Source organism: Triplophysa rosa, linkage group LG16 (genome assembly GCF_024868665.1).
Source record: "Triplophysa rosa linkage group LG16, Trosa_1v2, whole genome shotgun sequence".
NCBI classification, from domain to species: Eukaryota; Metazoa; Chordata; class Actinopteri; order Cypriniformes; family Nemacheilidae; genus Triplophysa; species Triplophysa rosa.
The window spans coordinates 20,671,067-20,803,516 of record NC_079905.1 but is presented as its reverse complement, the minus strand read 5'-3'; the positions used below and the strand labels follow the sequence as shown (position 1 = coordinate 20,803,516).

The following is a 132,450-nucleotide window of genomic DNA, read 5'->3' as shown; positions in this document are numbered from 1 at the left end:
AGTAATCGATCAAACGCTTCAATCTACGCTGAACCAATAGTAGGCAAGACCAACCCATCTAATTATCATACAAGACACAGAAAAGTAAGAATAAATTCAAGAATAAATAAATAAAAGTGGAAATAAATACATGCGATAATAAATAAATATAAAAATAAATAAACGTATAAATAAATAAATGTAAAAAAGAAAAGGAAATGATAAATAAAATAATCTAAAAATAAAATAATAATAATAATAATAATAAATAATTAAAAAATGGACACAAAAAATAATAAATCAATTTAAAAAATGAAAAAAAAGTTAAAGCTAAGATCAATAATAGCTAAAACGAATTATTTTGTTTTATCAAACCATTCATTCCTTTATTTATTTTCATATTATTACATTTATTCGTTTATATATTTATTTATTTATTTATAATTTTTGCAGGTTTAGTCCTCCATACAATGGAGCGTGAAACATTGAAGTGTTATTAAAGGGTTTTCCAAATTCTATTATACAGACTTGTTGCTTTAGGATAGTTTAAAATAGCTTTATGTCTGGTATACCAGCCGTTTAACACGCTCTGTAATGTTAATGAAAATATGCCATCAGTTTTTAATTCTTCCACGCAATAATTTGACATAAACCTCCTGTGCTGTGATTGGCTGGATTAGTTCCACGTGGTCATTCAATCGCGCACACTACGATAATATCAAACAGGTTTGAAAATATCGTAGCGTCTGGGATAGCTCGAGACAGGTCCGGTTGCCGACCTGCTTATACTTAACGAGCTTCGGCAACCGAAACAAGCACCGATTTGGTTGCGATTCGGGGGTTTTGTCGCAGACATTGGAAACCTGTACGCGACAGCAAAATCCAGCCAAAAATCACCGTAGTGTGAGCTTGCCATAACTTGTGGGATGCATGTCTCATTGAAAATCAGGCCAAGAATACTTTTAAGACGAGCTGTTCCCACTGGGAGAATTAGTGAGTTGCTGTTTTTGCCGCAAAATAACATCCTGTGGAAGAAAATACCCATTGGGTCTATTTCTGCTTGGGTAACCATGGACATAATGTTCCAATGAAGATGCAAACAAATACACAGGCGGAGACAAATCAGTTCAGGAGCTGAGCAGATGGAGAACACAAATACAGAACCAGTTCAAAGGAGTTTGTTTGAGGTGGCAATAACTCTTCGCCAAAAACGTATGAACCACCATCCCTTTAAGTGCAAATTCAAAATGTAACCTCAATAAAAAAAATGAGAGGCTGCATTACATGTACAGCAGTGATATAGAAAACAAATAGATCTGCAATGTTCCACATCTTCAGACTGTTTTTATAGCTTAAATAAGAGTACAGATGAAAAGTCAAGAGTTTGGAACAGAGCAAACGGACTTAAAACCACCTTTCAACATGGAGTGCAAGTATAATTGACGAAAATTGATAAAACCTGTAATTCTGGGTAATCACGGCCTTCTTGTTTGAGGGAAATGTTTTACATTTGTGATCTTGATCTTTTTTTTTACAAGATTTAGGGTTGGGTGATGTCTAACAAATTGGCATCGGACGATGGCTACAGTGAAACATTGTGATGGACGATGACATCGCATTGCGGTTACCTGATTGTGATGATCTCTCCAGGGTTGGCCCTGATGTTCCAGCTGCAGTTGATGTGAGATGGGTACTCAAAGGGCCAGCCAGGGCTGGTTATCACTCCACTGGATGCTCTGATCTGCTCGGCCACATCTCCACAAGCTGAAGAAATCCACACCAACATAATGGTTAGGAAGGATCATGCATTCTGAAGTATTCTGGGTGATTAAACCAGAATAGCTTGGCTCCAAATCCTTACTGAACTGTCAGGCTGTCTGTCTACACATGCAATCCTAAATTCAATTAAATCTGATAATGGAATTAGTGATTGATTGAACTGCAAAGCAACAAATACCGCTCTAAATTTGGGCGAAAAACTGGTTACTAGAACTAAGGCATAACTGGTCTAAGTTGTAACTCGAAATCTCTAAATAAGCATCTCATTCGTTTTTTGTAACAGAGCTACCGTGTAAATGTATTGGCTAAATAAACATGACACCAAAACACTGAAATTGTAATCTGAGATGTAACCTTATTATGTGAATTCCACCCTTAATCTAATTAGCATTATTAGTATTGCAAAGTTACTCGGGCAAAAGGAAATGTGTAATGGGGTAATCTTAAACTATCATGAGCCATTTTATGCCTTACGTGCATGGCTTGGTCAAAACCTATGAGCTTTGTAATTTAGGACTTTGATGTTGTGGATCTTTGTTTTTAACATTAATCTGCATTAAGTATAACTTGATTTAGAGGGATACTCAGAAGATTATATCATGACGGATTAGTCGAGACTCACCGTTTGACATCCCTGATACATATACATTCTCGCTGTGTTGTAAAGAAAATGCATGTCCTATAGAAACAACAGAAAGAAAAGGTTTTCTGAATAAGATGCAAAAGACAATGCTGTACAGCAGAAAGCAAATGACAACCTAAAGGATGCAAAGAGCCACAAATCAAATGTACAGCGTCAACAGATTCAGGAGGGTTTTGAGAATACAAGACTGCATTTTTAATCCTCAGCTTCATTTGGTTAAAAGATCCACACAAAACAAACATTTAAAAATGCTCTATATTGAATAATATGGGCAACCGGCTGTCTCGCTCCAAATGTACCCACGAAGAACGCTGGTGATTAAGTCAAGAGTATCATAACACCTGGACAACCCTCGTCTAATATTCTGACTTGTTCTAATAGATCAAAGGCAGGTTTCATAAATAACAGGGCTACAGTCTCCGACTAAATGGTCAGTTTTCGAGACAGCGCGAGTATTTTTTAAAAGTACTCGCGCATGTGCGACCTGCAAATTTGGAATTTCTTCTAGTTGTTATTTCATGTGAAAAGATGAGTAGAACATGAGCCCGCCACCAATGCAGGCTGTGTGTGATAGTGAACTGTGCGCTAGGGATGTGCACATCGATGCTGCAGTATCGATACATCGATACTCAAAAGCTGCTATTTAGGTATCAATATTTTCTGAAAAGTATCGATTATCTTGTTAATTACATTAATAGTTTCAGCATAACTAAATGTTGTTAGCTCTGCGCATGCCGATCAGTGACGCTATGTTATGAAAGTAGCTCTCGCGGCAGTTTGACGTCACACAAGGATCGGTCTCCGGCTGCGCAGCGCGAGCAACGTGGTCACGTGATATTCAGGCACGTACTCATACACAACACGCATGCATTGCACACTTCCGCATCAAACAGAGGAGATGTTGACATGTTGCTTTTCTTAAACTCCAATCTACAATTTAAAGTTTAGGAATTCTTAATCAGCAATTGAAGTGAAACACAAGTGAAAGTATGCACAGTTTATGTTTGTAATTTTGTTAATTGTATTAAGATTTTTGTTAGTTAATAAATATATATATTTTTTAAATACTGTATGTAATAGTACAAAAAGAATGATAAAGCCTAAGAAAAATGGCCTGTTTAAAAATAAGAAGACAGTGAAAATATGCACATTTTTTGTTCATTTTATTAAGATTTATGTTATTTAATCAATATTTTTGTAAGAAGGTTGTTTAAACATTTTATTTATTTGTTTAAATTGCTTTTTTAATAAATTTGTTATTAGTAGCCAGTACAAGTATGTAATTTGTTTTTTTAATTGAAATTAGATTTTTATTTTTAAAAAGCATCAGTATTGGTATCGGTAACATTTCAAGAAAAAGTATCGGTATAGTATCGAATAAAAAAGATGTGGTATCGCCCATCCCTACTGTGCGGGTCACTCGCGTCGCAGACGCGCACAATCCAGGTCGTCATTGACAAGTTTACACACATATAACGTGAGCGCATCATTACGAGTCGCTGTTTGCTGTGACTGATTTTTTTTAAGCCTGAGGACGAACGATTTGATATATGAGACGTTTAAAATGAAACTAACCGTGGAGGAGCTCTGGAAACTTCATTTATCTGTGGATTATGAGACAGCGCTGGATCATTTCAAATCCGTTCACAGCAAGAACGAACGACAGGCGAATGCTCTTGTTAAGTTTTATTTTACATTTAAGATACAGTATAACAAACTAAATTTCACAAAATAAGTTGTAAAGAGGGGTTGCAATCATGCTGCCTTTCATGTAAAGGTGACACCCGCATCTGTAACATCCAAAAGTTGTAAAAAGAAAAGTGACATCTAGTGGATAGTAGTAGAAATAACATTCACGTTAATGAATGTTCAGTGCTTGCGGAAATTTGAAAGAAAAAAAATCGATTCACAGCTTTTGAGAATCGATATTGAATCGACCTCATTTAAAAGAAAAATGATTAATCGATTTTTTTGCCCAGCCCTAATCAGTAATACAGATATTTTGGGGGTAAATGTGAATAATTGCATTGCATGTTAATTTAAGGTTAGCCCCTAAATGTTTTGCTTGCACTCCTAAAAATTTTAGTCAGGGGCTACAGTGCTCCTAGTAAAAAGTTAGTCTGGAGCCCTGAAGAAAATAATAGCTTTTCACTGCAGAACTTTAAATGTTTATTCGATACGTCCATTTTTTGAAGAACCATAAAAACACAGCTAACTTCCCTGATATGATTTTAACTTGTCGCGTTAGAAGTTAAAATTGGTATAAATGTTTAGTTTGAAAATATATTGTGGAATGCTGAAAACAGTCCGTGGGATAAACCCTGAATAGCTCTCATTGTTTGAGCATGTTGTTCATCTGCTGGGGTTTCCCTCACTTCTGTCTGATGTTTGTGTATAGCAGCAGACTGCATTGTGGGAGCACACGAAAAAGGGGAACAGCCCACATGCAAACACAGGAATGCAAAACCTTCTGCAGAGCAAATGTTCAACAACTGATGGATAAAGATGATGCCTACATCAATAGGTCTATTCTAATATCACTTGCAACGGAGTTGTGGAACAGATGGATCTATCCTTCAGGCCACTTGAAAACTCAAGTGTGCTTAACAACCAACACCTTCAGCCAAAATGTCCAAGGTTGGCTATCAAAGGTTTTAAGAATTTCCAAGTTTAAATATGACATGCAAATATGACAGTGTTCCTTCCTATAGCTCAGTGTTTCTCAAACTTTTTCTGCCATTCGCCACTTTGGAGGTAGGGAAGGGTTCCAGGCCTCACCTGTCCCCAATCGCCCCAACAAAATAGTTATAAATTTAGGTCCACTGTCTGTCTTGGTTTTGTCTGCTGGTGCCGAATTTCCTGTTTTCTTTTCATTCCATATCACAAACGTATCCATTGCTAACTTTTATACCAGCTACCGCCTACCGTATCTCCATGTTAAAGTTTTTGTTCCGCTTGAACTAACATTCCGATGTGAAATCATTCTCGTACTATGGTTCCACGTGACATTTCCTTCGCAGTCTGATATTGTTTTAAGTAAGGCTTACATTTAAATGTGTCATTGTTTTGTTTTGAGTGCATGGTCAATAAATAAAGAAATTAATAGAGATGGGCACAAAAGTGATGAAATGTCCTCCCGTTTGTCGCGCCCCACTTGTCATGTCTCAATTCCCCACCAGTGGGACCACCCCATAGTTAACTGCTGTAGCTCAATTGGCGGAGCATTTTGTTTACAGCACAAAAGATCATCATGGCTTTAATCCCCACATCCTTTTTAAAAATAAAGGATACCTTGTAATGCACTGTCTGTAAATAGCTTTACATTAAAGCATCTGCTATGTGCATAAAAGTAATTTAAAGTGTAACGCTTTCCTGTGTTTTACTGTATTATACCCACAGCTGTGCTTTGAATTTGCATAACTTCCCATTATTTTCTTGTGCATTACTGTAAAGCGGCTTAAAACTAATGTGTATTGTATAAAGCACTTTAAGAACCATCTGCAAGGAAACGTAAAAATATTCCAAACAAATGCAAAAGGAAAAATATATATTTTTTAAATCCCATAACAACGTGTAGAGATTGGGGGGAGACATATTGTATGATCCAGTAAACAAGTCTTTGTTCCCTTTATTTACCAGGGTTTGATCTCAAACACACAGGTCCTACATATCATAATAAGTTTTGAAAGGGTTGGTTTAAGAGTTACACTACATCTTTATGGAAGTACAAAATCAAACCCTATTTTAAACATTAGGGAAAAAAACAATGGCCAACCAAGAGACTCCCATAACGGAACTGCCATTTAATGATATACATGAGTCAAATCAGACTTGTTTTAAAGTGTTATTATGTAGCATGCAGTGCCATGCACAAATCACCATCATAACCAGACATTATTAGTACAGTGAAAAACGACAAATAAAACCTCTTACCTATGAAAATGAAGATTATATGTGTCCGCAACAAACAGGTCCTCTTTGAACTTAAAGTGTAGGCCATAATAGCGTTATCTAACCATAAAACGTGCCACTTTGTAGCTTTATGTGGTTATTTACACAGTATGTCTCCGTGTTGCTTTTTTCACGTTAGTCGTGTAACATCTCTTTTCGTCTGGACCTCACTAAACGTAATACTACTACAATGAAGATGGTTAAAAATAAATGACGTACCAACGATAAAAGACAATCAAATAAAAGCAATAAAATAATACATTTAAAGTCATAAAAACGACAGTTTCCCTTAACAAAAAGGTAAAAGCCGTCAAAGCAAACCGGGGTTTTTCCACAACAAAGAAACCGCTAGTGCTAACAAGCTAACGCTAAATGTCAACCTACACATCTAATGCATGATATTAACCCCATGGATGATTGAATGCATCTATGAGGTTTGCAGTCGAGTTAACGTATTAATAATGAAGGCAAATTAATTCTGTTGTCCATCGCTGGTGTATTTTAACAACAAATGATTAAAGACACCGGTGTTTGACTAGCCGGTTGTGCTAGCGCTATTGTTGTTGGCTCTAGAGCTCCTGCACAACACAAACCGTGTCCTTAAACGCCTAAAACGAGATCAGCACTGATCTATTGAAGATCCGACGTGAAATAACTAATTCCCAGTGTTTTAAGGTGTTAAAGAGCCCTAATCCAGACAAATATAGCCGCTCACTGATCTACAGCATTATGAGACGCGCTGCTATCTGATCTGTAAAAACGCTGAATATAAAGTTACATTGCTGGCTTCATGAATACAACACGTTCCTCTGCTGTCCTGACTGTAATCCACAAACACATGCTGAATTTTGGCCTTTCCGATCGGTTCTGTGTTGTTACAGCCGGGTATTTACCATCACAAACCATCCCTTCCCCCTACCCACATCTCTCCTCCTTCTCTCTCTCTGCATCTTCCGATTGTATAGAGAGCTGAGGTTATTAATTACACATTTTCATGCCTATCATGTTTGCGTAATCTCCCCTTGTAATCAGGAGAGATGTTATGTAACAGTTGTTGCTGGTTTATGTTAACAGTTCGTAAAAAATGTGTTTAACCAATACACACACAGTAATAAATTAGGTTCTAAAATATTTTATCAAAATATCTTAACTGGGTTCCAGAGTTCAGCAGAGCCTGGTATTGTGTAAGAACAAAAAACAGCAAATAATATTGCAAATGTAAACTACAAATTTTGAGCTTTATACTGTTTAACAAAGGCTTTGGCCAAAGGATTGTCTTACAGTGAGAGAGGTCATTGCATTCAGGATCCCTAGTTATTGTTGGGCTCAGATACAAGAGTTAAAAAACATCTGTCTTCATTCAAATGGTCGCTGTGCCCCTTTCTGACCCTCAGTGAGTGACAGATGTCGTGTCAGCCACGCATGTAAAAAGGTTTAATCCGTTAGGAAGTAAACAGATGGCTCAGGATTTTTAGCTTTTGTCCGAAAGCTTCTAAAAGTGATAGTTCTTCATTACATTATTTACTCACCCTTAAGTCACGGCAAACATGTATGACTTTCTTCTAGAGAAAACAAAAGAAGATTTTGAAGAATGTTGGTAACCAAACAAAATTGTCCCCCATTTACTTGCATTGTGGACACAAAACCACTGAAACATTTCTCACAATATCTTCTTTTGTGTTTCACAGAAGCCCGATGTGAGGAAAAATGAAAATTTTCATCATTTACTCAACACATTTAGTTTCAAACATGTATGATTTTGGAATGAGTGTTGGAAACCAAACAATGGCGGTACCCATTGATATTATGTCCACACATTAGAAGTAAATGGGCACTGCCATTGTTCAGATGCCAACATTCTTCGAAATATCTTCTTTAGCATACTATATTAATATATTATTAATAGAAATAAATATTGTCCTGAAGCTCCAGCATGGTGCATTTTAGGTTGATAAACAAGTTAGCATTTTTAGGTTGATTTTGAATAATATATTAGGAAAAGTTTAGCCTATACTTTTAGATTCTGTTCAGTGTGAAGAAATTTGTGCACAATATACTGTATTAATATGAAGGATGAAAATGTCTGTAAAATTAATGAATGTAGGCTACTGGCAGAAAATTACAAGTACATTTTCCGTTATTTTTTAGTGTAAATGTATCTTCTGTAATCGATTACTAGTTTATTAACTAGTTTATTAGGTAGTTTTCCATTACTAGTATCTCCCTATTTAATCTTTAATTTTAAAAGTCTATATACTCCAATAATTATAGACGACTTTATTCCATAAAGGTGCCTATCATATTTGCTCACTAGATGGCAGCATTGGTGTATTGTGTCATTATCTTGATCACACTATTCACTGTTTCCTCTGTTTTGACATTTTTTCCTAAAAAATGTCCAATATCCAACCAGTTTCTTTAGACCACAGACATGTGCGATAAAGACAATCTTGGAAACATAATATGCATGACACCTTGACAGATTTACAAAGAAGACATGATATTTGCACCTATCGCTCTCAAATCAACAAGGACATTTTCAGTGTTACTCGATAATGTTGAAATGCTTTTCAAGCACGTCTGGGCAGTCTGGTTTGTTCCAAAATGCCACAAAGCTCTTCGAAAAGGACTGACGGATGAAGACATTTTACATATCACATCTGACGAGATTAAAAACCAAACTGTTGTGATCTTATAGGCTGCGTCCAAATACCCCCACTTGCGGTCTTTGCACTTGACCACTTGACTACTTTCATGACGTATTTCCTGTTTTTGGACTAAGTGTTCTAGTAGGCGTGAAGATCCCAATTGGGCATGTAGTATTTCTAACCCCTTGGGACACACTTAGCAAGTGAAAACATGTAACGTTAATTAATGTGGTGTTTCTAATTATGTGATAAAAAGTAGTTTTACAAAATACATAACTCTGAAGTTTTCACCAATAAAATATGCAACACTACGTTTTATACAAAAGTAAATGAAATATCTAATTATATAGTCAAATCAGATTTATACAGCGCTTTATTTGTATTGTATCAAAGTAGCTATACCATAAAAAGAAAAAAAAAAAAGAAAAACACATGTTAGCCCAAAATAGAATAAATAAAGATCTAACCATAAAAAGTAATAGTATAACTTACACTGTAAAGCTTTCCACAACATCTAGCGAGAGCTGGGCAAAAAGTCTTATGAGAACGTGATGCATGATGGGATACACTTAGCCCTGAATACAGCTCCGAAGAGGTATTCAAGATAGTGTGGGTTTAGTGTGCGTTAAAGTCCCAGTGAAATTTACAATTCTTATTTTTTCATTAAATATTGCAGCGTTTATAGTAAATAGCTAATAAATGTGGGTCATTCTCTTTTTAAAATTCATGTACCCTCATAATCTTCAGTTAAAATCTGAAAATGCACTTCCGCCCTGAAATGACTATCCATCTCAAATGTCTTAAATAAGACAGCTTGGCTGGAGCATCCGTTAACTCTTCCCCTTCAACTGTCAGTCTGCTGCCAGTTTCATTTCAAAATCAATGCAACAGCTGTTTTTACACATCCAAGTGAAAAACGCAAGCCATGCCCAAAAATGTTCTCCTTTGAAATTCCCTTTCACTCGGAAATGTGTCAGAATACGGAAGTAAAAACGATCGCAACTTCCGGTTCACAGGGACTTTAAGGGCACTGTACTTTGGCGTCGATGGCCCTGTCCCAAATGGCGCACTTGCGGTCTCGTGGACTTAAATTGCACGTTCTCGCCAAGTCTACGAGTCCATAGGGTGTCCCATTTGTCGTTTTAGCTCTCAGAAGTCTGCTCGCGAGCGCCTCCTTTGTGCCCTCGATGCGGTCTTCGGCAAAGCCGCATTGACGCAGACTCCACTGAAGTCCCCTACCCAGGAATCCTTGCGAGCGCCCAATCACAGAACGGATGGGAGGAGTGTCGTGGATGTCCAACATATAAGTAAACATGACGGATACATTTTTAAATGTATGTTTTGATAAAATTCAAAATTAATTTATTAATTAGTTACTTATTCATATTATTGCTTATTTATTTTCTATTAAGCCAGCTATTCAAGAATAAAAACTTTTAATGCAGTGCATTTTCTTACTTAAGGTAATAAGCCATGTTTTGTTGTAGATCTACTGTATATCTAGTTGTCTCTGGGCTCTGTAAAGCTGAACAACACAGCTTCTGTATTATAGAGAAATATTAAATAGCAACATATATGCATATTAAGAAGTGTATACAGAAGAATAGTGTATACAAATAAATACATATACATAAGCAGTTGCATTTACGTCATGACAAATTAATGCATTACAAACATAAGTATCTATTGTATAATGCTCGGGTGCTATATCAACATATGAAATACTGAACAATAAAAACCGGCAGCTCCAGTCCCAAATAACTACAATGAGACAACAAGTGTGGTCGACTTCACGAGGTGCTGCGCAGACTGATCAGTGTATGACAACAAAGTACCGCGAGAGTGATTAGAAAGCACCGCTTGCTCTTTCCGGTGTGATGACCTCAAGTCGGTCCCAAAATGCGCTCCCATGTACGCTTGTGGACTCGTGCCTAGTGCCCTATAGGTCTGCACTTCCTGACGTCACCAAGTGTGGAGTCAGAGGAGGTCCACAAGACCGGAGTGCGCCATTTGGGACAGGGCCTTGGACGCAGCTCTCATTTGTTTACCTGAGTTCCTGTTTCCTCATGTCATTTTGTAGTTCTTTTGTAGTTATTTTGTTGTTTGTACTTTGTCTCAGGTTTAATAAATCTAACACTGCATGTGGATGTGCTTCCCTTCTTAGTTCCTCAATGTTACAGTCAGTCACAAGATCTTATTATTGATGTCAGAAGCAAGACCCTTTTACTTATTTAGGTCACTACAGAGGACAGCTATTCAAAATGCCATTTTTTGCATATATATATTGCATATATAGTTGCACATCAAAAAGTACAAGGGACACCATCATTCTATACACTGTCATCTAGTGACAAGCCACTGAAGTGAAGAACATCTGAAAATCTTCCTGAAAAAATATGTCTAATTTTTTTGTTTGTTTCTGGTTTCGGTTTTCATAAAGGGATAGTTTACCAAAATTGAAAATTTTGTTATCATTTACAGTATCTGTGCTCAAAACCTGTATAGGGCTCTTTCTTCTGTGAAACAAAAAATAAGATATTTTGAGAAATGTCTTAAAAAATGGTTTTGTGTTCACACAATGGAAGTCAAGGGGGCCCCAATGTTGTTCAAAATGTCTACTGTTGTGTTCTGCATAGGAAAAAAGTCATACAGGTTGGTGTTGAGTCAATGATACATTTTCATTTTTGGTTGAGCTATCCCTTTAGAGCAAAAAAACCCGTAGGACAAACAATCCTGGCTGAGGTGACGGTACATTTGATTATAAAAACTGCATTAATCTAGTTCAAATATGAAAAATCAAAATGGCTGTGAAAAGTAAAATTTTTTTGTGTGTTTTTATGTACCATAAAGTAAGATTGTTTTATTCAGCCTTTTTGTGCAGCATTACATTTTTTTATGAAATTGTACAGCAAAGGAAGAGGCCTGTATAGGGTGCTCTTTAATATAGAAAAGATTAATGATAGAAGCTGGTTCAGAACTCCACACATCAGTGTTTTCCTAGGCTAAGATCGGTGGTGCTATCAGAGTGGTTCAGCACACTCTCAGTGGTAGTAAACCCCAGAGAGAAGAGCTTAAGACACAGCCCTTGATAAGAGACTGTTGACTCCATAAAATGTCACCCTAGTCATATCTCAGTGATCAGATGAAGGGTCTTTAGAGAGGGGGTTAAAAATAGTAACCCTGCTATACACTAAGAAGCAGAAACAGAGAGGGAGGTGAGTTTAAGAAGAGAAAGATACATTAAACATTAGAAGATGACACTGAACTTCAAGTGAACCGACTGTCTAATCCAATAAAGATATCTGCGAAGCATTATCATTGTCCTGTATTTTAGCAGTCATCTTTATTTGACAGACTAACGCATTGTTCCTCTCTTACGCATAAAACTAGCAAGAAAACTAGAAAATGCCTGGACAACACAGTGCTTACAAATCATCATTCTAGATTGCTCTGTCCGGTTGTCAGGGTGTTGCGATAGGCGAGGGTGTTATGAGTGGTTATTACTTAAGTGTGTTTTGTCATATGATTCGCTTAATAGGACTAGTTGTTATAATCCCACTATTTCAGCACAGTTGAATTGCCCAATAGGACATTTCCCACTCCTTATGCAGGGGGGAGCAGTCAAGAATATGAATAGAGGAAAGGAGGTCTGAGGTTTCACTGGTTCGTCGCGCAGGCATCCTCTGTGTTTGGGGGATAAATGATTATAGAAATACATAGCATACCTACCTTTCTTTGCCATTATCAGAGAGACATCTCATGAGTTGTGTGTCCCAATTTCATCACATTATCCTGAGTGAAAGATGTCTTTTGGTGAGGTGCTGCTGATAATGCCCTTTGTATGGTTCACATCAATGCGACACATCGTCAGTTGTGCACCTCTGCCTCATTGGGTGTTTCGGCCCTTTATCACAAGACACCCTCAGCCAAGGGGGGCCCACTGCAGGTTGATCAGACCTGTGTGTGTGTCGCCTTGTTATAAGGTAATCTGGCAGAAGCAGTGGGCAGCTATCACTGCAGCTCAAAGGCACCACAGTCGTTACCCGCCGGCCCTGAGAATCGAACCAGCAACCTTCTGGTTACGAGTCCGACTCTCTAACCATTAGGTCACAACTACCCAAACCGCTAATCCGCTCTCAGTGCCCCCGGTCCCGTATGGCATACCATTACAACACATTACCAAAATCAATGCAACCATACGCGTCAACCCGTTGGCTAAGGCTGTTATAGCCCCACCGGCTCCATTAATGCAAGCTCAGTGTCCCCGGTCCCTTATGTCATAACAATACAACACACAACACCATTTTATTATGTGGTCACTTGGCAGCCCATATTGCATCCTTCTGTTTCAACCACAGCCAGTGGCTGCTTCTCTCAGTGACAGTGGCAAGTTCTTTGACTACCGTCCGTTGAGCCTGTCCTCTGATCCCCACTTTCTTAAGCAGCCTTGTAGTGGAATTGGAAACAAAGCCCCTGCAGCCCACTTCAACCGGGAACATTTTCGCTGTCCATCCCCGATCTGCAGCCAAGTTGGCATACCGGAGATTCTTTCTTTCAAATGCTTCGTTAATGGCCTCTTCCCAAGGTGCAGTCAACTCAACTATGAGGACTGTCCTACTGGAGCTGGACGACAGAAACATGTCCGGCCGCAGGTTGGTTGCTACGATTTCCAAGGGGAAAGTATGTCTGTGGTTTAAATCAACTCACATTTCCCAGTCCCTGGCTATACTCAGCAGTCCTGAATCTGGGGTTAAGGGCTTGGGCCGCGGTTTCTGCCCCTCCCGAATAAAGAATCAGAATCAGAAGAGCTTTATTGCCAAGTGTGCTTGCACACACAAGGAATTTTCTTTGGTGTTGGAAGCTTCTAGTACAGACATTTAACACAATGACAATACAATATAATACGATTTACAGTCTAAAAGATTCTAAATTGTGCATATATAAAATAAAGACTATTTTACAGGGTTGTCTTTTTAGCGAGTCAGCCTTGGCGTTTTGGGGGATGGCATTAGCTGCCACTCTCTTGGTCTCTACTGCTGCAGCCAAGCTCTTTAGTACTTGATTGTGGCGCCATGTGTATCTCCCCTGTGTCAAACTCTTCTTACAACCCACAAGAATATGTTTGAGGTTTGCTGGAGCTGCACATAGATGGCAGGCTGGATCCTGATCCATGCAGATTTGTTGGTGAGGGCAGCACATCATATGTAGCTCTTATGATAAAACTTAGCCTGTTGGTTTCCATACTCCACAGCTCACTCCAAGTGATTTTGCGCCGTTCAATGCCTTCCCACCTCATCCAACGGCCTTGCTGGGCTTGAGAGACTGCTCTGGCGCATCTACTTGCTTCCTCTTGACACCGAATCTCCTCCACTACCAGGTGACGCTGTTCCTTTGGTGTCGCTTTTCGTCACGGGGGTGTGGTTGATGCCAAACCAAGTCCCCCTCTGCCATGTTGCACTTGTCCCACAATGTCCTTATGTCTGAGGGCTGCCTTTGCATCTCCTACTGTTGTTGTTGGGTTCCATTTCCTTCCTGTCGCTACTGTTGGAGCAGCATCTCTAACACAGGGATCACAGGATTCTTTGAGCATCATCTCTAACCTTGTTTTGGTGAATTTATATATGTTACATAGGGATGTAACGATTCACCGTGAGCCGGTTGAAAATCGGTTATAATGAGCGACGATTCAAATCGGTTGAGGCTTGAACTGAATCGCAATACATTTTTTGGACAGCAGGGGCCGCTATTTTCACTGCAAACCTAAACGTGGATGCTGATATTTCTTAAATGCAAAAAAATCCAAGAAAAGCACATACAGTATTAGTTTGTTTATATTAAAGAGACTTTTTCTATTATTAATTTGTTATAAAATTGCAGTTTAGTTTTGTTATTTGAAATAAAACATTATTTTATCATACAAAGAAACGTGAAGCATTTAAGAAATAATGCAAGGGACGTTGTTCATTTCTAATTTGTTTCAACTAATTTTTTCAAAATAAATCGTGAATAAATCGCATCGTGAGATCAGAATCGTGAATCGCATCGCATCGTGAGCTGAGTGAATCGTTACATCCCTAATGTTACACATTTTTTTTATCGGTCAGCAGAAACGTACAATTGTCAGTCTGATCTCATGGGAATCTATGACTATTTCACGAGGTGGCTAATTCCTATGAATCTGTATAATGTCAATTTGTTCAAAAATAAAAAAGCTATAATAAAGACCCACCCTTAACCTAATCTTCAGTGGCACGCAGACAGATCATACTTAATCGTACTAATGAGATTCATACTGTATGACCTGGTAAAATAGGTATAAATTGCAGTGATATTCTGTTGACAATTGAAGAGTGTATTTACAAAAACAGATAACTGATACATTTTCAAAGATCATGTTCTTCATTATGATTCCATGTCTTTATTGTGTTTTATTGTGTTAGTTAGCTGTATTCTTTGAGTTAATATTACCTAATCAAAACAACCCAACTGCAGTTGAATTGATATTAATTGGAACGCACATGATTTTTGAACCCTTCAATTGTACATGCACAACTTCAGGTATCATTCATGTCGAATGATACAGAATGCAGGATGAGTCAAATATGTGTCATATTTTATTTGAATACTTGGGGTTATAAGGGTAGCATCTTTAATTCCCAGTTGCCTGAATGAACTTCGTTTGTGCAAAGTAATAGCTCAGTGTCACTGCTTAGTGTGCTGTGAACAGTCAGCGCACAGCTGCTTTGCATTAGTTTGCTGAAGCGATAAACATCAACTTTTCTGATGAAAGCTTGTCAACCCCGAGAGCGCCATTACGGCTGATGACTGACAAGTGCAGAATCTCGCAGGATGCCATTTGGGATTTGCTTTTCCAGATGTTTGCCAACTTCTCCCTGCTCATTTTCAGCGGTATGGTGGGCAAATAGCGTGCAACGTGAGCGTGCCACTGCATTGTGGTCTGATACTGTAGTGGCAATCGGGAGTGACGCGTCTCTTTTGAAAGATTCATCAATTTTGACAACCATCTGCACTGATTACTGGTTTCTTTCCACACATGCACAGTTAGAAGTTTGCTGTTGTCTTCTGTTGTTCTGACTGGATCATAGACTGCATGCAATAACTCTCAGAATTGTTCATAAAGAAAGTACCATATGGATTAAAGTAAATATGCATATGTGTGGCATATGGGAAAACTAATTAATGATTTAAAATAAGTTACTTTACAAAGTTAAATAATTTAAAAGACACATCTACTTAATCTATTAAGGTCTGTGTGTTAACATCAACCTAGAGAAAGAATTTATTGCTCAGATGTTGCTTTTCGTGATCAGTAATATTTTAACTTTGTAACAACTTAAAAAATTACTAAATAACCATTTGATCATGGAAAATTTTGAAATGTTTGACCTAATATTGACAATAGTTTATGAAACTGACCACCTGAGATTCTAGAGTTTAAAGAAAATTAAGAAACTGGAGAGTCAAGTCTGCATTTGCTTTTCAGGTAATCCCATTTCTGGAATTGTCTGGAAAAAATTTACAGAAAACTGCAAAAAGCAATGTCCAAATTGACATCTTTAAGGCCATTTGTTTAAATACTTATATGTTCTTAAAGATTTGGTATGCATGCTGTGTGGTTGTGTTTGGGATGTACACTGAAGCCCAGCTTTAAAAAGAATGTAAAAAGGCTTTGCAAAAATAAAACACAACACATGCGGGCAAAGTTTATTAGGAGCCAGGAGAATGACTGCTGAAGTGTCTGTAGAAGGAATTAACAAAATATCATTGCTGTAGTTTGCCTTTTTTCATTTTGTCAAATAAAACCTGCAAGTACATACACTTCAAATTTTGATGGTTTAATCTAACGTGAGAGGCCATTTAAAGCAAATATTGTACAAACATGCCCTCCGCACATCACTCCACAAATTTCCGTTATATGGGAACACCTAACACTGGATTATTGGTCTGACACTTGCAATACAACATAAGGTTTTGAAATAGCAGGCACAGAATGGTGAATGCACAAAAATAGTTCAACAGTGCTTTTCAAACACCCAGCTCACTTCTTTCTTTGTAGCGTCTGTCAATTAAAACATCAAGTGGCGTGTACGCATGCTGTGCGATGATAATCTTCCACAAATAATGAGCACAGGCAATACCATACACGAATGGCTGGAAGTATCTAATCAATGTCTCACAGGGATGAGAATTTAGTTTTTTTGGATCTGTTTTATTTTATTTTCCCCCTCCAGTAAATACAAATTGCTTATGCATCAGAACCGTCATTATCTCAGCAGCCAAGGTAGGCTGAATCTCACAAACACATGCATTTTCCCGCAGTCTCCAGATCACAGGGATAGACTAAAGTTGCATGGCTATTACAGCAGAATACAGGCCCGGTGTCATTCTAATTATTCCCTATCTGCAGATATGCAAGCACTGTAATCTGTTTGGGTGAAATAGCCATTTCTGATCAGCGGTGCCCGCGTCAGGCTGTTTAGGAATTCGTTGCGTTTTTGATCTAATCACAACATCAAAATATTCATGACACACAATGATATCTCACCAAGGCAGGCTGACAGCCATTAACGGGGAAACATGGGTAATTTATTAACACTTATCTGGACCTGAAAAGGCCTTTCACTCTGCTCACCACGAAGGGAAGCGTAAAATAGTTTTACGTGATACCAAATGATTTATAATGGTCAGTCGTTTTTTCCCAAAGAGATTTAATTAAAACGCGTTCCAAATTTTTTCCAGAGATCTCTCGGAGGGACTTCCCAAGAAACTGAAAAACAGCCGTAGGCCTATAGGGTTTGTTTGAGACACTTGTGTGTATTTAAACATAACGGTTCTTCCTTTGGTTTGGTTTTGTAGGAATGACGTACGATACGTCTCTACAATGGGCGTATTTGGCTCTTGCTAACTTTTTCGCTCAGTCTCAGTGGCTAGTCTAACCCGGTGGACTTTGTCTTCTCGCAAGCGTTCAATTAACCCAATCACCCAGCATCAGAACCAGCGACGAGCTCGGATCTCACTCTTGATAAGCACAAAACAAATCAATAGGAGCATTGTAAAGGTTAAATGATGTTATGTTGTCTGTTGTAATGGCACTTTGCACGAGAGCGGTGAGCCACTGACCCGCTCTCGCCAGAATTTAAATTCAAACTTGTGTTTACAACCAGACCACAGGTAATTCGTTCAAATCTTTGTTTTTTATGTTTCTAATCCAAGAGCGAGCATTACATTTGCTAATTACCCGAAATGAGACGATACATAAACATCTTTCCTCAGAAAGGGTTGTTTAGTCGATGCTACAAAAAGCGGACTCGAACGCTTTCCGGCTAAAATCCTGTAAAGGGTCCGGCAATCTTTTCTGACAGCTGTACAGTCACTTTCAAAAACAATTAAGCCAATGACATCACTGTAATTACAGTAACTAAATACCCTCTCTAAATGAATAGCTTAGCACAACGCTCACGCAGACACAAGGTTTCAGAAAAAGAGCATCCGCTAAACTTCTTTTCTGGTCACCTCTCCAGACCACACAAAGGAAGCTCTTGTTTTTTCTAACGTCTGTGCCATTCTGAAGGTACATCATAAATATTTGCGCTCAGTTCTTATCAGTGCATTTGCATTAGTCTCTTATCGGTCCTGTTGCCAGGCTTAACTTGATAAGGAGGAAACGCATCACACCCCTGCTGTTAATGAACATCTGCTTAGTCTGATGTCATTCTTCAGGAAGGAGTTCATCAGCATCAAGGAGTTTACGCATGTTGAAGGGATAGTTCACCCAAAAGTGAAAATTCTGTCATGAATGACTCAACCTTAAGTTGTTCCAAACCTGTATTCATTTCTTTGTTCTGTTGAACACAAAGAAAGATATTTGGAAGGATATTGGCAATTGAGATTTCTGGGACACCATTGACTACCATTAAAATGGTTGTCAAAGGTGTCCCAGAATTTTTCAAAATATTTTTCAAAATATTTTATTTTGTGTTCAACAGAACAAAACAAATTATACAATAATTCTCTCTACTATGGTAGTGTCACGATTTGGAGGGGAAGAACTCAGATGCATGCAGCGGTTAAGGGGTTAACGAAAATATTTATTAAACAGGTAAAATAAAAACCCACGATGGGGAAACAACCACTAACAAAGAGACTTCTCAAAAAAAGACAAACAAAAACTTCCCTCTAGGGGGCAAAACAAGAATTAAAGCAATAAACAAACAAAACTCACACTTAAGAGACAACGCAGGGCAAGGCAAGGCAGGAACAAGAGATACTATATGGAGACTCACACGACCGAGGTACGAGGAACAATGAACAATGAACCGACACGGGACAGAAAGAACAGAGGCTCTAAATAGGGGAACACTAACGAGGGAGTCCGAGCGGACTTGTCGGAGGCAGGTTTGGCTGCCGGCCGAGTAACCGACTGGAGCGCCGGCTGAGTCGCTGGCTGGAAGGCCGGCTGAGTCGCCGGCTGGATTGCCGACTGCTGGGCCAGACTCAATACCAGCTGGACGGGACTGGGTGCTGGCTAGATCGCCGGCTGGACTGCCAGCTGGAGACCGGCTGCTGGACCAGACTGGCCGTCAGCTGCACCGGACTGGACGCCCGCTGCACCAGACTGGACGCCGGCTGCCCCGGACTGGACACCGGCTGGAACGGCGGCTGGACAGGACTGGATGCCGGCTGAACAGGACTGGATGCTGGCTGCACCGGACTGGACGCTGGTTGCACAAGGCTCCGTGCCCCCCTCCTCCACCTTGTCCTCCAGAAGCGAGCCACCATGCTCACGGTCGACTGCAGTGACGCGGTGGAGGGCGAGGTATGCTCCGACCCGAAGGAGTCTGCTGACATCTCCCATGAAGCCCTCCTCCCCCGTTTGCCACGGAGGCTCATAGGAGGGCCAGGACTGTGGAGCTAGCGGCGGGAGGTGCAGAGTCCCCCAGGGTGGCCATAGCCAGGACGCAGTCCTCCGGGACGATAGCCAATGGGGCAGATGCCCGGGCTGGGACCGTCCCGGTTGACTACGTACCTGACCATGTCGGCCAACCCCAGGGGTTTCAGCATCCTCCTCTCCGACGCTGTGAGGCGGTGGGTGAGGCAACCGATCTTCAACTCTGCCTCACCGAACTCGGTCTCCCTCGCCACCATCGAGAATGCCCTGGCGAACTCCCTGGTCCCATGATCCCCCTGACGAATCCCAAACAGTAAGTGGGCCTCACGGGATCGCAGGAACGCCCGGTCACTGTCCATGCTGTCTGCTGGGTTCTCCTTTGGTCGGTTCATTCTGTCCCAAGAAGCTCTGCCATGGTTCTGCCACAAGACCAAGAAAGACATGACAAGAAGAGGCAGAACCATGAGAGGTAGTCAATGATGCCCCAGAAATCTGTGTTCAACCAAATAAAGAAATTCATGCAGGTTTGGAACTACTTGAGGGTGAGTACTTTATAACAGAATTTTCATTTTGGGTGAACTAACCCTTGAAGTTTCCTGATAATAGTGGTGTTTCTTATGTGTCATATGACACGGCTTAAATCAGAAACAGAAAGAGCTTTATTGCCAAGTATGTTTGCACATACAAGGAATTTGTTTTGGTGACAGGAGCATCCAGAACACAGAAACAGCAACAACAGTACACAGAGACCATAACACAATAGAATGCAGTACACAATGATTTAAATAAGGGCCTATGGGTATAAAAAATTAAGAAATACAATACAATAAACATAAGATAAAGATATAGAGAGTGTAAAGCTATGTATGTATGTAAATATGTACAAGTAAAAAATAAGAATAGACTATTGTAGTACAAGGTATGTGCTATATACAATAGAATGAATGAAATATAATTTACAGAAAAAGTTGTATAAAAAATAGATAGTGTATTATCTGGAGGATATAATTAATATTGCACTTAATTATTATTGCACAGAGTTATTAATTGCACGGTGTGTAAAAACATTTAACTGTTCAAGAGGTAGATGGCCTGAGGGAAGAAGCTGTTTTTGTGTCTGGTTGTTTTGGTGCTCAGTGCTCTGTAGCGCTGACCAGACGGCAGCATTATGAAGAGATGATGGCTTGGATGTGAGAGGTCCAGGGTGATTTTCTGAGCCCTTTTCCTCACTCTGGATGTATACAGTTCTTGGAGGGTGGGCAGGGGAGCACCAATGATCTTCTCAGCAGTCCGAACCATCCTCTGTAGTCTTCTGATGTCTGACTTTGTGGCTGAGCCAAACCAGACAGTGATGGATGTGCAGAGAACAGACTCTATGACAGCTGAGTAAAACTGTTTTAATAGAGTTTGTGGAAGGTTGAACTTCTTCAGCTGATGTAAGAAGTACAACCTTTGCTGGGCTTTTTTATCAATGGAGCCAATGTAATTGTCCCACTTCAGGTTCTGAGAGATGGTGGTGCCCAGGAACATGAATGACTCCACTGCTGCCACAGTGCTGTTCATGATGTTGAGAGGGGGGAGTGCAGGGGGGTTTCTCCTGAAGTCCACAATCGTCTCCACTGTTTTAAGCGTGTTCAGCTCCAAGTTGTTATGACTGCACCAGACAGCCAGCTGCTCAGCCTCCTGTCTGTACGCAGACTCATCACCATCCTGTATGAGGCCAATGAGTGTGGTGTCGTCTGAGAACTTCAGAAGTCTGACAGAAGGGTCCTGGGCAGTGCAGTCATTTGTGTACAGGGAGAAGAGCAGTGGGGAGAGAACGCACACCTGGGGGGTACCAGTGCTGATTGTGCAGGTGCTGGATGTGAGTTTCCCAATTCTCACTAACTGCTGCCTGTCTGTCAGAAAGCTGGTGATCCACTGACAGATAGAGCCAGGAACAGAAAGCTGGGTTAACTTTGTCTGGAGCAGTGATGGGATGATGGTGTTGAAAGCGGAGCTGAAGTCCACAAACAGGATCCTCACATAGGTCCCTGGTCTATCCAGATGTTTCAGGACAAAATGCAGCCCCATGTTAACTGCATCCTCAACAGACCTGTTTGCTCTGTAGGCAAACTGCAGGGGGTCCAGTAAGGGTTCTGTGATGTCCTTCAGATAAGCCAGTACCAGTCTCTCGAATGACTTCATGACCACAGATGTGAGAGCGACGGGTCTGTAGTCATTCAGTCCTGTGATTTTGGGTTTCTTTGGGATGGGGATTATGGTGGAGCTCTTGAAACAGGAAGGAACTGTGCACAGCTCCAGTGATCTGTTGAAGATCTGTGAGAAGATGAAGGCCAGTTGAATAGCACAGCTTTTAAGACAGGCTGGGGAGATACCACCTGGGCCTGGTGCTTTTCTTGTCTTTTGTTTCCTAAAGACTCGGCACAAATCCTCTTCACTGATCTGAAGTGCAGGAGGTGGGGTGACTGAAGGTGATAGGTGTTGTGTAGAGAGAATGTCAGAGTTGGTGTGAGGTGTAAAGTTAGCATTTTCAAATCTGCAGTAAAAGTAATTCAGATCATTGACTAGGTGTTGATTGCCTGCAAAATTGGGGGATGGTGGCTTGTAGTTGGTGATGTCTTTAAGGCCTTTCCACACAGACGCAGGGTCGTTGGCTGAAAACCGGTTTTCCAACTTTTTAGAGTAGTCTCTCTTAGCCACTCTGATCTCCTTTGTCAATGTGTTCCTAGCCTGCTTGTACAAGACTTTGTCCCCTTTTCTGTAGGCATCCTCCTTGGCTTGGCGAATCTGTCTGAGTTTTGCTGAGTTTCCAAAGCAATGGTACTGACAGGTAAGCCCACCTTACTTGCATATACATTTGGGCGGTCTTAGTCAAATCATACCACAAACTGATGTAGATTTGTGGGGGTGTGGTTACAGGAGGCATTTCAGGCAGGTCTGGGTGAGCATTCCCTTAGATTGAATGAATCTTTCGTTCCGACACTTTAATTTTTGCAATTTTACGTGTCTAATACATGCATGGGCAATTTATAACACACCAAAGACACATAAAAACACATATTCGCGCAATATGACCCCTTTAAGCAATCAGACTTATTTACAGATTTTTTTATTTTTATGATTGCTGTGTTTGTTAAAACTACCAAATGTCCTAATTTAACTAAGGCCTTGTCCTAACCTAATCTTAGCCCAGTGGGAAACTGTCCCATAATGTTTAATTCTCATAGCTAATCTTGTTAATGGTTGCAAAGCCCTAATCCATAGATAAGCATCACAAAATGCATTATGGTATATACAGGGGTTAAGTTGGGGCCGTCCGGGGCAGAGCCCCGGCACATAGGCTGGCGGTCTAGATCTGCTCCCCGCAAGTGTGCGGCTATTCAGGTGTTATGGAGCAGCACTCTGTCATGCTATATGCACGACGTGCTATATGCAACGTAGTAACCCAATTTGTTGTTGCACATTAACCGCAGAAATCCGTGTCTGCGCGCATTTGTGTTTCCCTTCTGCAGAGCCCAGCCTATTTGCCAGTTGTGACATGACATGATGCGTGGTTCTGCTTCTCGTCTGGTGCGCACTGTTGTTTTAACATTTCAAGTCATAATGAGCTATTTGTGAAGAAAGGCTCGACTTTCAATTTATGTAATTTTAATCAAATTCAAGCATTAAAAGCATTTTGTTCATGGTGTGTGCAGCAGCAACGATTAGAAAATTAATGGGTCATCTTAATCATTGTGAAAGTTGTATGAAGTTTTGACAGAAAAGTACTGAAAATCCACAGGTCATACATAAAATTCGGTGGACATTTATAAATGATAAAATGTAGAAGAAAAGAGAAAACAGAAAGATTTTATTCTTATTACATGTAGCTTTGTCCACTGCTGGCATCTAGAATAATTTGGATCAGAATTTTGTTGTTCATAGCAGAGGGCTCTCTCAACTTATATTTTACAGTTTGTCGAGTAATAAGATAATATTATAAGCTATGTATACGCACCCCTTAAAATCCCCCGTAGAGCCCCACCACATAATAAATCCCAATTTAACCCCTGGGCAAACATCAACAGCGTGACCTGCATTGTGTTCTGCTGCTGATGAAGTGATGTAAAGAGTTTTCTCTCTCTTCTCTTCGCAGCTGATTGGAAAGAACTCCTATTCCTGGTCTCTCTTCACCTCTTGCTGTGAGATTCTTCCATCTGCTTCCCTTTCATTCATCACTGAGCCGATCGACGGCAGACCTTCTCTGTGTCACAGTCACTTCACTGCAGGCCACCGATCTGAAGATTACTCCCATTTTTTTGCTATTTATCTCCACAAGATTCTGCCATACTGAGCGAAACAAAAAAAGAGCCGCACATCATCAGCTGCCTCGAGGCCTTTTAATAACATGAATAATCCAATCCTATGAATAAACTGATGAGGGAAAGCATGTCTGGTAAAATTAGGGGGAATGATGTTTGTGCTTGCTTATTAAGTTCCCATTATATTACTGTGTTTTTCATGTATTCTTAAAGTCGCCATGAAACGGAAGTAGCGATTGTCTTTTTTTCCGTATCGTGAAGAACACCCAAGTAAAAAGACTTCTGATATGAGAAAAAATGTAGGACGGGACTTGATTTCATCCACCAACAACTGATTGGATCGTTAAAAGGTGAAAGATTTGAACGCCAGTTTGCAATCTGTCAGTCATTGCAGTCCCGCCCTCGCACTATTCCTCATGATCAGAAGTGAAAAGAGGTGCGTTAACGTTATTGAGTAAAGATTACAAGTGCAAAATAATAAAACAATTAGAGTCATCATTTTTAATTTCATGCCGACTTTAAAATGTCCCATTTACAGTATGTTTATGTATAAAACATACAATGTAATGCAATTCAATTTCCCAAATCGAATGCAATCTAATGCAATGACATCCATGTATTTTCAGCCAGCTAAAAATTCCCAAAAACCTTTAAGAGTATAGATTAGAGCTCCGGCAGTCACGTGACCTATTCTGTTGAGCACTGTCAATACCAATGCTACAGCGGCTCTAGCGCTCTCGTGATAGCCTGCCAAAATGGCGGAGTTCAGATTGCGTGACGTCAACCTCCGGAGTTCTATATGCAATAGGCTTGTTCGACGGGCTCTCACTAAATCCTTGGTGTTTCGAGTCAGATCTGTGGGCGTGGCTTGTTGGTTTTGACTAAGGCCCAATCCAATCCCAATTCTATTTTCTACCCCTTCGCCTACCCCTCGCCCCTTCCCCTTGCCCCTTGAAACAAAGTGGCAAGGGGAAGGGTTACAAATTTTCAGCTAAGAAATGGGACACCACTACTACACTGGTATACGTCATCATACGTCCTTGCTAGCTCCTAACGTTACGTCAGAGGACATGCGCCAATGCACCGGGTATATGACATAAAAATATATTTTCTAATATCGTGCAATCAGTGCTGTCCGCTAGCAAACTTTAGCGATTTTTTGCAAACGTTAAAAGAACATCACTGTAAATACAAACACAAGATTAAATGTATACATAAAGTGAAAAATTGTCATAAAAATCCTTATTAATGGCAAAAATTACTTACACTTGGGTCTGCTTACTCGAGTGAGCAGCCATGTTGGAAATTTCTCTTAGCCCGTTGTTTGAAGTGAGGTCCCGAAAAATCTTCCTTTGAAAGGCTATCTGGCCCTTCCCCTTACCCCTACCCCTCCAACCAAAAGAGAATTGAGACACCCCTACCCCTTCACGTGAACGCGCCAAACAGAGGGGTATGGGGAAAGTGTAGGGTAAGGGGGAGAATTGGGATTGGGCCTAAATCCTTGGTGTTTCAAGTCTTATGAAACCTTTACCCTAACCCACACCCTAACCTTACTCTAACCATCTAAACTACCCATGCCTAAAAACACGGTTGCGTAATGACGTCAGACTCGAAACATTTAGTGAGAGCCTTGATCGACGAGATGCGGTGCCGAAAGATCCGACAGGCGGATGACGTCAAAGTACTGCGAGAGCGATTCGTAAAACCATAAAAAGTTTGCTTTCGAATAGCTCTTGCGGTACTTTGATGTCATCTGCCTGTCGGATCTTGCGGTGCCGCATGAAATCGAACAAGCCTAATACATTCTTCTTGTATACACTACATGATCATCGGTGTTTCTAAGATACAGACATGACGCTCTGGAAGCAATTGTCACCTCACATGCTAACAGCCTTTTGTCTATTGTTATGACGCACTGATCTCTGACAGAAGCGTAATTACTGTTGAAGTTAATTACCGTCTCTAAACTGGCGCTCTGACTTTAGTTCAAGCCTCTCAGCAGCTCGTTGAAACATCAGTCTCTACCTTAAAGATGAGGGCAGCACGCCATTGTTAAACCTTTAATGATCAGGTGCATGTAAGGGTTTCTGTCAAGGCCTGTGAACTGTTCTCGTTCCTGTAAGACCACCCATCGACCCGATTGCAGCTTTGATGCATGTGATGCTGTAGGGTTGACAGCGCGTGAGAGGATGTGCTCAGAGAAAGGACCCTAGGCACATGAGGGAGAATACATATGGAGGTGTTCATTTGATAATCCTGTCTTCTGTCCCACTTGAGAGCTTTTATTAAACCTGCATCTGTCTCACTGCAAATGATAATGGGCCAAAGTTCATTTGAATTGAAAATGTCAATGGCAGAGTGGGGATAGTTGGGAAAAAGTTCCTTTAAGGTTTATTGTCATTAAGGTAAGGGAAGCATTTATGCCACTGTGAAATCTGATTTGTGTAAACATTGTGTAATCAATTATAGTTAGATTAAAAACATTAACCACTTGTCAAAGTCAAAATCATGTAAAAATCATAAAACCTCATTTACTTTTTATCATTGCTGAAGTGTGCTCCTCTAGCAACAGCAAACATAATACATAAATTATAGCCTACATTTATCAGGTATAAGCATCTTATTATTGGATTTCTTTGTCTCATCAGATTAAGTTCTGATATAGGGTTAGATTTAATAACAGAAACATTTTACAAACACAAATAATATACAGTGGCTTGCAAAAGTATTCATCCCCTTCATTTTATTCACATTTTGTTATGCTGCTGCCTTATCTTAAACTACTTTAAATGATTTTTTTTACATTAATCATGCACAATAATGACAAAACAAAAAACTGATTTTTGACAGCTTTGCAAATTTATTAAAAATAAAAAACAAAAATAAGTAGATTGTACCTTCAGCAACATAACAAAATTTGAATAAAATGAAGGGGGATGAATACTTTTGCAAGCCACTGTAATGTACATTAATAAATAAAAGACAAAACTTTGTAATCAACATCAAAATGTATTTCATGAAGGTTGGCATCCCATTACATTGTTTAAAGAACTGGTGGCACTAATCCCGTTTTCACTATTGAAGAACTATTGAAGGATTCATTTGCAAAAACAGATCATTCTCAAAAATCATCTTTTTATTGTTTTTTATTGTGTTAGTTAGCTGTATTTTTTTTTTGATAATTAATTAATCAAAACAACCTAACTGAAGTTTGACTGATATTACTTAGAATGCAAAAACATGATAATTTTTTTGTAAACGGAGTTATCTGTTTTTTCAAATGAACTCTTCCTTTATATATTTAACACAGTATTTAAATTTGACATAAAATGAGCACAGCATCAGAGGTTTTGAGTATTTCGATCAAACAGTTATGATCATACAACTGTACAAATATAAAAATAATCTGTTGAAATTGTTAAAATCATTGGAAATAAATAATACAAAAGAATCAATACATAATAAGTAATCATTAAATAATAAAAAATATTTTTAATGACCAAATTGTAGTTTTCTCCCATTTAGCCTGTTACCACAAGAATATCCCCATTACAGAAAAGGTTTCTAAAACCCAAGAAGTAGCATAATTTGGACCCTTTATACATCCAACAAATACAACATTACACTTGTTTCATTAATAAATATATCATATTACAGAATTAAAATGGGATAACAAATGCAAAATCACAGGGCATTAAACTCGATGGTTAAAGATAGCATTCTTTTGCACTTTCTTTTTTTACTTCAAATTCAAATTTGAAATTACCTAATATAAATTACAAAAGGGTTAGGGTCAAATTTTGGTCTATTCAGCATTGTAAAGTTTAAAAGGATAGTATTGAAAAAGCTATAACATGAAACATTTCCTCACTCAGCTTCTTTATAGTAATTAAACAGACTATTAACCTTCGTTTACATTACTTGCATATATTAATATTATGCAAGTTGTTTGGGACTGTGGAGGAGTGATACAACAGAGTGAAGTGTCTCAGAACGGTTCTGGTCCTACATCATTATTCTTTGATTGCCTCTCATTCAGTCAGAAGGACAAGAACTAGCTGTCGTATAGTAATCTTTGAAAAAAGAATGACGTGAATGACTTGACTGCTGTACAAATTGTTTTCTGCAGTAAGTACAGTTGTTGTTCTCTCTATGATTAATAGGCAAATGTCAATGTGCACGCACAAGGACAGCCACTCACTCTGTGTACGTGCGTGTGTGTGAGATTACAGCCCAACCCCATAGGGACACATATTAATGAGTTCACATATGCGTTATCAATTAATATCAATTCTTAAGGCAGGGTCTAAATTAATTAAGCTCTCATTTACAGCCACACACCGAAACCCCACTGGATTTGACCTGAACTGAGATTATTAATAATGCTTTTTGGAGTAGAATTTACACAATTAATTCATTCTCATTAACAGCTTGTGAAATAAAACAATTAGCAAATTACATTAACATGATGTCTCAATAATGACAAGCCGGATGCGTTACTCCCTCTCTGGTCAGTCAGTGTGAAGTCTCAATTACTGCAGCAGGTGCATTTCAGTCAGTGCATTATGCCTGTCTAGTTTTGAATGTTTACAGCAAATGTATATCTATATTCAGGGTAGTTTCCTAGTACGGGCGGTAAAGTGCAAAGGTAGTTGTACGTTTTGAAGCTGAAACTAGATCTTGTATCTTATGACCTACACATCAGTGATGTGTGATAGGCGGTCACAGTTTGTCAGAGGACCAAAGAGTGCATGTGTGTGTATGTGTGTGTGCGAGTGTGCATGTGACCGCCACCAATTTGGGCCCAAGGGACTTGCTCCTTCCCTTTCCATCAGCAGCCGTTTTCAGAGGGCGTGCAGTAATTTCATGGCTCGTTGAGGGTGTGCAAAACCTGGGCCACCGTCACTGTTAACTTTCCTCTTGCCTGGAGCCTTTAAATGAAGTTATTAATCCAGCAAACACAAGCAGACCAGTTCCTTTCGTGCGGGGAGGGGCCTAATTTAACTTGTACCCGCACATCCACGTCAAAGCAATTTCATTTATTTTTCGAGATGACTTTGACGTCACCTCAGTGGATATTACCTGTCAGACGCCAGTGCTGAATCTGACTTCCTCTTCCTCTTGTCGTACTCTTCGTGTCTCGTCCTCCATGTTTCCACCGCGGTGGCTTCCCAACCTCAGTGTTGTAACTGCGCATCTGTTTCCTGTTTAATTGAATCAAGCCTTTCGAGTTTCCACACACCCCCTGAACTGAGTAAATGTGGTAAGACCACAGAAGTAAACATCAGAGGTTGTAGGAAGAGGCTTTTGCCATTCACCGCTTATCACCAAAGACCCATATGTTCACATAATATGCCTCCAATTTGAAAGAAGGGATAACAGTGTCTACGAAATATCCCTCACAGACAATGCTCGAGCAATACGGAAAAATACATCAAACTACGTTTGTTTGCCTTACTGTAAATATAATCTTGTACTTTTCTTGTATTCGAGAGGAGCTAAAGCACTCTAACAGGGGTTGAGCAAGTATTTTATCAAGTTGAGGGTTTAGCATGGACAGCACACAGGTGGGGAAAAGGTTTGGGGGATGATGTTTGCCAATTTATTTGATCAAATGAACTAAAAATGAACTTCAAATGTATCTCGTGCCAGAGGCGAAAACATATGCAAAACCCATTACGCAGACCTCACTCAACCCCATTTCACACTATAATTCTATCTGATATCTTTTAAATGGTCTTCAGAAATGTGAAGGTGATGGAAGTAAAGGAGCAGATAGTTGAGGGCTTCAGACAAGTCCTATAAAGGAACGGTTGAATTTGGGTTTAATTGTGCTGCTCAAGTCAATCTTCTCAGCCAGATCTTTGGAGACACAAGCAACAAAACCAAAACCAAAACCCTGGTCCAAATGGCATTGCCAGCAGGTGTCCACTACAATGGGCAGATCTTTAAAAGCCATTTTTAACCATGCAGGATGTGATGTTACATCCACACGATCCACTCTTAAAAGTAAAAGTGCTTCACGATGCCATAGAAGAACCTTTTTTTGTCTAAATGGTTCCATAAAGAACCTTTAACATCCGAAGAACATTTTTGTTTCACAAAAGGTTCTTGGTGGTGAAAAAAGGTTATTAAGATTATAAAAAAGTAAGAAAGAGATGCTTCTTTAAAGAACCTTTGACTGAATGGCTCTTTGTAAAGATCTATGGCATCACCATAAAGAACCTTATAAGCACCTTTATTTTTAAGAGTGCACAACCTTTGACCCTACACCTACTTGACCTCTTGATATGTCACTGTGTGTTTTCATTTAATTTTATCTATTAATCACAATCATGAATTCCCTTATTACAATATAAATTACATGAAATAATAAAATGTTCATTATTGCCTGAAATAATGAATTTATTTCGATTTTAATAAAATATATTTTTAATTTGTGATTTAATAACAAATACATTACCCTGAATGCAAAGGTTAAATTAAGTTAAAATAATTCTGCTTTGAGCAATGAAACAGAAATGTGGTATGTTTGTTGTAAACCAAAACAGTACGGCAATTCTGTAGCAGCAAAGATTGTTTCAAGAATTCAGCAAATTGACTTTTTCTGGAGTTCTTCTGGAGATCTTTACTTCCTTTTTTACAGACTTTGAGATCAAACATTTGAAAAGAGTAGAAACCAAACTGAGATCTTGATTCTGAGTAACTGAGCTTCTGAGATTGCACCTTGACCCAACATTTCTAAAGAAAAAAGAACGTTTCCTAATAAAGGCTTAAGAGACAAATGCCACCCGAGAACCTTTTAATGTTCTCTAAGGAACGCTTTATTCTTTAAATTCTCTTTATTCTTACAAAAACTCAACACACTGATCTGAAGAGCCTACAGTATATTAAAACGTTTTACACACTAAAAGCCATATAGCTTAAAACTTTAAACAAACCTTTGCAGTGAATAAAGCAAATAAAGAAAGGAATGAACCTCAACAATACTTCTTTATGAGAGCAGGATTCTTATTCATTTCAAAAAGGTGGAACAGTTATGATTTACAGTTCACAGTTTCACCTTTTCTGTGTGGTTTGTTCCACAGAGGTCATCAAGTCCTGTGTGTTTTATGAAGAGCGTCTTTCCTCACTTTACAGCACCGTTATTTACATCGCATTCTTGCTTGAGCGAGATATGAGCATAATTGCATGTTAGTTTTTAATTATAAAAGAAGTAAGGCGATGGCTTGTAAGGTAGCATCACATTGTTCCCGTCTTATCCGGGCTCTGTGATCATGTGAGCCTGCCTCCTGTGCTAAGAGATGATAAGCCCGCTTTCTGCTCGCCCATAATTAATCCATCTCCAGCGCGCCCCCGCCCTTATCACGCTCGCTCCCGCATCTCAATGGACCTGGAATTCTCTATTGATATCTCCCATAAAGAGAGAGAGCGGAAAATCCCTCCAGTTGAGCCGTAGATTGAAGACATGATTACTCTTGCCCCCAAATCTCAGCATTTTATTATGTAAATACATGAGATTTAACAGCACATTGTGCTGGAACTGTTTTGATGGCATACTTTTCAAAGCTTTAAGATTTGGACTTGTATGTATCTTATTTATGAAGGCTGTCACCTATGTATAATTGCAATCTGTTATTGTATATAGCTCATCACGAATACAGTCTTTACAACAAACAACTCAAAACTTTACTTCTTCACCATAAATGAACTACATGTCTCAAATAGCAGAAGCAAATACCTTATCATATCTCTGATCTAATCTGATCTGATATGTCAGGCACATGAGTCATCTTTACTTTTTCTTTTTCTATCTAATGTAGGTTGTTTTTGTTAATTCCATGTTAAACTGAAATGAGATTTCATGTTTTAAATACATAGATTCATTAATAAACACTGCACGTGTATAACTTAAAGGGCTTTCACACAGGAGGAACGTTTTGGTATGTCTAGAACTATTTGGTTGTGTTCTCACAATGGGAATAATTTTAGTTCAGAAACGCACACCTTTTGGAGGGACTAGCTCCTTCATGGCTGGCTGAATGCACGCCACAGAACAGTATTTTACAGCATTACAACACAGACAGACAGCTAATGTTAGTGGTATTTACTTGTCGCCAAGAGAAATGATCTTTATAACAAATTTTCTTTGTAACAAAGACGTTTCCTTGGGTTTTTATTTAATAAAAACATTTCTAACTCTATTTAATATTTAAGGGGTAATGCATTTCAAATTTTATTGAGTAGAAATTGTTGTAGACAATGCGAAGATCCTGAGTCAGCTCAGCAAATTTGTTATATTAGGCCTATATATATCTGCAGTGTTCCAAATCCCAATCTGATGCTTAAAAACAATCAAACAGATTAATTTTATAAAAAAGTTATAGTTATTTAAATATTTTAAGTTCCTGAAACACATTTTTACTTTTGAGTAAAGTACAAGGATTATTTTGGATTAACTTGAAGTTTTGACTAAAACTCAAAAAAATTAATTTGCTCCTTGTTCAATTTACTTAATTTAAAGACGTTAATTTAACACAATTGGTCGAGAAGAATTTTCAATTCACAGCATGCTTTGCGTCAGACTGCATTAGGACAGTCAATTTTAAAATGCGATTATTTTGTTTGGTTTTCAGTAAAGTTAAAGACTTGTTAGCATTTCATGTACACTTATCTTGGATAGATGTTGACATATTTTTCAGTTTTGTGGTTGTGGTTACCATTTTTCAGAAGAGTGGTGCATGTGCGTAGGCTGTGGGAGGCTAACATGTGATATGTCATTAGTGAGCAATGATTGCCCTAACGCCAGTTCTGAGATCAATCTCTTCCTGCTCATTTTGGGTTGCATAAGTCAAGGTTTTTGACTTTTGCATATTAAGACTAAGAAATATGTAAAATAAAGAAACTGATAAAATTGAGTTAAGTTTATTTTTTAGTTCTTATCTTTTAAGTTCTGTCTACTTAATTTAATGAGAAGGCTGAATTAAATACTTAAGTCTCTAATATTTAAAACTTTAATTTAACAGTAATCAAAATTTAAGAGTTCTGCTTACTTTAACCAAGAACCTCTAAAACAAAACAAAAATTGAGGCAACGAGTTGCCTTAATTTTTTTGAGTATTGCCAATTTATCGGCATCTTACAGAATTCTATTGTAAATGGCACAGTATACACGGTCTATTTGAAAATAAACCACTAAGCAATGATAATAGTTAAAAACTTTCTAGGTCATGATCTCACTGTATGTTTGCTTCAGCAGCTGACATCCACTTAACATCTCACAGATAGGCTATATGTGTTTTGCATTTTAATTGAATTGTTGTGTAAAAACTTTTACTTTCTATTTAAATGATAATCCAAAGTAAAGATGTTAAAATTCAAGGCTCATATTATTTTAGTTTATTAAAAGGTCAAGTGCATTGCAATGTGGGATATGGTATCCCATACAGTTTGCAGGGGTTGTATATGAAAATTTGATCCAGTAATATGCTAAAAACCATTCCAGATAAAATAGAGAAAAACAGCCATTAAAACTAAAACGTAATCTGATGTTCATTGATATGAATAGTTGAATGAGTGCACTGAGATCTCAGCTGTGGCTCAAAGCTCCTCCTGCAACAAAACCTCATCACGCGCTCATGTGCGCTGTCAGTGCGCGCTCGGACCACAGCACAACCTAAACCTCTACAGGACAGATAAACCCGGACTGCGATCAGGCACACATCTGAAACGCGATCTCAAAACAGCGATCCGCCTGTCTGTTTGGATGAATCGCAGTGTTGTTTTATAATCTCCAGTCCAGCGGAATGTCCCGGAGGAAACAGAGCAACCCAAAGCAGTTCAAACGTGAGTTTTCAAAAGCGGATTTAATTGCTACGTTTTTCTTAACACAGGCGGTCAAACTGTGCGTTTGTAATAGTTTTAATTCAGCATAGTTTCATAAGAAATGTCTGATGTATCGCCGATAAAGAATTGCTGATCATTCAGATGTTGACGTGAAGTCGGAATGATTGTTGTCTTGACGCATTTATATTTTGCAAAAGATATTGTTGAATTGTGTAAACTGAAATAAATGACACAACTGCAATACCGAGATGTTTGAAAAACAGTACGAGCTCACAAGGGTTTGTGACTTTTCATCATTCACTTCTAAAACAGCATAACAAATTTAAGACAACTTCTTTGTTTGAACCATGAATGAAAAAATGACTAAACGTCAAATAATCCTAATAACATTTTTGAAATAATCTGCAGCAATATTTTAATAACAAGTATATTGAACATTAGAATTTTTTATCCTATGTATAATATGTTTTTGGAATAAATAACTGTCCTGCCATCGCTCAACTGTAGTTGTAAAAGCACATTGGATGAGGCAAGCTTGTAATATAACAACGTAACATTTACCCAAAATGAGCTAATTCCTCTATCTATTCAATACATGTTCATTATCTTGCTTATCAGCATATTGCATAAGTGCTGAAATTGTTTACCTGGCAGTCCAGCCATATCTGCTCACATCACATCTGTTTTGTGCTTTTCAAGGTCTGCATTTGTTGTGATACCTCAAACATTCTGTCGAGTGATCTGAAACAGTTCTTGAATTTGACTTTCGAGTCATTTACTGTAGGCTAGAAAGCGCTGCACCTGTAAGCACGAGAGCTTTCCCAGCCACCTGCTCATAGCAAAGGACAAAGAGGTTGTTATGGGTAGAGACACTCCTCATTTTTTTTACATTTTGTTCCCAATTGAGCACACTTTGCCCTGTTATCTGAACCCTGGCGTTTCAACCTGGATTTTCATATTTTGCCTATTCCCTTCTCTGGGGTGCCCTCTGTGAGGCAGATAAAGCCTGAGTACTGAAAGAGCTCCATTAATTTGCCCCGATGACTGTGGCGATAAGGCCAGATAATGGGGTAGATAAACTAGGGAAGATATACCATCAGAGACCCCATTATTACCATTAGAATTCCAGCCCAGCAGTCTGCTCCAGCCTGATAATCCCTCCCCCATCCTCCACTTCGGATGATAAGACAAGGAATTGTCAGTCCGCACTCTCTTTATTAGCCCGCCTGGATATTCCGATAATATGGTGATAAATTATGTATTTTCTCTTCTCCCACTATTTTAGCGCTATTGGAAGATCTCTGTCCCTTCTTATGGAGAGATAATAAGTGCGTTAGGGGTCATCTTTTCTTCTATTACCGAACCTCCCCCTTCTACTGGTGTTTAGGCTTTTATTGTAATAAGAGGTTGATGATAAAAGCTGATAGGACGGTCAAGGTGTCTTGGTGGGAGAGACGTCACTGCTATCAGATCTGCATCACCAGTGCAGACTGGCACCAGCTGTTCATCTCTGCCTGTTATCACCCCACTGTGGCCAAACATGCTGCACATGTGCCCAGATTGGCAATGGTTCGGAGAGGCGGGTTCGCCAAATTTATGACAGTGGATTAAAAGGCCAGGACAGTTAGTTATGGTTCTCTTTAGAATTAGAAAAAAATGCAGTTATTTGTGAATTTTCATAATTCATTTGAGTATAGTTCAGGCTTTTGAATACTTTTAACAGCGAGTTATTGCTGTTGAATATCAAAATGTGCCTTTCAATGTAAATAAAAGAATGTCATTTTCATGAATGACTAGAATTACACACAGAATTATATGTTTTATATGACACACTTTTTATATTTATTTAAAAACAGTAGCTCCGTATAACGTATTTGGACACTTAAGCCACAATGCAATGGCACTTGATTAGATAAGAAAACAATAATAATAACAAAGCAATAGCAATTTATGAACTTATCATGTATGTGAACTATGTGGTTACTCAGACAGAAAGTAACCCGATTTCTCTCTCCAGGTTGTTTTAAGTCTTTGTAAAAATGACTGTTTTTCACATGGTTTTGTATTTTGTATTTAATATTGTATTTAATCACATCTAATGCAATGACATTCATACATTTGAAGTGTGATGTCATTAATGTCCAGAGACATTTTGGGGTCTCTTGACATGTTTTGAATTATTTGCAGAATGAAGTTTGGGCACATAAGTTTGCAGCAGTGAACCATTTCTCTTTCATTGTTTTATAATTCCTCAATTATTTATTTGGCGGCTGTCATTTGTGGTCGTCACCACTAAATTTGGGCTGTCAGAAAACGACGATTTATTTCATTATTATACCCTATCAGGGATGTCATATTTGTTGCCTCTCCTTTATTCTTTTTTCAATCCGTTTTGATTAACTTCATCTGCCAACTGTCAGCGTGAGGCATCTTTCAGTCGCAATCTATCTCTCATAGATCAGTGCAATATAAAGAGAGGGCTTATTGTGTGCCAACTTTCTCCACAGCATCTGTTCGGCACTAATGAGCTATGAAGTGCTGTGGCTCACTAGGCTGCAAAAGAGGAGGAGGAGAGGTGGGATGCCAGCCGCCTGTCTTACCCTCCTCCAGGAACGCAGCGAGACAGGCGAGTTCAGGAATGCTGCTACTGTTTGTCTTTGTTAAGCCGATAGTTCCGCTCCAACAATTCCAGAATAGCTGTGTGAGAGTGATTAGTGATACGCTAGGTAAGAGAGAACGTATAGTCGGCCGATCATTATCGCTAAATAAACCCCAGAACGGATGTAAAGTATAGATTTGATTTAAAATGATTTGTATTAGGTAAGGAGAAAAGAGCACGGAGTGATATGCTAGATTAACAGCTCTGTAGCAGATTGGTCCCCTGAGATAATGACCATTACATAAAAATGCCACGATTGGCAAATCAGAATCAAGTATTCCATTGCTGTAATTTTTGAAATTGAAATACAGTGTCTAAGACAAGATATGTGTTTTATGAATTAATCTGTGCAGTATCCAGAAAAAACTGTCCTGAGACTAAAATCATGCAGGTGATGGAACCTGTTCCTGATGCCAGAAAAGCGTCATTTTAAAGCAGTCATAAACAAACATATCGGTAAGAGCAATATTTTAGCGTTTTGCTGTGATCGAGTTTACCGTCAGTCGATAACCATGCCTGTTTCTTTCAGTTTCAAAATATACTGACAGCCTTCAATAAATGTTTGTTATAATTCAAACAGTTCACTTTAAAATGACAATTGGCCTAATGGCCAATTTAATGTAGATATATACATGGAATTGAATAACACGTATGACTCACACAAAATTGCTAACAACATAAATGATCACTTTTCTCTAAAAATGTCTTAAAATCGACGATCAGCCACCCTGCAAACTAGAATCAAACAAACATAAGAAAAAAACGGTTACATTCACCCATACAAAAGATTGTCCTTAGGCTGAATCCGCGGCCGGCCCTCAGGACCCACCGCTTTAAGAGAGGCCGACGGAATCGATGGCAAAAACAAGATAAGCGAGATGTTTATTTGACGAGACTTAATCATTGATGCCCTGCTCGGCGAGTTCCTCTATCAGTGATGTCCAGCGGCTCTAACAGAACACAGCACTTTTATTCCTCTCACCTTCATTAAGCCCAAAGAGTTCAATGATGGTAAATCGATAGCTGTTGTCAGACACACACATTGGTGGCTGGTTTTGAATGGGAACAATAAGACGGCTCAATTAGGATATTTGTATTGAAAACATTGTTGAAGCAGTAATGTTTGGAATCACGTAATCTTATTGTAACTATTGTCACTAAGCGCAGGAGATCTTGACGGGTCTGTTCTGATACGGTCACAGACAGCAGGGTAAAACAAAGCCAAACGCAGGGAGCTGCTCAGTTTTCGATCAGGTGCCGACCTTTGAGTCGAAGGGTTTGTTCCCTTAAGTGTGATACTGTGATTAAAAGGAAACAAATGTCATGTCCATTATTTTAACATGTGAGTTTAATATTTCATTCAGTACATGGGAATGACATGAAAATGGACTGCTTAGTCGACTTTTTGGATCCGGGTTGGTTGTTTTAATCATTACAATCCAAACAATTCAAACTCCTATCAAGAACCTCAGGCTTTAGCTGTAAAAACCTTTAAATAAAGTTGTTTAAGAAGCAAAAATATTTGCCGGTGCAATAAAAGATTTGTTTGTTGGGATTACAGAGCTCTGCCGGCTCATTTTAACTCCGGCACTTCCACAATAACTGTGATGGCATTCGGTGCTTTTAAAAACGCTGTGGAAAATCGCTAATGGCACGAATCCGAGGCACTAATAGATGATAGCTGAAGTTTGGGAAAGCATCTTATGCCAACTGTGCTTAAAAGTTCGTAATTCAGAGTGCTTTGGGGTTGAGTCTGCAAAGCTGTTGATACCAAATGACAGACTTTAGGTTGTTTAATTGCCTTAGTGATTGTACAGTGTGCTTGTGGGATACTGGAATACTGTTAAAGTATAATTATTTGTAGTTTCATTTTATATCAGGGATTTTCTTGAACATTGTAGCCTATACCAGTTATTTGGGGTGGCTTTAATGAATTGCTATAAGACTTTCAGGTTTTCCAGAGAAAAAAAATATTTTTCTCTTTCTCCAACATGGTGAGCAAATAGTTCAAGTTGAGACTTTTGCTTCGATTTGTAATGTTTTCCACAGGCTGCACTTGAAAGAGAGAGATTTCCAGATGATGAAAATGATACTATCCACATAAATACAAAACTCTATACTCCTACTTTGTCAGCAGTTTTTTCTTTTGTGTCTATTTATTTCACCTTCGAATTTGTAGGAGAAACGTATATGAAGTAGATACTTAAATTAACATTTCTGAGAACTCAATTATCTTGTCTACAACTCTAAAGGAGTTCAAATGTAATTCCACACATTCTCTGTTTCACAGTGTAAACAATGACTGGTGCATCTTCCCCCATATGAAATTAAATTCTATGAATAAATTCACAGTTCAGTGTAATAAATGCCTAACTGTGCTCTGAACGGAGCTCTTCTAAATGTAGTTGATTGGTTTATTGTGTATTTCATTGATTTCAGGTTTAGGTGTTTGTGAGCAGATAATGCAAATCTTTAAAGTCAGAAAACCGTTTGTCAGACAAGGACATTGTAGGTCATTGTCTTAAAAACAGTTTATTATTCCCAAATATCAGGGAGCAGTGTTATCTGTTGACTTTGAGAGCTGAATGTACAGTTTATAGCAGAAGTAATTTATGTATAGAAGTAATTATTAATTTACTCTTTTAAAAACTAAAGAGTGACGGCAGGAATTGGATTCATGAATATCACTGTGCTTCTTTAATGCCAACAGCTTTTCTGTCCAGCCCTTACATTTTCAGTCCAAACAAACGATATCAAGGTTGTTAGTATAATACGGTCTGTTTAATAAGCTGTATTCATTAAATATGAGCAGAACAAATTTCTTTGTAAATAATTTTTTTTGTAAATGTAAATTAGGAATTGTTAAGCACTGTATATTTACAAAACATGTCTATTGAATTGAATGCACCATATCGCTGCTGTCCTTCTGAAACCTCGTGAATCCATATTTAGTGATTTTTATTTTTTGCCATAAATCATTATTATTAGTGACCATTTGTTTGTCACTGTGTTTTGCAAATATCTAACCAATAAAAAGTATCAAAAAGTGCTTCTCAACTTTGACAAAACAGTGTTTGTTCATTGCTTAAAAATTACATTGCTGGTTTGTTTTAAACCCAAAATATTTGAAAATAATAATAATAAAATCACTGAGAATTACTAGAAGCAACAGTAAGAATCAAAAGTTGAAGTTTTATTAAGGATCGAAATGCAAGACAAAAGGAATTCATAAAAAGCATGCAATATTTTAATGCTCAATGAACAATAAAACAGAACAACATCAAAAAAAGAAACGACATCAATAAATTACATTAGTTTAGATTTTAAAGGTTATTAAAGTGGCACAAGTAAATATAAATAGTTTGACAACTTTCCACTTCATAAACTCCTAACTTTTTAGAAAACACAGTTAACAAAGTGGCACGAGTAAAATGCTTTAGGGCAATTCCAGCGTTATGGATGTGACATAAAAACACTCAGAGAATGTATTTGTTACCAATATACTGAACCATTTGTTTATATTTTACTAAACCTTTGTTGGTAGAAATGCACTTATATGATTAAATATCAGTCTATGCACAAGTTTTCTATTAAAAAAAAAAGGGAAATAAACACGCGCTAGGATGTGAAAAAAGGACACCGTTTTCGGGAGGCGACAAACTTTGTAGGATTTCTGTGAATTAAAATGTACAAACAATACCTTAACTTGAAGAGAGACCTCACATGGGTATTTGAACCACCAAATGTTGATATCGGTGCAGCTAGTACAGTAAAAACCTTATGTAAAAACGTTATTTTCTCATGGTATTGGTTGACATTGGCAAGGAATGTATTAGTCTGAGAACTTTCCTCTTCATATGAACTCACAAAACAGTTTAAAGAGCGTTAGTTGTTTTGGTTCCAGTACTGCTTGACCTGACATATCCACGGAGCAGTCTTACTGAAGAGGATCTATCTTTTCCTGGGAGTTAGTAGACAACAGTGTGGTGTGCACTTCGGGAAGTGGATGTCCAGCAGGAGGGTTTCTTTATCAATTTGTTCATCTATAAAGAGAAAAAGGGAGAAGAAAAGAAACAAGAAGAGAAGAATGTAAGAAAACTGGCCTACCCAGAGCACAATGGGTTATAATGAACATATAAAGAAACACATTTGCATTTTACCAAAATAAAGTTTACCTTTAAGATTGGTATCAGGACATCGAAGTTCCATTCCTCTTTCTCCTGAACAGAATTATCCATTATTATTAGCTGTCGTGACCCTGGACACTGAAGGTCTTTGTCTGGCACGGTGTGTTTGTCTTTTGTCGAGCACATGTGAGTTGTTGGGACAGTTTGTCATGTGTTCGGTGTCTACGTCACTACCCCACCCTCGTGTCTCCCCGTCAGGCTTTCCCCTCACCGGTTTCCCATCACCTCATCACGCTGTTCACCTGTAGATCGTCCCGGCCATTAGTTTATTAATTACTCTCTCTATCTCACCTGCTACCCATTAGGTTTCCCTATTTAGTCCCTATTGTACCCTCGTCTTGTGTCAGATCATTGCCTGTTTCATAGCCTATGCTGACTGCCTCAGACTAGCGCGTCTAGCTCTGTTAAAGCCTTGTCTTATCCTACTCTGGTCATAGTTTTGATTTTCCGTGCCTCCCCTGTTTTGGTTTATTATTTCACCCCTCAGTTCCCGCCGGCGCTCCGGATCTCATCTCTCTTCGGTGGTCAGGCACCTCACCTCTTACCGGACACGCATCACCAATAGGAGAACTAAGGAATCTCTCATCGTGAGTTAGACGGGTCGAGGAATCTCCCCGCACAAAACCTCTACGGCTGTGTCGTTATCCCCGTGAGATTTTCTTGCTCTCTCTCTCTGATTCTTCCGGGTCGAGTTTCTCCCCGTGGACCGTGTGCCTTTGACCACCTGGACTATCTTGTGTGTGGACTTTGTTTTTGTTTGCTTTTTCCTTTTTGCCAATAAAATCTGTCTGTTACCCCCGCACTTGAGTCTCCTCTGTCTTGTGTCATGACAGAACGATCTGACCACGCACGTGACACAGCGGGGGCGGACCATCTACGGACCTCGCTACAGCAGCAAGGAGCCATGTGGGCCATCAGGAATCTCGGCTTAACGCTGCTACACAGGAGGTGGGAATTCTGAATGCTCAGGTGGCGGATCTGCTCCAGCAGGTGACCACCCTGCAACTGGAGGCTGCCAATCTCCATTCCGCCACCGCCCATAACCCCCGCGGATCCCTCCCCAAGCCGGAACCACACGCCAACAACCCACCCCTCTATGGTGGAGATCCCACTCCTGTCGGGCCTTCCTATCGCAGTGCGCCGGGGTATTCGCGCTGCAGCCGCGTCATTACGCCACCGAGGAAGCAAGCATGGCGTATGTGTTAACCCTCCTTACTGAGGTATCGCCGTCTGGGAGGCTCAGGCTCCATGCTGTCGTTCCTTCAGAGCCTTTCACATGGAGATGACAAGTCTATTCGACAGGTCGGCTCAAGGGGATGAGGCAGCCGCCCAGCTCTCTCGGATCTCTCAGGGCAGAGGATCTATTACGGATTATTCTGTTCGATTCCAGACGCTGGCGGCCGCCTGTGACTGGAATGGGGGGGTTCTGCGGGCACGATTTCTCGACGGTCTCAACAGCGCTATTGCGGATGAGATCACCACCCTTGACCTTCCACAAGACCTGGAGGAACTCACTAATTTATGTCTGCGGGTTGAGACCGGCATCAACACCCGTCGCCGTCAACGACCCTCTCCCTTGGCTGACTCGGGACGTGGACACTACTCCTCCCGCCAGCTCTTCCCCGGAGGTAGAGCCTATGCAGCTGGGTCGATCTCGGCTCTCTCCTAGTCAGAAGCAGCAACGTCTCCTCCAGGGACTATGTTTCTACTGCGGCAAACCAGACCACGAGGTGCTGCAGTGTCCATTAAAGCTTCAGCTTCCCGTACCCAGCTGCCATTTCGACTGTTTGTCGAGGGTGTCTCTCACACTGGTCTCGCCCCCTGGTGGATTCCGGCGCTGAGGGGAACTTCATTGATGCCTCCATGGCTCGTAAGTGGATGATTCCAGCTATAACCCTCCCCCAACCCATTTCGGTCTGGACGCTAGCGGGACATCCCTTCACCTCCATCACCCACATCACCCCTCACGTAAGCCTCTTTCTTTCGGGTAACCATTGTGAGCGGTTAAAACTGTACATCCTCGATTCCCCCAATACTCCCATCATATTAGGGCATCCTTGGTTGTCACAGCATAACCCTCACATGGATTGGGCTAATAATTCTGTTTTAGCTTTGAGTTATTTCTGTCATGTGTCTTGTCTTGGTCCTGCTCCTTCTCCTGTCTCCTGTGTTTCAGGTCGAAGCCGCCGATTTAACCGGGGTCCCGGAGGAGTATCACGATCTTCGGTCCGTGTTCAGCAAGTCACGAGCCACATCTCTTCCTCTGCATCGCCCATACGACTGTGCCATAGATCTTCTTCCAGGCACTTCTCCGCCCAGGGGCCGTCTGTATTCCTTATCCGCTCCCGAAAGAGAGGCCATGGACAAGTATATTTGCAGTTCCTTGCAGGCTGGGCTCATCTGCCCCTCCTCCTCGCCGGCCGGTGCAGGCTTCTTCTTCGTCCAAAAGAAGGATGGCTCCCTGCGCCCCGGTATTGACTATCGAGGTCTGAATGAGATAACGGTTAAGAATAAGTACCCCTTACCGCTCATGTCTTCGGCCTTCAAACTTTTACAGGGAGCCAGGGTCTTTACTAAACTAGACCTACGCAATGCCTATCACCTGGTTCGTATCCGTGAGGGGGACAAGTAGAAGATGACATTTAATACACCCTCGGGACACTACGAGTATTTGGTTCTCCCGTTTGGCTTGACCAATGCTCCTGCCGTCTTCCAGGGCCTCGTCAATGATGTTTTGGGAGACATGATTAACCTTTTTGTCTTTGTTTACCTGGATGACATCCTTATCTTTTCCCCTTCTCTCCAGGAACACACCCAAAATGTGCGTGAGGTCCTCCAGCGTCTACTGCAGAATCAGCTTTTTGTCAAGGCAGAGAAGTGCGACTTCCATGCCGATACGGTTTCGTTCCTTAGCCATATAATTTCTCCCAGGGGCATTGAACCTGATCCCGCCAAGATCAAAGCCGTTGCCGAGTGGCCCGACTCACGCAAAGCTTTACAGCGGTTCCTGGGTTTCGCCAATTTTTACCGGTGATATATCCGGGGTTTTGGCAAGGTGGCCACGCCACTTACGGCATTGACCTCCACCAAGTTTTTGTTCAAGTGGAACTCCCAAACCCAGGTAGCCTTTGACAATCTCAAGTCCCGTTTTGTCTCTGCACATGTTCTTTGTCTTCCAGATCCTGAAAGACAATTCATTGTTGAGGTCGATGCTTCTGATGTCGGGGTAGGCGCAGTTTTATCTCAGCGCTCCAGCCGTGATGAGAAGGTGCACCCCTGCGCATTCTTCTCTCACCGTCTTAGTCTTGCGGAACGCAACTACAATATCGGTAAAAGAGAGCTGCTGGCGGTTCGGCTGGCCTTGGGTGAGTGGCGCCACTGGTTGGAGGGGTCAACGCAGCCCTTCTTGGTCTGGACGGATCATAAGAACTTGGAGTATGTCCGTTCAGCCAAGAGGTTGAGCTCTCGTCAGGCCCGTTGGGCCCTCTTCTTTGGCCGGTTTAGCTTCACTATCTCGTACCGGCCTGGGTCTAAGAATGTTAAGCCCGATGCACTCTCTCGCCTGTTCGAGGCTCCCGGGGAGGAGCTTGAGGCCGAAACCATTCTCCCCAAGGAGATGGTGGTCGGGGCTATAACCTGGGACCTCGAACGGCGAGTAGTGGTGGCCGGTCGAGAGGTGCAAGCACCAGAAGCGTGTCCAGCGGGCAGGCTGTTCATGCCGGCTACGCTTCATCCTGACGTCCTTCAGTGGTGTCATGCATCCAGGTTGGTTGGCCATCCAGGAGTCTGGGGCGTCCGTACGTCAGCGGTTTTGGTGGCCCTCCTTCTCCACCGACGTCAGACAGTTCGTGTTGGCTTGCCCCGTCTGCACCCAGTGTAAGCCGTCCCATCGTCCTCCTGCTGGTCTGCTTCGCCCTCTTCCCATCCCCTCCCGCCCATGGTCACACATCGCCTTAGACTTCGTCACTGGCCTCCCCCCCTCTGGTGGCAACACCGTTATCCTCACGGTAGTGGATCGCTTCTCTAAGGCGGTTCACTTCATTCCCTTGCCCAAGCTCCTCTCCACCCGGGAGATGTCTCAGCTGATGGTGGACAAAGTCTTCCGTCTCCACGGTCTTCCGGTTGACGTCGTGTCCGATAGGGGTCCTCAGTTCACCTTCCAGTTTTGGAAAGAGTACTGTAGACAGATCGGGGCCTCTGTGAGTCTGTCTTCAGGTTTTCACCCCCAGACCAATGGACAATGTGATCGAGCCAACCAGGATCTCGAACGGAGACTCCCCTTGTCTGACGTCTCAGAATCCCAGCTCCTGGAGCCAGCATCTCTCTTGGGTCGAGTACGCCCACAATTCCCTCCCCGTCTCCTCCTCAGGTATGTCCCCGTTTGAGTGTTCTATGGGTTATCAACCTCCTCTGTTTCCTTCACAGGAACTCGATGCTGCAGTTCCCTCTGCTCTGGCATTCGTCCGGCGGTGTCGTCGCACCTGGGTGAGAGCCAGAGAGGTTCTGGCCCGAACCTCGCAGAGGACCAAGGCAGCGGCCGATCGCCACCGGTCATCTCCTCCAGTCTATGTGTGTGGTCAGCGGGTATGGCTCTCCACCAATGACCTTCCTCTCCGGGTACCTTCTCGTAAGCTGGCGCCCAGGTTCATTGGCCCATACCGCATCACCAAGATGGTTAACCCGGTGGCTGTCCAGCTCAAACTTCCTCCTAGTCTTGGTCGAGTTCACCCTGTTTTCCATGTGTCCAGGGTTAAGCCTAACATCACTTCCCGTCTCAACCCGGCCAGCAGCCGGGTTGACCCCCCTCCCCCACGCCTTGTGGACGGAGTACCGACTTACACTGTCAGGAAACTGGTGGAGGTGCGTCGCCGTGGTCGGGGTTTTCAGTACTTGGTGGACTGGGAAGGCTATGGCACAGAGGAGAAGTGCTGGGTGCTGACTCGTGACATCTTGGATCGGTCGTTGATCGTGGACTTCCACCGGAGACGAGGTGAGCCCACTCCCTGATCATCCGGTGACACTTTGGGGGGGTACTGTCGTGACCCTGGACACGGAAGGTCTTTGTCTGGCACGGAGGTGTGTTTGTCTTTTGTCGAGCACATGTGAGTTGTTGGGACAGTTCGTCATGTGCTCGGTGTCTACGTCACTACCCCGCCCTCGTTTCTCCCCATCAGGCTTTCCCCTCACCGGTTTCTCATCACCTCATCACGCTGTTCACCTGTAGATCGTCCCGGCCATTAGTTTATTAATTACCTCTCTCTATCTCACCTGCTACACATTAGGTTTCCCTATTTAGTCCCTATTGTACCCTCGTCTTGTGTCAGATTGTTGCTTGTTTCATAGCCTATGCTGACTGCCTCAGACTAGCGCGTCTAGCTCTGTTAAAGCCTTGTCTTAGTCCTAGTTATAGCCACAGTATTTTTCAGCCTCAGCCTTTTGTCCTACTCTGGTCATAGTTTTGATTTTCCGTGCCTCCCCTGTTTTGGTCTATTATTTCTCCCCTCAGTTCCCGCTGGCGCTCCGGATCTCATCTCTCTTCGGTGGTCAGGCACCTTACCTCTTACCGGACACGCATCTCCACTCGGAGGACTACGGATTCTCTCCTCGTGAGTTAGTTGGGTCAAGGTATCTCCCCGCAGTTAACCTCTACGGCTGTGTCGTTATCCCCGTGAGATTTTCTTGCTCTCTCTCTCTGATTCTTCCGGGTCGAGTTTCTCCCCGTGGACCGTGTGCCTTTGACCACCTGGACTATCTTGTGTGTGGACTTTGTTTTTGTTTGCTTTTTCCTTTTTGCCAATAAAATCTGTCTGTTACCCCCGCACTTGAGTCTCCTCCGTCGTGTGTCATGACAATTAGCTGTTATTCTGCACCCTGTCAGTGGGAAAAAAAGAAAAGTGGCAGAGACTGCGAGCTCTTGGGCTCTAGTACAGAAAGTTAAATATAGACTTAAAAAATAAAATATTATAAACGTTAACACAACACATAAACTAATTTGACTAACTCAGAAACACGTAGAATAATAAGACCAATGATTGCTCATTTCATATACCCAAAATTAATTATATCGCACGGTTAACCACTATAAGAGGCAGCGGCATATTCCCGAAGCACTGGCCGAGATAAAGCTGCTCTCAGCGGAGCCACGAGTGGTGAACGAGCGCTGACAGCCTGAAACTCACATCTCCGACAGCATCTTAACAAATTCTCAAACTCAACTACATTCTCATCTAAAAGACTGTTAAAACTACGTTCCGTGACCGAAAACTAGTAGTATTTATAAAAACGCTAGCGTGTTGACCTCAAACTAATATAACGTTAGATGCGTACCGAACTAAATGACTCACACAATTCTCAAATTTCAGAGGAAATGTAGACCATAAAGGTCGTTTTAATTATTCAAAAGCTGTAAATTATAACAACGTGGGCATTCAGACTAATGTTAGCTAACGAAGCTAGATGGTACTTTTCAAACCTAATGTGAACCGCCGAATTTTGCATACTTATGCATTTTCTGATGTACAGTAATAGTTTTATAGATTAAAAACTCTCAAACATACCTTTTTTCTCCGAATAACAGCTCCTACGGAGCCCGTCTGATCGCCCCTCGGAGAAAAAAAAACAAGACCCGCATATCCGTGGAAAAATTGGAAAAAGGTATTTTAATGTGTATGTAACTTTAGAGATGGTCCCTAAATTCACGAACATCGAAAGTTTAATGTCAAACCAACTTTATGCCAGTGAAACGCGGCAATGAACGCGTGCTTTATATGCGCCACGCGCTCGTGTGTAAACACATTAAGACAATTTATAATATAATCTAAAATAAAACAGTATACCAATATTCGTTAATGTTCCTGTAGGAAGGAGCTTGTTCTGTTGACAGAGGCTTCAATTCCGCGAGTAGGCTACAGTTTGCAAAACTGTGCGAACGGATTGTGAAAGCGTGGGCACAGATTATGAATTTGTGGGTACAGATTTCAAAAACTGAGGGGACGGTTTACAAAACCGAGAGCACGGATTGTAAACTCGTGGGTACAGTTTATTAATCCGAGAGCACGGTTTTGTAAACTGTGGGAACAGTTTTAGAATCTGTGAGTACGGATTTTTAAACTGAAAGAACGAATTACAAAACTGTGGCCACGGATTTGCGGGTCTTGTTTTTTTTTCTCCGAGGGGTGACCAGACGGGCTCCGTAGTCTTCGCTTGTTCCTGAGGTGATTCAAAATGCCCTCAAAGTTTGTCTGAGGCATTGAGGAGGGGGAGGGGTTTACTCTCTGAACTGTCACTCAATTGGACCCAACCGGTAACCCAATGATTGGGTTACACAAAAAACTACCCAACACTGAGAAAATGACCCAACTGGCTCAACCCAGCGGTTGTGTAAGTGTAAGAATCAGCCAATATGTCTTAAGGTCATGTTTACTTTCTTTAAAAAAATGGTCTAAAAAAGCATAAAAATTGTCCACCCTAAATTAGCTGAACTTTTGTTAATTTACCAGCTGAGAGATTGAACCGTTTTACACACCAGCATGACTCCACTTCATTCTCATTCATGTTAAATTAAACCGGGTCCGTTTTTACTAAGTTCTGTTGAAGGTGTCAGAAGATGTCAGGTAAAGCACAGTCCTTGGCCTTCACCCCTCTCATTCTTTCCCTTTTTTCTTTCTCTTCATCTGTCTGGTCTGTTTCTCATGGGAAGGATTCAGCAGACAGATGGAGACAGTGGGGAGTTATGCCAGTGAGGTGATCAGGTGGGTGATACAGAGTCTGGCTGCCACAGCTGTTTGTTTGATGCTGTGCCGACGCTTCGAATGAAAAATCCAAATCTAAGACATTCACACGATGGGAACAATTCTGTAGAGATATCGATTCAAACATGCATAGTCTATATAAAGCAAGCATAGGCTACATATTTTATATATCATTGCTTTTAGCTTCAGTTGATCCTCACGCAAAGTTGTTTTGATCCTCACGCAAAGTTATATACTACAGGTATACAGTATACTGTACTAATAGTGGTATGCTGCATTGTTTCAGCATACCTTGGATGTTCAGTCAGTGAATTGCAATAATCTTTTTTTGCATTCAGGTTTCCAATAGAATTTTGTTTTATTGTAACACTTTACAAGGTGCTATTTGTTAGTAAATGCATTACATCAGCTAACAATAAACAATTTAGTTTTTCAGTATTTATTCATCCCTTTTAATGTTAGTTCATGTCAGTACTGTTATTTATGTTAACTAATGTCAACAGTGATAACGTTTGATTTTAATAATGTATTAGTAAATGCTGAAATGAACATGAACTAACATTAATAAATGCTGTTTTAGTATTGGTCATTGTTAGTTCATTTTAGCTAATGCATTAACTGATTGTTAACAAATAGCACGTTATTGTAAAGTGTTGCCAAAAATTGTTTTAAAAGTGATCTGCAGTTCAGTTTTCTGCTGAAAATCGCGCTGAGCGCATTGCATTGTGGGATACAGATTTCCATGCAGTCTACACTAGTTGGAGAATATAGTAGGTCATCTATTGCCTGCATACAGAACAGAAGCATACCTTTCTGAAGTGTTTTATGCATATAGAAGTAGTTAATGTTATGAAATGATTATCCTTAATCAATTGACTCGTCCCAGCGGGTGTAAACGTCCATCTTTTTGGTCAGAGGGAACTATATACAGTAAGCAGCAGACGAGAGAAAGAGATGGAATGGGAGGGAAATGCCTGTGATTACCATGCGGCTCGGTCCTGTCGGATTGAATTAGCTCAGGTGTAATTAGAGCAGTGGAGAGCGTCCTGCTTTGGCTGCGGTGTGCGACGGGCCAGCATGGCTGTGCACTGAAGCCAGCTGATACTGTGCCGCTCCGATATCACCATGCAAACACACGCCTCCAACATCGCAGGCAAGCGGCAAATCCAAGCATGAAATTAGCAGTCACTCAGATCATGCCCGCATTCTTGCATATTTCTCTCCATGTGCTTTCTGCTTTGTGTGTGTACGTGTGTTTTAGAAAGAGCAGGAGTGTTTTAGTGGATAGCTGGAGTTTAATCATGACCGGGTTTGATGGTGTTTCGAGGTTGCAAACACACATCCCATTCCACACATACCATGTAGAGGTCTAATTACTGCCCTTGTGAATGTAAGGTTTTTGTATTATTTAAAAGTAAAGGTCTTGGATCTGAATACTGCAGGAGTCACATCCATGAGGATCAGATTTGTTTGACTTTAAAACACAGAAGATAAAATTACAGAAAGGTTCTTTTTAATATCTTAAATGCTTCTCACAGATAGGAGCAAATAAATACTATTGCCTAATCTTTGGATTTGTGCCCATACAATGACAGGCAATGGGGGGAAATGTTGTATGGTTATCAACATTCTTCAAAATATATCCTTTTGTGTTCTGCAGAAGAAAGAAAGTCGTACAGGTTTGCAATGACATGATGGTGAATAAATGATGACAATATCCTATTGTTTCCCCTAGACGGCAATGAAATTCACTGTAGATTCAATCAAGTTTAGACTTTTAAGTCTTCTGCTTCTAGGATGTTTGTCATAAGAAAAAGACCACAGTACTTCACAGTAATGTGTTTCTTCAGTTTATAAGAGATGTCAACAAAGCTGTTATAAGCTTGCTATCTGAAGATCTCAATATAATGTCGATCATTTGTCATCTAATTCTTATAAGACAAAGCTCCTCTTTTTACATTTATTTTAGCTCAGTGTCTGTTTATAATTCTTCAAAGGAACTGTCAGAGAAATGTGTGAGACAAAGTTAAAGCTGACTTTGAACTCCATTAGGTCGCCTGAGATAATCTTAACATATTTCTCTGGGCTGCGCTGGACACTTTTGTTTTTGCTACAAGATCAAATAAGGCAAAATCGTGACCTTGTGCAGCGTGTCTGTCTATAATCATTTTATGCAAGATTACAGCTGCCGTCTACAAAGGAGAAATTCATGAAGCTTATGAAAAGAAAGCGGTTCCTCAACCAGATCACAACCCGTCCCCCCAACAAACAAGATATTTGTTACGGAGCACAAATATGTGCATTTTTAATACTTTCCTTTTTAAAATAAAAAGGAGAATGAATAATAATAAAAAAAATATATATACTGTATATATATATATATATATATATATACATTTAACCTTACAGTTTTTACTGTAGCTCTGTAAAAATGGAAATTTTGAAACGAATATTTTTTTAATATCAAAGCTGAAAAGCGCATCTGTGTCATTTTGTTCAGGTGGCTGCTATTTCTAAGAAAAAATAAAATTAATATGCAAATATCAACTGGTATACTGCTAGAAGGAAAAGGCCTTTCTTGATAGAATGTAGCCAATGTCTTTTTTTAACAGAGGAAAGAAATTAATCAAACAGAGAAAAATGAACTTTGTGATTGCACGGGTGTACCACCCAAAGGCATGGCAAGCAAATGAAAAATCAACATTGTACCCACTGATAAGCTCAAATGAATAAGAAAGTGTGCTATGTCTACCTTCAATGCTTCTGCATGCGTGAACAAGTTATCTTCGAGCAGACGTAACCTTAGGCTTTGAATCGCTTCTTGCGTCGACTTTGCTGTTGCCTTCACTTTTACTGTTAAAGGTACAAAAACAAATGACAAAACACAGTTATAGTGTTTTGAGGGACACGCTGCTGTGGACATGGTGATAAATGAATTGTTAATGGTAATGGCTTTGGCAAGCATCGATTTAGCTGTTGTTTATATTTAAGGTGAGGGTCTAAACAAAACGCTAACAGTACTTATTCTTCCAGCATGAACGAGAGACATGAGCCCTCTAGGGACAGCAATATCATAGTGACTTTTGCATGCGAAAGCATCACTTGCACTTTTTATTTGTAATAATCTGCTTTCAAATGAATTATTTTCATGATTTTGACTTTCAAGTTGAATTCACGCCAGCATCTTCTGTTGTCTGTTTTTAACAGGAGTGTTTGAAAATGGGCTTGAGGCAGACTCTGAGGAGAAGAGAGATATACTGACAGAAGATGACAGGTCTGTTGAGGTGGATCCGCTGTTCCTCACTGACCCAGACAGCATCATTTCTAAAGATGAAGATCACTTGAGGAATGGTAAGGTCATTTCCATGTATGGTTTTTAACATGATCTCACAGCAACATTTTATGAGGTGGCGATTTTGTATGTATTATTACAATGTGAATCATACAAAAATATAAAAAGCAAGACTGTGGCCCCACCCTTAAACCTCACGTCACCGGGTGAAAACAGATATTTACAACATTATAAAATATTTACGAATTGTCATGAGACTGTGTGATAATTTGAACCCAAGAATTTGATAATACAAATCTAGCTGTATATTTCGAACCCTCAGCTGCATAAAATAGATAACATGCATTTCTGAATATGCTAGAACTATACCAGACCTTTTTCTAGATGCCACAATTTTCCCCACCTTCTCTCTGAAGCGGTTCACCCCATGCCTGTTTAGCTCAAAGTGATGTTTGGTTCAGTGGGAAAATTGAATTTAAATATGAAAGAGGAGATTCCAGATGTATGGCATTTTGAGAGAGCACCTACTGTATATGTTGCTAACCGGGTTATTGGTCATAATAAATAACAACAGAGTTGCAGGTATTTGCTGCAGGGTTCAACCATCAAAATCCAGCTAATAGCATCGGCTCTTTGAACTGAAATTCAATTACAGTCAGTTCTGCCGGCCACACCTCACCGTCACAACAGAATCCTTCACAAGCCCCCCCACCCCATCACCCTGAGCCATTTGAAATTCACTCGGCATCCTAATGCATTATGCTTTTTATTTGTAAATGATGAATCTTCTCTTTGAAATGCCTGCCTGTGTATCCAAAAGTTTGTGACGGCAAAAGTGAACTGCGTAAACTACCTGCTTTGCCTGGAAGCGGGCAATCTTCACAAGAACAATCTCTCACTTTTTTGTTCGAAATTGGCAGAACGGAATGTGACGCTTTTCTTTTGTTCTTGTTGAATAGAAATAAGGGCACTTCTTTTATTATGTTTTTGCATGCTTTGACCTATTAAGTTTTGAAAGGAAACGGTGAAACATCCTCTGGACGTTTGAGAATATTTTAATATTTATTGTTTGCCTTGATTTTTTTTCTCTTGATCACATAATTGCATTTTGAATCGGTGAGCTGTATAATATAAATGTAAGAAAATAAAATGGTGACATAGGGCACTATCATACACTCGGCGCAATGCGGCTCTAGACGCAACGCAAGTGTTTTTTGCTAGTTTCAGCCTGACGCAGTTTTCATTTTCACGTTCTGCGCCATGTTGTTTAAATAGCAAATGTATTTGCGCACATTTGTGCGCCCATGGGCGTGCTGGTAAGAAAACGAGGTGTGTTCAGGCGCATTGTTGGCGTGTTGCTATTTTGAGGCAACTGAAATAGACTGCACATATTACTAAAGCGCTCTTTAAATAACTAAAAAAATGTTGCGCAAGATTTTTTTGTTATTTAAAGAGCACGTTAGTAATATGTGCCTATAGGTGGGTGCACAGTGAGCGTACTTTCTGCTTTGCCTATTACTCAACTCAACAATTTTTACAATTTTCATTGTTACAAAGCAGCTGTACATAAGACATATTGACTATAAGCAAAACAATTAAAGTTGTACCTGCAAAAACAAGAAAAAGTTGAAAACACAGAAGACAGACCCACATACAAAACACTCCACACACACAATTTGCACACGTACTAACACACATAGACATAGACACACACACACGGACGCGCACGCACACACACACGTACACAGACAAGTACGCACACACACACAGACACGCACGCACGCACACATGCTCAGTGAGAGCACACATTTAAGATAAAGGAGAGCACAGGTCAAATATAACAGACTATAAATTCCTTTATGCAATATTAATTAAGTAAAATTTTAAAATTCTTAAGCAGCCCCCCCGGCCAGGCAAATAGTGCAAAAAACAGTATGCAAACGGTGGCGAGGAACCCAAAACTCTATTCGAGAAAAAAAAACCTCAGGAGAACCCAGGCCCAACCAGGGGATTCCAGTTCCCTTTTCCCTGTGCTTTTACCTCGAACACGAGCAGATGCGTTTCCTCTCTTGAGAAGCGTCCAGTCTTTGCTCTTGCAAATTCAACTGGCTCTTAAAGGGAATGGGAGATTAGACTCTGATTGGTTTACTGCATGTTTTGCCAAAAACACACCCACGACTCATTAAGAGAATAGGGACAACCCTTTTAGACCGTTCCCGTTCTTAAACTAGCAAAAGTGGATTCGGACACGCCCTAAGTGCAATGGCGCCATGCGCTTTAGACCATTTGTTAGATTGTTAAAATAGGGCCCATAGACTTGATTAAAATGAGTTATGATTTAATGTTCAGGATTTCTTTTAGTGGGGTTTGTTCTTAAGTGCTCTTTTGACTGATGGAATGCTTATTAATTACTCTATGACAATAAATAAATATGTAAATACATCAGATATGTAATTGAAAATATGAAAAATGGATACTTATGATTACATCAGGGAAAGGTAATTAATTACTTCAGCACAAGTAATATGATAGAAAAATGACCTACACTATTTAAAGGCGCAGTTTGTAAAATCCTTCGCTAGAGGGCGCACATTCAAAACAGATATGTTCAAATTCAAAACAACAACAACAACGTAGCTTGATGACGCTGTGAAGGAGCGTGGAATAATGGGAACTATCGTCTTTAACTCCAGCACTAATAATCAATCAGATGTGAATGAAAAATAAAGTTTTATAAATGTTGCGTTTAATTACATGATTTGATTTCATTATAGTGAATTAGACACATTAAAAGTAATTCATAAAATTAATTTCTTACTATTTAGTCAGAAGATCTAAAAATGATTACTGCTTGCTCAGTAAATATATACATGACACTCGTGCTAAATGAAGAAAAAGACATTCAAAAGAATAAGACTAACCTTGTTGATCGATATAATAATCATTCGTTTTCTGTCAGTAAAGGAATCTAAACAGTTGCTCACCTGTCTAGTAAAACACATGCAAGATCAGCATCTCTGTTTAGTTAAAATTTAGGAAATGCCACACCAATATTGATCCTAGTTTGATCTCTCTCGATTATATCTTCTTGTCACAAACTTATCTTAGGTCTTCTTAGGTGGTTTACCCGTATGTCTTTGTTGACAGAACCAGCTGCAAACAGTAAAGAATAATTGTGCTCCATAACGACTGCGCAAAACAATTATTAAAGAATAAGTGTGCTCCATAACGACTGCGCAAAACAAATGTGAAACAAATACTTTCACATTTGTCTACGAGACTGTGTTGTTATGGTTTCTACGGCAGTAAAAGCGGAAACCGAGGGTAACACCAGAGACTGTGTTATTAGAGAGATGCAAGGTCTGGAGAAAGCGTAACGGCTTACACGAATCACGGGAGGCACCTCAGCCAATCATATAACAGCCTCTAGTCTCCTTTCCTGCATTCCGCTGAAGGTTGCAGGCTTTCCATCTAGTGCATTTGGTAATGCGGATATGACGCCATTGACAGGCGACTGCCAGGCACGGTCCGTGTCACTGGTTAAAATGGCAATTTTCTCACGATTTACAAATAGTTGGAAACATTTGAGACATTGTAAGTACTCAACTGAACAAAATATATAACACTGGCCTAGTGGTTTTTTATATTTTACTGCAAAAAAGTTACAAACTGTACCTTTAAGGGACACTTTTTTCAAATTTTTCGTTTGTTCTTTTTTGACAATATATTGCTCTCGGTTACAATTTATTTAACACAATAATGAGCAAGTACTCGATGGTTTGAACACACACAGGCTTAAAGTGTATTTTGGCTGTGGGCTCTTGAGTCTTAAAGGTTTAACACTTGGTACTGTTCCTGTATTTACTCAGCTTGAGTTTTAAGATCATAAGGTTTTATCCATTCAGTCTATAGAAAGGAATGTCCTGTCTGCAGAGGGCACAGACAGATTCCCTGTGTGTGTTTAAAGTTGTGAGAGCTAACCGAGGTAAATACCCCTGTTCTTTGAGTTAACTTTCTCTTTCTGGTGACTGTGTTTAATAGTACTTTGCCCGTGGTGTCAGAGCCGAAGGCAGAAAATCCTTAATCACAGCTTCATTAAGGAATCATCTTGTAGCTTAATTTCTTTCCCAACACTGTAATTAAACATTTCCAATAAGTTTCGTCACAGGGCTTAACACAGGCAGCAAGTCTGTGATCAAGGTGGGTCCAGGGACATGTTCTGTCTCCATTCTCTCCGAAGAAGAGAGCGCGAAATCCCACAGCAGACACTTGAAAGAAGCCAAAATGAGAAACGCACATTGGAATTATGCTCCTTACAAGGAATAAGGTTCTTAAAGAACATGCAAATGCAGTGCATGTAAGCGAAAATCAAGTCGTCGCTGTCCTCTTTACTGATTGGGCTTTAATTTAGATGTTTCTATTGGAAAACTCTAAACTTTGATGTCTTTATGCAGGTGAAATGATTGGAAATGTAAAGGTGGAACAACAAGACAATGACAGACAGGAAGAAAAAGCCCCGCCCAGCCCAGCAGAGGAATGGGACAGCCCAAGTAAGACACACGTCCAATCACGTTTCACCTGCCTTACTATAGATTTTGTTATACGTTGTCAACATAGACAAATCAAACGTGATGCCACTGGGGGTGTAGCTACTTTTATCAAAGTAAATCCTATACACTACAACAAATGTAGGTAACACTTTACAATAAGGTGCTATTTGTTAACAATTATTTAATGCATTAGCTAACATGAACTAACAACGAACAATACTTCTACAGCATTTATTAATATTACTACATGTTAATTTCAGCATTTATAAATACATTATTAAAATCAAACGTTGTCACTGTTAACATTAGTTAATGCACCATGAACTAACATGAATAGCTGTATTGACATGAACTAACATTAACAAGGATTAATAAATGTTGAAAAACGAAATTGTTCATTGTTAGCTAATGTTAGCTAATGCATTTACTAATGTTAACTAATAGCACCTTATTGTAAAGTGTTACCCAAATGTACAACTAGTAACTGTCAGCACTGATGAGCACACACATAAATGACATAATACTATAATATATTTAAAAAAATTCATGAACTTCAAATATAGTAATAGCAAATATAGCACAATTATATTTATAGTTATTAACTTATTGTCCTTTCAGATATTATTAAATAATTTGAAATGCTTCAAGGGACAAGTTTTTTTTTGTATTTCAGTATACAAGACATACAATTCTGAGGATTTTTTTCAAAATAATTGGTAAAATGAATCCATATAAATCCAGATCCAAGGTCTGTTGCACACTTTCATTCCCTAAATTTTCAGATCCCTGCGTGTCACTAACAGTCTTCTGAATTTCACAGAAACAAGAATTTAAAGGGATACTTCACCCAAAAATGAAAATTCTGTCATCATTTAATCACCTTCGAGTTGTTCCAAATCTGAATAAATTTCTTTGTTCTGATGAACACAGAGAAAGATATTTGGAAGAATGCTTATAACCAGACAGATTTTGTCCCCCATTGACTCCCATAGTAGGAAAAATTACTTTATATATTTTCTTTGTTCTGTTGAACACAAAAGAAGACATTTTGAAGAATGTAGGACAGCAAACAGTTCTGGGGCACTTTTGACTACCATTGTCTTTTTCCTACTATGGGAGTCAATGGGAGGCAAAATCTGTCTGGTTATAAGCATTCTTCCAAATATCTTTCTCTGTATTCATCAGGACAACAAAATATATACAGATTTGGAACAACTCGAATGTGAGTAAATGACGACAGAATTTTCATTATTGGGTGAAGTATCCCTTTAATGAGCCTGAAAGGTACAGCCGGATGATGTACTGTAATAAGCCTTGTTTCCAGTAAAAGCATGAAATCTGATAACATAATAATACCATTTTGGAAGGCACTTTATCTTGCATGTTCACACTAGATTAAAATAGTCACTAGTGTCACAGCTACAGTGTGTTTGTCTTCATATCTCATCGTGTAATCAGTTCTTGATGATGAGATATCTGCACACTGATCTATACACTCTTTCTATGGATGTCTCTTTCTCTCCTTCTTATCGTCTGAATAAATATGATTAGTTTCGACGGAGATTCATTTGAACTATAATGGATCCCAGTGTGGTCTTGTCTGATTAGATTGCCCAAAGAATCATAATGTCATGCAAATATACAGAGAATGTTTGGATCCAGGGATTAATTTTACCCAAATATTGCAGTCCCAGGTCTGATTTTATTAATTCCATTTAAAATAAATATTTCCAATTATGTTTGCATTTGCATTATACATTTACATGTATTCATTGAGCAGACGCTTTTATTCAGAGCAACTCATTTTTGACTCCGTTATTTATTAACATTAAACTTAAGCGGCTCGCCCATGGCACAGTCATAACTTGTGTTATGTCAGAGACAGCATCGCAACATTCAGGTACATGTCAGAGCTTTATTTTGCAAGAGTGTCATTTTAGTTATTAAATCTTTTTTTTTTACAAACACACCCAGCCCCAAAACAAATCTTCTGTATGGAACAACTGTCAACATCGGAAATTTCATTTGCATCTACAGTTTCAACTTTCATTCTCAAAGAAAAATGGAAACAGTTGTCATAAAAGAGGGAGAGAGAGAGATGGACGAAAGGAAAAAGATTCTGTCTGGGGCCTCTCAGAAGAAGACAGGATGGAATGAGGGATTTTAATGAAAGTGTAGTGGATTAGAGAAATCCCTGGAACAATATGAAATCATTACAGCCCCAGTCGACATCAAAGTCCTACTGATTGAGCCCCCTAAAGCCTTTTCACAGAGAGAGCGGAAACACGGCCGAGCACATGTAAACCAGAGCCGAGAGCGGCTGACCACTGCACTCAGAGAGAGAGAGAGAGACATGTACAGTTTCCAGACTTTTGACGTTTAGATACAGCATCATGGGATATGAACTGAATGGAGCCAGAAATATGACAAAACAATCTGAATTTGAATTTTGTAAATCTGAATTTTAGATAAGTGTAATTGCACAAAATTGAATATTTCCTGACGTTCAATATAGTTCTGAATTTGAATTTTGTAAATCTGAATTTACAAAACGTTCTTTCCCACAAACGTTCTTTATAAATTGAATACACATCTAATATATTACATGTATATGCACCCACAAACGCTCGAAGCCAGCGTGCATAGTGGGGCAGCTGGCAGCGAGCGTGCACTAAGCACACTGTGGGTAAAAGCACCAACAGCAAACGCTGGGAGTGAGCGCAAACAGTGGAGGCAACAGGCAAAAATGCAGGCAGTGAGCGCACACACCCCGGGCAGCTGCCTAAGATTGCAGCGGTATGAGCTTGGCTATGCTGCAGGAACAAACGATCAACCCATGTAGTCTTGTGGGCGTGGTTGCAATTTGAAAAATTTAAATCCTTTTTATTGCAGTGTAAGAAGTTCCACTCTCCAAAACAGCATGTTTGGAGTTTGATTGGATAATAAGAACAAATAACTGGCCATTGTGGCCAAAGCGCTCCGTTTGATTTTTCCGAGATCTTCTACTCTTCCCTGTCGAACCCGGAAGCTAACCTTACCGACTGAACCATTTCTGAATTTGAATCTGAATCTGAATCAGAATTTGAATTTGAATCTGAATCTGAATCTGAATCTGAATCTGAATCTGAATCTGAATTTGAATCTGAATTTGAATCTGAATTTCTGCGTTTTGAATTTTTCTATATTAAATTTAAGAAATTTCAAATTCATAACTATATTGAATGTCAGGAAATATTCAATTTTGTGCAATTGCACCTATCTAAAATTCAGATTTACAAAATTCAAATTCAGAACTATATTGAACGTCAGGAAATATTCAATTTTGTGCAATTACACTTATCTAAAATTCAGATTTACAAAATTCAAATTCAGATTGTTTTGTCATATTTCTGGCTCCATATGAATCTTAGAAAAAAGTTCATCCAGAAATAAAAACATTTTAAAATGGATTATTATTTATTCATCCTAGAGTCGTACTGACCTTTTATGACGTTCGTTCTTCTGTCGACAGCGCCCATTTGTATTATTTCATTGAAAGGAACAATGTGGATATTTTAGCGGCATCAAGTGGTGAGGTTGCGAATTGCAACCAATGGCTCACTCCACCCCTCCCTTTCGAAGCACTACGGTGGCTGCAAAGGACAAACATGTCATCACATTTTTGCTTCTTTGCTGAAGCAGATAACATTAACAAACCGCATTCAAGCAGATTGTCTGTTTAGGGCTACTGTAGAAACAACAAGGTGAATTCTATGTAAGGAGACTATGTATGTATGTAGATAGAAATAGCTCATTCTAAGGTAAGAAAAATATAACGCTTCATTATGTAAGGTCTTTATACACCTCTGAATAGTCATAGTTACGTATATTACATTGCATTTCTGTTAATAGATCCTCCAAAAAATTACACACTGGACCTTTAAAAAGTCACACTACAAATTTTAAAATTAAATGTTACACTTAACCATAAACTACATGCGCCAAAGGAACAATGATCAGTTAAGCAAAAGCTCCCCACGCTGGGAGATCTTTGACTGTTGGACAAAAGTTTTAATGCTGCACTTGACCCCAACCTATACGGACACAATGTGGCTTATTTATTGTCTGTAAGATGCGCCCATCCCATCTCATGCCTGGAGGAGGGGGGTTGCGGCTGTCAGTTGAATTAAAATACCACGTAATAATAATAATAATATAAATAATGACATTGATAAAAGGGCTAATCTACACGAAACAAAACAGCGTGTTCCTCCCTGATTGTGTGGGTTGTTGCAGTATTCAATTAGACCATTTTCTCTGGCATATTAATCATCTTTTCAACAAACAAGCCGGCGTTAATTAAAGCGGAGCACGAGGATAAAGACGTGTTGCTGGATCATCACTCCGTTTATCAGCTGCGCGCACACACCCTGCCGTTTAGCAAATCCTGCGCAGCGCTGCAAGGGGAATTTCAATGCTCTCGGGTTTGGAGCTGGGTTTTTGGGAGGGGAGGAGGTGGATTGTAAGAGTTTCAAATACAGAGCCTGTCAACGTGAAGCCCTCTGCCCTTCACCGTAGGGGGATGAATTTATTTGTCAGGCTGAAGAAAAGGAGCCTGTGGAATAAAGCGCCGAAACCTGTGACATACGCGAGAAGTCTGAACTCTCCGCGTCTCTTTTAGAGGCCACAGTAGGTAACAATAGAAAGACTGTTTTACACTGGGTAATGCATAGATTTGCATGCAAGATTTTGGAGCTCTCAGAAGTATGTTATTCAATTACAATACGCTCACCATAAACCAGAATGTCTGCCACAATAGCATAAGATAATGATAATTTATTTTATTTGGCAGACGTTTGTGTGGAGTGGTAGAATGATGCTGATTTGTCAATGGTGAATTTGAGTGATGTAGGTGGCCAATGGCATTTATAATAAGATAACTCATAAATTCATATGTTTATAAAAAAATATGTTTTATTAACAAAGTTCGGGAGAAGCCAGAGCATATAATCAAACTCGGCTGGTTCGCTATCAGCAATCACGACATTTACCCTATCAGCTCAAGCGAGCCTTCTCATAAATAGACCAGAAATCTTACCTGCGCCATCTCTACAAGTAATTCAACATCCCTCCACCTCCCCGGCTCCTCTCCCCGAACTCGCTTTCTACAGCAGGACCCCGGGGGGTGAGCTCTGGGTTCGGGCCGTTTCCGAGCTCGGTGCACTTGCCCCTATCGGGGAGAAAGTGTTCCGGGTTCAGAAGGAACCGGCGAGCTCGGAGCCTACTCCCTGGACAGCACGCCAAATACGCATACCTTACCTACCCCTGCAATCATTATTATCTGCATAGGTGAACTCGTGAATTGGAACAAGGGGAATTCTACTTTTTATCAGCCAAAAAAGCATGGTTATATGTTATGGTTATGTCGTGATAAGGTTTTACATCTGATGTGCTAAGACATGTGCTCTCTTACTATATTATAAAAGAGGCCCATTATGATTACTACTCAAAATCAGCATAGCCATATTTCTCTATGAACTTGATGAATGTCGCGCTCTGGACTTGAACACAACTCAATCACACAGTGCACTTCCAACCCCTGAGTCTACATCACACAATCATGCCACACTCCCACAATCCTTTTCTTCTCTGGATGCTTGACTTAAAGCACACTCGAACAGCCTGCTACACCACACTGACTTATTCTGTCCTACGCTCTCTCTCGCTCACTCTTTTCCAGTCTCTCTCTTCAGGAACTTGTGACAGTCAAAAACCCTCCACAATGTGCCAGAGAAATATCAGAGTGCCTTTTTTTCCACTCGTCACCCAAGCCAAAGATGGGCCGTCTCCAAATCCTGCTGCCCTATCAGACAAATTAAAGTAAATCAAGCATGAAATGAAGCAGGAGAGCCTGGAGATAAGGTCCCTTTAAGTCCCTCACAGATTAGACCACTGAGAGAGAGAGGGAGAGTGAGAGAGAGAGATGGAAGAATATGGAGGTGTGGAAGAAGGCCGGTTTGCTGGTTCCTCTGTGGTAGACAGTGCTTTTGATTTCTTCAGTTTGGCATTGACGTAGAAGAACAGAGGAGCTATTTCCTTTAAAAATTTCTTGATAATGACCATTTATTTGTTATAGTGCTCGAACGTTTTAAAGTGCTTTGGAGTGTGACCGCATTTTTTAGATGAAATGTCGTTCACTGTGAGTGTCCTAATATTCATTTGATGCATTGAAGTGGAACGGTACAAAAATGTTTGTGAAAGAAAAAATCCTTTGCCATAACTTGACATACTAGACTGCTACATAAATGATATTTCTCCACTATTAGGTTAAGTCATAGAGTCAACATGAACTTAAAATTGAGTGTATTTACTTTCATACAAATTTCTGCTGTTACTATAAATGAACGATTGAACATGTTATTCCATTGAAAGAACATTCTTGTTAAATCTTTTATCAAAATGTAATAACTTGCCCACTTCTGAAATTACTTTACATCAAACCTCACATGATGCATCATCATGCAGCGCAAGACTGTCAAGAATTCACAGGAAATATATTTTTAATATAAAAAAATTTAAGGTTTCTGTCCCAAATAGTATTTTCTGTGTAACCTTTGTAATACTGTTTACGAGACAAAGTATAAATATTATCAGTAGATACTGTTATATGTATGTTTATTAGGGCTGTAAAAAGATTAATCGCAATTCGTTTGACAGCCCTAATGCTGGGTTCACACCAAACGCGAACAATTGCGCTCTACGCTCTGAATTACTCGCGGGAGTGACGCGATCTGAAAAATATTTTCAACCTTCGCGGATGTCAAGAAAGTTGTGGAAGAACCCAATTGCAGGCAGCAGGGGATGAAGGGGTTAACATGGGTATTTATTCAATAGAACATAGAACATCAAAACAAAAACCCACGAGGGGGTATAACTAAACAAACAGGATACTAAACAGGACGTAGACTGACTCACACTAAACTAAGCAAAACATTACTTGACAAACTAAACTAAACTAAACACTTACTAAACTTGACGAGACAATCCAAATGGGAACACGAGCATGGGGGGAAACAGGTAAGCACAGGATACACCAACAACGAGGACCGCCACCAAAGACACCATGTGCAATGCACGAGCAACAAGACAATGAAACATGAGGGTATATAAAGGCAAGACAAACGAGGGATAATGACACAGGGCAGGTGAGGAACATTAGACACGGCAGGGAAGCAATACAAGAAACGAGAGGGGCGGGGCCAAATGACAAGACACGAGAAAACACATGAGATGTCCAAAAGACAAACACTATGGTTTTCCCACACAAAACCAAAGACTTTGTCATGGCTCTGCCTCAGTACCAGGAAATCCAAGACTAGGTGAGGCAGAACCATGACAGCGGAAGACGAGATTGACACGTGCCGCCCGATTCGCGTCACTTGCACCACCTGCTGAGAGTTCGCATCTATACGTGTCTTTGCATTGACTTTATATGTAATTTACTCACGCAAAACGCTTAATTGGCGTTTGGTGTGAACCCATTGTAATGTTTATGTAAGTGAATGTGTTTGTGTATACAGTTAGTTTAACAGAATTTGCTTGTTTCTGTTTGTATGTAAACAATATTGTTTGTCGTAAGAGACATTGTTTTGCAACCTGATTAGAGGAAAATGTAACTTTTCATAAGGTTGCAATTTGAGCTGAATTCGTACAGTGTGAATCAAATTTTAAAAACATGATTATTAGAAAAAAATCAAGAACAAATCTCCACCCCTAAATTTACAGTCACTTGCATGAATGTAGATCATCCTGAAACGTACAAATAAGATTTGAACCTTATAAAACTGTTACAAATTACCAAGATATTGTGTTGTAATTTTGCCTGTTACTGTTGTTATTTCTAAAACAATATATACAGTATTTTTGAACTGTGCCCTCACTTGTATTATTCAGTTTTAAAGACATCTATTAATCCAAAGAGATGATGGGTATAAAAGATTAACCCTCAACCCTCATCCAGTGGCTTTAGATTCTCTTTATTTATCACTGCATCTTCAGGCATTTCACAACTCCCCCTGAAACGGGATAATTTAACACGCTTCTGCACTGTTCACATCAAAAATTCCCGCAGAAAGAGGCTTAATCCACCTTATCTGAAGCCCTGTCAAAGCAGCGAGGCGCAAGCCTAATCAAAGAGACAGGCAGGGTCACCCGGGAGAGAGAGGCCGATAGAGAGCTCTATGGCCGGGTGTATGATCTCTAATTGACTGCAGGAGTTGGGGGGCTGATCACATATCTGAGGGGTCGTAGCCTCCTCATGGGGTGGTGCTTTGGTTAAAGATCTAGGGTGGTAACTGAAGGGTTGCAGATTTGAACACCCAAAACCTTTTGCCTTTGAGCAATGTACTTAACCTTTAGGTTAATGCGTAGGTTTTTGAATGCAGTGCATCCTGCATGAATTTCTTTGAATAAAAGTCAAACTATTGACCAACTTTTCTATTGTCAGTGATACAGTATATATTCATGCCAATTGATGCCAGTGAATAGATCTTGATGCCCGTATCTAAGGAGCAAAGTGGCAGATGTCCATTTTACTTACAATGTATGTGTTGCAGTTTAATTATGGAAAATGATGAGATATTGTATTGTAAGAGTTGTTAACTGTAAAAATGTGGCTACTTTCTACAGGGGAGCTGAAAATAGTACATGAAGAAGGAGAGAAAAGGATTCGTTCCTGTCAGGCACTTTCTCTGGGCACCACATGGGGTCCTTTCCCTGGGAAAATTGAGATGGCCACAGGAGACAGTGACAAGGTGAGTGAAGTTTTGTGTTTTTAGGCTTCTGTATAAGAAAAGATTTTGGGGGAAATTACGAAGTAGTGGTGTGGATGCATTGCATTACTTTTGTTCTGCTTACCAACAAGCACAAGAACCTTTCAGCGCTAAGGCAACATACTGTAAGCCATATGACAATTTTTTTGCTCAAAGGTTGCCCTTTCATAGCTCAACATATTTGATGGATTTCTCAGTTGTGGTCAGGTAAACGCAGTTAAGTATCAACTTAAATGTTTTAGATGTTTTTCCTGAAATTGTTTAGAAGAAACAAATGGACAAAATACACAAAGAAGATGGAGCTGTAAAATGATTTTACAGGTAAAATAAACTTTGGGTAATTTGTCTACATTTTATGAATATTGTCATTGTTCATATGGAAATAATTAATAATACTGACAAATGTTTAGGTAAGTCATTTGTAATTTCTATACAGTGTATTAATGTTAGATGATTACAGAAAGACTTGAGACAGACAGACAAGATAGACTGACAAGAGAGCAATGCAGAGAAATAAAATCATTTGGTTTGATGCACGTTTGTGTCCATTTTGAGGCCTTCCAGAAGGCGGTGTTGTGTTATGAGTGTGTATGAGAGAGAGAGAGAGAGAGTCACGGGTAATCTGTGCCCGTGGCAGGTTTACTCTGTGAAGCGGACTGGTATTGCAGGCCCATTGTTGTTGCTCCTGTCAGAGTGGGAGAGGCCGATGGAGGCCTGTGCTGGCCTGATAAGAGGAAAGAGGATTCAGTAGAGAGAGACACAGAAAGAAACAGAAATGACTCCGGGAGAGTGGAGTGCTGTGTAGACTCTGTCTTTTTTAAGAAGTATTCCCACACAGATTGATCCACACAAACTCGCTCTCCTCCTGCAGGAATTTGAAGGTGAGACTGTTTAGCCTACCTACTGTAAGTGAGAACACAGCAAGCAGGTGAAACGCGAACAAAGCAAATGATACCTTTCGTGCAGTTGTTCTGTGGCTCAACTGGTTGAGCACAAGGTCATGGGTTCAATTTCCAGAAAACACACATTCTGATCAAAATTACTGTTCAGTTTGAATGCAATTGAACAGTCAGAAAAGTGAATGTAAATGTTGTCTTGAGATTTTAAAGTTTCAATTAGTAACTTAACTCTCTACTGCCATCTCTGTTTGAAAAATAAAATTGCAGGATACGTTTTATCTTTAGGCTCTGTGTCCACCGGAGCATTTTTTCCTGTGGCCGGCGTATTTTTAAAAGATGATTTCCAACTGAAACCCTGAACAAACAGCTGCAACGGCTGTCAGTTTTCCCCACGCTTAGCGCCACTGCTTTGTATTTTTTCCATTCTTACTGCTCAGCGTTTTTCCACAAGTCAGCTCAGAGACAGTGGCGCAAAAATGGGGTATGCAGTATATGCGGTGCATATGGGCGCCGTACAAGGGGGATTTTTAAATAAAACGTTATAAATAATAGAAAATATAGCGAAAAAAGTAATTATATAAAACAATTAAGTTGAACTTTTGTCTAGCATTTTAACAAATACATTTTATTTAAATCAAGTTATTATGTCAACCACTCACTCTGTGACAGTCACATGACCAAATGGATCGAGCAAAGAAACGAGGCGCAGAACAAAACAAGAAAATCAAAAACAAGTAAATTGACAAGTAAAATCAAGACAATAAAAAACAAAAACAATGGCCAAGTGGATAAATATCTATTGGTATATCATTTCATCTCTATAAATCTTTAAGTTATTTAACGTTGCCTGAGGCTAGTTGATATTATAGTATATGATATATTAACGTATCAGTTCACCTCCACGTCGCTTGTAAAATAAATCTATGTTTGTGAATGAGCTTTACATTTGGGAGAGTCTGAGAAGGTTGTCAAAGCTGTTAAGTCTCCCACTATCATGCATATAAGCTAGCCTAGTTGTTGGGCTCTTCATTAAACGTCAGACACGTCTTCCCCATACAACGCGAGCAGTGCAGTTTGAATGTCAGGCCCGTGTTCTTCATATAACGGGAGCAGATGCATCTTCTGCAAACGAGTTTGACGCGTCTTCTCCATACACGGAGCACTGGGAGATTGCATGAGGACAGTGAAACAGCGATTGACATGATGACAGAGACAGGAGCGCAAAAGAACGTTTGTTAATAAAAATATGTAATTTCTTCGTTCAATGTAAGTGAGTTTGTCTTTGTTTTACTTTAATGATGTTTAATAAATATGAACCACAAACTAAAAAAAATTAAAGTACGGGGAAAATCCAAAGATTTTAGTTTTTTTATCTGTGTTAGGCAAAATGTATGTTATCCATCTTATTTCGTCTTTCAATAAAGGTTTAATTATAAAGTTTCAGTAAAAGTATGTTTAACATAGGTTACTATTTTATTGTTGTGTTTTCATTAAATATTTATGAACCACAACTAAGCATTAAAGTAAGTGGGGAAAAAACAAATGTCATGGCTCTGCTTCCTTAGTCATGTTTTTCTTGGTCCTGTAGCAGAGCCATGACAAAGTCTTTGGTTATGTGTGGAGAGAAACATATTATTGTCCTTTTGACAATAATAAGCGTTCTCTCCAGTGTCTCGTCTCTGTTCCCGCCATCTCGTTTCCTCGTTATCTTTCCCTGAGTGTTTAATTACCCACACCTGCCCCGTGTCGTTATCCTTTGTCTGTCTTCCCTATATAATACCCTCATGTTTCATTGTCCTGTGTTGGTCATTGCGTGTGTATGTGCTGCGTTTAGTGTCCTGATGGTCCCTGTGTTGCCAGAGTCTATTGTTGCTGTTTTATCCTGTTGTAGTAAGTGTTTAGAATAAAAAAAATAATGTTTAGTTTAATGTTTAGTTAGTTTACGTCCCTTTTTACTTATTATTATCCTGTTCTTGTTTACACCCCATCGTGGGTTTTTGTTTTGTCTTTTGTTTATTTAGTTAAATAAAGTCTTGTCTGTTAACCCCTTCACTGCCTGCCTGCATTTGGGTTCTCTTCCACCACGCCTCGTATTCGTGACAACAAAGACTTGTTGTTTATTTGTGTTATACAACGTGAGTATATCATGTCATACCTCTTATTCATTTTGATAATAATTAATAATGTTAATAATATTTTTTGTTGAAGGAAAGGGAATAATCTAAATGTCTAACTTTGAAGATCAAATAAGTTTATTATTCACTGGGCACATTTCCTCACCAGCACATCTCTAATGGGCTACAACTCGATTTCTACTTATATTAGGGATATTTAAAGCAGTTTTATTGTTTAAAACTGGACAACCTTTTTTTTAAAGGTATTAGACTAAATGTCAAAATTCTAGATTATATAAGTGAAACCCACTTTTAAAAGAATACAATAAATATCCTTATTTAGGGTTTTATTTCCTTATTATGAGCAGAAGTTAAAATAAAAAAATGTTTAGCCTTTTATCCAATTAATCGAAAAAACAATCGTCCGATTATTCAATTATCAAAATAATCGTTAGTTGCAGCCGTAATTTATTGTGTATGTCTGAGCATTAACTTTATGTAGCCCACTTTTATTACTTTTTACTCCATTGTTTTATTAGTTTTCAGATGTGTTATTTATCTTTTCAGAATTGTGTTACACTCTGAAGCAGTGTTTCTGTAAAAGTGTTTATTTAAAAGGAAACCTTTATGCTTCTGTTATGCAAATCTGATTGTCACCTTCACGTGATTTAAAATACAGTATAACAAGAATGACTCCAAAGGTAATATACAACTTGTCTACGGATTTTTTATTTGTTGTGTGTTTTCTATATTGTGGTGGCGGATGGGGGCCCCCAAAACTGATCTTGCATACCCCTCCGAAAATGTCTAGTTGCGCCCCTGCTCAGAGAGACATGCTTCATAGACAGCATAACGGAAGTCTATTTGAATTATAAACAGAGAGCATCTTTGCAATAACGAATTACATATTTAAAAACTACAATACTAATCTCTCGCTAGAAATGTAATCAAAAGTTATTGAAAGTGAAAATGAAACTTACATTTATACAAAACTATACTCCAAGTATATATACTATACTCCGCAATATAATTTCTTCGAGCTTTATCCTGCTCGATCAATCCCCTTCCTTGCATGTTGTTATGGAAACGACAGGTCCTGCTACTCGCAAGTCATAGACTGAATTCACTCCGCTGCCATGTTGAAATCGAAAACGAGGCAGATGTGTGAAGAAAACCGGAAGGACAGATAGACTGCAATGGTTTGGACTACCATCGGGTGTCTGTGACATGAAAAAACAAATGATGTGTTTAAAAACAACGTTAGAATGGCTGTGCGCGCGAATGAAACTCGCTTATGGAAGTTTAAACAGTCACTAATATTTGATGATACGGCTTATGTGGTCAAGTAAAACAGCTTGTGTGACGTGAATCCTATATGCTTATATTGTCACATTTAAGATCATAAATCGTTTTAATAAATCCAGGTTGGTTGTCCAAACAATTGCAGTCTATCTGTCTATCTGGTTTTCTTCCCACCTCTGCCTCGCTTTCGATTTCAACATGGCGGCGGCGTGAAATCAGTCTATTGGTTAGCTGTGAAAAAGTTACTTGACGTAGGGCATTTTTTCAGAAAAGTTTTTTCAACTTCAAAAGATGCTCTGAGCTACAGGAAAAGACGCCGGTGCTGGCGTTTAAAAAAAGAAAAGGCTCAGGAGGATTATAATGTAAAACAATAGCAGCTTCAAAAAAGATGTGAAATAATTTGAACATAGCCTTACAAGTGTTAAAAAACATTATTTTTCTGTCAAATCCGACTAAAAAGCTCAGGTTATAAATCATTCATATAAATTTACCGTTGTGAGTCAGTTGTTTATCTTAAAAAAGTTACTGATTACAACTTTAAACTAATTCAAGAAGTGTAATTTTCCATTTGAAAATATTTCTTGAAAATATTTTCTCTGCAAATGTGAGATGTGAGACTCTGTGAAGCTCTGAGATTCAAATAAAGAAATCAACAGCATACATTGTAACATTTGAAAAAAATCATAGATGTCTTTAATATCTCAGTTGTGTTGCCTAGATGAGATTAGAGATTAAAATGAGATTAAGTGGAAAGCAAACAAATTTTTTTGCGTATATCTTAGACATTTTTCCTTAGAAAAAGCCCCAGAAATGTCACATTTCCACTAGAGTTTCAGATTATCATAATAATGTAACAAACTGGACTCAAATTTGCCAAATTGGCAATACAACGTCGAAATGATTGAATATTACTGAAGATATGAACTCAAACATTTCTCATAAAATTGATGCAAAACCAGATTACATTGGCTATTCAATCTACATTTTACATTTTCTAACAGCTGTCTTATTTCTTTTTCTCATAAACACTTTTGAATAAGCAACTTCTGGGAGTCTCGAACATTTCTCATCAAATTCATTCAGGTGGTTCCCTTTCTGTTGGTCTCTCGACGTTGTGTCGAACCGACAGATTGGGGTTTGTCTTGAGAACCTATCATCTTCTGAGTATTTAGAAAAGGCCAATGAAAATTGGCGAATGAAATTTGCATGCCGGACTCCTCCCCGGATGTCCAGGTATAAGAGGGAAGCCGGCGTGCTCATTCATTCACCTTTTGTTCTTCAAAGCTTACGCATCTGATGAGCTACTCAGCGATCTTTAGCGATCAATTCCTGCTGGATTCTACGACATGGTGCAGCGGACGGTCCCTTCCTGCAGCGACTCTCCCCTGGGCGTCTAGGCAGTTCTGGAAGTGTCTGAGCAAATTTCTTTCTAAAAGAGCTAATTTCTCCAGCATGGCATGGCCCGCTGTTCTCTTGGGTGGAACGCGATCATTGAGGAAGGGGACGGACACGATGTCTGCCTCAGGTGTTTGGGTCTCCGGCATGCTGAGGCAGCCTTTGTGGATACGTCCTGCCCGCACTGGACACATTTGCTCAGACTCTTTCCCTGTACCCACATACCCACAGACCCCAGCAAGCTGGCCAAAAACATGACAGCTGTCACCACTTAACGCTTCCACTCTAAACACTGCAGGTGGCCACAACAAACTCCTACCTGAAAAACATTGACTCTCAGGCAGGAAAACAGCCCAGTGTGACCACACAAGACAGATCACCTGCTTAGGATCACCTCCAGCCTAGAGGACCACAGCATCCTGTGCCAGCAGTCAGAAACTGTCAAAGCAGATTACAGCAGCTACAACACCTCTGCTACAGCCAGCATCCGAGCCTACATGAGAGGACGGAACAGGCCGAAAGGGAAGAAGACTTCAACGCAAAACTCTCCTGCCTCAGAAATCCGCATCACACCGTGAGTCATCACCTAAGCGCTACGGCCTTCTTCCGCCAAAATCACCTGATGTCTGCGGAACTCAGCCCATAAGACCTACAGAGAACATAGCGCTGCCTCCATAAAGACTGTTTAAATCTTGCCTATCTCTGCACATCACAAAGAAATGACTCTGGAGGGTGCACCACAGCAGCAGATCTTCAGCAGATGTTACAGCCTGCCGGGAACAGCCAAGCACCAGACAGGATGCCCTGAGACTACATGGAGTTGACCACTTTCGTCGGACACGAAAGACGGTGCCCCGTGGAAACCCAGCTGGCAGCCTAGGAGCCACTGACCTGTTCCGGCCCAACAGTCAACAAGGAATTCATCTCAACACCATGGATGACACCTGTCCAGAGAGCAAAACCGTGCAAATACGTCTGAGCCAGCAGAGATCCTGAGAACATCAAAGGAGCCGATTCTACAAGAAACCTCAAAAGGAAGATGTAAAAATCCAAATCAGACTCTTTTCAACCACGAGTGGCATGAGAAACGAATAACCCTCATGAATGCCCTCCTACCTAGAAAACGTCCAGATCTCTGCAACCTGCTTGTCGACCACAGAGACAGTCATCCTAACACAAGATGAGCATGGCACCCAGACCGCACCTCATCAGACGGCTGACTAACCAGAACAAGCCGAGACACACACTCGGCCATCAAGTGAGGTATGACTGAAACAAGAAGTTCCCACACACCTGACCAGAAGCTCCACAAGCATGTACACCCCATGTACATATCATGGATGGACACACGCCCTCTCTTCACTAGCAAAGACCTGCTGAATTGTTTTGAGCCTCTAAGAGACTTTAACCATTACAAAAGAATTGGGCTCAAGTACGGGAACTTCCTCTTCCCAGCCAATGACCCAGACATTTCCTGCCCTTACATGCCAAAGGCACATCACCAAGTGGCATGACGATAGCAGGTGCCATACAGGAACTAGGGGCAGATATCTCAGACATCAGCTTTACACTGTTCACACACTCCCCACAACAACACCAGCATCAGACATTTCCTCTGCTGTCAAGTGCACGCAGTTTCCCTTGGACTCATGCCTGTCAACCATGGCAACGGCCCAGGACACCCGTGTTTTGAACTTGAAATGGAATAACCAATGCTGAACCTGCTACTTCCTGGTTCTCGCGAACCTCACAGCCCCATGGGGGCCCTGTCAAGTACGAGAACTTTCTGCCAAACTAGACTAGTCCAGAGCTTCGCACTCTGGTGAATAAATGAGACTGTAGCACCTCCATTCACCAAATGGGGTCACTGTTCAGCTCAACACACAGTGTGACCAAGCCCTCAACCACACATATTCAATGGAATACGTGGAGCATGGCCCACTCTGGAAGCCCCACCCCCTTTTTACTGAATAAGTCATCTTTTGCAGTGACATACTGTACAAGCGAGTACATTTACCAAAGACTTTGAACAATGCCTTCATGAAGAGCATGACAGCGGATTACCACCGGATAGACAACGCCCTGCACCTGCCACTCATGTAAATGAGTGTTCAAGACGGTGCCATGTACACACCAAATGGCACCTGAGCTTCACCACATGCCTGATCTACCCTTGCTGAATGGAGTTCCATCTGAAAGCTGGACTTGCCAAAAACTGCCTTAACACTAGTCTACACTGACAACGTGACCAGAACGAAAGGGGGGTAGCCGAGCACCAGCTGAACACGGCTCTTACCACAGCCTGAGCACCCAGATGACAAGAGCTGCTCCGTGCTTCACAAACCATCCAGCGATGTTCCATTCACATCAGAACACAGAAGGTAACCATAGAGACCTGCCACCAACCTGTGATGTTTCTAACAGCCTCCTCACCACAGATCCCATGCACACAAAGCCACGTGGTCGACGACACAATGGTGAGGCACTGCACACCCAGACCAGGTGTTTTGTGGAAAATGACAAGCCTGTCCCACTGCAACACTTCAAGCTGGGGCCCCAAACATCACAGCACAAGTGACAGCTATCCGGATTAATCCTTCAAATCGCAACAGCTCACAAAAAAAAACTCCATCAGACAATTTCTTACCTGCATAGACTCAAAGTAGGCAAAGCTAAGTTTCACACGCTATCACTTGGCAAGAAACATAGCGAATCATAAGCCAGTTGAGCATTAACACCTGTTCCAGACACCTAGTGTCATCACAAAGGAACACGATATGCTCCTCTGCGGGAAAAGGTGAAAGAACATTCAAAGTAAACCTGTGAAAACTGAGGCATTTTGCGGCAACCGATGGTCACCAAAAACCCACCCGCCCATCCAAAGAATAGCTTCTAAGCCACAGCTACCACCTCACGCAGCCCGCATCACACCCACCCACACTGGCTCTGCCTAAAATACAGCATCGCTTAAGCAACCACCAACGCTCACAAGCGATGCTAAACACCTTCCTTTCACGATGTCCAACCTTGCTGCGTCTGATAAGCAAAATCCTCTAGTCTGTTCCTGTAACAACACAGCGCCACGGCATGCAACTTTCCAGGAACAAAGGGGGGTCATGCTGATGTATGCCTACGACGCACCATGGGCCAGACACCACGACACCAAAGCCACTAACACACAAAGAAGTGGCGCACTGCCCTGGCATGCAGCGACAGAGCACATCAGTAAATGTTGAGTTGATTCTAGCTCCAACCAGCAAACTTCACACCCTCACTATGACGCAAAACAGCCACCTCCCCAGGGTAGAACATTAAGAAAGATTGTGTGTGACCTGTGCCCAGGTCAACAAGGGGCAGCTATGACTTCTTACAATCACAGGCAAGTTCACCAAGCGTGTAGAGTACCACCCAGCATCCCACAAGACAGACCACTGCATCACAGCACACCTCCACATGTTCTCCAGGTTCAGACGGCCACTGATAATCAGCTCAGACAGAAACGCCCACTCCAGGACTGACATCAGGCACAGAGGTTTTGGAAACCAACAAGCATACAAGCCTAACTCCATTCTCTGAACCAGTCTCAGCCGGCCAAGTGTAAGGAACCAACTGAACAACGAGCAGTACGCTGGAGAAGTATGTGTCTGTTAACATGTAAACTGGGATGGGAACAGCCCCCTTGTGTCCACCGCCATCAAAGGGACCACAAACCAACTGACGTGTGTGTCTCTTTTTGATCTGATGGCCTAAGCTAAGACAATACCACCACAACATCCAAAGTGCCAGCCAAGAGACTTCAACCTCATCACACCCTACACCGCTCACCAGTACTTCAATGAAAGACACCGGAGCATGACACCTGCTTTTGCTCTGTAATCACTGCAGAAAACGTGAAGGCCAGAGAGCATGCTGCACCCGGCAAGATTCACAAGAGGAACGTGATGTGGATGACAAGATTTGATGTCATAACAACTACGTGAGACAACCTCCCATCTGTTGTCCAAGAAACTTCTGCCACCTTAGGGCCAACCAACCCCCTTCAAGCCCACCTTGCATACTCTCTGGGTAGTGCCATCCCTCTGCACATAGCCCCCGAGCAAGGCGAGATGGCATTTCTACTGAACCTACCTATTATCGAGGCCTTACAGACTCTGGATCGGATGTCTGCTCTCGCCAACTCCCCTGTGGTCCGGTCCTGGACCGCCGCGAACACTGCACTGTGCCTAACCACCACATTAGGGTATGCCCTTATGCTTGGCTTGTTCTTCGTCTTTTACAGAAGGGTCAACGGAATGCAGGAGTCAGTGAACAAGTGTACGGCGGCGTTTCCTCAGGCATTCAAATGGAGCCACGAGAAGAGAGGCACGCAAGCTGAGCCTGAACCTAACCTCCTCGAGATTGACCCACTGCCAGTGCGCCACAGCACTGAGGACCAGTAAGACCCACCTGTCACCTCGACCATTACGATCCAGACAACCATCAGCCGTCTGAGCTTCTACAAACCCGTCGTCCGAAAGGGGGGATATGTAGGGTATGGTCGGATCAAAGTTTACCATCTGTGATCGTAAAACACAGTAACCTCTCAGCAGGACTACGACCAGGCACCAACAAGTCTGGCCAAATGTCCTATTCTCAACACCTTCATCACTGACCAGGACAGATTCGGATACTCTCCCCTAGACTTCAAAGGAGGTTCTTGGGGGAGGACAGGACTGTTCACCAAAGTGAGAAAAGCCATGTGGCCCCCAGGGACTGAGAGCCTCAAATTCTTCCAAAAGAATGTCTCTTTCTCTTTCCTTAGCCACAAAAGACTGGTTTAAAGTGTATACACATGAATCTCCACATTGTATGCTTGTCTCTATGTTATTCTCCTTCACCTATAACCTCAAAGGCATATGTGCTTAGTGGTATTCTGTGTGTATTTACATTCTTGTCCAAACTACAGGTCAATGTAATTGTAACCCCTTCATGTCTCATATCTACGTGTTTCCCTTTTCATGTCTTAGAATATGGTGTATAGCACAGTAATGTATTTTATACCATACTCATTTTATTCTATTCTAAGTCTATTCCTGCTCCAAACTCCCAGGCGACCATAAATGCAAATGAGTTAGTGTGCCAGACAAAGAAACATGTTTTCGCGCCCAAAACTATCTCATCACATTGGATCGCCCCACCTTGGAGGGGCGTGACGCCCTCTGTGTTAAAACATCTGAACACGCAGGAAAGCTCGCTCTTTTTGTGTATGTCCGTTCACTTGTGTGTGTTCGTGCTCGTGCGTGTTCGCTCGCTCGTGTTCTTTCAACCTCTCGAGACCTGCCTCTCCTCAGAGACAGTTTCTTCCGGCAGTTTAGTTAAGCTAAATCCGACGGACTCACGGCCTGCTCTGAACACATCAGGACCCTTTGATACGCGCGCCAGCAAGTGTCCAGAGAAACAAAGAAGCCAATGCAAGTATCTGAACTATTGCTAACCAGTTGCGTATAAGTTTTGCCCCTTTTAAATAAGGAGATTTGTCCTTGATGGTTCGTGCAGATGTGAATAGCTGATTTAATACTGCCATTTTCTTTGCTTTATCTATTTCTTTCATTCTCTACTGTTTTACGTTTTTATGTTTGTTTGTTAATGTTTGGTTTGTGTTAGCTAGTTGATTTTAGTTCCCCCGTAGTGTAGATAAATAAACCGCATGTGTATCCACGCTCGAATTGTTTCTGTGTTTATTTATCACATATCAACGTCACTTAAACTGCTTGATTTCGTTAAGATTTCTGAAGTGGTACTGTACTACAGTAAGAATATTGTTTTTCCAGGCCAGGGGAGTAATATTTAGAGTAATATTAGAGTTGATATACGATCTGCTGATCACTCGCGGGACAAGTGTATTTAGTTTGTCGCTGTTATTAGCTCTGCTGCATCAGGTAAAGTGTATAAAATAATTAATGGTTAATCACCATTAATTATTTGTAGGTTACTGTGTTTAAACTCACAGTTTCCCCGAAATACACTACAACGACCCAGTTGCTGGCAAGTCTCTAGGACAGCACGACCTGGTCACCAGGTTCCTGAGGGGCGCGAGGCGGTTGAATCCACCTCGCCCACGCCCCGTACCCACTTGGGACCTTGAAGTGGTCCTGGCGGGCCTCCAGAGGCCCCCCTTCGAGCCCCTGGGAGAGGCTGATCTTTCTCGCCTTTCGATAAAGACGGCCTACTGGTGGCGCTCGCCTCCATCAAGAGGATAGGGGACCTACAAGCATTCTCTGTGTCCACGGGTTGCCTAGAATTCAGACCTGGAGACTCTCACGTTATCCTGAGACCACGGCCCGGCTACGTGCCCAAGGTTCCCACCACTCCTTTCCGGGACCAGGTGGTGAACTTGCAGGCGCTCCCCACTGGGGAGGAAGACCCAACCCCATCCGTGTTGTGTCCAGTACACGCACTGCGCCTCTACTTAGACCGCACGCAGAGCTTTAGAAGCTCTGAGCAGCTCACAACTCTGTTTTGGAGGTCAGCAGAAGGGGAGGACTGTCTCCAAACAGAGACTGGCGCACTGGATCGTGGATGCCATCGCCACGGCATACCGATCACAAGATCGCCCCTGCCCCTCAGGAGTGCGGGCACATTCTTGGCGCCTCTCTGGCAGACATTTGCAGAGCTGCGGGTTGGGCTATGCCCAATACCTTCACGAGGTTCTACAACCTCCGCGTGGAACCGGTGTCAGCCCGCGTCCTGCAGGGCAACAGGTAGGACCGGTAGCCGGTAGGGCGTACGCCTGCGAAAGCCCTTCCCCCACTGGGGGGGAGCAGCGGCTATTTCGCCTCCCTTCTTTCCCCTCGGGTAAAGAATAGGCATTCCATCCATCACTAAGCACCTTCCTGGGGGCAGGCTGGGCAGAGCAGCCTGCCCCCTTAGGCCGGGGAACAGTTGAGCCACCTGTATAGCTCTAACCGGACCTAGTGCTCCAGACGTGGTAACCACCCCCCCCCCGTGGGCGGTTCCGTCTGATGTATCCTCATGAATGGTTCCCGCTCAGGCAACCCATGACCTCCCTAGGTGGACTCCCACCTCGTGGTTAACTCCTTAGTCCACACATTCCCATGAGTCTCACCCGATGGCGAGACCATGTGATGTCTCCACTACTCCTTAGGTAGTGGTCTCTGCAGCGTTTTTCCCCAGGGGGGAATAATGCTTACCCAGTGGCCCCTACGGTGCCAGGCGGCTTCTCACTGTTAGAGAATTAAGGCCTCCGCCCGTGACGGCCGGTGGCAGGGGCTTCCCAACTTTTTGAAAAAGCTCTGGGACCCCCTACCTCTCCACTGGATGGTTACAATTTCGCGCTAGCGCTCACGTCTGACTCGCCGAGGCCAGTCAGCGTCGCTCAGCTAGAGATTGTGGCGTTTTCCATAGGAACCCCAATCTGTCGGTTCGACACAACGTCGAGAGACAGACAGAAAGGGAACGTCTTGGTTACGGATGTAACCTCAGTTCCCTGATGGAGGGAACGAGACGTTGTGTCCTTTATGCCACAACGCTGGCCGCCCACCCCAGCAGTCGGGAGGGAATGCTTCAGGCTCCTCAGACCAAAAGGTGAATGAATGAGCACGCCGGCTTCCCTCTTATACCCGGACATCCGGGGAGGAGTCCGGCATGCAAATTTCATTCGCCATTTTTCATTGGCCTTTTCTAAATACTCAGAAGATGATAGATTCTCAAGACAAACCCCAATCTGTCGGTTCGACACAACGTCTCGTTCCCCATCAGGGAACTGAGGTTACATCCGTAACCAAGACGATTTATCTCCATCAGAAAAATAAAAGATTGAGCAAAATATCACATTTACAGAGAGAGTATATAAGCAGTTCAGTTTTACTATTCTTCTTCACTGTAATGAGAAAAAGTTGGGTCAGATCAGTCCTGTCTGAGGTTGAGCAGCCGGCCGGAAGATGATACGATTCAGCAAAAATGCAGATTTGGCCAGAGAGAGAGATAGAGGGAGAGAGAGTGCTCCTGGAGAGATAAGTGCTGTGATAACAGATGAAGAGTCTGGAATGCGTTTGGTTTCCTTTCCTCCTCCACAGAGAGATGAAAGAATGACTCAGTTTAACTGCTGGACTTCTAATGAACCCCACAGGTAGATGAGAATATGTCAACTTGACCACAAAGGCCTGTGATGAATTCATCTAAAATTCGAACAAATTTATGACATAGAGGTCCTCTTTGGGTCCTTGGAAAATTTGATAAAATACAGAGCAAGTGATTCACCTAAAAATGAAAATTCTGACATGACTGCATAACACATTTTTTATTTCTATCCAGTTTGTAAATTCAAAACAATTATTTCCGTTTTGGTAAATAAAAAAATCCACTTACTGTATATTTAGTATAATATTATATTTAATTATAATTTTCTACAGAATTAACTATTCTTTTTCAATTCTTGAAATTCCTCATGTGGTGGTCTCAGGAAGCTGTGATGCTGGTGATAGAGGGTTACAGTGTGTTTAAAGATCTGTGCTCAGCATTCCACTTCTTCTGTCTCGAAGTCCACGCTGCTTCATTCTGGATTCCAGCTGTCCCAAAGGAAGAGATCTGATCAGGTGGAACATTCAGAGGGTCTTTAACAATACAACCATTCAGAGGCTGGACAGGAGACACACACACACAAGCATAAAGATTTTCTTTGAAAATGCCCAAGGGAATGATGATTTGAGAGGTTGACCTTGTTTAAATTAGTTTTCTCCAACACAATCTCGGCTTCATACGGTACTTTCGGTTCACTTATTAACCATTCGGCTAAAATCACAGGCTCCAGATTGTAAGTAACAATTGCAGGAGTCGGGTAAACAGATTTTAAGCAGTTCTTATGAGAATTGTGTTTACAAGACATCTAGGAAGATTCAATGAGGCCTTTTGATGAATATACTGAATTTTCAAAATTTGTTGGTTTAGTGACATCAGATCTTTGAATAAGATCCGTTTTAGGCTACTTTTTGTATTTTTTAGCTACTGAACTAGATACAGGTTTCCTAAATACTCTTTTGATCATTTGTTGACACTTGATTGTACTAATTTGTTTCTCATTATCAGTCTATTGTTCTCAACTTTCCCAGACAAACCTGTTCGTAACTCATATAAAACACACCAAACTGTGGTTGAGCATTTTGCATGTCAATCAAACAGTTTTTTTCTATACTAAATGAGCATTTATTTTGGGCCAGAATAAACTGCAAAGTGGACTTACTACTACACTATATTACTGTATACTGATAGGCAAGTGATGCTGCTGACGCAAAATTTCCCATAAACAAATCTAGACAGGTGGAGCTGGGATGGAGGAGGGTAACTGCTGGAGCTCTGATAGTGTGCTGTGTGCTAACCAGCCTGTTAAAATGTAGAGGTAGAAGAAGCATGCATTGTCAAGGCTATAAATAACCTGAAAAGTCAATCGGTTTGAGGATGCAAGCTGATTGGCTGGCGGTTCGCAAGAGTTTCATGACATACCTATTGGTCATTTGTTTTAATGTCTGAAGGGAATCTGTGTTTTCTGTGGCAGGTTTCTCTGCTGCTCAGCGGAGGTCCACGCTGGCTGAAGGATGTGATGTGGGTCAGTTCAGAAGATGGCAGATGCAACTGTGCTGTGTACAGCAAAGGTGAGAATGTATTCTCCTTTTAATGCGCTACGATTTTATTTTGTCGATTTTTAGGAGTACACTGGCACCCAAATGGACCCAAAGACAACAGTCATTAACTAAAAGCCACAAAACTTTTGATTTTACACAATAAATACATTTTCCGTGAGACTCTTTCGAAGATAGAGCCGTGGCAGCATTTTTACCAAAAGAAAAAAGAAACTGTCGCTACAACCAAATACTCAAAGTTTAAAGAGCAGAAAGATAACTCTTTGTAACCCGTTCTCTCTCTCCTTGACTAAAAGTGATATTTCTGTTAAAGTGCTCCACTTTTGTATTATCTGCCGGAGCTTAATTGATTAATCTACTTTACAGTACATGTGTAAGTTGAACGGAGAACAATCCCTACTCCATTCTGGAAAAAAGACTTGAGGAAATGAAGACTTAAAAGCCTTTATCGCACTTATCTGAGAACAGAGAAATGAAATAATGGCTCAACATCTCCAGCAATGTCAAATTCCATTATCAGTGTATTCAAACAGTACCGCCCCCTGGAGGAGTCGACTATCCACCAGCGTGCAGCGCAGCGATTGCGTTTAATTAAAAGACAACACTGATGAACTGAAGGGCTTTCAACTGAGAAGTTATTAAGGGACTGAGAGGGGCCAGGATCGATTAGGCCAGGCTGCTGGGTATCTCCCAAACTCTCTGGATTACTATACTCAACCAGATTACAAAATTCCAGCTCTCACATTAGTGGTCACATCGCTGGGTTTTTTGGGACATGAAAATCTTGCGCAATAAATGATTTCAGTTCTCGTAGGCTTTAAACAGCGATACATCAAGACGAGAAACATTGTGAGAAATTGTCACATTTGGAGAAATGTATTGTGAAAAAAGATTTTTGCAAATGGGGTCTTGTTTTTTATTTGGAATTAGATTATTTTTCTTTACCCCAATGGCAAACACCTTTCCTTGCTTTAAACAGAAAACATCACAAAATTTTCAAAAATGTTTTTGCTTCTTAGGTAACTATATCTTGTTTAAAGGATGTTTACACCCAAAACAGAGTAAGAAAAATATTTTTCTGGCAAAATAACGCAAACCGAATGGCACTGCATATTGCAAATTTCGCTGTTAAAAATAAAATTGAACAGTTGTTCACTTCTGTAAATTAGGATACATTGGGAACTTGTAAATTACCAAAATGTACCCCGATGTCAACAAGAATCTTTGTTCTGAAAAAGCTCTCGGATCAACCAAACAAACGGATTTCTTGCTGAACAAATAGACTTTGTACACCATTACTCAAAAAAATACCAGAGGATGTTTTGTTTTGGAAGAGTCGTTGAATTCTCTGATATGAAATGTCGTGGCAGTAGCAGCTCACGGGTGCTTGTGAAGGGGGCAGTAAAATTCTTAAGCATGTGTTTTATATGTCCTCTCTATCCTGTCAGAGGGCTTTTGGCTTATCTTGAGTGAATGTCGAGACTTGAAATGTCAGGCACGGGCAGAAAAAAAAAAGAGATTATGAGGCTGCTGGATGTTGTCAGGGGGTTGTGATGCGTCATAAATCCTGGTTTGATGGTAGTGAAAGTTTGGATCAGAAGGGACACGGCTTAAGCACTGCAGAGATTTTGAGCTCCTCCAGCAAACAGGAAAGAGGTTTATTCTGGTCATTAGATGATGTAGACCTCATCTTGTGATTTATCCCCCCCACCCCTAACTTTCACTCTCTTCCCTTCATATTCCATGCTTGCGGTCTCCCGTTCTCTCACTCTCTGTCTCAGTTCTTGATGGACTGATAACTGACAGGCTTATGGCTGTCTGTGATGAGAAGGTTCTGCTCTGTTAAGGTGAATTTGGGGTCAGTGGAAAGAAAAAAATCCTGGCACGGCACTGCAGAGGGAAGTAATGCTGCTTGTCTTATCACTTGTATCCTGGGATAATACTAGGGGTAGTAGCCAGAAGATCACATGGAACTTGTCTAATTTTCATTAAATGCATACTGTGGTGTACCAAGTCCTCCACAGTCCCACCCCAAAAGAAAGATGTAGATAATATAAAAGATTAAAATTACATTTTATTAGCACACAGTCACAAAACCAAACAACAATGCAAAATCTGTCATCATTTACTCACATTAGAGTTGTTCCAAATCTGTATAAATTTCTTTGTTCTGATGAACACAGAGAAAGATATTTGGAAGAATGCTTATAACCAGACAGTTTTTGCCCCATATTGACTCCCATGTATGAAAAATTACTTTATCATTGTTTTCTGTCGAACACAAAAGAAGACATTTGAATAATGTAGGACAGCAAACAGTTCTGGGGCACTAATGACTACCATTGTATTTTTTCCTAATATGGTAGTCAATGGGGGGCAAAATATGTCTGGTTACAAGCATTCTTCCAAATATCTTTCTCAGAACAAAGAAATTTATACAGATTTGGAACAACTCGAAGGTGAGAAAATGATAACAGAATTTTCTATTTTGGGTGAAGTATCCCTTTAAGTGTACATTATTTTATTCAAGATTTATGTGCAGATAACTAAGCAAGCCATTTGTACGTTGATTTCAACCAATGGCGTGACTTCAGGGCAGGACTATCTAACTGACAAATAAAGATGTAGCGAGGGTTCACATACGAAAAAATTTTAGCTTCACATTTTTGCTTTTAGACCCACCAGAACTCTTGCGTCATAGACTTCTGTTGCAAATTATATTGCGCTGTAATAGACATTGTGCCACAGAATGCTAGACAGTGGATTATTAATTTAGTTTAAATTAAGTTGAAATATTTCTTTAAGGACAACAGTTGTCACATTCTCTTATGTGTTTGAGGTACTAAAACAGGACTATTTGAAACACCTCATGTGGTTAGAGCTTTATGTCAGAGAAATTTCTGTTTGATTCTCAATAAAGAGGAAGTCGACAGAGACAAAGTTTAATTGAGTTTTTTCCTGAAACCAATCGGGAGTTTTGCTAGAAGGTAGTAAAGCAGAAGCACATAATCCTCTTCCAACTGAGGCACTCGCTTAAAGGGTCTCTCCTTCCTTTCTCCCAATCTCTCTCTCCTTCCGTCCCTCCCACCCTCTTCCCTGCTCTATCCCATTACCTGGAAAAAAGAAGAGGGTCCCCTGCCACAATACTGAATATGCCAAGATAAAAGTAAAACATTTCCATCCCAGATTTTTTCTGTAGAAGCCGCAGTTGTTTTTCAGAGACGCAGATCAAAGCCGCTCAGTCTATAAGGTCAGAATCAAACCTTCTCCAGTGGCATAAACCTCCCCATTGTAGCCTCAGTAAACTATCTGCTAGTGCAATAACAATGAGATTTGCATAGCATGTCAGTCATCGATCCTCTGGCGAGGGCCCCCACAATGTCCCGCTGCATTCAGAATGAATCCCCAGAGGAGTAGATGGGAGAATGTTTAAGTTTATTAACAGAATCATCCACGCCACTAGTCTACAAGTTTGGACACATTTAGCTGAATTTAAGGTTAATGATCTTATGCTGGAATGCTTCTTTATACTTTTTGTAATGGATACGTTGGTGCTTGCCTGATGAAAAGCAGCCAACAAGTGTCCAGCATGTCTTGAAAATCTGTTTAATGCTGTTTGTAAAGCGTCTCAGAATGCGCCTCATAAAATTGGTTACAAGAATGGCAACAAAGTACCGATATGTAATTTAGACAGGTGGCTACTTTGAAGATGCTAAAATATACGATTTGTTTAACATTTTTAATCGCTACATAATTCATCTTTTACACAAAGTAACTATTATTCTGAAATGTGGAAATAGCAATAATGAGGAATGATTCACATTTAGGTTGACCTTTACTTTTATTCTACCTTCATGTTTACCTAGTTTGCTACCAATACCATTGCCGTTTACCTTAATATTTACCTTCATTTTTGTTTATTTTTTGCTTACCACAAAAGTGACATCTCAATTCAATGGTGTGTCAGCGCTGATGGTAGTGTGCAGCTTTTTAGAAGCCGTAGCGAAGCCCTAATTACATATTCGCGTATGGAAATTAAGTGCAGCCTGTCACTTGGCTGTGATGCGAATGCTTCGCATGTACCGCAGAAGCTGTCAAGAAAGGCTTCAATCAAAAACAACCATCTTCAACGTCTAGCTACACTTTCCTCTTTCTTTATTAAGATCACCGCAGTATGAAATGCAGTGAGGGGGAGGTAAACGCAAGAGGATGATGAGGTAGGATTGTGGGGTGGGGGGAGTCCATCTCAGGCAGAACTGATGTGGTTCTATCCATATTCATATTCAGCAGCAGCTGTTATCGCTTAAAAGGCTTTCTAATTACAACAACAAGACAAAAACTGCTTGGATACGGGCCAGACCCGCTAAATGATAAAATAAGCGCTCGTTCTCTCTCGCGCTCTCCCCCACTTTCTCTCTCTCTCTTAATCTCCACAAAGCACCTTGGATTCTGCTCACTCAAATACATGCCAATGAACAGGGAAAGTGCCATTCGGAGATGCAGGTGTCACATTTGATAAGAAACTTCTGGATTAAATATGCTGTGGCTAATGAGCAACCGGGCGAGCCAGCGAGGGTGCGACCATGGGCACGATTGTTCTCGGGCTGATAACATTCTGTGAAAGAAACAGCCAAATTCCATCATTTAATAAACAGCCCCGGCCTCTATCAGAAAGAGTGTCTGGATCCCAGTGTTAAGTGGGAGACATCGCTGTTCATTACGGCATCTCTGGGGGATTCTGTAAGGTGTGGAGGTGCAGAGGCAAACAAATCGCACCATATTTAGCCCCGTTTATTTGTGCGCAACTGTCTGTGTTGCTCATATAGGTTTTGTTGCGGTTAGAATCAGTAAATGATGTAACAAATTTTCATTTTGGGTGAACTATCCCGTTAAGACTTGCTCAATAGAGGTCAAAGGTCGGCCTCTTCAAGGTCATACTGACAGCATATGAAATCATGTTGGACCGGACTGAAAGAAAGGAAAAAGGAAAAGAGGGATGCGGGTCTTGACCTGTCACTCATAAGGAGCTTAGTGCACCCAGCCAGTAAAATCTCACATTCTGCCAGCATTGGCTTTACCCGGACCAGTAGGCTGGCTGTCAGGAAGATGATTCATTTCTCAAAGCTCACATTAAGAAATTGGAAAACGGCCGGATAATTTTTTTTGGCAGACCTGTCAAGCTACTACCGCTCCTCAATTTGAACCTGAAAGCCAGGGGTGGGGTGCACTGTGAGGAAAATAAACACAACTTCACAGCCTCATGAATATACAGAAGATCTTCATAACTTCATACACTGCTGCCCCAGCCAGATGACTGGCCTTGCCTCACAGGAAGCGGCGAGATGCCCCTCCGGTGTCTGTTTGATGTAGCGTGCAGGCCTGTAGATCAATGAGAGCACAGGTGTGTGGGGCAGATGGTCCTGAGGTGATACCCGAGGCGGTGAAACTCAGCCTGGCCAGGAACACTGATGCTCCATCAGGGCAGCCCCCCGGGGAACAGAGCTGTATGACTGATGCACTCTGGGATGCGCTGAGGCAGAGATGAGATTTATGGAATGTAGTAGACTCGTAGTAGTCAACTTCCTACAGTATCGCGCACACTTGCTGCTGCATTTGCAAAATCACAGTCGCTTACTGTGTAAACCCTTTTCTTAAAATTCACCAATGGTTACTATAGTTCCCTCCATAATACATACTTTATCATACTTGACCTTGGTACCTCTCTCGAACATTTCTTTCAGAATGTTTTTTTTTTCTTTTTTTCGGATGACTGTGTTGCCATTTTTATTGTATTAACAATAATTGTAGATATGCACACTACTGAATGTCAAATAACCTGTCTTTAAAAAAATGTACGTGAAATGTGGAAATGTTTTGATTTTTTGAATGATGTTTGTTTGTCACACATAATTGTTTGTGTGTTATTGATAAGATCATGTTCCACAAGAGAGGAATTGAGAGGAAACAACTCATTCTGAGGTTTTTACGTATTAGGTTTTCACTTATTAGGTGCCCTGATGCCAGAATCAACTTCATAACATGATTCAAAATTATTTTTACATTATTGCAATTGAAAAAAATAAATGATCTTATGATGAACAAAAAAGCAATATCAATGCCAGTAATTATTTTACTCTCCGGGGCCGAGGTATACACGAGACCTGCGTAACAGTATGAATGGTTTTTAACACAATCAGAGAGTATCAATCAATTTGTTTGTATTGATATATTGATAAATGACCGATTGGTCTTGAAAGGGGTGAGGGCATCGCCACCTTGTGGCAAAAACATGACTCCGATACTGCACAGCACTGCTTTTTTCAGTTCTGATGAGAAACTCTTTGAAAGATCCAAACATTGGCTTTGATTTATTGGTTTGAAAGAGGGAGGAAAGATGAATGTGCATTTCATTTATGTTTCACACCGTGCTCACAGTGTGCCGTGCCAAAATAAGCCCTGTCTAGGCGAGTTGCTCTGTTTTACTTCCAGATCTAAGAATTGATGAATACTTTAGTTTGTGAATGTTGGAGTAGTTTTCTCTCATGATGAATTATAATTTGTCTTTTACAAACGTATTATTGTAGCTGTAGTCTCTACTATACATACTTCTGTATTTACTAGTAACCTGCTGTTCTCAATAAAGAATAGAATTACAGAAATATCCTGAAACTGTATGAAGAAATTAATAATTACACACAATGGTATTTTGTCACAATGTTTGTAAAAAAGGAATAGCGTCTTTTTCAAAATGGAATTTTTGTGTAGTTTTTTTTGTGTGTGTTAATTTACACAGTTTTAGTACACTACAGTACACCATATTGATTGAATAAAAAACATGTCAACTCCTCATGTCAGACCCACCAAATATCGCATCCAAACACATGCAATTAGCCGTCCTCTCCACGAGGCATGACAGCCCACCCCAGGTCACCTCTTCTTTTGACACACTGTCAGAGAACGTTCACGCATCTTTCAAAGGTAGCGTCGAGTGTGCTACATGCTCATTGTCCAACTCTCCAATTAGTGCACGTCCTAATTCTACCATTTAGCGCCGTCGTATCATGTCTCTTCTAGTTATCTCGTGTTCCAGACTTTTGTAAATAGTCATATTTAAAACTTTAATCCCCTCAATGGAAGATGACGTGCAGACAGTAAGCCTGTCATTTAGCGAGATAAATGTTATCTCAGTCACAAAGCCGTCCTCTCCTATTTAAATGGCTAATGAGTTTGTTCTGAGGACTCCAATGGAATGTTTCATCCGCAGCCCTTCAGTTTGATAATGTTGTACTTTTATCCGAGATGTCCATTCTCTTTAGCAATAGGGAAAATGTACGGCAGTATACTGTCCCGGACTTGTTTGTTGCAGCTTCAAAGGCTTACACACATACAGTATGTGGGCAGGATAGAGCTGTACGTGGGCTCAAAGAGTGAGCGGTTATTAAGTTTGTATTTGCAGATTCTCAAGTATTTAGTAAAACAGATAAAAAGAGAAGCTTAGCAAGGCTGTTTCTGCAAACAAGCCTTTGAGGTCTTGCACTGATACCAGACAATGGCAGAAAAAGTGATTAATATATATATATATATAGTACCGTGCTATGTTTTGGGCTCTTGTCACAGTCAAATTTCAAATATTAGTATTTCAAACTAGTTTTTAAACATTATTGCTTATCTACATCAGTAGAACGTTCATTCAGGAAAAAGGATTTCCAAACATTAGATGTTTTACAGCTTTTATGACGATCATATGTGCATTTGCGTGTTTTTTTTAAGATGTTAATAATATATTTGTATACGAATGTGACATTTAGAATGGAAGAAATTTTCACTGATTGCTTAGCTATGTGCTTAAATATAAAAAAATCCTCTTAGAGGTTCAAGGAAGACAGCACATTTTGATACTAAGAAACATAACTGCCTTTAAACTCACTTAAACCCCTTGCTTTGCTTTTGCTTTGCAGGAGGACATGTGTGGTGCTCCACAACAAAAAATCTTATTGAGGGAGATGAACTTTCTGCCTGTGTTGTGGATTTGCAGCCTCATCTTCAAACACCAGCCCAATCTCCCTACGGTCAAGGGATGTACCCAGCCCGACAGCTGGACGGCATCCAACTCCTTCCTCAGCAAGCAGCCATGGCGTCCATACTGCCCGGCTCTATCATCAACAGTGAGTGCCGCGTTATCAGGCCACTGCCACAGTGGATACGCTGATTAATGTGCTTGGTTAAAAATGGAAATCCATGTCAAAGAGTCATCACAGCTCTGATGTGCATGTTTGTCATGGATAAGGGAATTACCAAGGGTCGAGGATGACCTTCAGCTTTCTGCAGGAATTAGATATTTACCCTCTTCTGTTCTCTAATCGCAGTTCACAAGAGTTTTATGCGAACAACAGCACATTTGCTTTGATGGGGTCTGTAGGGTCAGATTATGTGCTTGATGCATCTGATATGCGCCTGAGTGGATTTTCTGTAGCGTTCCTTTTTGATTATCATTATTCATTTTGATAATCAATTTGCAGGATTTACAATTCATATTTTGTAAAGTTTTTAGTCTTTAAGCTTGATTTTTCACAAGCTTCAAAACTCAGTATGGATGTGCTTGTGTCCCGTTTTCTGTCTTTTTAGAAGACATCTTCCCCTGCAAGGCGTGTGGCATCTGGTTCCGGAGTGAAAGAAACCTCCAAGCCCACCTTATGTATTACTGCAGTGGGCGGCTAAGGGAACCTGAGATTGTGGCAGAGAAAAACGCCAATATCAGCCATCAAATGCTCCGCAGTTGCACATACCCACAATGCAATATGAGCTTTGCAGGCTCAAATGCCCTTGAAATGCACTTATCTACACATCATAGTGAGTAGTTCAAGTTCAGTTTTTTTTTACAGTCAAATGCTATAAGACTAAAGTTTGTTGCCATTTTATGTTTTTTTTTTAAGTTTAGCAACTAGTCTGTGACCACGAGCCCAACCTACGTGGCAGTCACCAATGCTCTTGAAAAATGTCATGAGTTAGATATGAACTCACTTGTAAAGTGTAATGGCTCGGCATGTCAAAAGTATATTGACTAACCACTCGGCCCTGGCTTAAAACGCACTGACAGTTATTAGAGTGATCATAAAAATTGTATTAACCCTTCTATTTATCTTTTTTGTTTAAAGGTCTCAAGTCAGATGAGATATCCACTGGAAGCAACTTGAAATGCACAATTTGTGACTACACTGCTGAAACACTTATGATACTCCAGCACCACATCCTTTCCCACCTGTCCCAGACCGGCCTGAGATGTGATCACTGCCACTTTACGTTCCAAACCCCCAGAGAACTGGCCAAACACCAGGAATTACATGGACATGGCAGTACGGGCAACAAACTCATCAAAGAAGACAAAGCGGATAACTCTCGTAGTATTCTTGCAGGTAGCCCTCAACAAGGTAAATCTAATGCAAACATAAAAGACCTTCAGGAAAGTGCAATACAACGTTATCTTGGTGAAGTCGCTGAACCAGAAACCACAGAAAGCGGTCAGTCATCCATTAAGAGCGAGGGCAAGTCGGGAAACAAGGCTGGTGTTTCTTTTTCCAGAGTAAAGTCAGAACCCTCCAGTCCCCGTTTGGCCTCCTCTCCCATTCAACACCACCTGCCTCCTGCCTTCCCCGTACCCCCTTTCATGCCACATGTCCCATTCTCACAGGATATTACCGTGGCCCCACAAGCATCTGAGATTTTGGCCAAAATGTCAGAGTTGGTGCATCGCAGGTTACGCCATGGCGGAAACTCTTATCCTCCAGTGATGTACAGCACACTTGTGCCAAAAGGAGCGACATGCTTTGAATGCAATATCACCTTCAATAACCTTGATAATTATTTGGTGCACAAGAAACATTACTGCAACAGTCGCTGGGAACACACACCCAAGCTGAATGATTTTGCCGGACTTTTGGATAAACCAGCAGGCACTGCGAGTCCTAAAATTGGAGCCAATTTGCCTGTTGTGATAAACTCTGCGCATCCTACTAAGGTTAAAGGTCATGAGTCAACCCCTGAAGGCGGAAAAGTCTCTGATGAACTTTCAGTACAGGTTAAAAAAGCATCAAGTCCGTCCGGTTTACAGGAGAGGCCAAACGGTACCCAGTTGGATTTGCAAAGCCCAAAAATGCCACCCACCGAAAATGACATTGACCCTAACCAGACAACATGTGAGGCATGCAAGATCACCTTTAGTCGACATGAGAACTACATGGTGCATAAACAGTATTACTGTGCCACTCGCCATGATCCTCAGGTGAAACGTGCAAACAATAAAGGACCAGCCAATCAGAAGACGGTTCGTGCTCGTAAAAGAAAAAAGGCGTATGAGCTGGCCACTCCAGAACAAGAACAAATGCAGTATATGGGTGTGCCATCGTTCCTTTGTATGCCCACCCTAGGAGCTCCATACATGCCAAAAGACACAATGGAGAGTTTTAGGGACCATCAGAGATACAACATGATCCAAGGCCTAGTACCCAAATATCCGGAGGCTTCATTGACGGTAACAAAATCAGCTCTTGTCTCAAAATCGATTACATTATCTAAGGAGGAGAGCGACGCGCCGATAGATCTAAGTAAAAAATGCACACCACAGTTTGGTAACACCCCACTGTCACCCAAAGGGCTTTTGGATTATCATGAGTGTGCTGTGTGCAATATAAGTTTTAACAAAGTTGAGGACTATCTGAAGCACAAACAAAACTTCTGCCCAGGCAACGTTCTGCAAAATTCTTCCTCCGAAAACAAAATACCTACAAGCATCAAAAAGGAAGGCCATAGAAAGACTAGCAACCTCTTTGAGATCCCAGCTTCGCATGCAAAGAATGAGCATCCAAATGCAGCAACATCCTTTGTCAGTGACGACCATCAGATCCCTATAAAAGATGACCCCAGGAGTGTGTTTCAACCCCCCGGGGGTCACCCAAGTGCTAAGAAAATGAAACCCGGTGAACAAATCTGGCCTTACTATGAAATCAAACCCACCGACTACGCGACAGGGATGCTTGTCACGCAGAGCGAACGAAGACAGAGTCCCAATGAGGGCTGTGAGGGGGAGAAAGACCAGCCGATGCCTGATGGGAGCCATCTTAGCACAGATGACCCTGAAAGCCAGGGCAAGACATCATTCTTAAACAACAGCCTCGAACTAGACGACAAAGCAGGGGACACACGTTCCAGTACACCAGATATCCACACAGACAGACCCATCAACCTTAAGGAAAGCACAACTTTGATGCCATCTCCAAAGACCGAGGAGGTCTCGACAAGCATCAAGAGAGTATTGACTGGGTCCATTGCCGCCACTGGTAATGTTAAGTACTGCCGTCCTTGTGACATCCAATTCAACAATCTGTCAAACTTTATAACACACAAGAAGTTTTATTGTTCATCACACACGGCAGAGCATGTGAAATAGCGCTCTTGTTCTTTGTTTAAATGCCGTTTCACACTAATAAAAGAAAGTCAACCAGGGCCAAACGTTTTAAAGGTGGTCCCCAGCCTCTAAAGCTGTCAAATGCCAAGTGAGAATAATTGTACTGTGAGAGCACATTCATGTAACGCAAACACGCAAAGCAGCTTTCCTTCGCTCTCACACAAAATTGGACGTACGCTCTGAAATGGTAGGTTTTCACTTAAGAAATCTCTCTCCTCTTGCGAAGAGTGCACTTGTGAATATCTCTTTCCTAGAATCTGCTCTAACAAGTGTGTAAAATAAACTGTTGACAAAATTCTTCAACCATGCACATTTGACTTTTCACAAGCTGCAGTTTTTTCTTAGTAGTCAATAACATTTGTATAATTCTGTGCTGGTTTACACAGCAGCAGGCGGACAATCAATTCAGGAGGTTTATTCTACAGTCATTGAATAGAAAATGGTTTCAATATTTGTTGGGTATTGTGTGTTAGTACTTTTTTGTGTTTACGTATTTATTTATTTATTTAATAATAGTTCCAGCTCTAAGTAATGCAGATTTGAAATGAAAGTTTACAGATTCTCTTTAATGTCTTATTTAGAAGTACAGAGAGAAGCCACATAAATAGTAATACAACTATGAAAAAATAAAGGTCTGCGACGGACATACTGTTGATATTGGAGTAACTTCTGCCTTGACCACTGTGTCAAAACAAATAGTGGCAATCAAGTTTTCCTGAATAATTATCAATACATTTTGGGGCGGTTTCCCGGACAGGGCTTAGCCTAAACCAGGACTAGGCCTTAGTTAAATTAGGATATTTAAGGTGTTTTTAAAAACATGCTTTACAAACAAACATTACAGTGTGCATCTTGAGACAAAACAATCGCACTGATATATTTTAAGATATGCAAGTGCAAGTTGTTTTCGATCAAGATGCCACTCATTTTTAAAGTAGTCTGGGATTAGGCTAAAACCCCGTCCGGGAAACCAGCCCGTAGAGTCTAGTTTGTCCTTGATGTTTCTTTATGCTTAAATATGATTTTTCTTGTTAATGCAGAATTCTTCTTACAAAGGTGACCGTATGTGTGTTTGTTGATTCATGGTATCTTTTTTAAATATTTGGCTTCTAATGCAATACTTTTTAAAAGATTAAACATTATTTAAAAGCAGCATTACATTTATACTTGGACCCCATAAATTGTATTAAGTTTTTATGGAAGTCTTGCCGAAGGATGAAGTTTACCCCCGGATGACCACTTGTAACCTTTGCTTAAAAAATGTGAAAAAATGTCAAAAATGTTTTGCTATGCATGTACCTGTATGGAATGAAATTCCAGAAATGTTGGAATGTTATTTTATTTTATGTTGCATAAAAATTAAAATTAATCTCAGGACAGGGGTGTGTTAATTGCAATATATAATAATTGTATATATTTAATGTACTTTATGTACTTTTTGCCTATAGATTACTAAAACCAACACAAACGTTTGTGTACTGTGCAGCACACTACACAAAACACTAGCACCACCTAGTGTTAGTCACAATTCAAGACCTATTATTACCTTTTATTACCTGCAGTGTTATACAAACATATATAACATACAAAGATATTAACCTCTTCAGCCCTGGTGCATATTTTTCATTTTTTTACCTGAATTTAAAAAAGTGTCCGACACAGATACATTGGAGTAACTTGATAAACATGGTCTCACTTGACAGAAAACACTCTACACAGGGGCGGACTGAAAAGTAGGACATTCTGACAAAGTCCAGAACGGCCTTCCCACCGACGACCAGAGGCAGTCCGGCCATCTGGAATATCGGAACTTTTCCGGGTGGGTCGCTAATGTATGGGGCCGGAATGGACGTTTGGGCCAGACAGATGGACCTTATTAACACGAATGCATGCAATGCGAAGGCATTAGCGAGACGGACACGTATACATGCAACGCAATGACACGTTACAAACAACACCCCCCGTCGACAGAAATGGTGGAGGGCCGATGCAATCAAACTCATGACCTTGGCGCTACACATACCACTCATACTCACACATACTCATCTATGTTTTGTAAGTTTGTGTGATAAAAATATGAAATGTGATATTATTCAGACTCAGAATTCAAATTATGTTCTTTTAGGTAACATACATACAAAATTTATGGGACTGATGTTTTTGGAGCTAAGGATCTACACTTTTCAAAAGTACCATTTGTGTCTCCACAACTTTCTAGATTTGATGATGCAATATTGGGCCCACCAGTGGGTCCGTGGGGGGGCGTGGCAGAATTTAAGAGGTTAAACTATTTACAATAAATGGCTTTTAAAACAAAATAGTGTGCATCAGGGGTACTGATTTTTTAGGACTAGTTCAACTCAACTCAACTTTATTTATATAGTGGGTTATACTGTATATTTATATAGTGATTTTTTTACAATTTTCATTGTTACAAAGCAGCTGTGCGTGAGACATATTGACTATAAGCAAAACAATTAAAGTTATACCTGTAAAAACAAGAAAACAAACCCACATACAAAACACTCCACACACACAATATGCACACGTACTAACACACATAGACATAAACACGCATGCACAGTGAAAGCACACATTTAAGATAAAGGAAAGAGAATCGCAGGTCAAATATTAAACAGACTATATTCCTATATGCAATATTAATTAAGTAAAACTTTAAAATTCTAAAGCAGCCCCCCCGGCCAGGCAGATGCAAAACAGTATGCAAACGGTGGCGAGGAACCCAAGTCGAACGCCAATCGAGAAAAAAACCTCAGGAGAACCCAGGCCCAACCAGGGGATTCCAGTTCCCCTCTGGCAAAAGCTGCTGCCTCTGCACAAGCTCGACAGAGCTTACACAACAAGGCTAAATAAAAAATAAATTATAACTTAAAAACTAAAATAAAAACTTACTAATAAGGTCAATTATAGAATTAAGAATATCATTAATAATCTAATAGCATTTGAAATTTTGTAGTGAAGACGTGTCAAGTCGCCGCGTCCTTCTTTATCCAGCTCTATCATCTCAGCTCTTGTCAGGTCGCCGCTTCCCATTCTCCGCTCTACCATCAGGTCTGGGCATCCTGCTCGCTGTGGTAACCTTGGAACAATGAGACAAGACTGGCTGAGAGTAGAGTACTGTTCTGCACTCTTTGATGCAACAAGTACATCAGTTGTGTTTTTGGTTCCGGTTGATCTAACTAATGCAGCCTAAACCCTAAAAAAGTGTAGTGTATGCAAGATTAAAAAGATGCGTCTTTAGTCTACATTTAAACTGAGAGAGTGTGTTTGCCTCCCGGACAGTGCAGGGAAGACTATTCCAAATTTAGGCGCTAGATAGGAAAAGGATCTACCACCTGCACTTGATTTTGAAATTCTAGGTATTAGCCCTGAGAACGTAGTGAATGTGCAGGACTGTAATACAAGAGAAGCTCACTCAGGTACTGAGGAGCTAAACCGTGTAGGGCTTTATAGATAATCAGTAAGATTTTAAAGTGAATGTGTTGAGAGGTAACCAGTGCAATGTTGATAGAACCGAGCTAATATGCTCATACTTTTTAGTTTGTGTAAGAACTCATGCTTCTGTGTTTTGAACTAGCTGGAGTTTTTGTAATAGGCCCACAGGGCAGCCACCTAATAATGCATTACAATAATCTAGTCTTGACGTCATGAATGCATGAATTAGCTTCTCTGCATCTGAAAGTTTTAGCATGTATCTAACATTGACATTTTGAACTTTAAGCCATTTGCTGAACATGGAGGAGAGTTGATGGTGCTGAAATTGGCTATGAATCGACGATAAAAGTTTGTAAAGCCTAAAAAATATTGTAACTCATGGACTGAAGTGGGTTGTGGCGTACATCCTTCCCCTGGTCCATCAGGACTGAGTTCTTACTGATGATGCATCCTAAGCAGTGAATGGTGGTGAGGTGGAACTGACATTTCTCAAGCTTGAGGTAGAGCTGATTTTCACTGAGATATAATCTTGTATATTGCGTAGTGATGTTACGTTCGTGAACGAATCTTTCAAGTGAACGAATCGTTCTCGCTCACGAAAGGCAATGACTCATATTTCTCGTTCACTGAAATCTCTCCCTCGAGCATAGAGCGTCTTGGCTTAAAAGAGTGTCTAAAGCACGAGCCAATGGCGTTCGAGTGTGAGCGTTGACAAGAGCATATGATTGGTTGAATGTGCTGAACGAATACGCCCTTCACTGAACGAACGAGCCTGTGTGTGTTCGAGTCTGAACGAGAGAGATCTCGTTTGTACACGAACGAAAGGAGTCAAAGGACCTGCTGATTCTCGTTCATGAACGACATGAACAATCAGTCATCTCGTTCGTGAGTGAACGAAAGGACCCGCTGATTCTCGTTCGTGAACGACATGAACGAGCTGATGAGGTCTCTTGTTCAACACGTACAGAATCGGACACAATGTAAAGATCCTTACGAAAATAATAAAACAATGCAAGCTGATGGTTAAATCCCAGCTAACAATTTTTGGTTCCCAGAAAATTCCCCTAACGTTATTTTCTAAGGTTCGTTTTTGGTTCTCCATTAAAGTTTTCTTTACGTTAATAGAACGTTAGTTTCTGGTTCCCAGAACTTTATGGGAACCAAAAACTAACGTTAGGGGAACGTTACCCTAATGTTATAGAAACCATGAAACTAACGTTTTATTTCCACAAAGATAACTAAAAACAAACCTTAAAAAACTTTCTGGGAACGTTCCCAGAACATTAGCCTAAAATATTTTTCTCGGGTCCATTTGGCCTCACTACACATCATGAATACATCCATGCTGTGTTTTATCCATCGCTTGTCTAATCTGATTATAAGTAAAATACATCATCCCACACAATATGGAGGATGAAATCAATGCATTATATTATTCTTTTAGCCTATAATAATTCCTTTTTCATTACTGAAGTTGCCTAATTTTCGATTTAAACAGCACAGTATATCATTTCTATATCAACCATCCATAGGTATTAATCCACAGTAGAACATCCACAGGTAGTGATGTGACATTTGTCGAGCAAAAATGGGTGGTCCAGATGAAGCCTTGATTCGAAGCTTGTGTTGTTAACGGAGAAATCACGTGACCAATGACTAACGAAGCTTCACTTTCTGCTTAATCACATGCACGTTTCACTTCGCGTGTGACCGTTCGAACCCCAGAGCTTTTTTATGAGTTCTTTGCCTTATTCGTGTAATACTATATAGATAGTATTGTATGTATAGACATGTGTGTGCGATAATGTGCGAGTGAACATCATTCTATACAGTATTAAATAACATACAGTATTAAATAATATGAAAACAGTATTAACTCATCCTGGAATTTATTGCCACACTTGAATGGGTAATTTAATTTATTATATTAACCATTCACACAAACATTGTACTCTAAGCTTTATTTGTACACATAACATTAAAATTAATCTGAATTTCATCATATGTGACCCTGGATCACAAAACCAGTCTTAAGTAGCACGGGAACATTTTTAGTAAAAGACAAAAATACATTGTGTGGGTCAATATTATCGATTTTTCGTTTATGCCAAAAATCATTAGGATATTAAGTAAAGATCATGTTCCATGAAGATATTTTGTAAATTTCCTACCTTAAATATATAAGAACTTTATTTTTGTGAGTGGATGGTCTGCCACAGTGCCCCTGATTAACAACTTCAAAGGCAATTTTCTCAATATTTTGATTTCTTTTGCGCTCTCAGATTCCAGAGTTTTAAACGGTAGTATCTCAGCCAGATATTGTCCTATTCTAACAACTCATATATCTATAGAAAGTTTATTTATTCAGCTTTCTCAAAATCTCAATTTCGAAAAATTGACCCATAAGACTGGTTTTGTTGTCCAGGGTCACATATGCTATTTCGGACACAGCGTCAGTGATTTATGAGGCTTCATTTTCCCATCACTACCCACAACTAAGTAATAACAGGTATACAGCTAAGTAATAACAGGTATACATCCATGGGTAAGATCACTACTAGCGTTAATGAAAAGTCGACAACATACAACAACTAGACCTGACGCTGACTGAATGCAAGGGGCAAGTATATAAAGAGTCCAGGTAATGGGTAACAGGTGCGGGTGCAATCAGAAGTCAGGTGAGAGTGAGCATGAACACCTGTTGGAGAGTTACACTGATTGAGTTAGACCATGTAAAAAAATGGAATAATAGTGAAATTAAAGATCGGGTAACACACTCAGTTTCTGCCAATCTCATATTAATCTTGAGTACCTAGTAGTATTGCATACGTTGTATCTTCGAAGAGTATCTAGTTTGATCAAATTTATAAAAGAGAGATACGGCTGTACGATTATTTCCGTAAAAACACAAGCAGCTGGAGGCAGGCAGTGGGTGTTTCTTTACATGATGCACGTACACGCCTATTCTCAACAAAATACAGACGTATGTCTTAGTTTGACTTACCATGTGCAGTTCATGTCCGGCATCTTTTAGCACTGGGACCGCGCCATCTATCAGTTTAAAACGATCTCCAAATCCAGCGTTATATCCACCGTTTATGTAACATTCATCACTGAAATGCTGTGAACAAACGGACACAACTAAACTTCACTATCACAATAGTAACGAGCTGCAGGCCCACAGCGCAGCCAATCTTGAAGCAGTGCAGACAATCTTGATGGTGAGCAGGTCTCGCTCGTCAGTTGACTCGTCGGCGGGCTCTTTCTTTCGCCTTGCCATGCTTTTCCGGGAGAATTGCCCAATAAAGGAATAGTATCAAGCACAGAAATACTACGTCATATGTCCAACTCATTTTTTAACAAGTTGACCATGTTAAGCACGAGAAGCCATTCGTTCAACAGTATGAAGAAGTCAGAATGCATGACATAGCATTTTATACCACCTTCAATGGTTGAAATCAAACTTTGATGCTTGTTATCCCAAAATTAGCCAGGTTTTCAAAGACTGGGTGACATATAAGTATTAATTTTCAGTTAAAATAAAAGTATTAGCATATATAGTCCTATTTTGCCTAAGTCTTAATTATGTTTATGATGTGCTATGTGACAATAGGTGTTCTTGCTTTGATTTTCAAAAAATGCTTTATATATTAGATTTTTCACCAGTGTTTTACACTGTCATCTTGAAAACCGGAGGTTGATCCCAAATTGCACACTTTTGCACTATTCTATGCCATTTTGTAGTATAAATAGTGTGAGTATTGCGTTCACATTGAAAAATCTCAAAAAAGAAGTGCAATTTAAGTACCCGGATGATGCACTTTTTCAACCGAAAATATGAAGTGTGGAACTCTGGACACTTCATGCAGTCAACGGTCGCAATTTCGCTTACGTAGCGGAAGGAAGGTGGGGCTATCAAACGCTGCTCGAGCAAAACTCTCCTGCAGAATGAAAACTCTTCAATATGATGATGACTAAAGTAATACTGGGCAAAACAAATAAAAAATACATTAAATGTACAATGTACAAATTGATTTTTATTCACATGCATTGTGCCGTGCGATTTGCGCTCGTCTGGGAAACTGATATGCTTCCGGTTACTATAAAACTGTTTAGTATTCCATTTGGGATGATACTACCCTTCTAAAATTCATACACTACATGGTTGAGTTCATAGTGCATAGTTAAAGTGCATATAGTGTATAGTACATCATTTGGGACACACGACTAGGCTGTTGAGTTCCTCGTTCTATGAAGTCCATCCTACCAAAATGCTCTGATTGGTCAAGTAGAGCCAGTCTTTTGTGACTGGTCTACCACGTAGTGTCTGTTGAGATGTCCTACCCATTACACATGGGGGCAGGTTCAATGTAAATTTTGGGATTCATATAGTCCCAACCAGAGCCATTTAGAAAGAAAGTTGCGACAACAGAAGTTGACTTACGTCTTTAAATGTGTTAAAAGTGAATCTCAGTCCATCTGTTTTGCTGCAGCCCCATGCATTGCTAGTAACTTCCGGGAACTATTGGAAGGCTCCATGAACCGCCATTGCCGTAAGAAAACAGTTACTTTTTTTGTACATGTTTTTTATAATATGCAGGTTTTTCGGATTGACGTAAAACATGTTTTTGAGTCATTATGTGGGACAAAATTAATATACAGAAAAAATATTTTCTGAGGATAATAAAATGGCCAAAAGTAATATTTTTTTATTTTAAATCTTATTTGCAAAGTTTTACTTGCGCAAATGCAAGTGGTCTGAAAGAAACCCCAAAATTATCCAATTTAAGCTGGAAATGAAAATTTTAAACACTTTAAGGACTTGCAAACAGAAAAGATATCCAAATTATGGACTTCTACAGTGCTCTTAATTCCTCTTTTTGAGTTTATTGTATTGTCTCTTTGTACCCCCTCAACTTTATTTTTTCGTTTCTTTCTTTTGCTTGTTTTATTCTTTGTTTAAGATATGGATATGACCATTGTGATGTGATGTTAATCATTTTTTATGTTATAAGCATTGTATGTTTGATATATTTTTTATTTTAAAAGTTTGCGAGAGAAGGGCATGGGGCATAAAAATTTGTATTGAATGCAGCCAGGGCTTTCTAAAAGTGAAGAGGACGCAGCATGGGTCTGAACTGGCATACCTTCACACCCTCTTACACATGACACCTCATCCAACGCTTTGGTCAGCAAGTAATCAATGCAAACATCAGTTTATTTCATGACTAAACTAATTTTTTATTTAATTAAAATGTTTTGAAATAGATGACTTTGTGACACCAATGAACCATTCAATAAGTCAATAAGAGCCCATGAGATAGGAACTCCTCCAGCATCTTTGGGTGACCGTGATACCAATGTAAAGGTTAGGGTGACAGGGCAGTCATCATTATATATACTCAACTCAACTTTATTTATATAGCACTTTTTACAATTTTCATTGTTACAAAGCAGCTGTACATGAGACATATTGACTATAAGCAAACCAATTAAAGTTGTACCTGCAAAAACAAGAAAAAGGTGAAAACAAAGAAGACAGACATACCCACATACTAACACACACACACACACGCACGCACGCACGCACGCACACACACACACACACACACACACACACGCACAGAGAGAGCACACATTTAAGATAAAGGAGAGAGAAGCACAGGTCAAATATAACAGACTATAAATTCCTATATGCAATATTAATTAAGTAAAACTTTAAAATTCTAAAGCAGCCCCCCCGGTCAGGCAGATGGAAAACAGTATGCAAACGGTGGCGAGGAACCCAAAACTCTAATCGAGAAAAAAAACCTCAGGAGAACCCAGGCCCAACCAGGGGATTCCAGTTCCCCTCTGGCAAAAGCTGCTGCCTCTGCACAAGCTCCAGAGAGCTTGCACAACAAGGCTAAATAAAATAAATAAACTTAATAATAAAATAAATTATAGTTTAAGATTATCATTAATAATCTAATAGCATTTGAAGTTTTGTGGTGAAGACATGTCAAGAGACCGCGTCCTTCTTTATCCAGCTCTATCATCTCAGCTCTTGTCAGGTCCCCACTTCCCATTCTCCGCTCTACCATCAGGTCAGGCCATGAACTGCATCCTGCTCGCTGTGGTAACCTTGGAACAATGAGACAAGACTGGCTGAGAGTAGAGTACTGTTCTGCACTCTTTGATGCAACAAGTACATCAGTTGTGTTTTTGGTTCCGGTTGATCTAACTAGTGCAGCCTAAACCCTCAGAAGATTTATATTATGGAAGTCTAGTGTATGCAAGATTAAAAAGATGCGTCTTTAGTCTAGATTTAAACTGACAGAGTGTGTCTGCCTCACGGACAGTGCAGGGAAGACTATTCCAAAGTTTAGGCGCTAGATAGGAGAAGGATCTACCACCTGCACTTGATTTTGAAATTCTAGGTATTACCAACTGACAGGACGCCTGAGAGCATATACTCATGCATGACTTTTAAAAAAATGCAATTTGATGTTATTTCTATTGTTTTATTCTATTGTTGTATTTTTACAGTTTGTATTGCTTATGCAAGTAAGATCTAAAAAAAAGCAACATCTTAGCTTACATCAGAGGCCAGTTTCATAAACTTAGCCAATAAGTTAAGACTGTGTCTTAACAACTTGTCTCACTGACTAGCGATTATTTAGGACCAAACAGTCAGTTTCCGATTTCAATTAGACCAATCTATATTTTTTATGTAACTGACTTTAAGAATCTATGACCAGTCTTGAAGAAAAAAATTAGACAACTAACTTGTAAGACTAGTCTAAATAGTTTATGCAACTGACCCCAGCTGTTTTTTGAAACAAAGATTGAAAGTTGATGGGTGATAAGTTGCATAGATCCATGCCTTTATTTTATTATTATTATTTTTAAAAACATTGGCCCACTCGCTCACTGCCCTTCAATCCAGCCTCTTCAATATCTCTATTCTCCAGGATAAAAAAGGGTTAAGAGTAATTCTTATATTTGACTATTAATATAAATAATCATATTAATAAACATCATTATGTCTCTCTAAACCTCTAAAACCATACAATAAAACGCTGCAATTATTGCGTATCGCCATGTTCAGTCGATGCATCAGTAGATCTTGCACTAGTGTCATCATATCGCTGTCAAAAGATGTTTTAAAAAAAGTTCCTCTTCAGCTATTTCACCCCTACACGAAAGGTGGCAGAGCTGGGAGATTTTGCAGCTTCTCTGAGAGCCTAAATAGTGTAAGAAAATATAGAGAACGAAAATAAAAAATGTCTTGGTAGAAATAATTAAAGCATTTATATTACAATTTTTAGAAATACAAAGATATTTGAAGGAACAGGTCCACAACCACCATAATTTTGACTATAAACATTGTTGTTTGAATACAAAGGACTTTTAATTTGAAAAAAAATCGAGCTACCACACTTTTATTATGAATACCGACATTGTTGTGTTTTTTCCACGCTGAGCTAACGCACCGAGAAAATGTCTCGAATTTATGTGGGAAAATTAAGCTATCGCGCCACCGAGAAAGACGTGGAAAGGTTTTTTAAAGGCTATGGAAAGATACTGGAAGTGGACCTGAAAAATGGGTGAATTATATTCTCATGCAAGCAGATTACATTTAACGTTAACGTTACAGCCGATGCAGTGCGGATGAACTGTTTGTTCTTTGCTAAAGATACGTTTCATTATACACTGATATTTAATTCATTATCTAAATACATAGTGGGGAAATAACATAAGAAAAAAGAAAACTAGCGGTAATGCTCAAGCTACATTTTATATACGGAATGGACGATTTTCTAATCGCATTCAAAAGCCAAATATACATTTTTGTCCTTTCAAATGCACTGTTTTACATCCCATCTCTCACTCTGTTCAGGTATGGCTTTGTGGAGTTTGATGACCCTCGTGATGCAGATGATGCTGTGTATGATCTCAATGGTAAAGATCTTTGTGGGAAGAGGGTGAAAGTGGAGCACACCATAGGACAGAGGCGTGATGGTGGCAACAGATATGGAAGAGGTAAGATATTCATGTAATCTTCATGGAGTTAAACATTTATTCTTTTGTACAATGTTAAAACTTTGTTAAGCTTCTCAGCAAAGATGTCTGGTTTAAAAACAGTCAATCACATCTTTGTGTAAGCAATGAGAAGCATGAAAAATAGTATGTAACATTACTGCACTTGCATTTAACGTTACTAAGGATGCAGAATTCTTTCCATGGTAGTCATTTCATTCATGGGTGATACTTCAGTTAGAGGGACTTTTTGTTCCTTAATATGAGTTACAATGATGTAATAGCCCATATTACAATAGCTTTGAACATTTAACTGTGGCTCACTAATTGCATTTTTTTTCTCATTTTAAAATTTGCCAGAATGTCTTCATTTTAGCCTTGTCCCTTGCTTATACGAAGATAATCAAGACTTTTTCAATATAATTAACAAGCATGTATGTGTAGTTTTTTATATGTGATATACAAGAAATGATAAGTGACAGGGTGAAGTAAGTGAATTTAGAATCCGTGATTTTTTTAAGTACTTTTAGCTCAATAAATTTGAGTATTTTTTTATAAAAATGTGTTAGACTTTTGTACAAAATTCTAAATCATAAAACAAAAAATCGCATCATCGCACTTAAATACTGAAGCAGATAAGTTTGATTAATTGCTCCGATCTTTATTTCAAGACATAAAAATGATCATATTTTACTGTAGATAAGACATTTCAAATTAAGCAGTTAAGTTTCTTTTTTCCAAGTTGTCAAAAGCGCCTCTAATTGAAGAATTACCATGATCTTTGTGTTTTTGTGCACAAGAAACAAAGTAATTCTAACACTGTAAATTCTGCTTGATTATTTGCAGAATGTTTTTGCAAATGCAATAAAGTGAACTATTTTTATTTAATTTTTTTATTTAAAATAATGTCAATAAAGATTAGAAATTAATTGAATAATGTTTTGTTAAAAGAGCCTGCCCTTTTGCTGGCCATGGTGTCTCCCCTTCCCATGCCACACCTCTTTGACCAAACTGGGCCCCTGGGCAGACCATTAAGCGAGCCAAAGTGAACCAGGACCACTTTTCCCATTAAGCCAGGTGGTGAGGATGCCAAAGAGTTTAGAAGATGTGGGTTAAGCTCTTTTTGGTGTCTAAATTATTTGGTTTAATTTCTTTTCCTCTATGAAATCAATTTAGATTTAAGGACAGAGTAAGTATGCTATTTGGTGAAGTATTGTTAAAAGTACAGTACAGTTTGTAATTGATGACACTATTAAAACTAAATTTATTGTCTAATCATTTATATTACAGTTTTTGTAGTGTTGATCTTTTGTCTGCACATAAAAAATCAACAGCTAAATGTCTGTCTTAAAGCTTGTGTTTGGTACTGTATTTTCTATTGTCTGTCTAGACCTCTTTACATCTTATTCTCATCACTTTGAAGGTAACCGGTTTGGTCGTGGAGGGGGGGACAGACATGGCCCACCTACACGCTCAGATTACAGACTTATTGTGGAGAATCTTTCTAGCCGCTGCAGCTGGCAGGATCTGAAGGTACAGGGCACACACCACTGAAAAAAAAAGAGAAAATAGTCTGGTTTCTTCGCTGTGATGTAACCAATGTATATTGGCTTTCATGTGTCAACACAGGAATATTAGTAACTTGCTATAAAAGAATAATTCTGTGTCATGAGATTAACATGTCACTGCTTCATACAAGGACTACATGCGACAGGCTGGTGAAGTGACTTATGCTGATGCTAATAACGGCCGCAAGAACGAGGGCGTTATAGAATTCAGGCAGTACTCTGACATGAAAAGAGCCCTCGAAAAACTTGACGGCACCGAGGTCAATGGAAGAAAGATTCGTCTCATTGAGGACCGCCCTGGTGCCAGACGCAGACGGTCCTACTCCCGCAGCAGCTCCAGGTGAAAATAGGCAGTAGTTAATTATTACTTGCAGTATTCTGATGTTGTGTAATTGTGGTTAAGTAAGCTAACTTTGTACTCATGATCTTTGCAAAACTCTAAAGTATCTGGCTTTATTCACACATCTCTCAGGTCTCGCTCTAGGAGCAGGAGGTCTCGCAAGAGCCGAAGTCACAGTCGAACCAGCTGTCGCTCAAGGTAGACAACTAAAACATACGTGTGGTTAAAGACTTGGATCCATAATACAAACTTAGTTCGATGTGAAACGACAATGCTTTGGGAAACTTCAACAGTGTAGTTAAGGTAACATTTTAAATTAGATTAGTATATGGGATGTTATACCATAGTGCTTTATAAAGGAATGGTTCACCCAAAGATCAAATATATCCCATAAGTTACTAACCATTCATGCCACCCTAGGTGAACATGTAATCTTTTCTTCTGCTGAACACAATCGGAGTAATATATAAGATCCTGACTCTTCCTACAGCTTTATTATGCCATTATAGAGTGACTGTGTTTGTGAAGCTTCATCATAAAAGTCATCTAAACGACTCCAGCAGATTAATAAATGTCTCCTGAAGCAAAACAATACATTTGTGAGCAAAAACTGTTAATATTATGATCTTATTTAGCCAAGAAAGGTCACATTAGAATTTGAACAGGTATATAAAAGAACTACAATCAATATGGCATGCCGGCTCCACAAATCTCAACACTGGATCCTACTGGTTCTGAGACGCATAAGAAGTTCATTGAACAGCCATCTTAGTATAATAGTATAGTTTAGTATAGCTATTTGTTTTTGGCATTTGCATCTTTATATAGATAGGACAGTGGAGAGTGAGACAGGAAATTATGTGATGAGAGAGAGGGAGAGAGGGGAACAGGAGCCGGGAAAGGCACAACATGTCAGCGCACAGTCCACTGGCGCCGACTAGTATAGTTTTAATATATCTCTCTTATGCTTAAATGTGTTAAAAGTAAATGAGATTAAATTTAAATGATAGAAATTGCGATATATGTATAATTTGTATACATATACAGAAGTGCTCAAATTTGTTGGTACCCCTCCACAAAAAACGAAGAATGCACAATTTTCCCTGAAATAACTTGAAACTGACAAAAGTAATTGGCATCCATCATTGTTTATTCCATGTTTAATAGAAATCAGACTTTGCTTTTGATTTTTTATTCAACATAATATTGTAAATAATAAAGCAAATGAGAATGTCATGGACAAAAATGATGGGACCCCTAACCTATTATTTTGTTGCACAACCTTTAGAGGCAATCACTGCAAGCAAACGTTTTCTGTAGCTCTCAATGAGACTTGTTAACAGGTAGTTTGGCCCACTCTTCCTGAGCAAACTGCTCCAGCGGTCTCAGGTTTGATGGGTGCCTTCTCCAGACTGCAAGTTTCAGCTCTTTCCATAGATGTTCCATAGGATTCAGATCAGCACTCATAGAAGGCCACTTTAGAATAGTCCAATGTTTTGTTCTTATGCATTCTTGGGTGATTTTAGCTGTGTGTTTTGGGTCATTATCCTGTTGGAGGACCCATGACCTGCGGCTGAGACAGAGCTTTCTGACACTGGGCAATACGTTTCGCTCCAGAATGCCTTGATAGTCTTGAGATTTCATTGTGCCCTGCACAGATTCAAGGCACCCTGTGCCAGATGCAGCAAAGCAGCCCCAAAACATAACCGAGCCTCCTCCATGTGTCACTGTAGGTATGGTGTTCGCTTCTTTCAAAACTTGATTTTTTTCATCTGTGAACATAGAGCTGATGTGACTTGCCAAAAAGCTCCAGTTTTGACTCATCTGTCCAAAGGACATTCTCCCAGAAGGATTGTGGCTTGTCAATATGAATTTTAGCAAATTCCCGTCTGGCTTTTTTATGTTTTTCTTAAAAAATGTTCTTCTTCCATGGAGCCCACTTTTGCTCAAAAAGAGACTGATGGTGCGATCAGAAACTGACATACCTTCACCTTGTTGTTCAGCTTGTATCTCATTGGCAGTTAACCTTGGTTCCTTTTCTACCATTCGCACAGCATCCTTCTGGTCAATTTTCCTCTTGCGGCCGCACCCAGGGAGGTGCTACAATTCCATGGACCTTATCACGAGTATCACAGGACCATCGAGCTGCTTGGAGATGGTCTTGTAGCCTTTACCTTTACCATGCTTGTCTATTATTTTCTTTCTGAGCTCCTCGGACAAATCTCTCCTTTGCTTTCTCTGGTCCATGTTCAGTGTGGTGCACACAATGATACCAAACAGCACAGTGACTACTTTTCTCCATTTAAATAGGCTGAATGACTGATTACAAGATTGGATACATGTGTGATACTAATTAAAGAAACTAATTAGTTTGAAATATCACTATAATCCAATTGTGTATTATCTTTTCTAAGGGGTACCAACAAATGTGTCCGGGCCATTTTAGATTATCTTTGTATAATAAGCAATAATTCATCTCTTTCCACAGCTTCTTTGCTTTATTCTATGACATACCAAATGCATGCAAGTATACATGATGCAATAGCTTTTAATTTCATCACTCTTCAGGAGGAATGAAGCATTATTTCAATGAGCTGTAAGGGTACCAACAAATTTGAGCGTTCAAAACATCACACGCTGGCGCCATCTGCTCGTGATTAGGTTGTAAAAGCATCGAGACCTCGGGCCAAACTCAATGACAGATAATACATTAACAATTGCTTACGTTTTTTTAAAAATGTAAATTATAATAAATTATAAATCTATACATTTCATTAAATATTAGTGCCTGGATTTTGTGTTTTTGTAGTATTTTATTATATTTATTAGAGCATTAACACAATTAACCATCACTTTCCTCACGTGTTTGTCATTAAAGCTGTGTAGACAAAGGTAAAGGTCGTGTTATACATCTGAAAAGGGACAATGTTAAAAAAAAATTTTTTTTAATTCAGTGTTACACAAAGTTAGCTTTATTTCCAATTAGTAATTGTAAGAACTCAACAAGTTTCACATTTTGTTTTAAACCCCACAGGCTGGTGTGTGAAAGGGAAATTATGTTTTGACAAAAAGTAAACTGTGATAAGTGTAAAACAAGGCAGAAGCATCATTGTGAATTTCTTTTTAAGAAAATAAGTTATGTTTAAGCACTTACAGTAAATGACTCACTATTTGCAACACAACCTCTTTTACAAAAAAATCCTCCACCACTGAAAATAGCTGTCAGTTTTTGATCAAGTCGCTAAAGCTTCATAAATGTCCTTTGGTCTAGCTAAAAATAAAATAGAAATGAATAATGTATACTGTGTATTTTGTAAATATTTATATTTTTATGACTTGAGGGTTTAATATTTAGGCTATATAATGACATCAAAATGTCTTCTTTACTCACTGTTGTCTGTAAGATATCCAGAAGATGCCTTGTGAAGCACTTTATACACATTTATTACACCTTGTCTACTATGCCCATCCAATAAATCAGGGTGTTGGAAGTGCATTTTTTTCAACATTGATGAGGTGGTGTTATGATAACTAAGTTGCTATCACAAATCATACACCCCGAAAACTTATCTACTTATCTTAGATATTATGTGTCTAAAAGCGAAATTATCATTTTTTGCCTACTCGGTCTTGTTTGTGTTTATAGTACAATTTGTCTAGATTTCCTGTCAGGTAATTAATTGCGCATCTTAAGATGATACAGTAACTGACTATAGATTTCCACAAACATAATTGATTCATTTCTGTTTTATAAATCTACATAATCGACCACCTATTAGTGAAAACCATAGCAGACATTGGTTTATGAGTTCACTTCCAAATCACCAAACATGAAACATGGGAGTTTCGAAAACATAATGAAACAGAAATGATGTAACGAAGCCTTGTTTGCTAAAATCACGTGACTTGGCCAGTTTGATACGCGATCTGATGCACTGATTCAAAACAAAAAATTCATAAAGGTTTCAAAGCTTGATGAAGCAGTCTTTCAAAAGCGCCTATCACTAGGCTATGTAATGCAGTCAGCAGTTACAAATCGGTTATTTTATAATGGCTTAGACCCTGCTTCACCAGTCAGATTCAAGGGCCAGAACCGACCCTTTTATAACTGTTATTTTTTATCAAAGAGAGCTTTTCCACCATCGCGCCGAATCGTTCTAAGCACAATCTGAAACGGTTACAGTTATGTTTCCACGTGAGCCTGGTTCGACACGACACGATTACAAACTGTTCTCGGCTCGGAGAACCGTGCTGAATCGTGCTAATGAATGCCCGCAGAGCCGTTATAGCTCAGTCTCTTGTGTTACAAAGGCACCCCATGACGCGTTTATGTTTACATTCTAAAAATTTCCGTTATCAGCCCTGCGGTGGAAAATGAAACCATTTACATACCGGCTGGCATGGATTGGCACAGAGTGGAACGATTAAGCAAGGAGAACGATTCGGCGCGATGGTGGAAAAGTGCTCAAAGATGTTATATTAACAAGATGTGCCACTGGCACTGCCATTACTTGGAATGGGAGTGCAACACTCAATATAGCCGCTCTAGTGAAGGAAGTCCCACCTTCTATGTAATAAAAAGAGCCAATCGTCAAAGACTGACGATTCTCTGGGCCGAGGCTCCACACAGAGTCACGTGATGTTCTTGCCAACATGTGCACAAGTGCAGAACCTGAAGCGACCTCAGAAAAAGTCTTTCTTGTTAGTTATAATTGGTCAGAAATTGCTATTTACAGTAATTGAGTTTTTTTCCAACGATTTTAGAAATATCTGCCTTTCCCCCATTTAACTCTTGATTTGATGTTTTTTTTTTACTTTTCTCCATCCTTTTCAGACATTCAGGCTCTAGATCACGCAGCAGGTCAGTCAGCAAGAAGGCAAAGGACAGGAGCACTAGAGGAGAGATGGAAGAGAGCAGCAGTGGAGCTCGCAGCCCCCACAACAAAAAGAGCAAAAGGGGTGACTCTCAGTCTCGTTCCAGGTCTCGATCAAAGTCAAGGAATAACTGGTCTCTTTCCAAGGAGTCTAGGAACAAGAATCGGGAAGCTCAGTGTGATGAAGAAGGCAGAGGGGCTGAAGGGTCATGCTGGTCAAAGTCCCGCTCTCGATCTAGGTCACAAACGCCCCCAGATGCTGATCTGCAGAGGAGGTCCAGATCCAAATCTCGCTCTCGTTCGCATTCTAAATCTTATTCTCGATCCCGCTCACGGTCTAGGTCATAAGATTAAATATTGTCCTTTCTTGCCCTACATTCCTCTTCTGAAGTCCAGTTTTTAGTTTTTTCTTTTATTCTTTTTACCTCAAATTGATAAAGATTTGGTAAAATACTTCCTTATTCATTGTTGGTTTTGCTGAATTCTTTTAGTCCCAGTGTTATCAATAATGTTGCCCATTTCTTTTCTGTAAAACACAATTCAGGTTTTTGTTTTTTTTTCCAAGTAAATGAGAAAAATTACTTATTCATTTTATTAATCTCAAGCATCCTTCTTAGTATTTTTTGTTAGAATGTTGCTTGAATGTGTGTTAAGTCAAGAAAAGGAAAAGTGATCCTAGAATAGATGTCTAAACATTTGCATTGCATATATGAGAAGTTGCCCCAATTACAATTAAGTGTTAAGATGGGGATGATTTTATGTTATTCCTTTAGATCTTTTTACTATGACTTTCTCCATAAAAATAATAAAAAAAACTGCCTCAGAATTTGTTCGTCTAGTTCATTTGTTGCTCATTATTATTTACTTTTTTGCTAATTGAAACATTTTGAAAAAATGAACAAACAGTTTTAAAGGAGTCATTTGATGAAAATCCAAATTTTTCTGTGTTTAAGTGCTGTAATAGGGTCCCCGGTGCATCTAGAAACCCAGAAAACGTGAAAAACAAGATCCCAGTAAGTTTGTTTTGATGAGCCTTTTCCCTGCAAGCATGTGAGAAATCGAGCAGTTCAGATTTCAATCCTGTTGTGACGTAAAAGCAGGATCTTATTATAACATTACCGCCCCCTAATCTACACAATTCCACCCACGGAGCTGCCGCCATTGTTGTTTTCACAAGCAACAGCGGTGTACGTGACGCCATGGCTAAAGTTAGTGGACGAGTCCTAACCTCGGAAGAGACAGGAATGGATTTATTTTATTTTTAGTGGAAATCCCTCAGAAACCATAAGTAAAAACCTGCTTGTTTGCGCAAATCACTTCAAGCCGTAGTGGTTTATCAACCTGGGACATTACAAGCAGGATTAGCTAAGGATTAGGTAAAATGATTTCTCCTATAGGTCTCCTGTATTATTTGGTGCAAAGGTACTCAACTTCAGGCGATCACATTTCAACCACATCATACACAAAGGGCCACCAGCTTGCTCCAGACTTTTGTGAACACTTCAATAGATTACAGAAAATCTGTTTCTTGCACATATCGATTGTTTCACTTTAGAAGACCTCAACAAATCGCTGGGATCAGCAAGTATTTTTTGTTGCCTGTATTTGCTTTATTGACTCTCAAAGTGACTGTCAGGTTACTCAGACAGAATCCAAAGAAAGCAAAAGATCCTTATTAAATAAACATAAAGGGCTTGACAACAAACGGAATGAATGAATGAATGAAGAGTCATGTGTTCACTCACAGTCAGACAGGAAACATAGCATAAATACAAATCCTGACACTAAGACCGTGAGTGGGACGTCATGCCCTGACACATAGGACTGTGATCCTGGGCAATAATAGGACTAGACAATAAACACCTACAGTACAGTACATGACTGCTGGGACATTGACAAACGGAACCCACAGACTTGCATTTTATATATAACCTTTGACCTGTTTATAGCATCAGATAAAGGCAACATCTCACTCCTAGTCTTGCTTGACCTTAGTGCTGCGTTCTATACTGTAGACCAGGGGTGTCCAAAGTCAGTCCTGGAGGGCCGGTGTCCTGCAAAGTTTAGCTTCAACCCTAATCAAACACACCTGAACAGCTAATCAAGGTCTCACAAAGCAGACTAGAAACTTCCAAACAGGTGTGTTGAGCCAAGTTGGAGCTAAACTCTGCAGGACAGTGGCCCTCCAGGACCGACATTGGACACCCCTGCTGTAGACCATAACATACTTTTTGATCGTTTACACAATTATATCGGTATTCAGGGACAGGCACTACAATGGTTCAGATCTTACTTATCTGACAGATATCAATTTGTGCATTTAAATGAGGAATCATCAAATCTGACACAAGTAAATTATGGATTACCTCAGGGATCGGTTTTAGGACCCTTGCTATTCTCCATATACATGCTTAGAAAACATGGAATTAGTTTCCACCTTTATGCAGATGATACTCAGCTATATACTGTATCTCATCAAGACCAGATTATTCCTTTCAGCTATCCAAATTGACAGAGTGCATCCAAGACATAAAACATTGGATGAAGACTAGCAATTTCCTCTTTTTAAATTCCAATAATACAGAAATATTACTTATTGGACCAAAGAAACGTAAACAGAATATTTCGGATTATAACCTGCATATCGAAGGCTGCACTGTTACTCCAACAAATACAGTTCAAGACCAAGGCATTATATTAGACAGCAATCTGTCATTTGGAAGTCACATCTCAATTGTCACAAAAGCAGCCTTCGTTCACCTTAGAAATGTTGCCAAACTATGATATATTGCCAAACTATGAAATATTCTGTGTTGCTGATGCAGAAAAGCTATTTCATGCATTTGTGACCTCAAGAATTGACTACTGTAATGCACTACATGCATCATCAATTAATAAACTACAGTTAGTTCAGAATGAAGCTGCCAGAGTTCTAACCAGGTCCAGAAAATACGATCACATAACCCCAATGTTATCAACCCTTCACTGGTTACCCATTAAGTATCGTATTGACTTTAAAATTATTTTAATTACTTATAAAGCCTTAAACTGTTTAGCCCCTACATACATAACAGACCTTCTACCACACTACAACCCATCACGCTCTCTAAGATCTCAAAACTCCAGACTTTTGATAACACCTAGAATAACTAAATCCACCAAAGGGGGTAGAGCTTTCTCATACGTAGCACCTAAACTCTGGAATAGCCTTCCCGATACTATTTGGGGGTCAGACACACTCTCCCAATTTAAATCTAGATTAAAGACACATCTTTTCAGCCATGCATTCTCCTTCAATGCATAAGATGCTAAATAAAAAAAATGTAATGAACAGCAGCTACGCTAATTAGTCTCTTTCTGCCTTCCTCCCCCGTCTCGGGATGCACATCCCGAAGTAGGGAGAGATTACGCCAGGTCCAGATGAACGTCATATGCCCATCCCTAACTAAGATCAAACCAGCTCCAGTTGAACATCCCATGCCATCCTCCTGCGAGAGCCTGTGGACTGACTGACCATCCCAACTCCAGTTCAGGCAATCCCATCACCATCCAAGAGCAAAGACGGACTACTTGTCACATTAATGCTAAACAGCATTTACAATACTTAGTATTTAATACTTAGTATTTAGTATTTAATACTTAGCCGGGCCGGGGTCTCAGGATAGTGTGAGAATCACCGGGCCCAAGTTCTAGGCAATCTGTGGACACGGAGAATGCTTGTAGGTCCGCTACCCTCTTGAGCGCCATCCAGAGAGCCGTCTTCATCGTGAGGTGAGAAAGAGCGGCATCTCCGAGGGGCTCCAGGACCGCTTCAAGGTTGCAAGAGGGTACGGAGTGCGGGTGAGGCGGTAGCCTTCCCGCGCCCCTTAGGAACCAAATGATCAGGTTGTGCTGTCCTAGAGACTTACCAGCAACTGGGTCGTGATGAGCGGCAATAGCGGCTACATACACGTTCAGTGTGGAAGGGGAGAGATTACTCTCGAGTCTCTGGAAGGACAGCACGTTCCCGATCGAGCAACTCCGAGAAGAGCACCAGGATGAGAAGAGGCACCACTTACAGGTGTATAGCCGCCTAGAGGCCAGGGCCCTAGCCTGAGTGATTGTCTTAACCGCCGCAGGGGGTAGGCCACTCAGGATCTCCTCGTCCCATCCAGGGGCCAGACATGGAGGTTCCAGAGGTCTGGCCTGGGATACCATAACATGCCCTTCCCTTGGGAAAGCAGATCCTTCGTCAGGGGAATTGGCCAGGGGTAAGCAGTCGTCAAGAGCATTAGCTCCGAGAACCAAGTCCGGTTGGGCCAGTATGGCGCAACTAGTACACTTGATGCTCCTCTTCCATGACCTTGCACAGGGTCTGTGCAATGAGGCTCACTGGGGGGAAGGCGTACTACCGCTTGTGACAGAGTACTACACACTCTGTCAGTTTAAATCTAGACTAAAGACGCATCTTTTTAATCTTGCATACACTACTCTTCCATAATATAAATCCTCAGAGGGTTTAGGCTGCATTAGTTAGATCAACCGGAACCAAAAACACAACTGATGTACTTGTTGCATCAAAGAGTACAGAACAGTACTCTACTCTCAGCCAGTCTTGTCTCATTGTTCCAAGGTTACCACAGCGAGCAGGGTCTCTTTCCAAGGAGTCTAGGAACAAGAATCGGGAAGCTCAGTGTGATGAAGAAGGCAGAGGGGCTGAAGGGTCATGCTGGTCAAAGTCCCGCTCTCGATCTAGGTCACAAACGCCCCCAGATGCTGATCTGCAGAGGAGGTCCAGATCCAAATCTCGCTCTCGTTCGCATTCTAAATCTTATTCTCGATCCCGCTCACGGTCTAGGTCATAAGATTAAATATTGTCCTTTCTTGCCCTACATTCCTCTTCTGAAGTCCAGTTTTTAGTTTTTTCTTTTATTCTTTTTACCTCAAATTGATAAAGATTTGGTAAAATACTTCCTTATTCATTGTTGGTTTTGCTGAATTCTTTTAGTCCCAGTGTTATCAATAATGTTGCCCATTTCTTTTCTGTAAAACACAATTCAGGTTTTTGTTTTTTTTTCCAAGTAAATGAGAAAAATTACTTATTCATTTTATTAATCTCAAGCATCCTTCTTAGTATTTTTTGTTAGAATGTTGCTTGAATGTGTGTTAAGTCAAGAAAAGGAAAAGTGATCCTAGAATAGATGTCTAAACATTTGCATTGCATATATGAGAAGTTGCCCCAATTACAATTAAGTGTTAAGATGGGGATGATTTTATGTTATTCCTTTAGATCTTTTTACTATGACTTTCTCCATAAAAATAATAAAAAAAACTGCCTCAGAATTTGTTCGTCTAGTTCATTTGTTGCTCATTATTATTTACTTTTTTGCTAATTGAAACATTTTGAAAAAATGAACAAACAGTTTTAAAGGAGTCATTTGATGAAAATCCAAATTTTTCTGTGTTTAAGTGCTGTAATAGGGTCCCCGGTGCATCTAGAAACCCAGAAAACGTGAAAAACAAGATCCCAGTAAGTTTGTTTTGATGAGCCTTTTCCCTGCAAGCATGTGAGAAATCGAGCAGTTCAGATTTCAATCCTGTTGTGACGTAAAAGCAGGATCTTATTATAACATTACCGCCCCCTAATCTACACAATTCCACCCACGGAGCTGCCGCCATTGTTGTTTTCACAAGCAACAGCGGTGTACGTGACGCCATGGCTAAAGTTAGTGGACGAGTCCTAACCTCGGAAGAGACAGGAATGGATTTATTTTATTTTTAGTGGAAATCCCTCAGAAACCATAAGTAAAAACCTGCTTGTTTGCGCAAATCACTTCAAGCCGTAGTGGTTTATCAACCTGGGACATTACAAGCAGGATTAGCTAAGGATTAGGTAAAATGATTTCTCCTATAGGTCTCCTGTATTATTTGGTGCAAAGGTACTCAACTTCAGGCGATCACATTTCAACCACATCATACACAAAGGGCCACCAGCTTGCTCCAGACTTTTGTGAACACTTCAATAGATTACAGAAAATCTGTTTCTTGCACATATCGATTGTTTCACTTTAGAAGACCTCAACAAATCGCTGGGATCAGCAAGTATTTTTTGTTGCCTGTATTTGCTTTATTGACTCTCAAAGTGACTGTCAGGTTACTCAGACAGAATCCAAAGAAAGCAAAAGATCCTTATTAAATAAACATAAAGGGCTTGACAACAAACGGAATGAATGAATGAATGAAGAGTCATGTGTTCACTCACAGTCAGACAGGAAACATAGCATAAATACAAATCCTGACACTAAGACCGTGAGTGGGACGTCATGCCCTGACACATAGGACTGTGATCCTGGGCAATAATAGGACTAGACAATAAACACCTACAGTACAGTACATGACTGCTGGGACATTGACAAACGGAACCCACAGACTTGCATTTTATATATAACCTTTGACCTGTTTATAGCATCAGATAAAGGCAACATCTCACTCCTAGTCTTGCTTGACCTTAGTGCTGCGTTCTATACTGTAGACCAGGGGTGTCCAAAGTCAGTCCTGGAGGGCCGGTGTCCTGCAAAGTTTAGCTTCAACCCTAATCAAACACACCTGAACAGCTAATCAAGGTCTCACAAAGCAGACTAGAAACTTCCAAACAGGTGTGTTGAGCCAAGTTGGAGCTAAACTCTGCAGGACAGTGGCCCTCCAGGACCGACATTGGACACCCCTGCTGTAGACCATAACATACTTTTTGATCGTTTACACAATTATATCGGTATTCAGGGACAGGCACTACAATGGTTCAGATCTTACTTATCTGACAGATATCAATTTGTGCATTTAAATGAGGAATCATCAAATCTGACACAAGTAAATTATGGATTACCTCAGGGATCGGTTTTAGGACCCTTGCTATTCTCCATATACATGCTTAGAAAACATGGAATTAGTTTCCACCTTTATGCAGATGATACTCAGCTATATACTGTATCTCATCAAGACCAGATTATTCCTTTCAGCTATCCAAATTGACAGAGTGCATCCAAGACATAAAACATTGGATGAAGACTAGCAATTTCCTCTTTTTAAATTCCAATAATACAGAAATATTACTTATTGGACCAAAGAAACGTAAACAGAATATTTCGGATTATAACCTGCATATCGAAGGCTGCACTGTTACTCCAACAAATACAGTTCAAGACCAAGGCATTATATTAGACAGCAATCTGTCATTTGGAAGTCACATCTCAATTGTCACAAAAGCAGCCTTCGTTCACCTTAGAAATGTTGCCAAACTATGATATATTGCCAAACTATGAAATATTCTGTGTTGCTGATGCAGAAAAGCTATTTCATGCATTTGTGACCTCAAGAATTGACTACTGTAATGCACTACATGCATCATCAATTAATAAACTACAGTTAGTTCAGAATGAAGCTGCCAGAGTTCTAACCAGGTCCAGAAAATACGATCACATAACCCCAATGTTATCAACCCTTCACTGGTTACCCATTAAGTATCGTATTGACTTTAAAATTATTTTAATTACTTATAAAGCCTTAAACTGTTTAGCCCCTACATACATAACAGACCTTCTACCACACTACAACCCATCACGCTCTCTAAGATCTCAAAACTCCAGACTTTTGATAACACCTAGAATAACTAAATCCACCAAAGGGGGTAGAGCTTTCTCATACGTAGCACCTAAACTCTGGAATAGCCTCCCCGATACTATTCGAGGGTCAGACACACTCTCCCAATTTAAATCTAGATTAAAGACACATCTTTTCAGCCATGCATTCTCCTTCAATGCATAAGATGCTAAATAAAAAAAATGTAATGAACAGCAGCTACGCTAATTAGTCTCTTTCTGCCTTCCTCCCCCGTCTCGGGATGCACATCCCGAAGTAGGGAGAGATTACGCCAGGTCCAGATGAACGTCATATGCCCATCCCTAACTAAGATCAAACCAGCTCCAGTTGAACATCCCATGCCATCCTCCTGCGAGAGCCTGTGGACTGACTGACCATCCCANATGCAGTTCATGGCCTGACCTGATGGTAGAGCGGAGAATGGGAAGTGGGGACCTGACAAGAGCTGAGATGATAGAGCTGGATAAAGAAGGACGCGGTCTCTTGACATGTCTTCACCACAAAATTCAAATGCTATTAGATTATTAATGATAATCTTAAACTATAATTTATTTTATTATGTAAGTTTATTTATTTTATTTAGCCTTGTTGTGCAAGCTCTCTGGAGCTTGTGCAGAGGCAGCAGCTTTTGCCAGAGGGGAACTGGAATCCCCTGGTTGGGCCTGGGTTCTCCTGAGGTTTTTTTTCTCGATTAGAGTTTTGGGTTCCTCGCCACCGTTTGCATACTGTTTTTGCACTATCTGCCTGACCGGGGGGGCTGCTTTAGAATTTTAAAGTTTTACTTAATTAATATTGCATATAGGAATTTATTATCTGTTATATTTGACCTGTGCTTCTCTCTCCTTTATCCTAAATGTGTGCTCTCACTGAGCGTGTGTGTGTGTGCGTACTTGTCTGTGTACGTACGTGTGTGTGTGTGTGTGTGTGTGTGTGTGCGTGCGCATCCGTGTGTGTGTGTGTCTCTGTGTCTGTGTGTGTTGGTGCGTGTTGTGTGTGTGGAGTGTTTTGTGTGTGGGTGTGTCTGTCTTCTGTGTTTCAACCTTTTCTTGTTTTTGCAGGTACAACTTTGATTGTTTTGCTTGTAGTCAATGTGTCTCATGTGCAGCTGCTTTGTAACAATGAAAATTGTAAAAGCGCTATATAAATAAAGTTGAGTTGAGTTGAGTTGAGCTTGTCCCACGGCCAGCTGTGCGCTAGAGCATCCGTGCCGAGGGGGGCCTCGGACGGGAGTACCCTAGCGGGCAATGGGTGGTGTCCAGGGAGGCGAACAGGTCTACCTGAGCCGCCCGAACTGTACCCAATGAGCTGGACTGCGCGGGGGTGGAGTCGCCACTCTCCGCGAGGCGTCAACTGAAGAGAGAGCGCATCGGCTGTCTGGTTCAGGTCGCCTGGGATATGTGTGGCTCGCAGGGATCTGCTCACCTGCGGACTCCACAGGAGGAGGGTCGGGCGAGTCGTGTTAGCTGCCGTGAGCGAACGCCACCCTGGCGGTTGATATAGCTAAGGCAGTTGTGCTGTCCACCACCAGCAGTGCTTGCCTGCACGAGAGGTTTAGCCCCTTCAGTGCGTAGCACATCCAACAACTCTAGGCAGTTGATATGCCTGCGCAGGCGGGGGCCCGTCCATCGCCCCGACACTGCTGCCCGTTGCACACGGCACCCCAACCCTGCAGGGAGGCGTCTGTCGTCACCACGACGGCCTCGTGACCTGCCCGAGAGGACCCCCGTCCGTAGAAAGGTCATTGAAGACCAAAGGGTTAGGGTGCGTCGGCAGAGAGGCGTAATCACCATCCGCCTGCTGTCGGTGTGCCACGCTCTCCAGGGAACTCGACTCTGTAGCCAGTGTTGGAGCGGTCTCATGTGCATCAACCCGAGGGGTATCACCACCGCCGAGGATGCCATGTGCCCAGAAGCCTCTGAATTTGTTTCAGGGGGACCGCTTGAAATATTCCAGGCAGTTCAACACTGACTGAGCCCGTTCTGTAGTCAGTCGCGCTGTAATGGAGACAGAGTTGAGTTCCATACCAAGAAAGAGGATGCTCTGCACAGGGGAGAGCTTGCTCTTTTCTCGGTTGACCTGTGGTCCCAATCGATCTAGGTGCTGAAGCACTAGGTCCCTGTGTGTACATAACAGATCTCGCGAGTGTGTCAAAATGAGCCAGTCGTCGAGATAGTTTAGTACCCGCACACCTCTCTCCCTGAGGGGAGTGAGGGCAGCTTCCACGATCTTTGTGAAGACTCATGACTAATATGCCTGACCCTCGAAAGCGAACCGTAGGAACGGGCGATGACGAGGGAGAATCGAGACATGAAAGTAAGTGTCCTTCAGGACGATTGCCATGAACCAATCTTGACATCTGATAGATGCCAGGATGCGCTTCTGCGTGAGCATCCTAAACGGCAGCTTGAGTAGGTGCCTGTTCAGGGTACGCAGATCTAGCAACCCCCTTTTTGGAGACGATGAAGTACGGGCTGTAAAACCCGTTGAACATCTCGGCTAGAGGGACAAGCACGATCGCTTCCTCTCCAGAGGGGTGGCGACCTCGGCCCGAAGCAAGGGAGCATCCTTGCCTCTGACTGAGGTTTGAGAGGATGCCCTGAAACTTGGGCGGGCGTCTGGGGAGTTGGACCGCATAGCCGAGACGGATCGTATCCCGTAGTCACCGTGACGGTTTGGGAAGCTCTTGTCAGGCTCCCAGGGACCGAGACAGGGAGGCTAGGGGTACGCTTTGCTTAGTCGACCTCCCGGGGGGTGGTTCGATGGCTGGCAGTGAGGATCCCTCGCCGTGGGGGGGCCCCCGGAGAGGAGATCGGCTTTGCTGTTTTACCTGCCTGGCGACGATATAGCACAACGCACCATCGATTGAGAGTGCTTAGGCTGATGATTATCTGTTGGGTTAACATTGATACATTGGGTCTCGCCTCAACGTTGAGTTGCCGAACACCGTCGTGTAGAGGGTGAGAGCGGCTGTGATAATACCCAGACGATGATGTAGCACAACGCACCGTTGATTGAGAGTGCTTAGGCTGCTGATTATCCTCGACATTGGGTCTCGCCGTGACGCAACGTCGAGTTGCCGAACACCGTTGTGTAGAGGGTGAGAGCGGCTGTGATAAACACCCAGAGAGAGAAAAAACTCTTAGAAGCGGGCTGTTGGGACGGGGCAGGAACCGTCCCGGATCGACCAACCAGCGATGGAATGGCTGGGGTCGGGCCCGAAGGTATTCTTGATCTCCCTGGGGTCTTCCCATGAGGGCCGCTTTGGCTTCCGCCTCGGCTGCTGACGGGGTGGTGGTCTCCTCTTCGATGTCTTCTTCCGTGGGGACGCCTGAGTGGGGGGCGCCGAAACCGGAGGGCGTCGAAGAGGACCAGGGCTGCTGGGAAGCAGAAGGTGTAGAGGGCGGCCGAATCACGCCGAATCACGTCATATCCTCAGTCTGCTTCTTTACTGTTGAGAACTGCGGCTCGACAGTATCACCAAACAGCCCCCCCTTGCGAGATGGGTGCGTCGAGAAAGTGGACTTTCTTGGCATTACTCATCTGTGCAAGGTTCAGCCAGAGGTGTCTCTCCTGGACCACAAGTGTGGACATAGCCCGACCCAGGGCCCGCGCGGTCACCTTGGTCGCCTGTAGAGTGAGGTCGGTGATGGCACGGAGTTCCTGCATAAGCGCTGGGTCGGTCTTACCCTCGTGGAGCTCTCTGATGGACCTGCAGGATGGCCATAGCGTGGAGAGAGGGGACAGCTTGGCCCGCAGCAGCATAAGCTCTCGACACCGAAGATGCCGAAAAAACCTACATGCTTTGGACGGGAGTCTAGGTCGAGCCCCTGGGGGACATCGACGTATCCTCTAGCTGCCCCACCATCGAGGGAAGAAAAGGGCGATGGAACTAGTTGACGTGCACGTGCCGAAAGGGGGCGTTCCAGGTCGTACTAAGTTCCTCATGCACTTCCGGGAAAACACGGCACTGGGGGCGAGTGCGGCTTGGAGCCGCTCTCAAACCCGAGGTACCATGTATCCAGCCGTGAGCGTTGGGAGAGGCAGTGCGGTGCACTGCAACCCAATGCCGGAGGCCCGAAAAATTATGGCTGACATTTCGACATCTGCTTCTTCCTGGGCTCGACCCCCCGAGGGAGGGAGCACCCGAGGAATCGTCGGAGTCAGATGCCAGTACGTCACCCTCCGATGCTACAACGGACATCTCATCATCACGCACCGTTTCCGAATACGTGGTTGAGGAACAAGACGGTGGGACCGTCTCATGGGGAACGGTCAGACGAGCAAAACGAGGTGTGAACGGTCCGCGAGCCGGTGGCTGAGTGCGGGCAGGACGTATCCACAAGGGCTTCCCCAGCGTACTGGAAGCAGACCTCGTGCCTGTCCCCCTCCTCGATGAGTGTGTTGCACCCATGAGAACAGCGGGACATGCTACGCTGGAGAAATTAGCTGTTTTAGAGAAAAAAACTCAAACACTTCTGCAACTGCCGAGATGCCCAGGGGAAGTCGCTGCAGGAAGGGACAGTCCGCTGCACCACGTCGTAAGATTCCAGCAGTAATTCGGCGTAGAGTTGAAATCTCAAAGTCGATCAGTGTGAAGGCTCCGAAGGAAAAAAGGTGAATGAATGCAGCACGCCGTCTCCCTTTTATACCTGGATATCTGGGGGCGGAGTCCGGCATGCACATTTCATTCGCCAATTTCATTGGCCTTTTCTAAAGAAGTCGGAAGCGATAGGTTCTCAAGGACGAACCTCATCTGTCGGCTCGACACAACGACGAGAGACCGACAGAAAGGGAAATACAATTTAAAAGATGCTCACTAATGTAAGATTTTATTTATTTTTTATTATGGAGCGGGTGGACCACTTAGGGAAACTACCATTTTGAGATGATATACCATAACCAGTCATGCTATGTAATCTACAGTTTAATCTATAAATAATAAAAGCAATGCAATGTAATAAATAATTTTACATTTGCTTTGAGCCAGTGCTGCAAGAAAACTTAACACAAGCACAACAATATAGCCCTACCACGCAACTATTGAGCCAAACAGAATGAGTGGAGTGGAAGAGGGCAGTTAAGTGGCTGAACCGGGATACAAACTTCTTGAAAACTAACCCCTCTGGCAGGAGACTGTGGACCTGAACCTCAAACCAAAAAACAGCTTATTATAAACAATACACCATGTCCATTTACCCACCCTCATGGTCATTACGCAGCACATTAAACAAAAAAATGCTGTCGTCACATTAACAGGCTGAGCTGCTGAACCCAGCATCTTACAGTATTAGCACTGGACTCCAGTTCAGGCAATCCCATCACCATCCAAGAGCAAAGACGGACTACTTGTCACATTAATGCTAAACAGCATTTACAATACTTAGTATTTAATGCTAAACTTACATCACATGAGAGCAGTTTGAAGTTATAGCTGCACTCAGTTACATTATGCCAAAGACGATTTTCCCTGGTTATAGCATTCCTCTGTTGTCTGATATTGGTCACAAAATAAGACAAAATTAGACCTAAACTGTTTCAACAAATGAAATTTCCTTAATCACCACTAATAAGTTTTCCCTATTCTTCATAAACATTTACTCAGTAACTTTTAATAAAAGTCACTGAGTGCAGCTGTGACACGCCAGATGAGACCTGGCCCTCCCGACTAAAACTGGTTTCTCCCAAGGTTTTTTTCTCCATTTATTTATCATCGAGTTTGGGTTCCTCGCCACAGGGCCGTGTTCTCTTACTCACCGGGAGACTGCTGATATTAGATTAGTTTAAAGGTTCGACAAATTCCGTTAACATCGCTTTATTAGAAGGATCTTGCTTGTTCTATAAACACCGTGCACTGTAATGTGTTTATCGTTCTGTTTTTCTTATTTTCTCCTGTAAAGCTGCTTTGGAACAATGCACATTATGAAATGCGCTATATCAATAAAATTTAATTGAACCAAGCTTTGAGCTAAAAATGTCTTTACTGTTCTACTAATAAAGATAAAAAATACCTACAATCTTGTATGAGCAAAGTCTCATTTTTGGACAAAGTATCCCTTTAAATATGGCAGTAGATTATTCATGGAATTGGGCATAACTACTGTATAACAGCATTCTTTACACCCTACTTGCTTTATGGCCATCACTGACTCCCATGCTGAACAATTGACCTCCCCCCTCATGAACGAGGTCTTACAGTTCATTCAACGTGTTTACTGTGAGAATATCTTGGTTACGGATGTAACCCCAGTTCCCTGATGGAGGGAACGAGACGTTGTGTCGAGCCGACAGATGAGGTTCGTCCTTGAGAACCTATCGCTTCCGACTTCTTTAGGATAACTCAGTTGATACCCGGCCTAAGGGGCAGGGCTGCTCTGCCCAGCCCACCCGCAGGAGGTGCTTGCTTAGTGATGGATGGAGTGCCTGTTCTTCACCCAGTGGGGAAAGAAGGGAGGCTAAATTAGTACGCTGACCCACCTAGAAAAAAGGGGGGAAGGTACTGTATAGGCGTACACCCTACCGGCCGTTGGTCTTACCTGATGCCCTGCAAGACTCGAGCTGATACCGGTTTTAGACGGAGGCTGTAGTACCTCGCGAAGGTGTTGGGTGTAGCCCAGCTCTGCAGATGTCTGCCAGAGAGGCGCCTCGAGCCAGTGCCCACGAGGAGGCTATACTCCGTGTGGAGTGAGCTCTCACTGCCAGTGGGCACGGGCGATCTTAGGACAGGTACGCCGTAGTGATGGCGTCCATGATCCAGTGCGCCAATCTCTGTTTGAGACAGCCCTCCCCTTCTGCTGATCTCCAAAACAGACAAAGAGCTGCTCAGAGCTCCTGCGGCTCTGCGTGCGGTCCAAGTAGAGGCGCAATGCACATACTGGACACAACACAGATGGGGTTGGGTCTTCCTTCCCAGTGGGGAGCGCCTGTAAGTTCACCACCTGGTGTCTAGGGGGAGTGGTGGGAACTTTGGGCACGTAGCCGGGCCGGGGTCTCAGGATAGTGTGAGAATCACCGGGCCCAAGTTCTAGGCAATCTGTGGACATGGAGAATGCTTGTAGGTCCGCTACCCTCTTGAGCGCCATCCAGAGAGCCGTCTTCATCGTGAGGTGAGAAAGAGCGGCATCTCCGAGGGGCTCCAGGACCGCTTCAAGGTTGCAAGAGGGTACGGAGTGCGGGTGAGGCGGTAGCCTTCCCGCGCCCCTTAGGAACCAAATGATCAGGTTGTGCTGTCCTAGAGACTTACCAGCAACTGGGTCGTGATGAGCGGCAATAGCCAAGTGAATGCTATTGCTGACTATTTTTGGTTATGTGGAGGAAGCAAACTAAGACCAACATTGCCAGAAAAATGGATAGGTTTATGTGCAAGAGTAAAACAATACAAGATGTCACTATAATTACATGGGACCCAAATGAAATGTAAAAAGCAAGCCCAAACATAGTATTGATGAAAAGAGCCTACCAAAGTGACCCACAATACTGATGCAATTGTCACTAAATATTCCACACCAATTTAAAGCAAGAGATGAGGTGAAATCTGGATTCGAGTCTAATCCTTATATGGATAACCCAAATAAGAACACAGAATGGATTAATTATCTGTATTACAATCAACAGAGGTTTATTAATTTACAAATGATGCGCTTGAAGCGCTTGGAGAACAATTAGCCCCAACAAGTAAAATGGCCTGGCAGAATAGACAGCCTCTAAAGCATTAGCTGAGAAAGGAGGAGTGTGTGTAATGTTTGGAGAAGATTGTTGTACTTATATTCCTAATAATACTCCCCTGATGGATCTTTCACTCACGCCATGGAAAAATTGAAAAATCTAAGAGTGAAGCAGCCAATGCTGGAACAGATAGGGCATTTGGAACATGGTTTGAGATCCATGTTTGGGTCCTGGAGAGAATGGTAACTCAAGGGGAATGATAATTGTTGCTGTCTTAATAGATTTCTGCAGTATTGCTTTGTTGTGTTATCCCTATGATAAGATCTTTGTTGGTAGAGCCACAGCAAAACAAATGTCATTACATGCAAAGCTAAATGTGCAACATGACTCTGAAGCATTTATGTTAAGCTATGGTCACAGCAATGGAAAACTGTGAAGATATGATGACAATCTCATAACTGTCTAGACACACAAACAAGACAGGGGTGCCACTTTGTTTTACTATTATATCTCTGTTTTTGAATAAGTAAGGAGATAGCATAAATTGTTTTTCCTTTTGGGGCATGTCAGTACAGTTATATTTTTTGAGACATTAATAGGCAGGAAGATAGCCTATGTTTTGTTTATTATTTTGGCAGTAACCCATCCCCTTCAGCCCAAAAAGAAGCTAATAAGTCGTATTTGTTCATTTATGACCCCAAGAGAACTAACTGAGAGGGCTATGTATTATGTGCTCTCTTTATTCATTTTCCCATTTTTCTTTCTATCTCTTTCTTCACTCTCATCACAATCTTTAAGCAGGACAAGACTGGAGTGATCTGAATCAGAACTGCAGATTCTCAAAGCAACAGAGTTTCTGAATGACATCACGGACGATATATGAACTGATACGACGAAAGGAAATAAGATTACCATGGAAATGATGTCTTCCACTCCAGGAAGAAGAATATTCATCAAACCGACAACAAATCTGGCATAAGAGAGTGGACAACGAGAGAAAGCCTTAACAACTAGAGGTCATAACTCACCTATCACGGAGTGGGAATACGTGTGTGCGCATTACCCAAGGAACTAGAACTGTGAGTAGGAGCACGAGGGCAAAGTGCCAGTGGAAGAACTACCCTCATATAGAGAGGGTGGGGGCCACCCACTGGACGAACATAGTTAGCTTAAAGATATTAGTTACCCTGCAGTGACTCCTTTAGTGACCTCACCCATTTCAGAGACTTTTCCATATGTGGCATCACGTTGTACCATTGACAACTCAAGATCATTTATTACGTAATATAAAGACATCACACTCTAGAACTTTTCCATTTAGTCCAACATATTTTTGGTCAACTTCTTTTTTGGCAAATACTCATAGATCAAGGGACATCGACAGAATATTGGCAAATGACGACAGCATATTAGCATTCTTTGCAACAATTGCAGAAAAGTCTACAGACAATGAAGCGCAATTAGGAAGAACGTATATTGTTGGAGAAGCAAGAAAAAACCTTCGACCAGTGTTGGACAGAACAACTGGCCATATAAGCTTGGAATATACGGACATCGATTCACGGCTTTGGGAATACTTTACTGCATACTACCCTAATAATTGACCTGATAAACATTGTATTTGACGAATGTCATCTGCCTTCAAACAATTTGCTGAAAAATTCAGACCTGATCATACGGATGACACACCTCACCGAAAACCCCCTGCAGACCGAATAAGAGGGACATCACTCTATTTTCCAACTAGGGAGGAGGGTACTGAGCGACCGTGTTATCAAGAACTTGTGAATTCTGGTTATGTGTCTACATTTCAAGATCATCTAGAACATTTAGAGTCGCTGAAATTGGTGCCACATGATAATGCTATATTGGCTGTAAGTATTACTTCAACACAGGATGATTCATGGACTGTAAGGAGACCAAGTTGGACTTTAAGTGTGTGCACTCAATATTTGCTTTGGCCCTCAATTAACCTGAACACAGGAATTTTGAAATTTAAACCACATAATTGTCATACACGATTTAAAGCAGAATCTAGAATAAAACCAGGTCAGTGGATGATTTTTAATTATCGCACTGAAGGATATGAATTGAATTTAATCTTACTAAAATTAAACCTTGCAAATAACAATATGGAGGGCAGAAAACACCCATGGCATCCTATGAGACTCCGAAGATTGTGTGGAGAGCGAGACATAGCATCTTTGTTGATCATTTTGACATGTGTGATCATAATACCAATTATTATGAGAAAGATTACTGGAGAGGAACTTTCAGATACCCATTTCAAGGACAACATAACTCTGCGCAAAGACATGGATATGGATTTAAACGATACAGACTTTTTGAATACTACCTTGGAGCAGGCTGACCCAGGAGTAAATGCTACTGCATCTGACCATTTGTTCCCAGGTCAGTTAGTTCCAGAGTCTGCGGCAAAACACCGAAATAAGCGACAGAGTAACAACTACACAACAGAGGACTCATGGATGGATCTCCCTAATCCCCCTCATCCCTATGCTACTAACATGTGGTGGAGATTCACTAATCATACAGTCAAAAAGTATGCTTCCAGATACTGTTATGTTTGTGCTCAATTTCCTCATAGTGCTGTAGGAGGAGACTGGTGGCCACATCAATACCTAAATATTACATTTGAGATAGCTATGATTGCAGTGGCAGCTGTTGTATTACAAAAGACCAAGGGAGTTATGGTGTATCAAAAAATGGATACTTGGCAATCAATTGTTATCCCTAAAAGAATCTTTGCTCAGATAGCGACTGTAAAGCGTATACCAAGTAATCTCATCTGTTATGAGCGACTTTCAGAAGCTCCAGGAGCTTCAAAAACTTCAGGAGAACAATCCTTGGGAAAATTACCAGAGAAAAAGTGTTCAGATATCTACAAGCAAACAAATGCAACTATGAGGCAAAGTTGTATGTCATGTCTTCGAACAGCAGATCAAGTGAATCCTAAACCTGGCATTTCTACAACTACCCATGAAGTACCACAGCCACTTGTGGCCTACAAATATCTTTTGACTTCAGAGAAAGGAAGAGCAAAATGTCCATTATGCTCAACTGTGCATGTTCCAGATCAACAAGGTACAGGTGTCGTTGAGGGACACTATTGGCTGTGTGGCTATCGTGTGTACTTATCCTTACCAGAGGGGTGGACAGGACTTTGTGCTTTAGTCCAACTGCATGGTGGTGCCATTATCTTACCACATCGATCAATGGAGAATCAACAACGAACAAGAAGAGACCTAATCAACTTCATGAGAGAAAGCCCAGTGCCAAAGAATCATCACATATGGACTATTGCTGAGAAGCTTGTGGCTGCTTTCCTTCCAGCACTGGGAATGGAATCACTGATGGAAGAAGTGGAAATCACCAGATATGAGCTGTCTTCATTTATCAACACAACGAAAATCATGATGGAGGGAATCAGAGAGGAACTGCGAGGAATAAGACTTACTGCTCTCCAGAACCGGATGGTTTTGGATCAACTCACTGCAGCACAAGGAGGTGTTTGTGTTATGGTAGGAGAGACTTGTTGTACCTACATACCAGACAATGACGCGGATGGACATCTTATCGAACAAGGAATAGAGAATATTACATTGTTGTCTACAATGATTGCAAAGAATGAAGTGAACACAGACTCTTCCATTTGGAACTGGTTTAACAGCATATTCCCTAATCTGCATAACATATTGATGTTTGCTGCGTGTATTATATCACCAATTGTGATATTGTTATGTTGTTGGCCTTGCATAATGCAGGCATGTAAGAGAGTTATTCCATCTGGTCCTCATCATCAGATGATGGTCTACTCAGTCAGTGATGATCAACTCTTTGCAATTGATCAACTCTTTGCAGTTGAGTAAGAAAAGTTACTAAAGTAATTGGTTAAAAGCAGGTGTTATCCGTGTTACGAGATGACCAAGATGGGTCAGTTGGATTTTTATCTTTTATAGCTTGCATTCATACCTACAATAAGTATAATCATTGATATTGATTCATTTTGCTCATGCAGATATATTCTCTTTGTAGTAGATATTCCTCTTACATTCGTAGACTTAATCATGTGTGGGACTCTTATGGAGCCCCAAAGGGGGGAATATATTGTGCATAATTCTGATCATTTTGTGTCATTTTGTGCATATGTGCACTTTTGGGCTCTGTTGTACATCCCACTTATAAGAAGTATTCATAGGAATGATATTACCATAGATGTGTTAATAATCAGACCAATAACTATTATACAAGTGAATATATGAAGATGATTTAATGATTTAATGACATAATCAGTATACTTAAGCATTGATTGAGTGTTGTTTGAACATATAAGTATATTTTTAATCGTTTTAACCAAGTATAGACCAGATTTCAGCAATATAAAATTCAGTGATGTCTTTGGATCTGTTTAAGGCCTGACCTAGATAAAGTTCAGAAGGTTGAACATGTTGTTCACTTTGTGGCCTGAAAACTGGTACCAACTGGAAAACTTATTTTTAAAAACCAAGTAAAGGTCGACATTCCACTATTAGATACAAACCTTGTTGCCTAGAAAATAATAGTGGCAGACGAGAATGATTGGATAATAAAAAATAAAAGGTAAAGGGAATTTCCTGATTGGTTTAGGAAAGCACCTCCTTTCCTAAGTTTCACTATAACTACAGGCTGGAAAACACTAAGTTTTCAGATGACTGGGGACATCTCACTTTGTTTGGCCTGATCAAATAAAGTTAACTCCTTGACACCTGAACCTTCTTTGTCTGAGAGATTCTTTGAACTTCAAGATCGACTTCTACCACATCATTAGTAGCTNGATGGTGATTACGCCTCTCTGCCGACGCACCCTAACCCCTTGGTCTTCAATGACCTTTCTACGGACGGGGGTCCCTCTCGGGCAGGTCACGAGGCGCGTCGTGGTGACGACAGATGCCTCCCTGCAGGGTTGGGGTGCCAGTGTGCAACGGGCATGCAGTGTCGGGGCGATGGACGGGCCCCCGCCTGCGCAGGAGCAACGAGCAGTTGTTGGATGTGCTACCTGCACTGAAGGGGCTACAACCTCTCGGTAGACAAGCAACACGTGCTGCGCTGGGGACGCTACAACGACAGGAAGAGTCGGGCGACTCGGCCAACCGACGACAGCTACACTCCTGATAGAGGAGTCCGCCAGGTGAAGCAGAGAGATCCCTGGCGAGGCCCACGAAAAGTATCCCAGGCCACACTGACAGACCAGACAGCCGATAGCCTTGATTCGGTCTTTGACGGAGCCTCGCGGAGAGTGGCGACTCCACCCCCGCGCAGTCCAGCTCATTGGGTACAGTTCGAGCGGGCTCAGGTAGACCTGTTCGCCTCCCTGGACACCACCCATTGCCCGCTAGGGTACTTCCCGTCCGAGGCCCCCCTCGGCACGGATGCTCTAGCGCACAGCTGGCCGTGGGACAAGTCAACTCAACAACAACTCAACTCAACTCAATTTATATAGCGCTTTTACAATTTTCATTGTTACAAAGCAGCTGACATGAGACACATTGACTACAAGCAAAACAATCAAAGTTGTACCTGCAAAAACAAGAAAAGGTTGAAACACAGAAGACAGACACACCCACACACAAAACACTCCACACACACAACACGCACCAACACACACAGACACAGAGACACACACACACACGGATGCGCACGCACACACACACACACACACACACACACACGTACGTACACAGACAAGTACGCACACACACACACGCTCCGTGAGAGCACACATTTAGGATAAAGGAGAGAGAAGCACAGGTCAAATATAACAGATAATAAATTCCTATATGCAATATTAATTAAGTAAAACTTTAAAATTCTAAAGCAGCCCCCCCGGTCAGGCAGCGCCTGCTGCCGGTGTGCCACGCTCTCCAGGGAACTCAACTCTGTAGCCAGTGTTGGAGCGGTCTCATGTGCATCAACCCGAGGGGTATCACCACCGCCGAGGATGCCATGTGCCCAGGAGCCTCTGAAATTGTTTCAGGGGGCCCGCTGACTGCTTGAAATATTCCAGGCAGTTCAACACTGACTGAGCGCGCTCTGTAGTCAGTCGCGCTGTAATGGAGACAGAGTTGAGTTCCATACCAAGAAAGAGGATGCTCTGCACAGGGGAGAGCTTGCTCTTTTCTCGGTTGACCTGTGGTCCCAATCGATCTAGGTGCTGAAGCACTAGGTCCCTGTGTGTACATAACAGATCTCGCGAGTGTGTCAAAATGAGCCAGTCGTCGAGATAGTTTAGTACCCGCACACCTCTCTCCCTGAGGGGAGTGAGGGCAGCTTCCACGATCTTTGTGAAGACTCATGACTAATATGCCTGACCCTCGAAAGCGAACCGTAGGAACGGGCGATGACGAGGGAGAATCGAGACATGAAAGTAAGTGTCCTTCAGGACGATTGCCATGAACCAATCTTGACATCTGATAGATGCCAGGATGCGCTTCTGCGTGAGCATCCTAAACGGCAGCTTGAGTAGGTGCCTGTTCAGGGTACGCAGATCTAGCAACCCCCTTTTTGGAGACGATGAAGTACGGGCTGTAAAACCCGTTGAACATCTCGGCTAGAGGGACAAGCACGATCGCTTCCTCTCCAGAGGGGTGGCGACCTCGGCCCGAAGCATGGGAGCATCCTTGCCTCTGACTGAGGTTTGAGAGGATGCCCTGAAACTTGGGCGGGCGTCTGGGGAGTTGGACCGCATAGCCGAGACGGATCGTATCCCGTAGTCACCGTGAC

The 132,450-nt window shown here is 40.9% G+C and overlaps 3 protein-coding genes across 3 annotated transcripts in view; 2 read left to right on the top strand and 1 right to left on the bottom strand.

Moving 5' to 3' along the window:
* Positions 1-7,288, bottom strand: part of lrp12 (low density lipoprotein receptor-related protein 12) — a 15,338-nt gene extending 8,050 nt beyond the window's left edge. Inside the window, exons 1-3 of the mRNA XM_057355227.1 lie at positions 6,335-7,288; positions 2,381-2,437; positions 1,608-1,743 (exon numbers count right to left, since the gene is read on the bottom strand). Coding sequence (XP_057211210.1) covers positions 1,608-1,743; positions 2,381-2,437; positions 6,335-6,401 — 260 coding nt within the window. The 5' untranslated portion in view covers positions 6,402-7,288. The remainder of the gene's footprint in view (positions 1-1,607; positions 1,744-2,380; positions 2,438-6,334) is intronic.
* A 26,590-nt stretch (positions 7,289-33,878) lies between these two features.
* zfpm2b (zinc finger protein, FOG family member 2b) lies at positions 33,879-93,654 on the top strand. The gene is made up of 8 exons (XM_057353958.1): positions 33,879-34,058; positions 51,863-52,006; positions 56,402-56,497; positions 65,165-65,289; positions 80,568-80,664; positions 88,611-88,817; positions 89,278-89,502; positions 89,808-93,654. Exons 1-8 carry the CDS (start codon positions 34,019-34,021, stop codon positions 92,093-92,095), a joined length of 3,222 nt encoding a protein of 1,073 aa, XP_057209941.1. The 5' UTR covers positions 33,879-34,018; the 3' UTR covers positions 92,096-93,654.
* A 9,346-nt stretch (positions 93,655-103,000) lies between these two features.
* srsf4 (serine and arginine rich splicing factor 4) lies at positions 103,001-111,192 on the top strand. The gene is made up of 6 exons (XM_057355332.1): positions 103,001-103,158; positions 103,452-103,594; positions 105,015-105,124; positions 105,291-105,499; positions 105,632-105,697; positions 110,334-111,192. Exons 1-6 carry the CDS (start codon positions 103,052-103,054, stop codon positions 110,719-110,721), a joined length of 1,023 nt encoding a protein of 340 aa, XP_057211315.1. The 5' UTR covers positions 103,001-103,051; the 3' UTR covers positions 110,722-111,192.
* Positions 111,193-132,450: the final 21,258 nt, after the last annotated feature.

Coding starts and splice junctions, on each gene's coding strand:
- zfpm2b (XM_057353958.1), top strand. CDS start 34,019: ATGTCCCGGAGGAAACAGAGCAACCCAAAGCAGTTCAAAC. Junction 52,007..56,401: donor TGAAGATCACTTGAGGAATG/GTAAGGTCATTT, acceptor GTCTTTATGCAG/GTGAAATGATTGGAAATGTA. Junction 89,503..89,807: donor GCACTTATCTACACATCATA/GTGAGTAGTTCA, acceptor TTTTGTTTAAAG/GTCTCAAGTCAGATGAGATA.
- srsf4 (XM_057355332.1), top strand. CDS start 103,052: ATGTCTCGAATTTATGTGGGAAAATTAAGCTATCGCGCCACCGAGAAA. Junction 103,159..103,451: donor GAAGTGGACCTGAAAAATGG/GTGAATTATATT, acceptor CACTCTGTTCAG/GTATGGCTTTGTGGAGTTTG. Junction 103,595..105,014: donor TGGCAACAGATATGGAAGAG/GTAAGATATTCA, acceptor ATCACTTTGAAG/GTAACCGGTTTGGTCGTGGA.